This window comes from Ptychodera flava, chromosome 21 (genome assembly GCF_041260155.1).
Source record: "Ptychodera flava strain L36383 chromosome 21, AS_Pfla_20210202, whole genome shotgun sequence".
Lineage (NCBI taxonomy): Eukaryota > Metazoa > Hemichordata > Enteropneusta > Ptychoderidae > Ptychodera > Ptychodera flava.
In genome coordinates, this window is record NC_091948.1 from 10,821,340 (window position 1) to 10,965,518 (window position 144,179).

The 144,179-nt window shown below is 36.7% G+C and overlaps 2 protein-coding genes across 2 annotated transcripts; one reads left to right on the forward strand and one right to left on the reverse strand.

Moving 5' to 3' along the window:
* Nucleotides 1–28,290: 28,290 nt before the first annotated feature.
* LOC139121389 (sorting nexin-27-like) lies at nucleotides 28,291–111,300 on the forward strand. The gene is made up of 12 exons (XM_070686219.1): nucleotides 28,291–28,568; nucleotides 76,284–76,515; nucleotides 78,212–78,404; nucleotides 79,702–79,772; nucleotides 80,914–81,018; nucleotides 82,792–82,870; nucleotides 84,026–84,186; nucleotides 86,398–86,487; nucleotides 94,256–94,405; nucleotides 99,869–99,997; nucleotides 103,005–103,208; nucleotides 108,491–111,300. The coding sequence occupies exons 1-12, from the start codon at nucleotides 28,309–28,311 to the stop codon at nucleotides 108,581–108,583; spliced, it is 1,767 nt and encodes a 588-aa protein (XP_070542320.1). The 5' UTR covers nucleotides 28,291–28,308; the 3' UTR covers nucleotides 108,584–111,300.
* Nucleotides 111,301–117,989: 6,689 nt separating this feature from the next.
* On the reverse strand, nucleotides 117,990–136,186 carry LOC139121391 (semaphorin-4E-like). Its single transcript, XM_070686221.1, has 7 exons — nucleotides 136,056–136,186; nucleotides 123,926–124,002; nucleotides 123,063–123,253; nucleotides 122,506–122,528; nucleotides 121,460–122,017; nucleotides 120,294–120,409; nucleotides 117,990–119,587 (listed from the first exon to the last, which is right to left on the reverse strand). Exons 1-7 carry the CDS (start codon nucleotides 136,171–136,173, stop codon nucleotides 119,498–119,500), a joined length of 1,173 nt encoding a protein of 390 aa, XP_070542322.1. The 5' UTR covers nucleotides 136,174–136,186; the 3' UTR covers nucleotides 117,990–119,497.
* Nucleotides 136,187–144,179: the final 7,993 nt, after the last annotated feature.

The window sequence follows — 144,179 nt, forward strand, 5'->3', positions numbered from 1 at the left end:
ACAAAAGATCGGTGATACCAAACATCCAATTGTAAACATACAAGGTAAAAATGGATATACAAAATCAATCTAAAGGTCAAGTACGCTATAAAAATTTCTCTTCAACAAGCGTTTAAAAACATTGTTTGATGAAGTCAGCCGTATATTAATGGTAATTGATTCCATAAATTCGAGGCAGAATAGTGAAAACCAGTTTGAGCGAATTTCGCACCGAATGGAATATAAATAGAGAGGTCACCATGGCGAATGCTATAATTGTGAACGTTGCTTTTCATCACCACAATAGATGAGAGATAAGAAGGGCCTTTCCCATGAATAATTTTATGCATCAGATTTGACTTTAAATATTCAATTCTTTTGTCCACAGGGAGCCACCCCAATTTTTTGTTGTGAGAAGCATCAATATGTTTTCGCGGATGCAACCCCAGGACAAATCGAATAATTTTATTTGTGTTGTTTGCAACCGATGTTTCGTGTATGTTTTCAGCCCAAGGTACCAATAGGCACTGGCATAATCAAACAGACAATTTATCAAGGCATTTGACAAGAGTTTTCTTAAATTAGTTTCCAAAAAATGACGTTTACGGTAGAGAAATTTCAATCTGGAATTTGCCGTGTGAATCACTTGCCAGGCCATACTCTCACCTGATAATGTTTGATCTAAATCAGCTCCTAAGTAATTGACGACATCCCTCGCCCCGATTTTTGTGTTATTACACGTTATGAAAAGTTCGGAACACCTCCGTAATTTATGGTTAGACCCAAAAATAGAATTGACTCTGTCTTACCAAGATGCAGTGATAGCTTGTTATCGATCAACCATTCATTTAAATTGTTCAAATCCAAATTTAATCTGTTTTGTATTGCGCAAACATTGGTATCCGATACAAGTAATGCAGAGTCGTCGGCATAAAGAGAGAGTTTACAATCAACAGCTGAACACATGTCATTTACATATAGCGAAAATAATAGCGGGCCTAATATCGATCCTTGGGGAACACCGCAATTGACCTGCTTTAACGAAGATGTAAACCCATTTACACTAACCACCTGTTGTCTATCTGTCAAATATGATTTAAACGAATCCATGGCTTCATCTGTCATGCCCATAGCTTTAAAATTGCCAGCAAACGGCCAGTCATAGCAATATACTGCATACGCGATATTAGACTTTAAACAAAAAATAAGGCAGGCTGTTTTTCATATAAGCACAGAAACATTTTGACACGGTGCTGTGTGGTAAAACCTGTGATCTTTACACTCTCAATTTCGCGATAGGTGAAGGGTGGAAGTGTTGATATGGCCAAATAAAAAATATGTCTATTTCCAGTAACTCGACCTACCATAGAAACACACGCCGACACTAGATTTTATTGGCATTTTCGAAACTTTCGAGTAAATTCGCTAAATTGTACAGTATTTTATGTTTCTTAGCCAAAGGAAATAAAAAAAATTTCCTCTGACTTATAAATACCCTAATTTTCGGAAGTATGTTATCGGTAACACACAATGTTTTACTAGCCCAAATGTGTGTGAATCGCGTATGTTTTCCCGGTTGCTAGAACGATCGACATGGATAGCACCACACGGTATATGATCAGAAGCAAGGCCTCATATACATTCTTGGTTATAATTTGCAAAGGTAAACAATTCCTGCTGCACTACCTCGTATATCAATCAATCAAAACAAATATTTAATGTGAACTGAACAATTGACGTGTAAAATGTCAATACTTAAAGCATCACTGCGTGATCGCAATTAGATGACGCAGTCATTGGACCTTTGAAAGGAAAATTACGTTATTTGATATTTTTAAAGTCATACACGTTTCATTTATTTGAACCTTGTGGAACAACAGCGTCAAAGTTTTCATTTGTAACTACTGAATCATTACACAACTTTAAAGGTCGCGAGGCCGTACATACTGCTGCAACAACAGACTGAGGGAAAGGTTGAAAGACTTTTGTGAGAACCACTCGTTTATTATGGTAATTTTTTACCACATATGAAAATATGCTTTGTCAAATGATTGTCAAAAATGATACATTGCAACTGTCATATTTCAAAAGATGTCGTGTAATTTCAGACTTTTCACAGACTTCAAATTAATCGAATGTGTCTCTGTAACATTTTCAAAGCTATGTGAAAACAAAACTAAATAGCTCGTCGAAAATTAAGCATAATGTCGCAACTCTATATTCCCACACTCTTGGTTTTTCTGGGATATCTCAAAAACGTTTGTTGCGAACAGTAGTCGTAAGTACGTATCCACTCGTCTACAGACATCCGCGGTACCACGGCACGGGGCCGTAATGCTTGTGTAATTGAAGACGAACATGCCGAACAGGCATAAACTGAAGTTGATGGCTACAACCAACTTGAACAAAATTGAATAGGCCAAAGTAATTAAATTCTTTATTTTGCGTCCACTCAAAATGGGAAAAGATGCGCGTCTAAGCGGCTGAAAAACAAACACAAGAAAATTAACACAATGTAATTTGATGGCAGCAAATAAAAAATTGTGTAAAAATTTGAATTCAGAAAAGCTAAGCGGTTATGTCCTAAAATTTCCTATTCAAATACACTGTGTGTGTTTTTCATGAAAACCTTAAAAACCTAAGCGCAAAACAAAGAATTTAATTAATTTGGCCTAACAGAACCACCTAATAAGCTGAAATAGGTTAAATCCGGTATTCGAATCAAAAACTACGGATACAAATAAACCCACGAGCGCAAAACGCGCAAGTAAGGGACTGGTCAGTTTCTTCGGCCTGGGGGTGGATTATTTTTTGCTGACGTCAACAAGTGGCTGACGCCCCTATTCCAACTTTTTAAAAGTAGTTGACCCCCCTACGCGCAACAAAGGTAAAACAGAAGGTGGAATATAAATTCAATTATTATTATTATTATATATATATCTTAATATATATTATATATATATACATATACATATATACATATACATATATATATAATATATAAATAATATATATAAATATATATATATATATATATATATATATAATATATATATATATATATATATATATATATATATATATATATATTATATATATATATATATATATATATATATGAAATTGTGGCTGGTATGATGCATTTTAGGCAAGTATGAACTCGTGTCGAAATTCAAAAACACACTGATCTCCCTATTGGGCATTTCAAAAACATGGTGACCCCCTATCACCAAAGTCTTTACAGGGTGAACCCCCCCCCCCATGAATCCGCCCCCGACCGAAGAAACTGACCATTCCCTAAAGACGTGTATTTCCACACGCGCTTGTACACATGGGCTCGTTTCTACCGCCATCACGTGATCTTTTTGGCGTTCTGAGTCTGTGGAACACATCGCGTCCTTTTTATTTCGGAGTAGAAACATTGAAGCAATATCTTTTATCTTCTTGATCTGTTTACTTATTCTGTTCTGTCACCTTACTTTCCCCTGTCAGAAACTCCAGGCAGAAATATGTTTTTTTAGGTTCGAGATAGCACACAGTATGATATTTTGTTGTTTCAAGCTAATAATAATAATTAAATAAAGAATTTTATAATGATCATAATGCGAATAATTATAGGTCTGATTTTCATGACAATTTCAGTATAGGGGTACTTTTGGTCGAAACGAACAAAAATGATGTCCGTTTTGATGCTTTATGGCAACCATTTTGGCGTTTAAACTATTCATTTTTGGCAAATTTCATTGAAAGTGGCTTAGAACACAACAAAACACTCAGAAACGTTCCTTTATGGGATATAATAAAAAAGCGATCTTTATGCTCTAACAGCATGTTTTCATGGCAACCGTTTGGTGGCAAGAAATATGTTTTCCGAAAACCCCATCAAAAAGAGCTTGATTGCTCCCAAAATTACACAATAAGAATATCTGGGGTTTTGATAAACATAAACAAAATGTCCACCACTGTGTCACCGGTTTCCATGACAACCATTTTTGGGTTCAAATATCATTTTTTGCCAAATACCATTGAAAATTGTTTAGAATGAATCAACACTTTCAATATAGGGGTTTCAAGGGTGATGTTCTTTCGTAATTGATGGTTTTCTTGCAAGAGATCAGAATTTCGTTCTACCACCCATACCTTCAAATCCATCTCTCTGTCAAAGATTCTCACGCAAGTCACCGTCTTCAATGTTTGGAAAGTTAAAAATTAATTTTACCCTATAGAGTTAACTCGGGAGTGGCAGCCTTTTTGAATTTCCAATGTTGGTAATATAAGGTACTACGTATAATTTGTTTCGGCAGTACCAACTTTTGCGAGGGTGGCCCCTGGTTTCTATTTTTGACTTCGAAGGGGAATTGTTTCAAGTTTCTTTGAGGAAAGGTTGAGTAAAGGTTTAAGCGCTTCATCGTCGTAAACCATACGCCTCTTTACGGCAACAGCTCAGCGCTACCCGTTACGTAGGTCAGCGGAGCGGAAATTATTGCTCTGGCTCGCGAGAATGAAGCGCTTCAATTTTCGAGACGCAAACTACCCTACTACTTGAATGTAATAACTCATAAAAGGAAATCTACAGTCATGAAGATGGCGTATCGCCGTACAGAACAAAACAATTTTACGTTATCGTGTTCTGTTTATCACCGAACGTCCGCCGTTTTAACAGAGCTTACGATGCAATGGCGATCACGCCCATGCAGTGTTCAACAGAGATTATACCAGCCCCTTTGATGCAGGGTGTTTTTAAATAAATTTTTCAGTAGCCTATTTGCTCCTGTGTTATTTGGGAGGCTAACATTTGACACCTCTATTTCTGGGTGTCTGTCTTTGCTGATAAATGCTCACATATTAGGGCCTGGTCAGAATTAACGGGGTGGGGGGGGGAGGCCGGTGCGATTCAAAACTGCGATGCATGAAAAACACTGACCCTCCCCCATTCTTGCGCAAAATATGCTGACCCTCCCCCTCCTCCTTGCGCAAAATCAAATGACCCTCCCCCTACCCTTGAGAAATATTTGCAGTCCTCAGTCTTGTACAAACTGGGTAACCGCCCTATTCTAATCAAGTACAATAATGTCAATTATCCCATGTCTATATATACCCAAGTGTAGCAAGTTTTACTTAAAAGAAGAATTAATCATAGTTTCCCCCGTAGACCACTATGTATAGTGGATGAACATTTTCGGTAATATTCCAAAGTCAAATTTCTTGTACATATATGCACTCATAGCCATCCTATTCTAATCAAGTACAATAATGTCAATTATCCCATGTCTATATATGCCCAAATATTGAAAGTTTTACATAAAAGAAGAATAAATCATAGTTTCCCCATAGAGCACTATGTATAGTGGATGAACATTTTCGGTAATATTCCAAAATCAAATTTCTTGTACATATATGCACTCATAGCCACCCTATTCTAATCAAGTACAATAATGTCAATTATCCCATGTCTATATATACCCAAGTATAGCAAGTTTTACATTAAAGAAGAATTAATCATAGTTTCCTCATAGACCACCATGCATAGTGAATGAACATTTCCGGTGAAATTCCAAATCAAATTTTTTGTACACATATTCACTCATAGCCAACCAATTCTAATCAAGTACAATTGTGTTAATTATCCCATGCCCATATATGCCCAAGTATAGAAAGTTTTACATGGGAAAACAAATATTCATAGTTTTCCCATAGAAACCCATGTTTAGTGAATGAACATTGTTGGTGAAATTCCAAATCAAATTTCTTTTACATATTAGCACTTGGAACCACCCTATTCTAATCAAGTTCAATTGTGTTAATTATCCCACATCGATATATGCCTAAGTATAGCAAGTTTTACATGAAAACAAAATATTCATAGTTTTCCCATAGATACCTATGTTTAGTAAATGAACATTTTCTTTGAAATTCCAAATCAAATTTCTTGTACATATATGCACTTGGAACCACCCTATTCTAATCAAGTACAATTGTGTTAATTATCCCATGCCCATATATGCCCAAGTATAGAAAGTTTTACATGGGAAAAAATATTCATAGTTTTCCGTAGACAGCCATGTTTAGTAAATGAACATTATCAGTGAAATTCCAAATCAAATTTCTTGTACATATAAGCACTTGGAACCACCCTATTCTAATCAAGTACAATTGTGTTAATTATCCCATGTCTATATATGCCCGAGTATAGCAAGTTTTACATTAAAGAAGAATTAATCATAGTTTCCCCATTCACTACCATGCATAGTGAATGAACATTTTAGGTGAAATTCCAAATCAAATTTCTTGTACACATATTCACTCATAGCCACCCTATTCTAATAAAGACCAATTATGTCTATCATCCCATGTCTATAATGCCCAAGTATAGCAAGTTTTACATTAAAGAAGCATTAATCATAGTTTCCCCATAGACTACCATGCAGAGTGAATGAACATTTTCGGTGCGGAAATTCCAAAATCAAATTTCTTGCACATATATGCACTCATAGCTACCCAATTCTAATGTATTTATGTCAATCGCATTTAGGTGACTGATGATTAGATCATTATGTATCTTGAAACACAGTGTGACGGAGGGTCTTCGCTGTTGAACACAGCGACCTGGCTATGACTCCCTAAGGCTAAAGAGAACACAAAAGATGCACAACAGGACAAAACAGAGAAAATAACACTACATTTAGAACAGTTGATGTGTGGAGTTTTTCCCCTTTATAATTGCTCTTACAGTAGTAGCAGTAGCAGCATACTAGTATTTATTATACATATATATACTTATGTTGCAGTTTAACAAAAACTGCATTTTTGCATGTTATTTTATGATTGTGTTTTTGGTGTTTTTTTGGTTTAAGAGTATTTATAAACATGTCATACTGGTACACGTGTATGTTTTACAGTTGTGAGTAATGTATTTTGTAGTACAAGTGCTATCAATACATGAGTGCCCTATATGTTGCGTGCCTCTTTTCAGGATTTCTCTGTAACATTTCAAATTATTAAAAATTTTCCGTGTCTTCCTTGCACAAAAGTTAGTGACCCTCCCCCTGACTCATGAGCAAAATGAAGCGGCCCTCCCCCAAACCGCTGCATGAAAAATAGTGACCCTCCCCCAATCGCACCGGCCTTCCCCCCTGTTAATTCTGACGAGGCCCTTATCGAATGATTTGGATATATTTTGCGTACAGATGAAACTATAACACGCGCAGATCAGACACTTTGGACGAGCCCGGCTCGCCCGATGATAGCTAACTTTTATGACATATAGTGGCCGCCAACCCTTTATTTTAAAGCATTATACCATAAGCTTACAGTGAAACTGTAAGATGTTCTTAGACTATGGTTTATTGTTGATTGAAAAGTAATTTCTCAGTCACCTAAGAACTAAAGAACTTTTGACAGGGTTCGAAATTAGCGGTATTCCCGCGTCCACAGACTACCAACTTTTCTCTGTGGCTACCAAAATTCATGAAATGGTTGCCCACACGGACTACCAAAACCTGAGACCTGAAATTCAGCCATCACTCTGCATGCTACGTCTGGTCCATGATTTTGGGACGAGCTAAATGCAGTCAAACCCAGCTTGACACAGAAGGGCCATACTATGAATTTGTTATGCAAACTACGAAGACGACCGGCTGTGCGGAGGAACTTTGCAGCAAAGTTTCAATGTCTGAACTGACGTACTTGAATGACAGGCACAGGAAATGATGGCCAATAAAAACACATTTTGGTTGCCTTTTGATCATAATGTATCAATCACAATTACACGGAAATTATGCCTCCTCCCTACAGAAGGGCAATGGTCTATTTTTAGCCCTGCTACAATAGGTCTCAGTGCTGAGAGGGTCGTGTTGTTGTCATGACGACTGTCAGAATTTGCATACAATTCTAAGAGTGAAACGGATTGTCAATAGGTGACCGAACTTTTGAGTATCAATATCGTCCTTTATACCTGTTACTTTGGATATTAAAGGTGTGTAAGTATTCACATCAAATGACTAGAAAATTCACTTCATGGGCAGAATCTTGAAAAATAGCTTACTTCTCTGGTTAACGAAAGATACCCCTGAACTAAAATATGCATGGGCTGCCTGCCATTGTCATCGGGCTACCAACTTCAGACCAGATATGAACTGAAAATGCTCACGTGTATCATCATATATTGCAGTTATGTGTAAATTTGAACCTTTGCCACATGTTTGCAACTTCATTGAAAGTGCTATGATCAACATCATGAACAATATTCACCACAGATTAATTCTAAAGGTCATTAAGTATTCAAATATGTAATTAGCTGAAATAAAAATAATTACTTTATTTGACTGCTGTCATTGTATCACCACTTTGTATAGCAAGTGTCATTCCCTTTGGTCAAGTCCTTCAAGCTATATATGCCAAACTGTGAAAGCTCATTAGATATGCAAATTATAAATAAGCTGATATGAAAATGCGAAATGACTTTCAATATTATTATAACCTGGCAACAATAATCAATTTACATAGCATGTTTTGCCAACTTTGATCAAGTAAATCCAAGTATATATCCCTAATTAGGAAAGTTTATTAAATATGCAATTAGGAAGTAACTGAAATGTTCTCATAAAATATGCAAATTAGGACTTTACTGAAGTAAAAGTGTTAAATGACTTTTAATAATGTTGAATCACAGTATCTTTAATGCACATAGCAAGTTTCATCAACTTTGGTCTAGTCAGTACAGATAAATATCCCTAATTAGGAAAGTTCATTAAATATTCAAATAAGGAATTGGCAAAAGTAAAAATGCTTAATGACTTTCAATAATGTTGTACTATAGTATCTTCAATATATGTAGAAAGATTCATCAACTTTGGTCGAGTCTATTCAGATACCGGTATCTATCTGTAATTAGGAAAGTTCATTAAATATGCAAATAAGGAATTGGCTGAAGTAAAACTCTTTAATGACTTTCAATAATGTTATATCATAGTATCTTCAATGTACGTAGCAAGTTTCATCAATTTTGGTCTAGTCAATTCAGATATATGTCACTAATTTGGAAAGTTTATTAAATATGCAAATAAGGAATTGGCTGAAGTAAAACTCTTTAATGACTTTCAATAATGTTATATCATAGTATCTTCAATGTACGTAGCAAGTTTCATCAATTTTGGTCTAGTCAATTCAGATATATGTCACTAATTTGGAAAGTTTATTAAATATGCAAATTAGAAATTGGCTAAAGTAAAAATGCTTAATGACTTTCACTAACATTAAATCATAGTATCTTCAATATGCATACCAAGTTTTGTCAATTTTGATGGAATTAATTCAGATATATATTCCTAATTAGAAAAGTTCATCAAACATGCAAATTAGCAATTATCTTTCACGTCACCCCTTAATGCCTTTCACGGCTGATATATCTTTGTGTGCAGTTGTTCTAAATGTACATCTGTTTTTTTCTAAAATCATTAATTATGCAAATGAGCAAAAATGAAAAAGTGCCTTAATGTTTGTTACGGGCCACTACCTAGCTAACATCATGTAAATTACTCTCCGCGTCTTTTATGTTTTTGAGCGACAATAGTTGGTCGACATGTATAATTATTCACTCATTTGCATATCAATACATTTTTTAGTTAGGCAATGTCTATGCAAATACTTGGCGAAATATTGTGTAAAATTACACGTAGATTTGTCACATTGGAGAGTTGAACGTCATAACAATTATCAATAACTTTTGTGTTTGACAATTTTTTCAATACGTTTAAAGTTAATATTCTGAAAATGACAGTGATATAAAGTACATTTCTTGCTTACTTTTCTCGATAATTATGTTCGTTAATGTACAGTGTATTAATGAGCATCGTTCGAATATGCAAATTAACCGACAATGAGTTATTTACAACGTTCACACTGCTGGTTTAACGCATACGTTGCCCATTATGCGACTCCGGTTAAAAAAAGTGTGAACGCGCTATGTCGCCTGGGCTTGCCCAATTTATGTCGGGTGTAAAGAGTGAGTTCAGAGCCGGTACAAATATGAGAGCAGGTCCAATGTTAGATGTGGAAACGCAGCTATCTGTGGCGGGGTAGCGTGCATCTATGCGGATCATCAAAAGGTCAACTCCGTCATTCTGATCTGAATTATACAAATATTTGGTTAATCTAGTACGGAAGTTGAGAAACATCCTTGAAAATACTCGATGAATGTTGTATCCGGTAACATCGGCGCGGTGTAAGTGAAGTGCTTGTCAACACTCGCTCATCTCTTTTGGGTTTCGCCCATTCAGTTTTTGCTGAGTCATCGTAATGAAAATTGGACCAAAATATTACCAAAAAAAAATAAAAAATAAAAAATACTACCGAACGGGTATATTGGCCGCTCACTTCAGTGAATATACCGTTAATAACCTACATTCAATTTGGTTATCATTTATTATAAAATTTTCGAAAAACAAAAACTACTCAGCAAAAACTAAATGAGTGAAACAAAATAGATGATCGGGTGTTTTTTCATGTCTTACCAATCGCCATAACACAATCGAATCCATTTCCTGGCATCCACGTCAATTTGTTGAATACGGTTGAAGCAAGTGCTGACCCTCACGGAAAGTCTGAAACTGCCCGAACGTTTTCCTGCTTTTAGACCAGAAAAAATAACCAAGAGTTCAGAGTGTCCGAAACGCAAGTGTGGCGATATATTAGTGTATGTAATGTAATATACCCGTAACTGTACTGGAATGTACCTCTTTCGCTCACGTGTTTCGAACATACGTGAATTTGTTTCAACATGCAGTCAATGAGAGTGGTAAGAAATTCGAAATTGGAATACTAACAATAATAAAGCCATTTTCAAGTACTCAGTGCTGAGGTACGCGCTGTGACATTGTAAGATGTGAGATATTTTTGTTGTGCCGATTGATCAACCATAAAATTCAGTGTTATCATGGAAAAAATGTCATAAAAATCACGGAATATTCTGAAGTAGTAATATTATAAAAGCTTGTAAGATTCAAAACATGTTCTTTAAGAAGATGCCATTATCTCTCCAAATATTTGAATCAGTTTTGTCAAAAGGATGTGAGAGAGAGAGAGAGAGAGAGAGAGAGAGAGAGAGAGAGAGAGAGAGAGAGAGAGAGAGAGAGAGAGAGAGAGAGAGAGGGAGGAGAGGGGCCGGGGGAGAAGGGAGAGAGAAAGACACTGTACCTTACTTTGAGTTCAAAGCAGTTGCTGAAATGCCCACATTTCCTCAAAATAATATAAAATGGCGTACCAGCGACAAAATTAAAACAATTACATGACAGGAACTGCAAAGGTCTCCTCTCATTTAAAAAAAAAATATTTACAATGAATTATCGCCAATATTGATTTTCGTGAATTAGATATGTCATAGGCATATTTGTTCAAACAACGAGCAATTACTTCACCATAATGAAAGCAAATGTCTTTCTCGTTCATCACACATTATCTCCTACGTCATGTACTCGATAATTGAACGACGACTTAAGAGAGTCGGTTTGTTTAAATTTGCAATTATTTCGAAGAAATCGTGCCTCACTACGCTGCGGCGCTTTACTATGGAGTTACGACCGTAGTATTTCCAAGAAAATTATTCTTGACTTTTGAGATACGCCTGGCAATCTGGTAATTTATTCAAAGCTGCATGTAGGACTCGGATGAAGAAGGGTAGCCATGCTGTGTAAAGCCACCGTGACCAAAAGTTTGAGTGATGGATGGGGAAAGTACAATAGAGTTTGAATGTGTGTGTGTTTCTTTTCATTTCAGAGTCGTGACGTCAAGTTGGAAGGTGAAACAAAATGACCCGATCTCCGTTTGACGTTGACTTTCTTGTCTGCTATCAGCGTCACAAAAATGTATATTTTATCGGAATCCTGTCTGAAACCATTGCTGGGCATTGAACCCTTCGCTGTTACCACGGTTCATTTTAATCTAACTATTGGAAATTAATGTTCTTGCTTATCTCAACACAACTTCCTGTATAAATTAAATGATGGTCGTACCAGGAGAGGAACTACGGACTACAACATCAGATATCTCAGGATAGATAACATTGATAAGATCTATTATGTAGTCCACCTCGCTATAAACCTATATAACCTATAATATCCGAGTGCGGGGGCAGTTCATTAAAAAGCAAGTCAATTTTGTGTCTGACACAGGATTAATTAAATCATAAATATTACATAAGCCTTATCAAATTTCTACACATACATTTACTTTATAACCAGAGCAGGACATGTTTGATATATAATAGCAGAGTGTACGACTCATAATTTTTTCAATTATTATCGTTGATAGATTAATATCAGCAACTATCTTTAAATCATTGTCCACGAGAAAATATACGATAAAAGCAATATGTGTGATCCCGTATGGTATTCAAGATGCATCTATAACGCGAATCCGAAATTGCTATTCTTGCTTTAAAACTGTCCAGTTTCATTGATAAGGCAACAATACGATAGAATATATTGCTACAGAGCCAAATTTTTTTCAAATATCGCTCTCGAAAACAATTTTCTTCATGATCACTGCGGCCACGTTATAGTGAACGCCGGAGAACGATTAAGCTCTACATTTTGTTGTCAGACAACGATTAAAATTAGTGATTGCAATTCTGCAAGACCATCGAGCAATGTTTGAGGCAGTTAACGCTCTGGGTTTCTCTGGGTGTCTTGTTTTAATTTTAAAACATTTTTGAAAACAGTTTGTTATGGTTTTCCTCTTTGGCTTTTCTTTCAAGTATAATTTTTCTTTGTAGATTTTTGAGCTGGACAGCCAAGCAAGGTAGCAAGGTGTCTTCGGTCGTAAATGAGTTTTTCTCACATGCCAGTATAGCTTTTAATATCTCTTTGCCTGGAAGGGAGTCACTCTGTCCCCACGGTGCCATTTTTAGCTCACGTGTTCACACACGTGAGCTAATGTTATAGCGATGTCTGTCTGTCAGTGTGTGTGTGTGTGAGTGTGTCTGTCTGTCTGTTTACACGATAAGTCAACAGATTCAACGCCTGAACAGGTTCAAGTTAGATTTGGTAGACAGGTACCATATGCTACTTGCAAGAACTGATTAGATTTTGGTTTGAGTGGCTTGCATATTAATGAAGTTATGCAATATCATTTTTTTTTCATATAATGGTTTCCCTATGGAGACAGTAATGACAGTATTGACATATATCAAGAAATACTGCACAAAATTTCATGAAACTTTTCACAGATGACAATCTCAGAACATTATGATGACAGTGTGAGTGTCATGTCAATCATCTGCTCATTTGCATATTTAATGAACTTTTGTATTTAGTGACATAATTCTGAAATGCCTGCACCAAATTTGATGATACATGCAACAAATATTGATCTGACATATATCTAATTGTACTGAGAAGCATTGGGCAGTGTCAAGTTAAGAAATAACTCATTTGCATATTTTATGAAGTTTTGTAATTAGTCATATAACTCCGAAATAACTGCACCAAATTTGATGAAATCTGTTGCAGATACTGATCTGACAGATATCTAACTGTGGTGTAAAGCATTTAGTAGTGTGAAGTTAATTAAGGGTTCATTTGCATATTTAATGAACTTTGTAATTAGGTATATAACTCTGAAATTACGGCACCCAATTCAGTGAAACCTGCTACAGATATTGATCTGATAAATATCTAATTGTACTGAGAAGCATTGGGCAGTGTCAAGTTAAGAAATAGCTCATTTGCATATTTTATGAAGTTTTGTAATTAGTCATATAACTCCGAAATAACTGCACCAAATTTGATGAAATCTGTTGCAGATACTGATCTGACAGATATCTAACTGTGGTGTAAAGCATTTAGTTGTGTGAAGTTAGTCAAGGGTTCATGTACATATTCAATAAACTTTGTAATTAAGTATATAACTCTGAAATTACAGCACCAAATTTGGTGATACCTGCTACAGATATTGATCTGAGAAAAATCTAATTGTACTAAGAACATTGAACTGTGTCAAGTTAATTAAGGGTTCATTTGTATATTCAATGAACTTTGTAATTAGTGATATTACTCTAAAATTACAGCATTAAATGTAATGAAACGCGCTACAAATAATAATCTGATAGATATCTAATTGTCCCATGAAGCATTGGGCAGTGTCACGTTAATAAACAGCTTATTTGCATATTAAATTAATTTTTGTAATAAGTGATTTAACTCTGAGAGTGTGCGAAAGTTGATCAAACCTGCTACATATAGTGATATGACAGATATCTTATTGTTCTATGAAGCGTGCTACTATTAATGAAGCTTGTTACGTGCAGAGAAAACGAACAAAAGGGTGAACTCAGCAGTTAACGTTTAAACAAAATTTATTACGAAAATAAAACTAATTGCTAAGTCAGGGATAGAGTACAAGCTTTAAAAGTGTACAGACTACTTATCTCAGCTGGGACGGCAGAGCTCCAGTCTCAGAGTTGTAACAGTCAGTCGGATGAATGAACAGTCCTTTGGCTTGCAGGCTTGAAACTGCACAAAGTCCACAGTATAAATCCAGCGTTGACAGTGAAGGTCTTGAAAAGTCTTGAGAATGACTACTGCTGGAGTTTAGTAACACACAAGAGACACGATCCCAAAAGTCTGACTGGAAGCTGAGCACGTCCCTTTTATAAAGGCATATAAGAACAATCTAGAACTTTTATTGACATGCTAATTACTGTTCTAAAATTATCTCCCTTACACAACTAATCAACTTTCCAGAACATTCCAAACATGACTAATTGAATTCAAGGTTGTGAGGTCATTGAGGGTAGTGACCTTGAGAATGTTCTAGACTAATTGAACTCAGGTCATGATGAGTGTGGGGGGAAATGACCTACATAACACACCCCCTCTTCAAAAAAAGAAAATTTTCAAAGAAAAATCTTTCTTTTACAAATGTAATCTTGAAAAGGATTTAAGTACTCAAATTTTGTTGTACTCTAAAGTAAAATTTCTTGAAAGTGAACAACAATAAAATTTCTTGAAAGTGAACAACAATAATTTCTAAATACGAGAGAGACAGTCTGCAATTAAATTGTCTCTGCCTTTGATATGTCTAATGTCAAGATTAAACTCCTGTAACATTAAACTCCATCTTAGCAATCTCTGATTTTTGCCTTTAAATTTCTGCAGAAAAACAAGAGGGTTGTGATCAATATAAACCACTATTGGCTGATTTGAAGAAGTAACATAAACTTCAAAATGCTGTAAAGCTAATATCAAAGATAAACACTCTTTTTCAATTGTAGAGTAGTTTCTCTGAGATTTGTTAAATTTGTGTGAAAAGTAGCAAACAGGATGTCCCATGACTATCTTCTTGCAATTTGTTGTTGGAAAACTTGAAATGGCACTGAACTTGGCATAAAGTATGCATGGCAAAGTCCGGTTATTTTTATTGAGTTCGATAAAGTCATTGTTCGGCAAATACTTGGCTTCCTCCTGGAGATATTCCGCTTTCGCAGGATTCAGTCCGTCTGGATGTTGTTCCACTGGATTACTGTCGCAGACATCTTCGGTGTGATAGATGATGTTTGTCCTCGTTGAACATCTTGAAACAGGTGTTTATATTCGTGGAGCAGTTCTTTCACCTGTTGTTGTTGTTCTGGCTGGAGGTGTGCCAACTTTGTAGACTCCAGCTTCTCCAGGATTTCTGAGTTCTGAAGCTTGACCGAGCCCAGCTTTGAGTTTAGAGTATTTTCACTCAAGTCAGTTTCAGTATCACTATCTTCATAATGGCCAGAACTGACTGTACTGACAGGCTGAGTTTTAGTAGGATTATCCCTATCCAAATATGGCTTAAGCATATTTATGTGACATAGCTGTTTTTGTTTTCGCCTGTCAGGTGTTATTATGATGTAATTTAAATCACTCAATTTCTTATCAATTAGGTATGGCCCAAAGTAACGAGCATGGAGTGGTTTGCCAGGAATTGGAAGTAGAACAAGAACTTTTTGACCTGGTTCAAACTTCCGTTTTGAGGTGTTTTTATCATATTGGTTTTCATTGACTGCTGAGATGACTCAAGATTTTCTCTGGCTAATTCACATGCTTTAGAGAGTTTTGTACGAAAATCTGACACATATTGCAAAATATTCGACAATCATCATCGTCTGATAGGAATTTCTCTTTAACGAGCTTAAGTGGGCCACGGACTGTATGTCCAATACAAGCTCAAATGGGCTAAACCAAGAGACTCTTGAATTGACTCTCTAACAGCAAAGAGCAGAAAATGAATTCCTTCATCCCACTGCTTCTCTGTGTCAAAACAGTAGGTCCTAATCATGTTTTTCAAAGTTGATGAAATCGCTCAAGAGCACCCTGACTTTCTGGATGATAGGCGGATGACCTATACTGTTTAATGCCTAGCTGATCCATTACTTGTTGAAAAATTCCAGACATAAAGTTGGAGCCTTGATCGGACTGGACACATTTAGGGAGGCCAAATAAAGTGAAAAATTTGACTAAAGCTCTCACTATAGTCTTTGTCTTTATGTTTCTCAGTGGTATGGCTTCTGGGAACCGAGTTGATGTACACATTATTGTCAGCATGTACTCATTTCCTGATCTTGTTTTTGGTAGGGGCCCAACACAGTCTATTAGTATCCTACTAAATGGTTCTTGAAATGCAGGAATTGGCTGTAAAGGGGCCTTTGGAATGGTCTGATTTGGCTTTCCTACCATTTGACATGTGTGACAAGTTTTACAGAAATGTGCTACATCCTGCCTGAGATTAGGCCAATAAAAGTGACTGAGAATTTATGATAAGTTTTCCTGACTCCTAAGTGACCAGCCCAGGGGGTTTCATGGGCTAGGCGCAATACGCATGGTAGGGCTTTGGAACCACAATTTGATGTTTTATAGCCCAATCGTCATCAACCAAAACATCTGGAGGTCTCCATTTACGCATGAGAATACCAGATTTTGTATAATAGGAAACAGAGCTATCCGAAGTTTTACCTTCATCATCTACCCTGTCAACAAAGACAAAATATCTGGGTCTTTGTGTTGTTCTGCAATGAGATTTGATCTAGAAAATGTCTGACTTGGTCAGCAGAAGTTTTACTGGAAGTTTCAAATCCACGAGGGATAACGGAATGATCCGTGTCAAACACCTGACTGAGAAAGGTGTCATTTAAGTCAACATCTGTGACATTATTTTTGAGAGTATTTTGATTCTCGGAAGTTTTCTTTGACATGGCTCGAGTAATAGCACATGAAGGAAATAAATCGGGTATCTCTTGTTCAATTGGCTCTGGATCCTGATCTAAAGTAGGATTATCAGTCACAAGTGGATTAGTAATGACCTTGTTCCCCAGCAAGGTCGTTTCCAAGAAGAAGGTGAATCCCTTCAAAAGGCAAAAAAGGCCTAATACCTAAAGCCACAGGTCCAGAAACAAAGTCCGAAGACAAATAGACATTATGGAGAGGAACAGGAATGTAGTCATTACAATCTACCCCCTTAATAAGAACTTTAGAACCTGAAAATGACTTTTCAGAAAACGGCAGGGTATCTGCCAACAAAAGAGACTGGGAAGCCCCGGTATCTCTTAAAATTTTGACAGGGGTAGCGGAAGAGAAATCACTAGAAAGTGATATAAAACCATCATGAATAAATGGTTCGAAAATACCCATAATGCTATCTTGAGAAGAATTGACCTTGACCTCATTAATTGGGGTTGAGAGGGATTTAACCTCAGAAAATGTGTTACACACATTATTAGACTCTAATTGAGTTGATGAAGAAATAAAGCCGGTGGGCTTAGATCCACTTTGACCACTTTGACCTTCACGTTTTCTTTTCAATTTGAAACACTCTGACATTAAATGGCCGTCTTTCTTACAATAATTACAAGAAAGTGTACCAAACTGTTTGTCAGAAGGAGATTGAGACTTGGGATCTGATGATGTGTTACTTGAACTCTGTGAACTGTTGTCATTTGATTTTCTACTCTCCTTTGAAAATTCTTGGATGAAAGGAGGAGTTAAATTTACCTGCATTGTTTCTGTATGAAAAGGACTGGGATGGTTTGCTGAGAAATGAAGATTTGTGGGTCAATGAATAATCATCGGCCAAACGTGCAGCAACCTCTAATGTATCTGCCTTTTGTACGTCTTGATGTCACTCCGGATGCACCTTTAAATTCCTCAATCAAAACAAGTTGTCGTAATTTGTCATAATTCTGACTGACCTTTTCAGAAGAACACCAGCGATCAAACAGTTGTTCTTTTGTTCGAGCAAATTCAACATAAGTTTGGTCTTTCGCCTTCTCACAATCCCTAAATTTCTGACGGTACGCTTCAGGCACCAACTCATAACCCTTGAGAATTAATTCCTTCACAGAATCATAATTTGAAGCCTGCTCTACTGACAATTGAATGTAAATTTCTCTGGCTTTACCCACCAAAGCACTCTGCAAAAGCATAGACCAGGACTCCTTAGGCCAATTCAGACTCTGAGCAATTTTCTCAAAATGAAGGAAATATTTATCAACATCCTTTTCTTGGAAAGGGGGAACTAACCTGAAATGCTTAGTGATGTCAAACTTGTCTGAAGGGAAGAATTTTCCTGACTGTCCAAGCTCTAAACGTTTTATTTCTACCTGCAATCGCTGTTCTTCTAATCGCAATTCTTTTTCTCTCTGTCTTTCTTCCATTTCTAATCTTTCCTGCCTTTCTTTTTCTTTCATTTGCAATTCTTTTTCTTTCATTTGTAATTCTTTTTCTTTCTGTCTTTCTTCCATTGCTAACTTTTCACGTGCCAAATCTGCCTGTATTTCTAACTCTAATTTTCTGAGTTCAAAGGAAGACTCAGGTTCATAATCTTTTAGGGCAGACTCCTCAAAATGGCCTGAATCAACTAAATGTTTTGCAATCTTGAACTGTATCTCTCGCTTGCGCATAGATCTTTTGACATCTACTTTAAGGAAATTTGCCAGTGCTATGAGGTTGTCTTTTCTGAGGGAATTAAATGTGTCCTGATCAAGGTCCTCCATAAATTCGTCTGGCTTGAATTCCGCCATGATTAAATTTCGCTGAGTTCACAGTGTAAAGCAGTTTTGAAAAGGCTGTCAAAATGTTGTCAAACGGCTCAAAATATTCGTATCCCGGACAAGCCCCCAATTTGTTACGTGCAGAGAAAACGAACAAAAGGGTGAACTCAGCAGTTAACGTTTAAACAAAATTTATTACGAAAATAAAACTAATTGCTAAGTCAGGGATAGAGTACAAGCTTTAAAAGTGTACAGACTACTTATCTCAGCTGGGACGGCAAGCTCCAGTCTCAGAGTTGTAACAGTCAGTCGGATGAATGAACAGTCCTTTGGCTTGCAGGCTTGAAGCTGCACAAAGTCCACAGTATAAATCCAGCGTTGACAGTGAAGGTCTTGAAAAGTCTTGAGAATGACTACTGCTGGAGTTTAGTAACACACAAGAGACACGATCCCAAAAGTCTGACTGGAAGCTGAGCACGTCCCTTTATAAAGGCATATAAGAACAATCTAGAACTTTTATTGACATGCTAATTACTGTTCTAAAATTATCTCCCTTACACACTAATCAACTTTCCAGAACATTCCAAACATGACTAATTGAATTCAAGGTTGTGAGGTCATTGAGGGTAGTGACCTTGAGAATGTTCTAGACTAATTGAACTCAGGTCATGATGAGTGTGGGGGGAAATGACCTACATAACAAGCTGTTGTGAAACACGTGAGCACATTCAGTTCACATCTGGTTTTATCATCCGGGCTTGTGAGGGCGCTGTGGCTGTTGTACAGGTCTACACAAGTGACATGACTGAAACGACTCGTCTATTCTGATGCTATGCACTTTACTAAATAATGCTGAAGAATGTGTTCATTTTGAAATTCGGTGTTGGCCTTTCTGTCCCCATTCTTGAAAGTGATATTCGCAGACGAACACGTACTACCACACTGTTATGTAGTGCGCAGATTTTTTTAGTTCTATCACAGTCACCTGTGGTCTATTCCGCTCTGCGTCTATGCCCCCTTAGACGTGTGTACATATGCCCGAGAAGAAGGTTCTTCTCAGGCATATGTACACACGTCTATGGGGCGCATAGACGCAGAGCGGAATAGACCACAGGTGACTGTGGTTCTATACTCTAGCAGTTTCAGGTAGAGACCTATCTTTACTCTGACGATAATTGAGTAGCTTTGTTAACCGGTGTAGTTTACACTTTTGTATCTGCAACGCTAATTTTTTCCATATAAAGCATGGTGGTTGAAGTGCATCAGATACGGCTTTTACTTGATATCAACTCGTTACAACATCGACAGAGTTTCCGTCTCGCTCGTGTCAATGGGGCTTGGCGGAACTGTCCTGCTCGAAGTTTGCGTATAAAGTTAGACAAGTACGACTCTTACGTCAGTTTGCCTGCGACTTCTCACAACCTTTATACCAATTACCTGGGACTAATAATAAGCTTACAGCAATTACAAATCGCTTAAAAGTTCTAAATACTAAGCCAGGCGCCTTACACGCCAGTACATTATAAAATGCTATTGAATGACACACGCCATCACACTATATTACAATGCTATTGAATATGACACACGCCATGACACACGTCATCTATTTTTTTATTTCATGAAATCATAGCTTGATTTACAATATCTATCAACCAAGTCATCGTAACAAGGCACTTCTATCCACGCCGAAGTTAAGCTTGGAAAACAAACTTTCGGAGAGCAAATTACGTCTCGAAACCACGGCTAATTCGGTATAACCAGTATAACACAGTGAGCGAGCTGGTAGGTACTCCGAGGCTGACCGAAATCTTCGTACTCGTCTGCTTACTATTAGTAAAAGTACATGATCAGAGTATACGCGCATTTTAGAAATCTTTGCTAAATTAAACTAGACACACAGATAATCATAAGAATATAATCAAAATTACCTTTAAAAATAGAACAGGCATTTAATGAAATTACGCTGACCAGCTGCAGCTTCTAGCTTGTCTACGTTCACTTGTTCAATGTTTATTTGTTCTCAAAAAGCAAGGGCCACCGCCCATCTTTTCCATAAACTTACAAAATCAAAGGAAATATACACGGACACGTGATAAAGAAAATAACATTACTTCAAGTCTAATTTACAGATCAGGAACAGCTATTGCTCAGCTTTTAGGGCTTCATTTCTTCTCAACATTGCTTTATGGATGTACACAGCTAATTTGAATAAAATAACAGAGTTCTTTGATGAAAATAGAGAGATGCTCAGTATTATTCAAATTTCTCAAATTCTTAGTAATACCAGCTGTGTACCTCATATCACTGGCAGCTTGGTCAAGTATTTTGTTTCAAATACCCAAGGCAGTATCTACGTTGCCTTCTTGAATGGCTGTGTTGAAATCTAAAAAACCAACGGCAGATTCGTTGTGTAAATTAAGCAAAAATATTATGAAAAACTAACTTCTGGAATCGTAAACGGTGGCGTTTTTCTTGACTGTTCATGTCAGCCATTCTATGCTGACGTGGAAGTATTTGCTGCACCTGGTGTTTCAGCTTTGACCTCGGCTTATGCAACTGGAACTACATTTCTCCCTACTGTGTTTTCACGCTTTATTCTGCTATGTGGAACTGTCTCGAAACAAGCTGACTACCCGACTTCTGTAACGTTCCCTTGTTCCGAACAACTGAGGCATATTCTATTGGAGTTTTAACTAAAGCTTCGTAAACTGTCAGCAGGGCATCCACAGACGAACCTTCCCAAATGTTTTTAACATTCCAAGTATAGTAGTCTAGAGGCACATCTCGATCATGATAACAGTGAAATGACTCAAATTCGTGTTCATTGATATTACAGACCTTGGCAATTAGCAATCTTCAAAAAACCCTGCAGTACTACATACTGTTTTCCATTTCTCATATCGCTTTGATAAGTGATTTATACATAATCTTGTAACACTGAACGGTCATTCACATAACGAATGATCTCGAACAATTATATCAGATCGTCACCAAAGCCAAATGAACATCGCTTGACGTTACCAAAATGCCATTTAAGGTGAAGTACTACGAATTACGTCAAAATTAGGTTGTGGTGTCATTTTTTGAAACTTTGCACAAATATTCTTGGAGGTTGTGCAAGTGCAAAAATGAAATAAAAAATGGGGGTCACCGCGCTCGTTTCCATGGAAACGGACGTTAAAATGGGGTCGTTAGAAATAAATAAAAATGATATAATTCACTTAAACTAAAGAAAGCAATTATAAAACGCTTAGCAAATGAGTTAATTTTAATAAATACCAAGACTTAAGATCCATATCTATCGAATGTATAGTTTTCATAATGTTTGTAAAGAAATTTTAACATAAGTATCGATTACAAAATGACGATATCGAAATTATGTCACTACATAATTTTCGAACTTTCTTCCTTTCGCTTTGAATGGTGTCATTTTGACCAAACTTGGCGAATAAAATCCTGATATAATACCATTTAGTTTACACTTTTCATAAAAGGGTGTCACTACGCTACTTTTTACGATATCTCCAGGTGAATGGGTAATAAGCGCCATGTAAATGGGAGAGAAATGTTAATTTTTCGCTAATATTGAATAAAAACCAGCTTCCTAGGGGGGTCAAAATATGACAAGGTTATAGGTCACATGTATTTCTAAGAGACTGGGTCAAAAAATTAGGTAAAGCGCTATTTCAACAATGACAGGTGATGTTAAATACATGCGCTACAAAATAACCCATTTGCGGCAGGCTGGAGTTAAATCTGCGTAGAAACGTTCTAAAGCGCGTGCGCATCCGAATTCTTCGTCCTTTACCTTAAATACAGTTTGCCCAGTTGTGGCCCTTGTGGAACCCCTGACTCGACTGCGACAGGGTCATGAGAGAAAATGCCGAGAGAGTTTGACCGGTTGACCTCGCTGTTAATTTTATGCAGGAAATTACAATAACAGTGCTTGGTCGAATGACGCAGTGCCTTGAGAGTGGGATCACCAGTGGTATATGGGGAGGAGTACCTTCCCGATGGTGATAAGTGGTGCAGATTACCGTCGCCTAGGTGACTGGCGTATACGCATGCCAAAAGACACCTATGGTTGATTTCCTGTTGACCAGTCGGATGGCAGAGTTGCAAATACCTGGACTGAACCATTTGGTTTTTTGTGGGTGTCGGTGGTACTTTGACAATATAAGTAAAAATGCACATATATTGAGTTTATTGTCTTGTTTATGAGCGGCCAGTATTTCCAACAGCATAAATTATGTGCATTTGCCCTTGAAGGAATAAATAATTTTCGAATAAAACATCGCGAATGTAACTACATTCCTTAAGCTCGACGTACACTTAAGTGCCACAAAGAACCATGAAATCGCCCGACTTTCGATTGAAGAGATGAGTTTTGCCAAACCGCGTATACAGAAAAAGTGGCAGATGACTGTATTTTTAGAATCATAGACAGTATAGCGAGATGTAAAAAATGTGAAACAGGCTCCCCACCTAACTATCCTAAATGTTTTTGTGTCGAGTTTGTGTTTGATTCGTTTCGAAAATGTGTTCCTACATTCTTATCCGATTGTTTGTGTTAATGAAATGTTTGTTTCGCTTTGGATATTTGTAGAGAAGTTTGGATTAGTGTGTACGGTAATGTTTTGTTTGTGTGGGGAAAGCTTATGGCGAGACGCAGCCGGACCTATGTTGTTACAAAAGTTGATAGAGTCGCCCTTTGACGCTTGCGTTTCGAAACCCGAGTGTGGTTTCCATCAGTCGCAGTGTAGATTCTTTCCTTAGTTTGTGTTTGTGAAAATTTATTTTAATGCATTTTAGTGGTCTTGCTTTCCGATTAGCGAGGCAAGTATATTAATTTGGTCACGTTGTGAGTCCGTTTGGTGGTTCGGTTTGTTTGTTCTATATTTCTTTACTTCGGTAAATTTTGTTTTGACTGGTGTGTCTTTCAGATTTTTGCGGAGGTTTGTGAATTTTTAGGCATAAGTAACTATGCGGGGTACGGATTTTATGTTTATTGGATCAAGATACTTACAAGTATCCTGTTTGATGTGCTTGTTCTCGTACATTTTAATTAATAGTTCATTTACTTTGTTTACTGTTTGTTCTGGCTTGTGTGTATAATACTGAGTGTTACGTAATTGCCTTTCGCCTTCGAGTACGTAATCGTTTGTGTTGACAATAACGAAAAACCGACCCTTGTCGAAGGGTTATTTTCCCAAAATTTGTCCAATGTTTGCAAGCTGGTTTATCGCGATTCTTTTGGCACGCGACATGTTTTGTTTCCTTGTTTTGAAAGGGTATCTCTAGAAGTGCGAGTTTAGCAGCTTCAGATAGCTTTCAAGTTTTTGTTTTTTTGTTGTTCGTGGAGTCCAATTGACTTTTCTTTGAATTGGTGTTGTTGCGATTGTTTGTGTCTCACGATGTAGCGTAGTCACATTATACGACTTTATTTGTTGAAATCCTGAGGTGGTTTTATTCTGTTTGGTTTTGTTGGTGTCCGAATGAATTTTAAGGCTTTTGCCTAGTACTATTTTTCGGAGTGTCATAGTTTGAGCGATGATAGGTTGTTGTTGAATTTCATGTTGTTGTCGGCTTTTCTTTGAAATAGCTGATTTATTTCCACGGCCATGTTTTCTGTTACGTTACTGTGATTGTTTATTTTGTATTTAATGTTGTGTTTCAGTTGTTTGTTATGTGTACGATTTTTGTTATTTCTTTTAAGTGTTTGTGTGTTCTATGTCATCTTATCGTATTTTTTGGTAGTTCCCTTTTTGGAGTATTTGGTGACCCTGAAAAGGGCCGCTTGGTATGGGTTTTTGTTAGCGCTTGGCGCGTTTGTTTTGGCGATAAGCCTAGCTTTTTATGCTTCTTTTCGCCGATTCGATGTGCTTGGTGAGTAGGTGTTTGCCGCCTTCTTGTCACTGTGTGTGCTCACATGGACAGTCTGCATAGCCCTTAAATGTGGTCTCGATTTTGATCAAACTTACAATTTAGGAGTATATATCAAAACTGATAAATGATTTATGTGATTACTGTAGCTATAGATAGGCTACATTCAGGACGGGCAGCGACGGGCAGTAATTAGTAGGCAAAACAGGTGGTTTTCACCGTGGGCAGAACTCGGTGCAATGATACTGAACATTAATAGTAAGCCTGTCACCTTGAAGGTAATGCTGTAGGTGAAACAAGGACACACGATGGTACAAACAACACCACAAGTGAAACGTACACACAGAAATACACGCGTTCCTACGTTGTGCCCACCCGGGCCACGCGATTAAAATATGACTGATAATGCTGGATAGTGTTAATTGGGTCGGTAAACAGTCAATTAATAGTTTAATTGACTACCTGGGTGATTGGCAGGTCGTGTCCAACGACGCATATGCAAAGCAGGCCAAAAGACAAAAGCCCCCAAAGTTATTGACAGCTGGCCAGGGGTCACCATGAATACGTAATGAAGCTTCACTACGCAGAAACTGCGTAGTCAAGCCCTTCTTAACCGGTCAAACTCTCTCGGCATTTTCCGGCAGGTGTGATCTGCGGGATCTACCCTAATTTCACATCAACTACACTTGGAATGTCTACCAATCAGCTAGCTACATACAAAATTGATCATGTATTTTGTACTTATTAAGTTTGTGCGCAAAAAATTATGATTCACTTCATATAAACTTTGAAGTGTAGATAACGTCCGATTTTGTTTTTCTTTATATTAACAATAAAACAAGCTACGTGCAGCAAGACAGGGCACCGGGTGACATGGATTAGTTTCACAGCATCGTCCAGGTAGAAAACCGTGCTGTTGTTCAGATAAATCACACTTTACATGATTATATACTCCTAAACCCTACCTAATTGACCGCAAGCAGATAGTGTAGTATTTTTTCTGAGTGGGGTAAATATTATCTGGTGTACTCAAAGGGTCACTATACTTGGTCCCCCTTTGTTCAGTATATGCGTAAACTATCTCCCGCACACCTGTTGTAATTCTCAGTGTCTCATACAAAAATGTAGGTCCATATTACAAAACATATCAGATTGTTTAAAAGTTCAAGACGATATTTATCAAATGATGTACTGTGGTGTCGACAATGTTTGGGTTTTTAAAACGCAATTCACATAATTTTAGCCAAGTCAGAAGTTTAATTACTCTGTGTGTTTCTATTGTAGAAGCTGGCAAAATGTTTAGAATCCTTGGAAAAAGTATCATATGTCAACTTTAAAAAGAATTGAATTAAAATGAATTAAAATTTGTTAAATGTCATACTATTTTCCTTGCTGATAATATGAATCTCTGTGCTCTGTTTTTGGCCTTAAAGTACAGCAACGGATCCTCTATCTGGACATGATATTTTAAATAATCTTTCAAATGTGATATGTATATTTTTCCTAATGTTTTATTTAAGTTATTTGTAAATTCCCCGACCAAAAATTTACGCACTTTTTCCACCTTCAGACCATCCAGTAGTCGAACTGATATATTTTTACACTCCTATCCAAATATTGATATTTTCAGTCAGCACTGTTCAGTTTAAAACTGCAATTATATTAGAAATGCTATTTTAGCAGTGTGTCCTCTTAACCCTTCTTTTAGTGCCTTTGTTGTACTTTGATTGTTACTCATGTGTAAATTTCACATTTTTTCTGATTGCTCTATACATAGTCCCTCCACATAATGGGGGACTGTGTTCTGTACTAGGCTTTCTTCTGTTTTTGTATGTTTACAGTAGTATAATTATGTGTTTGACATAATCCCGCTTTCCTAATGAATAGATGAATGAATGAATGAATGAATGAATGAATGAATGAATGAATGAATGAATGAATGAATGAATGAATGAATGGGTGGGTGAGTGAGTGAGTGAGTGAGTGAATGAATATGCGACCACTTTTTGTTTAATCTGTATAGGTAAAGCATTCCACGTTTTAGTACCTCGGAAATGAGAGCTACGTTGATCAGCTTCTCAACACATCTTGGTACATAGCGGCCAGTTACAGTGCATAACGATCATGTACATTTCAATTGAGGGTAATTAAATTGGATTGAAGACTTTTAACATATCTAAAATGTCGTCACGTGAAACATTTCGATCGACATGACATTCATTGGTGAAAACGATTAACTTTAGTAAAATCAAACGACAGTTCTAAAAATATTTGTAGCTCGTAAATCAAAAGGGAAACTTTTGTGCAGTATTTTTCTAGTTGCATAAGCGTTCCCGTACAAAAGGAGTCGAGAGGGGCTAAAATTGATCATTGTACTGCACGATACTCATGAACGCAATCGTCCCACTGAAAAGACCAACACGTATGCTCAACTCTTACAAAAAATTTCAACATGGAGTCCTAAATGATACAAACATTATTCAATACACGTGTGTGGTGTAATGTAATACAACTGAACTGTGCTATGCCGAGCAGGTACTAGGTATGACCATGGAGCTACCACGTAGCTCCATGATATGACTAAGTTATGTTATGTTTTTAACAGGTGAAACCACAAAACTTTCGCCATAATGATTTTTGTCCTTCCAGGTTGTTTCGGTTTTGCTTTTTAGGGAAATTTTATACCGAATAATCTATAGTGGGTGGAAAAAAGCGTACAGTTACTTGTTCTACCAATATGATCCTCCTTTCCGAAATGCAACTACTGGCGGACGAAAAATCGTCAGAAGAGGCTGTCCGCATACAATAGTTTGCAATCGCCCAAATGAAGAAGGGCACAAATTAATCATCCGAGTTCACAACGAAATAGTTAATATTTGCAGTTTGCAGTTGAAGACATGTGCTTTCACCATTGTGAAATATAAATTGGATTGAAACTTAAGGATGTACGATCGGTAAAATTAAAAGTAATGTCATTTCTCTAAATTGTCGATTTTTGGATTCTCCTTTGTAAGTATTATCAAAATGTGTGATAAAATATAGGGGTCACCGCGCTCGTTTGAGAGATAAATGACCATGAATTTTGCCATTTGTGAGAAAAAATGCTGAGTCAGCATTTTTTCACCAATGCATTTTCTATGGACGAAATAATTCAATGCTGTTTATCTCAAAATTTAGCGCGGTGACCATATAATTTTATTTGATCAGTATTATTTATTTCTCTAGACTGAGCTTTGTGCAAATTTTCATGAAAATGACATTAGTAGAAATTGATTTTCCGGCAAATTTCAATGTAATCCTATGGGAAGTGACAAATTCCACGCGCGCGTACCGCTCGTGCATTTACAGTAAATTTCGCCCTCAACAGCACAACAGTGCAATGCCTCTCTTCAGGGTCAAAGGTCGAGTTTAACAAATTTATCACATGATTTATCAAAATGGCGGACGACGACGACGGTAGCTCGAGACAGACCTCATCAGCTCCAACTTCACCAGTTACATCGCAACCTCGCATTGTCGTGATCGTCAAGTCTGAAACAGGTTTTGGTTTCAATGTCAGGGGACAAGTAAGTGAGGGTGGGCAGCTAAAAAGCATCAATGGAGAGCTATACGCACCGCTTCAACACGTTAGTGCTGTTCTGGAAGGTGGCGCAGCGGAAAAGGCTGGGCTTTTCAAGGGAGATCGTATACTAGCAGTGTAAGTTACCGTTTTCTTGCCTTCCCCTGTCATGTCATGAATTTTCTCAAACAGGTTGTCGCTGTTGCCATCCACTCGATTGATATCTATTGCAGAATTTTCGCACAGTCAACTTTCAGGCATCAGGAACTATCACACAACAATGCAATGCTAAGGCTGCTTCCATGGGTGATACCGTTTACAAGTCTGTGGTGTGTGTGTGTGTGTGTGTGTGTGTATGTGTACATGTATGTATGTGTTATATGTACCCAGTGAACGTTTGGTTGGTGCGCCGTATATCAACAGACCTAGTGAAGTCGAACTTGAATCAAGCTGTTCCATTTGTTCCTGAAGTGGCGTTCTAATGTAATTATCAAATGTACTCGTCCTTGCATTTCACCGATCGGGGTTTTGAAAACTCACTGCACATGACAAATATGACGGCTGCCGCGGAACACCCCTTTGGACTCACTGCACTGCCAACAAGGAAATGGGTATAGATGACAGTGGGCATGTTGTTCCACAATAATTTGTGATTTGGATTGAACGTGCTACAGGAGATGGACACTTGTAACAATGTCAAGTTGTTGAACAAGCATTAGACTTTGAAACTGAATTCTACAAGTACCATGTCTTTTTCAGAAGAAAAGGGAAACTACACATGTAATCAAAACAAGATTCAGTGTAGTGTCAGTTCAGTGCTTCTTGCCTGCGGACAGATATTTGGCCCAAACTTTTATAATAGTCTTTTGGCCTACCAATTTTGGAGGGGGGGGGGGCTTATTTTAGAGCTTATGGAGTAAATGTTTTGGTTTTGTGAAAATCAGGAATTTTATTTTTCCCCATAGAGATAACAAGGGGATGGCAGCCATTTTGAATTTTGGTTAATATTGGGTTATCTGTTTCTCTAGTACCAAAATTTGCATGGTGACCCCCGATTTTATTCTTGATTTTGAAACGGTATGGGTGAAAGTTTCATTGAGGAAAGTTTGACCAAAAGTTTGAATCTTTCAATTTCAAGTCACACACTACCCTAATTCAATTGCAGTTCAATTATTAGTATTTGATGGACATTACAAAGTGAAATTATTTTTTTTCCAACAAATGCATGACTTTATGTGTTTGTCTTTAACTTGTATGATCAACTCACATACTGTATGTGGCATTACTCAATACAAGCAATATCAAGTTTTAAGTAATGGTTTGATTTTAAAGAGACTGTTACAGCACAGATCAGAGAGAAACCCCTGCTGATTGTCCTGTCTGGACATTGGACCATGGAGACATGACCTGGATAACTATGGGTCAAGCAAATAGACTGGGTTTCTCACATGTGAAATGTTTCCTCCTTCCATGTTAGTATGAACAGAATGAAACCAGTAAAGATTTCTTTACCAGTCACTAATGTTAATCCAAATCCTGTCAGACAGTATCACTCTCCCTTCTGCCAAGTCAGTAAAAAGTGATAGTGAGTCAAATCAAAACATATTTCCACCTACTTTACTTTATATGTTACAGCAGATCTGGTCACTGAAAATTATATTTACAGTATCTACATGTTGGTATTCAGGAGCCTTCAAATACTCAAGTTAAAATCAAAATGCAACATATGGGATCTGTTTAAATGCCACGCTTACCATAGACAATTTTAGCCAGCCTTACCTGAAGGTGATATTCCAGCTTGGCAGAATAAGGATTAAATCTGTGAAACTACAGCTGAAAAAAACTTGTAATACCAAAGTTAGAACACATTGCGTGGGTTGTTTCAGTGAGTCTTACGTGATTAGCAGTAATCAATGAATCAGAGACTCTCCTTGCAGCCACTAATGTATTTATTTAACCCAACTTTCCACTGCCCCCATCTAAATCAATATTGATTAAACTTTCTTTTGTTTACTCAAAGAAACTTAAAACTAGGAATAGTTACTTTTTTTAGAATCTTCCATTGAACATGATACATTATTGGCGATTTCTGTCTATGTTATCAGTGTGATATTTATTTCAGCTGAGGAAATGCCTTCAGGTTTGAAATCAAATCAGTCTTGTACCATACATTTACAGAGGCTGTGTAATTTTATGACTTAGGCAATGTGTACAGTTGACACAAACAACCTACAAACCAGAAGAAAATTTGATTAACTCTTCATTAAGTGGATAATATCTGAACCTTTCATTTTCATCTTTGGTCAAAATTGCAAAATGCCAACAACAATCAGAGAACCAGATTATCCATAAGCTGTGTTCAGTCACTGTGACAAATTGCATTACACATTAATCACCCTTAACCTACTGTACTCACCCTAATCCCCAGTAAACAGGTCCACAGTCACCATTGATAAACAAGGGATTTGGGCCAAACCATGGTGGTAAAAGGGTTAAATAAGAGACCAAGAGAGGATGAATTTACCTTTGTGATCTTGTTGTACTGCAGCAATGATTGACACTGTTTTCATAGAAACCAATGACTCGAAATAATCAATGTCTACGTGTAAGCTTTTCAGACAAACGTAATTTAAATTGTCGAAAACTACTGTACAGTGTACAAAATATTTCACAGTGTTTACATTGAATACAGAATATGCTTGCACAGGGATTCCTAGAATGTATTGTATGTTATGATAATAAATGAGAACATATATAGTTCAACGTTTGCTGGATTGTACATGTGCAGGTACCTTCAGGATTATGACTGTGATTGCTGTTGTACAAAGAGCTGGTTGAGTGTTTAATGATTTGTTTCCGGTCATTTTAATTATATTCATTCACTTGACAAGTTAACACACTCAAGGCCCACACTCAAGGAAAAGCGATGAAGAATAGGTGGAAAATGAAAGTTCCTTGACACTGTTTTTAAAGCAACCTATGGGCAAAAAATGTCATTGCCTGCATCACTTAGAGATCTGTGTGTCATCTTTTTCTTTTCTATCATAGGTGTTTCCATCATAATTCTGACCATACATGTAACAGTATTTCCAGACAAACTGTTAACAGGCTAGCTTATAAATATACTTTTATTCATGAAACTGTCTTCCCTCTATACACACAGAAATGCTGAAGCTGAAGACATTCATTATTTGATAGCAAGTGAAAAAAAAACCCTTTATACCTGTATCTCATATCCATATAGTTTTGGTAAAAAAGAAAATGCCATTGCTTATTTCTTGATGTGAAGGACCTCGCCACCAACTACCTTTTTTTCTGATTACTCACTTTTCATTTGTTTGTTGTTTCCCTCATTTGTCATTATTGTCTAAAATTCTTGAATGAAATCTGGTAGCCTGAACAGACATACACGTACCTTGTGGTGATTTTAACTGATTGTATCACAAGCCTTATAGAAAAAATATGTCTCTATAGAACTGATAGACACATCCAAATTGATAAAGCTCTACAACGACGTCTTATCATTGTGTGGTCGTTAACAGTGACTGTACCTTTACATTGTAGCAATCCTTAAAGGTGAACGGGTAAAAATGACTGTCAAATGACCAAAAGATCAGGGGCAGGCCATTGCGTACTGTAGAAGCTGCCTGCATCAAAATTTTACTCATGCACATATGAAATACATTTGTTATGTATAGGCTCTTTGAATAGATAATTATGGCCTATTTTTGTTGAATATAAAAGAATTTAACATGATTAATCAATAAATCTAGGGGTGTGAATATTATTCAGTCCTGGATTTTTGTAATTGGGTGACCCGTAATAGTCAGGGGTTACTGTAGAAATTTGTGAAAGAGAAAGAAATTACCTGACATTTGCTGATGCATGTATTTGAGATTCAAACTATGGGGCCATCCCTGCGTTAATCTATTGGGATATTTACATTTTTGATTATCACTTAACTGAGACTGTGAAAACTCTAATTACATACTCCAAAAGCTTCAAATAAGCCCCGTGGAAGCAGTAGATCAGAAAAGTATTGTAAAAATTTGAGAGTCTGAATATCTGTCCCAGAGGCGCATTCTACCCTAAGTATCCAGGACATTTGCAGTCCCATCTCCATGCACAGGTCATGTACATGTACAGCTGTTTGTGTTCCAGGACATTCGTAATGCTTTCCATGCATACGTGTAGAACATGTATATGTACAGCTGTTTATATTCCAGGGCATTTGTAGTCCATCTCCATGATTAGGAGATGTACATGTACAGCTATTTTTATTCCAGAACGTTTGTTGTCCATCTCCATGCACATTACATCATGTACAGCTGTTTATATTCCAGGATGTTTGTAGACCATCTCCATGATCAGGACATGTACATGGACATGTACAGCTATTTATACTCCAGGACATTTTAGTCATCTCAGTGCCCAGGACATACACAATGTACATGTACATGTCCTTGAGATCCAACTTTGACTCGAGAAAACAAAACCATATTAAATTTGGAGTTAAATCTGGGCCTAGAAAAAGAAAAGTAAGCTGTAATTTCTTGATTAAAAAAGTCTCCTTTATCACTCAAAAGATGTACAATAGGAAAGCTGATTTCAGTTTCAGAACCTCCCACTTTCTGTTCAACCTGCTTTTATATACAGTGTAGATACTGAACTCTTACTGGATGATGAAAAGTACTGTTTCTCTATCTGTTACAGCAAGATATCAATAACATTTCCTTGGTTATAGATATATATGTCCAAAATATGTACATTGCTCATATAAGAGAGTGTATTGAAGCATTTTTATGTACAGGTATGCTAATGTAGACTGCACCTTAGCAACATGAAGCTTCCTAGTAAATGATTTTGATTTCCTCATAGTACCCGAATGTAACATCAATTCAGTCACATGTAGACTTGTGTGAGACATGTGGGAGTATCATATTTAGCAAACACTGACCCATACAGTTGTGTGTGGGTACAGTGCAGGAGATGACATTGACATTTTGCTAGGGAGCCTTGATACTGATCCTTGTGTCACCGGATACCACATCTTACGGGTGGATGCCTATAGTGTACAAGGATGCAAACATTTGCAGAGATTTTTTTCACCTCTCCAGTGAATCATCAGGACTTCCAATTTTGACATATATTTGAAAATTTTAATATGATTAGATTCAGTAAAATTTGTCATCTATATTCCAGGTCAGTCACTGTACACATATCTGAGAATTACAAAATGTATGTAAATAGTGCTGAAATTTTTTAAACAGACATAACATTGCCGTATGGAATTATATTAAAACATTAGCATTTGTGAGAATGCACTAACTGTTAAAATCTGAAGAAGTCAAAGAAACTTTCCTCAAAATTATCCTATATATTCTTATAAGCAACCACAATGTCTTACATTGTTGAAATTCAGTAGGTTTTCGATTGGATTCAAACTCACAACATAAGTTACCCAGTCACCTAGCGAAGACATGAAAGTCTGACTGTGATGTCTTCAAAATTGCTAAGCTAAATCTCCACCCTTTAGAGTGGCTCAATAACTGAGCTAAGTTGTCACAATTTTTCTAACTGCGACCCCTTCACACGTTGTAGATTTCATGAAGCACTCGCACTCACATACTCGCTAGATCACACATCACACGCAAACTTTATCAGAGCAATGAATCCATCGCTTCACTGGGCGAAAGACAGCCTCGGGGACAATTCTTCCCACCAGCAGAGCTATCAACCCAGGGTAAAAAATTCTGTAGATTTTCGATTGGATTTGAACTCACAATGTTACATCCCACTAACGAAGACATCAGTCCAAACCGCTTGGCCAAATCCCCACCCTGATAAGAGTGAGACACTGAAGTCACAATAATACTGTTTAAAAATTTTCTGAAATAGTAAGATCATAATGTTTGGTCTCTGGGAAAGTTTTTATGTGAATATGCTATTGCATAGTTTGCAGAAAAAGATTTATTACTATAACTTATATTTCTGCCCTGCATAGAAGCTGTACCGATAGATTAGATATTGATTAGATGGCATGTTACAATGTACATGTAGTAGGAGGAACATCTGCAAAGCCGATGGCCATGAAACATCCTTGGTTCGCCATTGTCAGCCAACCTCTCAGATTGCTGGATGTAACTGAAACAGGAACAAATTTTAGTTATGTTTGTAGTTTCTGAACAGATCATACATGTAGTTTGTCAAGCATCTTTCTGATTTGCATATAGTACTTGTAGCTAATTGTGTTTGGATGACCTATCACCCTGAGAAAATCAACAAGGACACTGACATACTCCTCTTCAGACTTCTTATCCTTGGGTTTCATATATGTAGCAACTAGCAAGTGTGGTAAAGAGAATTCAACTAGTCAGAAGGATTGAAATGTTTTTAATTACCTCATTATACAAACTTTACCAGGATAACCCAGCTGCTGCCATCTACTCATCTCAAGTCTTCTCATGAATTTCTCCATTGATGCCTTGTCTCAAGTCTTGCCATAATTGCCACAGTGTTGCCTTATATCAAGTCTTCGCCATAATTGCCACAGTGTTGCCTTGTCTCAAGTCTTGTCCTGAATTGCCACAGTGTTGCCTTGTATCAAGTCTTGTCCTGAATTGCCACAGTGTTGCCTTGTCTCAAGTCTTGTCCTGAATTGCCACAGTGTTGCCTTGTATCAAGTCTTGTCCTGAATTGCCACAGTGTTGCCTTGTCTCAAGTCTTGTCCTGAATTGCCACAGTGTTGCCTTGTATCAAGTCTTGTCCTGAATTGCCACAGTATTGCCTTGTCTCATGTCTTATCCTGAATTGCGACAGTGTTGCCTTGTATCAAGTCATGTCCTGAATTGCCAAAGTGTTGCCTTGTCTCAAGTCTTGTCCTGAATTGCCACAGTTGCCTTGTATCAAGTCTTGTCCTGAATTGCCACAGTGTTGCCTTGTCTCAAGTCTTGTCCTGAATTGCCACAGTGTTGCCTTGTCTCAAGTCTTGTCCTGAATTGCCACAGTGTTGCCCTGTCTCAAGTCTTGTCCTGAATTGCCACACTGTTGCCCTGTCTCAAGTCTTGTCCTGAATTGCCACAGTGTTGCCTTGTATCAAGTCTTGTCCTGATTTGCCACAGTGTTGTCTTGTCCAATAAGATGCCGCAATAGAGCATTCACATGTATAAACCCTTAACAACCACATTTATGCAGTTCAAACAGAGAAAAAAGTGAAGGAGAAAAATCAGAATTTCTGTTTTAATACTCAATTTACCATAGTAGATTCTTGTTTCACCGTGGTAATTCTGATGCTCAATGGATGGGTAGCACATCAAATTAGTATTCAGAAGATACTCCTTGCTGTAGACACAGTGTAACCACTGTAACAGTACTTTCAATAAAGGTTATCTGATGCTGTGTCACTTAAGTCATACAAAGGCAACTGTTTTCAAGTTTAAATCTCCAGAAAACAGCTATCTTAGTCAACATTTATGTGACTTGAACAGCTAGGACTTACATTGTACATGTAACTGGGCTCCTTTCTGATATATGCAAATTGCAAATGTTATATTTTCCTTATCTTATTCTTTTCTACACATTGAAGGAAAAAATAACCGGTTAAGTGTACCTGGTGTTCGAATTGATCAAATATATGCAGTTCAAAACAACATACTGGTAGGTTGGTGGCCTGGGAGAAGGGTTAGATCACAGAGGTACATGTAACCTTACTCATGGCTTGGATTAGTTTTGATAGGAAATGGTCATTGAAAATCAATGAACAGCAAGTGGATTTGTCCCGTAGCAGGCTGAAAATAAATGCAAGGCAGGACAGGACGTGTTTTCCCGTGTAGGTGTTGAGTTATACAAATTCTGTACCACTGCATGATCACAATTGAGCAGATATCATACATGTAAGATTTTAACCCCCTTCTTCGATACTGTTAGTATGTGTACTTTGTCTCCTACGATTGTGACATACATCTGCTGTAGGTTCCAGATGCTGTAATACATGTTCCTTATATGAAGTCACTGTGTTTCACCTTTAGTCTCGTCATAGTCCATGCCATACTTACATGCTGTAAGTTTGAACTGCAGTAATAAGTTACTCATGTTTCCAATATAACCTAAATTCTCTGTTGGTGTTGTTATAGTGGAATGTATGGTTTAACATTATGGTTTTCATGCTGTAAATTCAGTACTCTATGGTCAAGTGTACAGTATGTGTAGTCCACAAAATTCTTATTTCTCATTCACTTTTTGAGAGTGTATATTTGTGTACAGTATTGAAATTTATATTCATAAATGACATTAATTTGTATTTTTGCAGCAACCAACTGAACTAACTTCTACTAGATTCAACAATATAGTTAACATAAAGAAATTGTAGTTCTTTTACATAGTAACATACAACTTCCTTCGCTGAATAATTGACGTTTCAAAAACTCACTGAACCCTCGTACCATTTTGGATCTATGAACTCTGCTTTCCTCAAACATACATGTACATTCAATTCTCGTAAACAAGTCGGTCATGCACTTGAAGAAAGTCTCTTCCATATCACAACTTGTACATGTACATGTGGTAATTCTTTTTGTTTGTGTAGCCTATAGCATGAGGAACTGCAAATTGTTTGCTATTTTAATTCACATATGAATCTCAGTTAATCTACCCCCAACAGCACCAGGAAATAATCCACATTCGGCTTGCTGTCCTTGTAGAACATTAAATACGGTATATCTGTTAAGTTTATGTGTACTTGTTTACAGTCGACTTGTATCTCGACTTGAATTTAATTGTCAACAAGAACAGTGCTATCTATACAAATATACATGTACACAATCTGTAACAGCCAAACACTAGTTTTCCACATGCTCCAGAGGGAGCGTACTGAAAAAAATTGTAATCTATAGATGGAGCAAAAATCATAAGGGAATATCGTCAATGGGGCTCAAAGTTAATAAGGTTGGAATATGGATAGCTTTACATGTACATTTGACTTTATTTTCAGTCTCCATTAGTTTTATTTTAGTTACATGGATTTATGTATCCAGTGATTTTAAAGTTCAGCGCTAATATCAAAAGTACACTCACATGTACATGTACTAGATTCGTTCAAAAACAACTGGTCATGTAAGACATAATTAATGTTATCCCAACTATTTTCTTAATGCATGATAAACATATTAAGGAGGAGTTTGTACATTGTCTGATGGCAAAGGCATATTTTAGGTCAAAATTGGAATGAAATACTGTAAATTGTTCTACTGCACATGTACAAAGCATGCAGAGGCCATATTGAAAGGTCACTTAAGGTCAGCCACATCGCTTGATTCAAAAACTTTACATGTCACATCAAGATGTAGCATCCTACGATGTACATCTACATAAGTAACTTGGTCTTCAAGTTGAAGACCAAGTTACATATGTTGATGTACATTCAAGGTACATTGTAATTGTTATTATGTACATTCAAGGTACATTTTAATTGTTGATTGATGTGATATGTTGATGTAAAATCATTTTTGTCATTACATGTATCTGTGAAGAAACTGGAAGACAAATGAAAAATTATCTGTACAGTAGATGACATATTTGATATGAGAACAACAGTTTTAACTTTGCAATGTTACATTTACTGCAAGCAAACCACAAAGTTTACACCAGTCTATCAGCATTAGCTCGTAGAGATTATATAAATGCCCCCGCAGTGACCGTTTTTGGCCCAGATATGTTTCTGGTTTAATATTTAAGCATTCAGCATATTTTTTCATAAAACGTTACTGATGTAAACAAGAATGTATTACACCTGTACCCAGTTGGAATATAACAACAGATACGAATCAAATATAGTGTTTCATATATTTCAATGACCATTGCTCAGGACCTGATACATGTATACGTGTATACAAAATATACGATGAGTATGGCTTGCAGGCATTGACTGTTGTAGAAGTTAAAAAAAGATATCAGTCAAAATTTACCTTTTTTTAACGTCCATGATTATCATGATTACACATATCTTGACTTTACAGCTGCTGTCTATATAATGTCGTCAACAGTCACAGGAGAAACATGTTGTTAAGGTAGTGTGTGCCTCAAAAGTAAGAGACTCAAACTTTCGCTCAAATTTTCCTCAAGGAGTCTTTCAGCTGTACACTTTCAAAATCAGGAATAAAAATCAGGGTCGCTATGCAAATTTTAGTACTAGAGAAACAAATTGCCCAAGATTTACCGATATTTGAAATTCAAAATGGCCGCTACCCCTGTGTTAACTCTATGGAGAAAAGTAAAATTTTTGATTTCCAAAAAACTAAGATGGTAAAAGTTTTTCTTACTCAAAGATTTTCAAATGAACCCCGTACAAGTGGTACATGTAGATCAGAAGAGAATTAAAAAAGTTTGAGAGTCCAAATATCCATCAGTATCATTCCTAAACTATTGTAAATATCATAAAGAGGTATTACTTTGATAAACCTGTGTAACAGATTTCCAATGTAAAGATTAGATGAATGATACCTACATTCAACTGTCAAAGGATTCTGAGAATTTGAATGCCATGAAAACTTGCAATTGATATAGCTAGCTTGATGGCCATGCTTTGCCAGTGTCAGGTATTGTTGCCTGTTGCTGTTGTTGCAGTGCTGTTATTTTGTGAGCAAGCAGTAACAATGTTGCACTAGCTGTCGCAAATGATTGGGGCTGCACAATCTCACCCATCAGATTTCTGCTTCGACGACCTAGCTAATAATTCTCCGCTCTCGCTGACGCTGTTTAAAATCAAAATCTCTTTGCTGGTTGCGCTGAGCTGTTGCCGTGAAGAGGCACGTGGTTTACGACGATGGATTTCTGTTGTTTGCGTAAGCCACAGCTGAGTTCTATTACCATGCAGTAAATGCAATGAAGTTTGATACACATACACATATGTTGAGAAGAAATTCCAATGGATCGATGAGTACCAAATAGGTTAAAATATGCAACAGTAGCCTCATGAACTCTTACTGTTTACATCAGTGATGTACCATTTGTTTTGCTGTGGTCAGTATGCTTACAAGAGCAGTAGACAGTGACCGGCAGCAGTCAGGTTGGCAGCAGTCTTGTACGTACTGGCAGTGTAGTTTATCGGTGTGCAGGCACTGTCAGGATAATGCTCACTATGCTGGCTACTGGCAGTGTATTCATCAGTGTACTGTCACTCCATCAATAATGTTGGTTGCTGGCAGTATAGTTCTCAGTGTACAGTCACTCTGATGATAATATTACTGGCAGTGCTATCAGCAGTGTGGCAGTCACTCTGATGATAATATTACTGGCAGTGCTATCAGCAGTGTGCAGTCACTCTGATGATAATATTACTGGCAGTGCTATATCAGCAGTGTGCAGTCACTCTGATGATAATATTACTGGCAGTGCTATCAGCAGTGTGCAGTCACTCTGATGATAATATTACTGGCAGTGCTATCAGCAGTGTGCAGTCACTCTGATGATAATATTACTGGCAGTGCTATCAGCAGTGTGCAGTCACTCTGATGATAATATTACTGGCAGTGCTATCAGCAGTGTGCAGTCACTCTGATGATAATATTACTGGCAGTGCTATCAGCAGTGTGCAGTCACTCTGATGATAATATTACTGGCAGTGCTATCAGCAGTGTGCAGTCACTCTGATGATAATATTACTGGCAGTGCTATCAGCAGTGTGCAGTCACTCTGATGATAATATTACTGGCAGTGCTATCAGCAGTGTGCAGTCACTCTGATGATAATATTACTGGCAGTGCTATCAGCAGTGTGCAGTCACTTCTGATGATAATATTACTGGCAGTGCTATCAGCAGTGTGCAGTCACTCTGATGATAATATTACTGGCAGTGCTATCAGCAGTGTGCAGTCACTCTGATGATAATATTACTGGCATTGCTATCAGCAGTGTGCAGTCACTCTGATGATAATATCACTGGCAGTGCTATCAGCAGTGTGCAGTCACTCTGATGATAATATTACTGGCATTGCTATCAGCAGTGTGCAGTCACTCTGATGATAATATTACTGGCATTGCTATCAGCAGTGTGCAGTCACTCTGATGATAATATTACTGGCATTGCTATCAGCAGTGTGTAGTCACTCTGATGATAATATTACTGGCAGTGCTATCAGCAGTGTGTAGTCACTCTGATGATAATATTACTGGCAGTGCTATCAGCAGTGTGCAGTCACTCTGATGATAATATTACTGGCAGTGCTATCAGCAGTGTGCAGTCACTCTGATGATAATATCACTGGCAGTGCTATCAGCAGTGTGCAGTCACTCTGATGATAATATTACTGGCAGTGCTATCAGCAGTGTGCAGTCACTCTGATGATAATATTACTGGCAGTGCTATCAGCAGTGTGCAGTCACTCTGATGATAATATTACTGGCAGTGCTATCAGCAGTGTGCAGTCACTCTGATGATAATATTACTGGCAGTGCTATCAGCAGTGTGCAGTCACTCTGATGATAATATTACTGGCAGTGCTATCAGCAGTGTGCAGTCACTCTGATGATATATTACTGGCAGTGCTATCAGCAGTGTGCAGTCACTCTGATGATAATATTACTGGCAGTGCTATCAGCAGTGTGCAGTCACTCTGATGATAATATTACTGGCAGTGCTATCAGCAGTGTGCAGTCACTCTGATGATAATATTACTGGCAGTGCTATCAGCAGTGTGCAGTCACTCTGATGATAATATTACTGGCAGTGCTATCAGCAGTGTGCAGTCACTCTGATGATAATATTACTGGCAGTGCTATCAGCAGTGTGCAGTTCACTCTGATGATAATATTACTGGCAGTGCTATCAGCAGTGTGCAGTCACTCTGATGATAATATTACTGGCAGTGCTATCAGCAGTGTACAGTCACTCTGATGATAATATTACTGGCAGTGCTATCAGCATAAAGTCACTATCAGGATGATGTTGGTTACTGGCACTGCAGTCATAAAATTCTAATTGAGCCATATAAAGCACCAGCTTGTGTTAAACTATCCGTTATGATGGATGGGTAGACACATTCAGCCATCAAATACACATTTCAAAGTGTGAATGTCAACAGTCTGGTAGGGTACTCATTATAAAAGAGATATCATCACTGGTATCCATGGTTACCACATAGATCATCACAAGTGATCTGCATGATACATGAAGGGGAGTTTGGTCAGTTAGATACAGTGTAGTTCGAATCAAACACAAGGAAATTTTAGAAGATGAGTAAGTGCTATCATTTTATGATCTGCTCTCACAAGATGCAGAACAACTTTCAATGACATGAAAAGTCAATATTTGAAAGTGAAAAATCCGAGTACCACGTGTAGAGATATGATAAATCTCTAAATCTTTGCATTCTCTGCAGAAGCTTGTTTTCAAAATGCAACAACATAGTAGGAGATTCCACAGATAATTTTCAAAAATTACCTTTTTCAAATTTTTACAGAAAATGCTGTCAATGTGTTACAGAATTATGGCAGCCATTTTGAATTTATCATTTGATATACACATTGACACAATATGCAATCATTGTAATACCCCAATTATTCAATCCACTTTTTATTAGGAGAATTTTTTTCAATGCACATTTTCTGTTTATGACACCTCTACTAATCTAGATGAGTTGAAAACAACTTTGAATATAAATAATAATAGTTTCATATTTCAAAAATAAAAAATATAGTCAAATTATTGATAAGTAATAAACTCAGTGTTACATCGTTGAAAGAAACTTATGCATTGAAGTTTGAAATACAACTTGCTATGGGAGTTTACTTTCTTCACATGTAAAATGTGGTGTTACTGCAGTAAGTTCATAACTGCAAATTTCAGAATTTAACAGGTGTGCCAGAAAAAGACAGTTTGTCAAGGCGGGAATCGATAATCTGAATGCAAAACATGTTCTAATAAATATTGAATAATGTTTCTTCACAAAGATTTTACTTTGTATGAATTTAATGTAACAAGTCATTTCAGATGATTTTCATCAGAAGAGTGAATTTTTGCCAAAATCATAAAATGTCAGTAACGACATTTGTGCACTGATGCAACGTAATTACAAGTTCAGGTTGGTGGTTTTGAGAAGTACCTGTAACCCTCTCACAAATGAGAGATGAATTGTGTTGTGACCTCATTTTCAGAAATACACGTACTTACAAGGAGTGTATCTCAAAGTTGCTGATCAACTTAAATAGCAGATAAAAGATTTGCAATCCGGCACATACACCTGAGAAGAAAAGTTGCTGTAAACAATGAGTTTCTAGCAGATTGCCATACAAAGTTTAGGTGTCTGATACAGATAATGCATAAAAAGAAGCTAGCAGGGAGAATGTGACTGGAATACTTATGTGTATACCCTGAGCACAGAATTTTTTTTTAAAAAGATGTTAAGTAAGAACTAATTAAAGAAGTGCAGTTCATTGTTATTATGTTTACCACACTCATGAAAAAGGCGTGAGGCTTTTTAATAATTAGAGAGAATTTGCCTCGTGATCAGAAATGGTTAACTGATGATGTACATAGTTCCTGATATTGTGAAAATCAAACACACATAGTGTAGTTATTTGCAAGATAAACACTGAAAGAACCCAGTTTACAGCTCAGTGCATATGCAGTTTCAAAACAAATTAATTTGGATAAAGTGAAAATACAATTTGCACTGCCACATTGTCAGAATGGCAGGTTTTTCGACATGGACACATTGTGACATCACCTGTATAGTATCAGTTTTTTTCAAAGACTTTGAAGCAAAATTTCAGCCGTCAGGGTTTGCCACAACTTTAGGGCATTTTTAGGGGCTGGCCACTTCCTTGTGTTTGGAGCAATGTGTTCATTTGTTCATACCATTTAACAGAACATATTTCCACAACAAAAACATATGCAAATTATGTATTTTTATGCAAATTGACTACCCTGTTCTCTCAAGGCTGTGGAAAACCCTGAGCTGTTCAGGTGTAATTGCTTCAGTTTTTCTCATGTAGTTACTGGTCCAGATATAGTGTTTGAATGTTGAATGTGCATGTCAACACAGTTGTGTGTGAAAGTTGATGAAATTGTTGGCCATATTCAAACAACACGTTTGATCTCTAACTCATCATTTTCTGAAGAATCTGGTGTTTTTTTCAAATTGGTGAGATTATGAGCCATAGCCCATATGTTTATCAAAAATAAATATTGAATTTACAGTTGATCTCTATTGATTGATTTCCACATTTCACCAGATGGTTGATATATAACAATCCTTCTAAATAAGAAATATGGCTTTATGCTAATAGCTTGCAAGTTCCACTGTAAATGAGCTGCATTTTTTTATATATCTCATAAATTGCTACCAAGCAATTATCAAATTGAATTCCTATTTTTGTATTGGTTGAGTGATGATGCTTGTTTTACAGTATAATGAGACACATATCTTTGTTCTGAAAGGTACAGAGTGTATCATGGAAGTGACAGTTAACTGGTATTTGCTTGGTTGTGTATCAGACTCTAGATCAATATTGAACAATTAGACCACACTCTAATAATATAATATATGTAATTGTCATTGATTGCCTATCAATGCACTCTGTATCGTATTCCAGTTTGGGAAATCCAATTAACTTCAAATTGGCTCTACCAATCCATTCTGCAAAAATCGACAAAAATAAAAAAAATATGCTCATGAATATACAACATCTTGAACATGTATTCTTTGGATGGCTAATCACATGTTCTTCTGAATTTTCCATTAAGAGTAATAGGCAAGCACCTATAAAATGTAACTACGTTCATTGTTTGACATTGAGAATACAGAAAGGTTTCGTGATTCAGCCTTGTCTGTTGTATACTTCAGAGAAACATTTAAAAGCTTGCTTTGTCAACTTCCAATCTGCACATGCATGTGTACTGGAACATCATGGTTGCTTTTCCCCTCCTGTGTGTACATGTACACTATTAAAAATTTAAGTAAATTAAAGTAAATTTAAGTTCTGTCAGGTATCTCATATCTCTAGGGAAATGTGATGCCACTCGCCCATGTATGCTGATGACAACTGACGCAGCAAGATAGTTTTTATGATGTAACTTGTAAATTCAGTCTACATTTACTGTGTTTAAGTAACTATTATTAAACCATGATGCCCATGTACACCAAACATGACGTCAGCCCAGTTGGAATGAGTGTCATTCAAGATGCTGACTTCTGCTTAGTTGGAATAAGTTTCACTCAAGATTCTGACTATTCTGTCACACTTTACTGTGTCACAGATCAAAAGAACCAGGCTTCAATAAATAACAGTTAAGGTAGCGACATACTGTACCAAATCGACACTTTCAAATTTTTATATTTTTCCCAGGTATAGAAGTCCCAAACCCCAATAAACTTCATATATTTTCTGAAAGCCCTAATATTGGGGAATCCCACTGTGCATAGTACACAGTCATTATTTGCATAATAGTCACCTGACAAGCGTTTTGCTGAACCTTCCAAAAATCGGTTTTCCCTCCCTTTAGTGAAGGTGCTTTTATGAAGGAATTGTATTTGTCGCGCCATATAATTTGAATGGAGACTTAGAGAAAAAATCGCAGACATGAATTTGAAGGGTATGCTAAGGCTTGTCAATGCATAAATTTCAACTGGAAATCTTGCAGCGTGTTCACTAGAGGAAAGAAAAAACGATTTTTTGAAGGTTCAGCAAAACGCTTGTCACGTGACTATTATGCAAATAATGACTGTGTACTGTGCACAGTCGGAGTCCCCAATATCTGGGCTTTTAGAAAATAGATACTTTATTGAGGTTTGGGACTTCTATAACTGAGAAAAAAATAAATATCTGAAAGTGTCTATTTGGTACAGTATATGTCGCTACTTTAAATGTCAATTAAGATCACTTTTCAAATACACTTTTTTTGTACAGTAAAGGAGAACAGTGTCATAATTCTGTCATGGCACCGACTTTACTTTCTCAGAAACAGTACTTAAAAGGTTATTAGGTCTCATGTGGTCTTGTGTTTAAGTCAAAGGTCACAGTGAATGATCTTTTGAACACCAGTGTTTTTCAAAAGTACATGTAGCAAGCCATATTCTGTTTTCTGTTGTAGTATTGTTGCTACATTTCTGTCTTCCGACTCAAAGTTAAATTAGATACATGTAAACAACCATTTTCTCTCCACATTGCACTACGGGGACAGTGCAAGGCTTGACAATGGCCAGAGAGCAGCCTCAAAAGGTGTATGTAGGATTAAAGACTTAATTTCTCACGTTTCATCCAGAACTCTCTCATGCCTTGTGAAACTAACTGTGGCTCTTGACTTTTTTCCATTTATTGTTCCAATTAGCAACAAATGCACAGTTTCTGTAAAACTGAGTTTTTCAAAACAGCCTGTAGATGTTGACGAATAAATTCATTTCCAGAAATGAATTTTATGTGTCAACAATAATGATGAAAGTTATAACATACACAGGTCATGTTGACATGACGGATATTGGTACTACTGCAGTAGTGTGTGGTTTGATACACGGCGGTGGCTGCTTTTTCTCATGCATGCCACAAAGCGTACGCCGTGTATCGACCACATGCGACTGTGGTTAGCACTGAATACTTTATTGAGAAAATGCTATCACTAATGGCCTGTTCACACATATTCCATTAAAATGCTTCTGAAAACGTCTCAAGTCAAATACTTACATAAAAAGGTTACAGTTACGTGTGGATGCTCCTACATAAGTGGTCTTGAAACATTTCAAATTTAAGACGGTGTTGCCGGCCAGACCTGAGCCGATATGTGGATTGACACTATCCGCAACTCACTGTGTGAATGGGCTGAGCTGCTTAAGAGATGTTCTACATGCCCTCATGTGATAGGTATTTGTAAAGTATAACAAATTACAACTAACATTCAATTCACTTTCATCCTGGCAGCCGAACAGAGTACTGCATCTTGTGGCAACAATTGGCCTGATAAAGAGATCAGTTTACTTAATTCAGTCTGGTCTGACCAAAGCATCCAATGAATGCTGAATGGAGCCTGTAGGGAAAGTCATGTTTGCAAACAATAGCAGAAAAAACTCTGCAATAGGGCCTAAAACAGGACATCTGAGCAGTGCCATTGAAAGTTCAAGGCACTGAAACTCAGGTCCAAGGAAGTTGTGGACAGTAACAGGCGAAGTCGTTGAGGGAGATATCGTTCATGTCTGCTGTCTTGTTACAATGCTATATGCTTGGTCATATACATCTTTTGAACTCGAGAGGGCACATTAATTAAGCCGGCTAAAACACCAAAACAAAGGTGTGGACACAAGCAGACTCAAACGATTAATCGTCAGTGTTCGAAAATCACGAATACTGTCACAGATGTTTTCAATTTAAGCCAGTGTAAACACAGTATACAGACTAAAACAAACTTGATCCCTGGGATTGATTCCCCTACCTTTAAGACTGTTCAAATGATGATGAAGTTTGCATATGCAAATATTTTGGTTTGGGTTTGTGTCATTTTTGATAAAAACATCTTTCTCTGATGGCTTTCAGATATTCTTTGTAGCTTCTTATAAACCCTGTGTCAGGCGTCAGACTATCTTGCCAGGAATTTTACTCATTAGATTACAATATCAGTGGAAAACAAAGCCTATGACACGTCCATAATCCTTTCACAGACTAGAACATACCTCGATCCCTAAGATCAAGTCTTTGGCCTTTAAGGATCATGCCCTTATTGAACTTGTTTAATATTTGCATAAATTTGCATATGTAACTGTTTGCACGTAAGTACATGGCCGTGTAGATCAAGTGATTATGACATGATTTGTGAATGTTCATGGAGTTCTTGTGGTGTGATGTCATCAAACAAACTTGTGTGGCATCTGTCAGGAATGCTTGTCAAATATTGATAAAATATTGCCAGATGCCAAATGTTTGTCAAATACATTTGTAAACTTTTTTCTAATTATGTAACAGAACAGCTATTTTAGCTGCAGTAGTATTTGATTTTTAGATACTATAGTACATGTATGCGGAATCCATTCACTGTCTTTTGCCAAAAATTAACAACAGAGCTACATCAGCCATTAGATAGCTTCTAAAATGAAGGTTTATTGGCAGCTTGTGACCCTTGAACAGGGGTATATCTGTACTTTCTGTGATAGTTTCTGGGAACAGGATATTGTTAACATACATTAGCAGTTTTCAGCGCTCCGCTAAACTGAATGCTTTTAGCCTCAGTCTAAACTTCGTTCAAGAAATTACTTTAAAAAATTTACAGCAGTTGTGATGACTTTGTTCAGGGAATACCTGAGGAGGAACCTCCAGCCAATTGAAGGAAATGTCACATTAGGAAGATGCATCCGGAATTGCAAATCTTCTCGTGTGCGCCCAATTTCCAAGTCTACAGGGAGATTATCAAATTCTAGGGACATAAATATTTTATCTCGGAGACTGCAGCCTTTTAGTGAAATTGAAGAGACACAGTGAAGATCATCCCAGCTGGTACTTTTCATTCAGTTAAATCTTATTACGAATTGGCCCCATCAAAGTTAGCTGTGCATTTAATTGAGAGATTTGGTAATGCATTATTTCTGGCCTGTAGATGATCCATATTTGAGATAATAGGTGGAGGTAATGCAATTAAAAAAAAAGAAGCAATAAAAGTATTGTACTGTCAATCTTGCAAGATGGTTTCAAGAGAGTGTCTGTACAGTAGACATCCTGCACGAAAATTGAAAGCAGTGTCTATAAGTGCCATAGAAAATGCTTACATTCTCAGTCAAAATATGAAAGCTTATACCCTTTCGTGAAATTCTAGTCCCATATCATGTATTTCGTGATACAGAACAAAATTGTGTTAAGCAATCATTATTGCAGATGACAAACACAAATTACTTCCTGTTTTGTTTTACATCACCACACCAGCCCATCATTGATATCCACACACTGCTTCGTAAATGTCAACACTAACACTAGTAACAGCTGCATTATCAGGGGATATTTGTCTTTTTAGCTCATATTTGGTTTTGTATATATAAATACCAAAAAGAGCTTATATGATTAGTCAGTGGCGTCTGTATGTCTGTATGTTTGTGGGTATGTATGGGCGGATGTATGTCCGTCACACACAAAGGCTCCCATACCGCCAAAGCTACAATCTCAGTATTTGGTGTACAGGTAGATGCAGGGGTTGAGATGTGAATTTGTTCAAATGAACATGTCAGTGTCAAAAATGTGCAAATGAGGTAAGAAAAAGGGAAATCCTGCAAATGTGCAGGAGTGATGGTATGCCAGTGACTGAAACAGGCTTGAGTCATTGTTTATGAACTGTTACATAAACAGACCTGCTCAAACCATAGACAGTGGGGGGGGGGGGGGGAAGACTGTCTATGCTCAAACTAAGAGGGGCTAGCTGTAGTGCTGTGCATGTTGCTAAAGTTGACATCCAGTACCTAAAGTTTCAGACCTTATTTACTTTTGTCAAATTTCTCTTCTTTTCTGGTTTAAATATTTCTTGTTGTTTTTCTGGTTGTACTTTGCAGAAATCATTGTCATAACATTAACGTAGAATTTTCCTGCACTGACCAGATAGAAACAATATTTATTGTTGATCTTTGGTAACCATACTGGTATATACCAATTCTGATCAAATTTGAACGACGCCGTATAATTGCAGTATTTTTTCTATTCCTTATGATAAAATCTGTAATCTAAAAGAATGGTTTATCTCTCTCAGACTACTCTGTGATAAAATCTAAGGCCAGGTCTCACACTTGCGGTAGCTTCTGACAGGGATTTGTAATGTACATGTAGGGCTGTGAGTTTTGTTTTTCACCATGGTCATGCCATCATTGTTTTTCACGTCAAGTTATTAAACTTGCCTGTACATGTACACTGTAAGAGAGGGTACTGTTGTACATGTCACACTTTAGCAGATGTGTACAACACTGACTTGATGCAGCTAATGACAGGTTGCACTTCATGGTTCAAAATTTATATATCTGTTTTTAGCTACTATAGACTATAGTCTATAGAAGCTATTGGGATGGATATCCGTCCGGCGTCCGTCGTCAGTCTGTATGTATGTATGTATGTATGTATGTATGTATGTATGTATGTATGTATGTATGTCCGTTTGTGAGGCGTCCGTCCACTCAAATATCTTGAGAACCGCAGTACTTACTGATTTGATATTTGTTGTGTAGATGAAAAATATGATTTTGAGAAACTGTTTTTTTAATTTTTGATATTGTTGAAAATAGGCAAATTAATACCAAAAAGGTGTTTTTGGTAAAAAATCTTCTTCTTCATAACCGCTGGTCAGGCAGCTTTGTTATTTTGTATACAGGTCCCTAGGGATAACCCAACCTAGATTTGTTCAAATTGTGATGAAATATGCATATGTGTATTTTAAGGAATTTTTTTGTCATTTTTGGTCAAAGTTTGACTTACATTGTATGTAATTCTTGTACTGTATAAACCCTATCAATTCACCCAGAAAAAAATAATTATGATGATTTTAAATAATTGAATTAATTAGGAAATCATAAAGCCAAAATAATTTTAGTGTGGAATTATCAGAAAGTTCAACTTTTTTTGACAGTTCATAGTGAATTGAGGATTAAAACATGTAAAGGCAACTTTCCTGAATCCCAACTTTGATATATTCTGAACCACCATTTATGTTATCTAATTGCTCATAATAGTTTGTCATGATAGGGTGGTCAAATAAATACAGATAGAGAAAGTTCTAATTTCCATTTATGGTTGACTTGGTAAGGATAAAATAAGATTACTTTTTGAGGAAAAAAATAGAGTGGTCGATTAAAAGAGTGGTCAAAGTGATAGGGTTTTTATGGTAAAGCTGGGCTGTAAGATTCCTCATGTGCTATTTATAGCACTTATGCAATCTGTGTAAACAGTGCAATGAAAGTGTAACATGATTCCTTATAATGCTTTTGATGACCTTGAACTTCTTAAGTTTCAAACATTTGTCTCTTCAGTGTGCTTTCTCTGAGTACTTACAGTCTCAACTTATTCAACAGAACTTACTTACAATGTTATTGTTAGTTTGAAAGTTAAAATGTGCTTGGATGAAAATGATGAAAATGAATGAAATACTGATATTAAAAGTAACCAGTTCAAGATTCTTATAACCTGACAGATATGCTGTTTTTTTATGACGTAAATCTTGATTTAAGCAAGTCTTGTTTACTTTAATTAGAATGTAATTAACTCTCGTTTATTTGCTATTATAGACTAATATAGTCTGATGAAATATGCAAATCTGTATTTTTACGGAATTTTTTTCCATTTTTGGTCAGGCCATCCTGAAATGAGCTATCAAAGATATCCACCTTCTTCATCAATACATGTGTCACAAAAGGTTATTCTCTACATAACACAGCAGAGCTCTGTCAACTGTTGAGTCGCTTGTTTTTCAAAACCGCTGGTCAGACAGCTTTAATATTTGGTTTACATGTCCCTAGGATGACCTTAGTGAGATAATTTCATACAGTCAGGAAATACTTAATTTTGTATCCATGTCTATAGTAGCTTCAGGGACTTTGGCCCTATTTTATTATACCGGTAACGGTAAATGAATGTATAATTATTTGACAAGGACACCTGCTGCTCGAAGTAACTTACCATACATGTAAATATATGCCAAGTTAACCTTTTCACTTTGCCGATGTCATCATTTGAACTGTCGTGCTTCTAAATTCAAATGACAACTATGGGGCACTGGCTGTTTTTAACCCTTTGAATGCTCAGTATACACGGGAAATTTGGTGTTGGCAGTTATTCAATTGCTTGAGATCAGAGAGGTTACATTCATGTATAAATAACTGCAGTAAAACTTCAATTCCCTGTACTCAGAATTGAGCTTCATCTTGCACGTGTTACTCTGAAAATCTGAGAAATGTGTTCCAAATTTTGCTGCTGGAAATTCAAATAAAAAGTTGGAAAGTAGATGGCTTCCTGTGTTAAAAAAATAATAGCATGTCATGTACAGTATACAGTGTGAAAACTGGCCTGTGATGATTTTAAAGTTAGTTCTCAAAGTTGTAAAGATTTCAGCTCTGGATATGAAATTTGGAAAACGTTTCTCTATCGGAAACATGTCAGATTATTACCATGCTCGATTTCCACAAGTAAGATTTTCATCCCTAAGTTTTAGTGATAACTAGTCTATCAATACATATTCATGTATGTATCAAGTTCTCATCACTACTGATGTCGAAACACAGGTAAATGCACTTTGCAAATTACAAAGGGATATCTTTTCCAACCTGACAAATTTTTCTTTGAACTCTTCTGTCCTTTGCGATGTTTCAACAGCATTATTTGCTATATTGTCTAACTGTTGAGTCAGAGCAGTTAGTAAAGCACGTTTTAATTTCAAATCCATGGTGGTACATGTATACCCTATCAAACGCATGGCCTATGCTGTCTATGTGTTTGGCAATGGTTTTGATGCAAAGTCACGTCGTGATGTTCAGTCATGTCTGTGTTGTTCGTAGTTGACTTGATGCAATATTCATACATTTAATTGCAGCCTTATCCCATACAGTGCATTGCCGTTGACATTTCAGTATTGCGAAAATATTCAAATTAGTCCAGAAAAACCTCTTAGAAAGAAAGCAAAGATGAAACATCTTACAACTGCAAACTGTTAATTAAATTATCTGTAGCTACATGTACATGTATTTCTGCAATTTCTACTATCTACTACAAATTCCTGAAAAGAAAAGCCTACAGTAGCAATATTCTGTACAACACAAAGCTCATGTACTGGTATTAAAGTCTACTTATCACCTCCCAAATGGCCATTATGAAAAAAATGGATGTTGACAAAATTGAATTCAATGGTCACCAAATTAGTTGATCAAAGCATATGTTGTTCGTTACTGAGATATTTTTAGCAAGACTTTGAATGGAGAAGTGACTGGCTAAATACATAAATTATGTGTAGCAAAGTTAGAAAAGCTTCCTATAAAGTAAGCAACATAGATGCTACTTTACCAAATACTTTGCCATACTTGTACTTTGTAGTTTCAGCCTGTCTGTTGTACATATACATTATTTCAAGTCGAAGTTCTGTGTTAAATGTAGCAGATTCAGGTAAAAAGTGAAAGACTTTTGCTCAAACTTTCCTGAGTGAATCTTTCAACCATTCTCTTATCAAATTAACAATAAAAATTGGGGATCGCTGTGCAAAGTTTGGAACTAGCGAAACAAATTACCCACCATTTTGTGATATTTGAAATCAAAATGGCCGCCATTCCTGTGTTAACTCTGTGGCGGAAAAATTAAATTTTGAATTTTCGAAATCTAAGCCAGTTAAAGTTTTTCTTTTTCCAAGATCTTTAAAATGAGCCCCCACAAGTGGTAGATCAGCAAAGAATTGCGGAAATTTGAGAGTCCGACTATCTGTCCCAGAGGTGTGTTCTACCATAATTCCTAAGTTGATGTTTAGCATGAAATATCACAGTGTACGAGTATTTACATGTACAATATTGTGTGAAAATTTACCACAAATTCAAATCAGTCCAGAAAAACCTCTTAGAAAGAAAGCAAAGATGAAACATCTTACAACTGCAAACTGTCAGTTAAATTATATGTAGCTACATGTACATGTATTTATAAAGTGAAAATCAATGTTGTGATTTGTACAGGTGTTTATGATTGATCACATATTCTTTACTTAACATAAAATTCAGAGGAATTATTTCCTGGGTTGTATTCTTTGAACTAATTTGTTCGTGTATTTTTAGAAATTTTATAAATAACATTTTCAGCAGACTGGCCGCGGGAGATTGACAGGGTCTTTTATGTGAATGTATAGGTGGTTAAAAGGGTAGGTTTTTTGTCAGCTTTATTACTGAACAGATTGATTGTCTGGAGGAAACTTTTATATGAGAACAAAGGACTAATAATCATTAAAGTCATTGATGTTAACAAGCGACTATTGTGAGAACCAAGGATTGAGGACAGCTGCTTAAAAAAAGATATGAACTGAGCATTCTGATGTGTCTTTAACAATTTTTTTAGAGAAAATGATTTGGACTAAAATTAGAAAATTATCCTCAAAAATTCATGTATGCCAATTTCTCTGAATTAGATAATGCCCAGATACCTACTTGTATGAACCAAATTTCAAAGTTTTCAGAAAAAAGTGCTTATGAGAAATTGATGATTTATTATAAATTTAAAGAGCTGGCTACAAAAATTTGCACATGAAAATGTTGCCACCAGTTGTACAATTTCATGTGTGAGTGAAATCATCCATTCACACATTCCAAATTTGAAGCTACATGTAGTAGACTAGAGATTCTAAAGGAAATGATATCAAATCAGAAAATGAAAACAAATGGCCAGAAAAATTAACATTTATCCAAATTTATCACTAAAACAAATCTAATAAAGTAAAAATTTGAGAGCTATTGGACAAAGGGCTATAGGAAAGATGTACATGTATGGACTAAAAATGAGGGAAAAATGCTGAAAAATCCCAATAACACAAACTGTTCATATGCCATCATTTAAAAAAATCTGAATGAGATAATCACTAGCAAGACAATTCAGGACAGCCACTGTCAAGGTATAGTTAATAAATATGCAAAATAAATGCTAATCATGCCAGCTTTGCCTACTAGACTCATTTCAGTTCTTCACACACAGTAGTACAATGTACCTACACTTTAATTCCATAAACCTCCTGGTACACTCTCACTGTTAGTAAATTTTCAAACAAAGAACAAATGACTTATATCACACAAGTAGAGAGAATCAACAAACAACTAATTTTGGAACCAGGGCTTGAGGACTGTTGCTTCAAAAAACCCCCCCAGATTTGACCTGAATATTCTCATGTGTCCTTGAAACTTTGCTCGAGCGAGAAATGGTATTTTGACCCAGGTGAGAAAGTGTGCTTCAACCATTTCATGTATGCCAATTTCTCTGAATGAGAGCATGCCTTGAGTCCGATGAAACACATTTCAAAGCCATCAAAAAAGAATTCCACCAGAAAAATTTGTGTTTTTACCAAAAAGAAGAGAATTGGTCCCAAAATTGGCAGTTGAAGTTTATATACAGAGTCTAAGAAATCATGTTCACAGACAGACAGACAGACAGACCAGAGAAATGCTGAAACAGACTGTCAATAAGCAGTATGGTATCAGGTCCTGTTTGTGAAAACATGAGCTAGGAAGAACAAAACACAGAAGGCTTTAACTCAGTGTTCAGAGATAAACAATAGATACAATAGCCATATAGTGGTGCGGCATGGCAAATCCATTGTGCATTTTGTGATAAAAGCACCAAACTTGGCTCAGATGTGTCTTAATATATGTTAAACAAATTCAGATACCGAGCCACTGAAAATCTGTTGAAGCGTTGCCATGGCAGCCATTTTTCAAAATGGCCGCCAGACAAGGTATTTTTCACTAGTAAACGTCAAGTGCAGAATAATTTTGAATAATTTTGAGTAATTTTGGTTGCATATTTTCAATAAGAAACTATGGGGAGAGTGATTTGCAACTTTTTTCAACTTCTCTTCATCGCCTGACTTGTTAAACGGGTAAATACAGACAAAAACACAATTCTTGTGCATAAACTGCACGGTATTAGATTCTATCAAAGGATGACACTATGTCAGCAGTCAAGAAACATTAATCCGTAGGCTATTAGAGGGGTTTACATGTACCTCTAGGATAACAAAGCTGTATTTATAGAAGCTTGGGATACCTAGAATACGAAATAAAATGTTAACAGAAAAACTAAAGGGATGCAATAACTGTTCCAGTCGTGTTTTGAAGAGTACTGCAAAATAACCATTTTGTGCATACCCACGTGCATTTTTCTGGTAGTACTTGTAAGTCATTTGCTAAGCTTTTTTTTAACATAACCGGACTTGTTGGGTATCATTAGAATGGAAATTTATTCCTCTTTAAAATGACATATGTAATATGCATTATCTTCCAAAGATTGTTTTATTAAATAGGACCAAAACTTACCCGATACCCCAGAGTTTGCAATGCAAATTATAGCGAATCTCAAATTCTACCAATGTTTTACCTTGGCATAATACAAAAGGCAATGCTTTGTATGATATCTGTTTTATTTGCTATAGGGATATGTTAATCATGTGAAATAGACTTTTGACATAAAAAAATATTGGGATGCTATAGCTCTACCGATCATATTTTGAAGGGTACCGCAAAATCACAGTATTGCCAACTCGAATGCGTTTTCGATAAACCTGTCTTCTTTTAAGTCATCTGCTGAGCTTATTTTTTAATATAACAAGGCTTATAGGGTAACATTGGAAAGTAATTTTATTCTTCTTTCAGATGAATTATTGGATTATGCAATATCTTCCATAGTTTTCATAAAATATGACCAAAACTTACCCCATACCCCAAACTTTATATTGCAAATTACTGTCACTGCTTATCTAAAATTCTACTAATTTGTACCTAGACATATTACAAAGGGCAATGCTTTGTATGAAATCTGTTTAATTTGCTACAAGAATATGTCAAAATATGAAATAAACTTTTAACAGCAAAAATATTGGATGCAATGGCTGTTACGGTCATGTTCTGAAGGGTACCTTAAAGTCAAAGTATTGTGAATCGCATCTTTTTTGTTAAGCATGCCTCCTTGTAAGTCATCTGCTGACCTTATATTTTAACATAACCTAGCTTGTGGGGTAACATTGGAAAGTAATTTTATTCTTCTTTTAGATGACATATTGTAATATGCAATATCTTCCACTGTTTTTATAAAACATGACCAAAACTTACCCCATACCCTAAACTTTATTCAAAATTAATGTCACTGCTTATCTCAAATTCTACAACCCTTTCACCTAGACATATAATAAAAGGCCATGCCTTGTATGAAAACTCTTTTATTTACTACTGGAATAGACTTTTAACAGAAAAAAAATAAGTCATGTTTAGAAGGGTGTTGTAAAATCACGATTTTGAGACTCACTAATATTTTTGTCAAACCAGTCTTCGTTTACGTCATCTGCCGAGCCTAACTTCTACATAACCTGGTTTATGGGGTTTCATTAATAAACCGATTTATTCTTCTTTAAGATGATATCCTTTACAGTTTTCATGAAATAGGACCAAGACTTACCCAATACCCCAAAAGATTAAATCGAAAATTACGGCTTATCTTACATTCTACCATTTTTCGCTACACATAATACAGAAGGCACTATAATGCTTATATGAAATCTGTTTTGTTTGTAACAGACGTATGTGAAAAATATGAAATGAACATGAACCTTTAAGGGGAAGATAATATGATTTATATATGGCAAATTTCCTGAAACATATATTTTTTTATCAAACACGCCTTTATGAAAGTAGTAAGCCAAAATCATAGTCACGGATGATCTCAAAATATTATCAACATCGCATACTAAAGTAATTTGTTTCAAGTTTGCTTTGTAAGATTGGACCTAAACAGTTCTTATCCGACAATCTAATTTAGTGTTTTTTGGTAGAGCAATTTTTTGAAAACTAAATCATGGTGTGCGTTCTACCCGCTGTAAAGGAGATGAAAAAAGAAAGGCATTCTACTGAATTATACAACCAACTGATTGAGGAGCAAGGTGCGGAATTGTGCCTTTATAGGTTTTGTTTGCTAAACTGTATGTAAAGTCTATTTGGCTAAACTAGCTTTACAAGATAAGCACAACTAATTAGGAACAGTTTAGCTGATCCAATAATCGTTTCTAATCATTATACATTACATCAAGTTTACCTTGGCGTTCCTGAAGAAAAACTTGTATAGATATGTCAGAAAGTTGCAATCTCTTCATTGACAAAATATTATGGATATATCTGATATTTAGCTGCTCTAATTATCGTTTCTAAACTTCATAAATTTGCAAAAGTTTCCATATATATATATATATATATATATATATATATATATATATATATATATATATATATATATATATATATATATATATATATATATATATATATATATATATATATATATGTCAGATAGTTTGGCTTTCTTCATTAAAAAAACTACGGATATACATAATACTTAACTGCTCTAATGATAGTTTCTAAACTCCATACATAAGCAGAAGTTAGTTAGTCTTCTTCAGTACTTTTTCCTAGATATGTCCGATATTTAGTCGATTTAATTATCGTTTAAAACTTTATAAATTAGCTCAGGTTTAGCTTGGCATTCTTCAGTAAAATATTTCCAGGATATATACGATGTTGAGCAGATCTAATTATCGCTTATGTTTGTATATATACATGTTAGATAGCTTGGCTTTCTTCATTAACAAAACTATGGACATGCATAATACTTAACTGCTCTAATGATAGTTTCTGAACTTCATAAATAAGCAGAAGTTTAGTTAGCCTTCTTAAGTACTTTTTCCTAGATATGTCCGATATTTAGTCGATTTAACTATCGTTTCTAAACTTTATAAATTAGCTCAGATTTAGCTGGGCATTCTTCAGTAAAATATTTCCAGGATATATACGATGTTGAGCAGATCTAATTATCGCTTATGATCTTTAAGAATTAACTCAAGTTTAAAAGGATTTTCTATAGTTTAAAAGCATGTATCCGATACGCAGTCGATCTAATTATTGCCTCTAAACGTTATAAAGCAGCTCAAATTTAGCTACGCTAACGTGTTCAAAACGTTCAAAATTTGGGAATAACTTTGCTGTAATTGTATATCACTGAATGTGCAATTTGTTTATTGTGAATACTGAACTACGTAAACTCTCTGAGATTTATGTTCAATCTCAGAATTGTCGTTTAAATTTGTCTTAGCCTATGTAAACACCATGGAAAGGAATTAAAATATTTGTCAGCTGACAAGCCATGCAAAAGCAAGCACAGGTCCGGGAAGTGCCAAGCGGACATCACTGACAAAAGTGTAGGATTGTGTTTAAGCTTTGCTTTCCCTACCTTTCATGTTTGTTAAAACGAAAGAAAGTTGAGTAATACCATTTAGTGACTATGGTACCCCGTTTAGGCAGTTGAATAACAAATTATGTACTATCAAGAAATTTAATACGATGTTCAAAATATGATGAGCATGAATCTATATTTATGCAATAGACCATTGACGTGACGTTAAAATAACTCTTAAACTAATTTGTAAATCATGAAATTTATATCAAATTACACAAGATCAGTTTTATGTTAAATGAATTACTAAAAGTAATGTATAAAACATAATATGTTTAGCCAAAAAATAATATAAAAATATCTTTGTATACTCCACGTGGTCAAATTTTAGACGGCACCACTAATTACTAATTGTAGTTTACATGATAAATCTCTAACATTGACAATTATGGGGATATATAAGAGATTTTCCCAAAAATTTTAAAACTTTAAGATTTGTTATACAGTAAATATTATCATGTTTTTTTGTATGTAGGCCTACGTACGAATGTAGATAAACAAGAGTGAGAGATTGGGTTAAATCCCCTGCGCAATTTATGATCAAGAACGCTCTGCAAAACTCGTCAATGGCTAATCATAAAGTTTAGAAACGATAATTAGAATGTCAAAATATTGCACATATTCAACGTTGTACTCAAGAACACCCATCCATTGGCAGAACATGGGACAGGCTGTTCTTACACTTGGATGCTTCATACCCTTCCCACCACAGCCATGGGCCGATCTAGGCCAATAGTTTGTAAAACCTGGTGAGTGTCGCACGTGTGATGCACACGTACCAGCTACAACCCTAAAAATGGTTAAAACTGGTGCATCAACGATTACAAATAAAAATAAAAAAAAACTCTGAACAGTACCTACTGATAGTCTACTTACACAGAACAGCTAACAGCTGCTCATCGTCAAAAAACATTAAATTTTGCAATTTTGAATCTTCCATTTACGCTTTGTGGCAGCCATATTGTCAATAATTTTATTAAAGAAAACCCGCTTTTCTGAGAAAATGAAATAATGAAACAATAAAAAATGCAAATAGAAATCTTAATATGCATTTAAGATGGTAATACATTCACTATTTACCATAGAATCATCCGTTAAAAAGCACCTATGAATTTACAGTAATTGATGATCGCTCTGTTTAAAAATGGCCGCCACACCAGAACGAGGCTCTATCCTAAGGGCTTGGTGTCCAAATTGATTTTAAAACAATAAAATATTAAAATTGTAATCTTAATGGGCATTTATGATGGAAATACGTCCACAATGCTCCAGAGAATCATCCGTAGAGCAGCAACTATGGGATTTTATTGTGACTGATGGTCGCCATATTTAAAAATGGCCGCCCACCAGAACGAGGCTCAATTTGTGGTGGCTCGGTATCCAAATTGATTTATATTATGATAATCGACATTCCTACCAAATTTCATGCTTTTATCACAAAATGCACAATAGTTATGAAAATTTTGGTTATGCCGCACCACTAATATTGAAATTCATGTTACTTTGAGTTTATTTATCACACACTGGCTTTTTTATGACAGACAATAAAATTTTATGTAGAGCAAGCAATGACCCAAAACAAAATTAATGCACGCAAACTTCTGGGAAAAGCCCTCTGCAGATGAGTTGTTCAAACTGTGTAATGTAGTTCGGCTTTTGGTTTGAAAAGAATGGTGCGATGTACATGTAGTTGACCTGACAATATCTTTCGTCCTTTGCAACTTGGTTAATTTTTCGCAATCAGATGTATTGATAAAGCCAGAATTCAGCAAAAATCAGCAATCAGATCATGTTTGGTTCAAATCATTGATTCAGTTAACTCAACAATCGAATCCCGACTGTCTGGAACCACCCACTTAGGGTAACTAGACGGTTTCTCTCTGGCTCCACAACTTGGCATTCAGATCATGTCTCGCTGAAATCACAGTCAATTTAGCCAACATGTCAATCAGAGGATCATCTTTCCAAACTCCCTGCAGTGTGACTGGATTTGCAATCAGATCACATCTAGTTGAAACCACAATCACGTTAACTCAAAGACACTAGTCTTGTATCTTTAGGTGCAGTGAGTTATCATGACCTGAAAATGAGGTCAACACGCATTGTCAATTTTTTTCCCCAGAAGCGTGCCAGCTCATTTTGTACTTGAGGATCCCTCTTGTTCAAAATAATGGCTTTTAATAAATGTCAATATCCTGTATTTCCCATGAGAAATGCAACTTGTACGGTCGTTCAATAATGCCCAACATAATCAACTATTGCACATTTTAATACGCATGAAGACCATTCTTACCATACCATACTAGTTTAACATCAATCATGGCATGTGCAGCATGCATAGTGCTCAGTTCTTCCAAACTCCACAGGCAAATGTATTTTCAATTTACTATTATATCACAGTTTTTTTGTCAGTGAGACCCAAAAGTCAACCATCGAGTTAAATGTTCTCCAATCCGGTTAAAATCATATGTTGAGATGGCAACATTTCCACCTCTGCTTGTTCTTTACTGTTCTTGTTATGCTGTAGTGAGGTAGTTACGGCAGAGTTGAACAGCACAGAACAAGCAAAGGTTGAAATGTTGCCATCTCTACATCTGATTTTAATCAGACTGAATTTTCTCCAGAAATTTAGTAAAAGAGAACTTTCAAAGGTGAGTAAGGCTTTAAATCAAATGATAAAAAACTCAAATGCACAGATGTTGTTGTTTCCTCCAGTGACAAATGCAAAATCAAAATTGGTGCATGTCACACAAAGACCATTATTAGTCCTGTCCTGTGCGTATCCTGGCAAACGAACCATAATCATAATCTTAACGTGAATTTTGTAATGTAACTATAACATGCATTGTTATTCTCACATTTATTGGTAGTTTAAAGCTATATTGTTATTTCATGCTACAGTTTGCTCTAACATTACTGTGGCATTGACTGTTAAGATAATGCTTACATCTATGGTACCACATGACAACCATTCAAGTTTCTGATCGGCTTTTTCTTCTATGTCATCTGCGAATGCAAATTGCTGTGGAATTCAACATGCCAACTGCAGATGAGAAATGATTTAGGAATATGCACATAATGAAAAATGTTGTCAGTATGACAAGTATACTGTTAGATGTTTTGCTCGAATAACATATTGAAGTAAAATTAAAAGATAGTACGATATTAGCTAACATGTCTATATTATTATCAAGCACAGAAACTCATGACGGTTAAAGACACTGTTTATTTGATTCATCTGTTGAAAGACCCTGGCTCTGGCTAATATGATATACATGTTCATCCAGTCTCTATACGGTATGCTATGGTTGGATTAATGCCATATATCATGCGCACAAAGTCCTTTTTCAGAGAAATTTTCCTAACACTTCTCTCAATCACAATCGCCAGATTTGACAAAGACATGACTGTACTCACTCGTGTATGCTATAAATCAAGAAACCCTTTAAGTATTCCATTTTGCTATGTAATTTCTCCAAACAGCTGTGACATTACACAGTGCAGTGACGGGCGAAATATCATTTTATCAATCTAAATACCATGCCTTAATTCCGAGAAATACCATTTTATCAACATCTGTCCCCAAAGACATCGGGTGCAAAAATGAAATTGCACTGAAGTATTTATGTGAACTCTGAATAGTCCTTGGTTTACAGATCCTCTTCAACTTGATTATGTAACTATAGTGAATAATTTTGTAAATGACAGTTTTTAGTTTATTTCACAGCTGCAGTTCGATTTTGTTCTGCAAAACAAACAAACAACTCATTATCAATATGAAAAAACACAAGCTGACTTGTGACTTAGATGTTATATTTACTGAAAACAGATGATGAAACAAATGTATGGCATTACTATCATTCCCCGCAAACCTACACCTTTGTAAACCAGTGAAATAATCACTCTGGTTACATGTATGATATTGTACATTGCGTTGTTCCTATCATGTCACGGACCAGCAGAAATGTTTCCTTGTACCTTACATGGGCAGTACCCAAAACATTTATGTGTACAGGTACAATGTATACGTATCCCTCAGCTATATTGCTAAAAACCACTGAATTATACATGGCATGCTGTGTAGTAGCACTTCCTAAAATGAATCTTTTCATTACATCTGCAGGTCATTGTGGTACGTCTACATGTAATAGTGAACCTGTATTGATAAAATTGTCCTAGCGGCATCGAATTGTCATAATCAAAACCAGACAATTATGTTTTTAGGGCGTATCTTGAGCTTTAAATCCTTTGATGTTTGTGAAAAGATGTAGAATTTCTGTGACATTTATGTTGATGAAATTTTATGTGACATGCGAACCTTCCTCGCTTCTAGTGAAATTTATCGGAACAGGTAATCCGGAATATTTTGGTGTGATCAACAAACCTTTTGATATCCAGATTACAACTTACAGATCTTTTACCAGGTATACATAATTGTCAACATCAGCCCTCACTTTTCGCCGGCAGACACATGTTGTCTTTGAAGCTGTGAAGCAGCCCAATGTACATGTACAGGCTGCCAATGACCTGACCTACATCACTCATAACATACATTTTGTATGGGCACTGGGGAAAATACTGTAATGAATGTTCGGCGTACAACAAACACATATCCTCAGGCACACTTGTTTTTTGGTATGGTTTGTAAGTATACATGTAGGTGGACATTGACACTGCCATAAATTTGCAGATGTTCTCTTTTTTTCAATTCGCTGCTGGCCAAGATGATCAACCCGAAATAATTATATTGAAGAATTAATCTCAATATCTGTAGTGGCATTGTATTGGAGCAGGGACTAACTCACCAATGATGCATATCAGAAATCTATTGTACCAGAATTTTATGTGATAACTAATAAAAAAAACATGCATTATTACAGTGTTCTCCACTGCAAGGAAAAACTTACGGGTGGCTGATTTACATAACTGGTTAATTTGCATATTCCTTTGTTTTGAAAATTTATTCTTTTGTGCAGTTATCAACATATCAGTATTTCTAAAAAAGAGGGATCGTTTTCCCCTTTGTGGAGAGCTGCATTAACCCTTTTCCTGCCAAGTCGGTGAAAATCTGCTCGGAATTCGGTGTAGCCAGAATGTATAAGCACTGGTGACAGTTTTTCTACCAACTCGGTGGAAATCAGGCCCATTGTGGGTACCCCCTTTCCTGCCAAGTCGACGTCACTACGTTTTGCTATCCCCTGTGCATTTAGGGGTCATCCCAGGACAGGTTTTCTGACAAGGAACGCCTATTCCCCTAGAAATGGGTTCGCAGGGAGTCGATAGACAGGGAAAGGTGCAGAAACCTGTCCGCCAGTCCCCCACACCCGAGTGGGGGTGGGTTTTTTTACCGCTTTTTAGCGGACTTGGCAGGATAGCATGGTGACATTTTCTGGTGGAGTTTGACGGTACACGGCTAGTTGGCACTATACAGATTGCTGCCGAACTTGACCAACTCGGCAATGCTAATCTAGAAGGCTACCTCTTGCAAACGACTTGGCAGATGGTGCTGATGGTTATTCAGTTGTGCGTGACTGATAATGAGAACGTATTTTTGACGGGATGGCTTGACTTGTTCCTCCGATGGAACGGATGTTAACGACTCAGAAATACTATTACAAACTGGTGTCTGACGTATTAAGCTGGGCTTCAGCTCTCCAAGTTCAAGCCAGGCAACGTCCTTCACCGCCTTGGCCGTGCCATTCAATGGACGTGGCTTTGGATTTTTTATTTATTCCATTGTCTGAAGTATTGGCTCTGGTTTGCAGGCAAACGTATCCTCTTGCCGACGACTTTGGTTGCTACGTACGCTATTTACGTACTGAGAATTCAGGGGACATGAGGTCAATGCTACGGGGATACCGCCTGTACTGAGCAGGGACTGCTTTTGTTATGCAAACCTGGGCTAGCCACAATGGCTGCCAGGCATGTGGAGACGTTGATGGCTAGAACAATGGCAGCATATTGCGTTGTACCTGTGCATCGCAAAAGTGAGACTGACGACTTTGATGTAGTGACTGGTTATCACTGGTTAGCTGCAGCCCAAGCCATGGCGGTACAAACCCGTACCTGACTGAGGACCACTCGATTAAGTCGGTTATGAACGGTCACACTCATAAGCCAACTCCCAAACGAGCTGGCGAAACTACGTGGAAGCTGTGCCTCAATGGCTCAGCCATGTCATTAGATCAACAGCAAAAACGTAGCTTTGTGTTACACTACCAAGTCGTTGAAAGTACGTATCCAATTGACCCTACCCTTGGGAAACAGGACAGGTTTGCCGGTGCTGTTGCACCCCTAGCACGACCCCCAGGGTCTCTGACTAACAGACGAGCGAGGTGATGTTTGTGCCTAGTGGACGTGCGCAATACTGAAGGAGTTTATTTCCGAAAAAATAAGCATGAAACGGCAATAAAATGACGCACCCCCTGGGGCAAACAAAGCCGGTGACCTCAATTTTTTTCTGCAGTAACCCTTGAGCACCTTCCCCTGTCTACGGGCATGTAGAAATTATCGAAGTCTAACACGTATAAGTAGGGCTAAAACTACCCTGAAAATGGGCGGTTTCTGCCAAAATGCCTGGCAGGATAACGTGCAGGAGAGCCAATCTTTTGCAGGCACATATTATGGGGCCGTTTTCTACTGACTTGGCAGGATAACGGACAAGGGCGCTTGGCAGGAAAAGGGTTAATGTGAATAAATGTATGGTTAGCTCTCTCTCTCTCTCTCTCTCTCTCTCTCTCTCTCTCTCTCTCTCTCAGTAGGCCTAGTCTGTTTCTTTGCATCACATAGATGTACATGTACCGGTACTCACCTTGTTTTCCTATAGAAGGAATGAAAATGCATATAAACGTCACTTTTAAAAGAAGAATAAGAACTATGAAGCATTTTTGTTCACATAATGAATGGAATGCAAGTGATCCTAAGAGATTTTACAAACTGTTTCCTACGTTCTTATTTTGATATAATAATATGACTTTCAAACAGCAATGTGTACATGTATTTCCTGACATGATGTGGTAATGTTATTTGAAACAAAGTTTTCTCAGGCCAATGTAATGCTATTTGCCTTGTATGTACAGTACATGTATCTAACAATTTAATACTTTTTGTCAAATGTGTGACATCGTGAAAAGAAATCGTTTTCAATATAATCATGGCTAGCATCACATAACTGAAAAAGTTGAATAAATGAGCAATGCAGTGCAACAAGCCCTATAGCTGCATTCAAGACTTCCTCTTGTTTCAAGGAAAGTTCAAGTACATTTCATGTACCTGTGATCCTTTAAAGCTACCATAACATAATCTGCAAATACATGTAAGCATTTTTGTAAATTTCTGAAAAGGCTTTGAATTTTACCCATCCACAGCTCTCGTGAGCGGACTATTATCAAGCAATGCAATAGGATGGCAGAGACAACATGTACGAATGTTCTGTGCAGATTATTTTTGGATTAAGGTTACCTTGCCTTTTAGCTCGACATAGTAGTCGTCAATATTCATCCACACATGTACCAAGGATAACTTTGCCTCATCAACTTGAAATCTGATACAAGTGGTAAATTGAGATCGTTTCCATGGCAACATGATGGCACATAGAACCTGTAACCCAGTGCCTGTATACAGGCACTATGTCCTTAATACTGTTTTATATTCTGTGCAGTGATAATTGCATTTTTTTCCCTTGACTGTCGGGCAACTTTTGCCACTTGGAGTTCATGTATTCTCTGTCTTAATACAGGAATAATTTTTAGCAGCAACAACTTGTAAGGCAGAGGTTCTGTCTCATTTTCATGCCCCAATGTAACTTACACTTTTAGTTTTTATTTGGTCTGTGAAAGCAGTGACCTGTGGATTTAATGAGCTTCTCTGGTATTTTCCAAATCCAACAAATACAGTGTTATCATGATAGACATTACATACTGTACCATGTGACCATTATTCCTACAACTCATTTTTGCATATCCATATATTAATTTTTACTTATTTGACAGACACATACTGTACTGTAATAGGTTTCATCTGTGTACATCTAATATTAGCGTGTAGACCCTCATAAAACATATAATGTATTGTGACATTTTACCATGTACTGGTTGAAACATCTAGCAGGAAATTAAGGACGTAGAAGTCAATGCAGTGACTTTGACAGCAGTAAATGTTAAAAATTTAACCTGACTTTTGAAGGTATTTTAACAAAGATCTCAACCCTGTTCTGTGCTGTGCATGTATCTATTGACATACATTAAGCTAGCAAACTGTGTTTGTTATTGAGCACTTGTGCATTGCATGCAAATGAGTCATCACAGAGGCCAAAACTGCGTCCCCAGAAAATGTATTCGTATCAGAGATATCCATTTTAGATAGCGAAATACCATCCTGTACCAAGGATAAAGAAATAATTGGTCATTAAAGGAAAGTAAATAGTTCTAAAGAATGTACACAGGTGCGGTCAGTGTAACGTTGTGGCCTACACTGTACTTGTACCATGGTATGAAATACGACTGCCTCAAGGAAATGTTAGTGTTTGCTTTCCAAAGTATCTCATAAATCTGCTCTAATGTGGACATTTTACTGCATTCGTCACATTTAATTCTTTGCTACATGATGATGCCCAATCACAATGTCTCTTGATTTTGCGATTTTGCAAACACTACTGTGCGTGATCTGCAGTAGCTATGGCTTGTATTGCTAAAATAATACAACAGCAATAAAGCTATTACATACACCTGGAAAACAACCCATGGTTGCCACTACAAGTGAAACTTTAAACATCAGAACATTTTTTCTCATTTTACACAAATCGTAGACTCTAAACTATTTTCTAAAGACAACCGTGATCGCTATCGTTGTTGATTAATTAAAATGATGGTACATGTAAATGTAATTGAATGAGAAATATAAACAGCCCAATGGCTGCTTCCAGTATTGCAGAATGTTTTCAATGATGGTCCGTCAGACATATTTAATTCCCATCATACATGTACATGTATGCACAAAGAATAAGCACTGATGTTTGACATGATATAAAATGATTACTTCATCAGAGTCCTGCATCAGAGACTGCATCAGTCACTGTGACTTACAAATGGAAATTGCTATATTCCTCTTTCATTTCCATGTTTGCACCCAACTCTATACCACACTACACGACTGGAGGGTTAATCTCAGCTATCTTTCAAAAGACCATTCATCCATGAAATATTGAAAATCAAGAGAAAAAAATTGACATAATTTTATTCAAAGAGACCACTCAAACGAACAACGTCCTGTTGTAATGAATACAACCAAGTTCAAAAGGTCCCAAATCACAATTTGATGAAGAGTATCCAACAAGGATAGCTTATCATGATCATTATACAGCATTATCAGAGGCATTGTAATCTGAAACAAGATGTACAAAGAGTTTGCTTTTCAAATAAATGAATAAATAATAATCATCCAATGCTTGATTAGCCATTGAATTATATGCAGAGTGTATTAATTAGTCCTGTTTGGATATGCAAATTAAATGATAAGTCATTTTCAAAGAATACAGGAATTTTTAGCATAAAATCGTGCTTTATCTAATGATGATAATACGTAATCAGAGTAGTTCTTCAGTTTACGGTTTAATAGTATCAGTGATACCATAGTCAACGTTTTCTTTGGTGTATATCATCAAAACTAGCATGCAACTTTTAGAGATTTCTCTGTTGAAGCACTGACTCTTTGTAAACAATTTCAGGAAACATCAACTTCAGTGCTTCGTGACACAGCACGGCACATAGTGTATGTACACCTCTATGTTGTGATAGTTCAACATTCATATCTGCAGGCATAGTTGCATTGTGAGAAACTCACATCTTCCAATATTGGACAACATTACCAGACATGTCTTCAGGCAATATTTACTCTCGTTTAAAGGCTGTTGCATATTTTGCTTAATTTAGATCGTTCCCTCAGGCCAAATACATCTGCGTGGGTCAATTTCATTTAACCACATTACTTTGCATGCTCATTCTAGAACTAAAGCAGCTTTCATATACGAAATCCATGTATTATCACATGCTAGATGTATTTTAGAATAGTATGGTCACATGCATGTAACCATAGCGACTAATTGTCATAATGAAAACTGTCCCTGCTTCCATATGGATCTTAAAAGTCATAAAAAAACAGGAATGGAGTAAAAAACTTACAACCGCTCCATACATGCAACATGAAGAGGGTGTGTGGAACTCGAAAGCAAGGCATTTCTATTTCTAAATAATGAAATTGCAAAGACCTAGGATAATGACAAGATATTAAACTCAATGAAAAGTTGATACCACATAATGGAAGGGCAACATAACATGATGACAAGTTAAAGGATCCCTGGTCAGATATGTCCAATATTTTCATCAAATGTAAGATGGGTTAATTTTAAATTCACTCAGTCAAATACGTGCCATCTTTAATAGAGAACAACTGATTGATTGCCATCTAGTGACACAATTGTTCATAAACAAAACAAAATGGACTGTCGTGCACAACCAACCATTTTTGAATGCATTTCATTTAGATATTTTGTACCTTCATGTAGTGGTGCAGCGAATTTCCAGTGATCAGGCAATTTTGAGTTAGGGAGCCTTTTTGTAACCCAACTCTGCCTTTAATACAAAATGGTAAAAGTCGAATATTATTGATACATGTATTGCTTGGCCTTCTGGCAAGGTTAGCGCGGTGCTGCGTGGTTGACATTTTACCATGTTGAAGTTCGTCAACAGATTCTTCTCACCTTGGTGAATTTTGGACAGCCAAAAGAAAGTGTTCTTTTCTGTCTGGCCTAAGTTATCAACAACTGATTGAGAATTCAATCATTAGGACTATGACAGAAACTCATGTATCTTCACATAGCAGCTTATAAACCAAGTCATAAAAGCAAATAAATTAGCTATTTCCTCATAATTTTGTACATTCTCAGTTCTGACTCCAGTCGTTCAGTCCATGTAACCAGCTGCACTGTCGTCGTTAAAAAATATTGATTTATGACTATTTTTCTGTCCAGTGAGAAAGACAGGAAGGCAGTTGGTTGACCGATGTCACAGAAACTCAGGTTACAACCTTCCAATCTCTAAATCTCCTTGCATTGTCAACTGACATTTACACCAGAAGCTGACTTTGTTTATCAGTACATTTATATGACAGGACAGAGCAGTGAACTATGGTGGAATGTGAAAACGCTGAATAATTGTATGAAATGCATTGTAAAGCAAAGCGTGGTACAGTCCTAAATCAAGTGAACAGATGGATATGACACAAACTAACATCTACCTTACATCAATAATTTAAAAATGACATCATCGTACATGTACATAGCTTCCTCAAATTGCAACACCTCTACAACTATCATAGACAGTGACATTACCAAATCCCAACGGTATATTCCAAACATTGCATGGAATATCCATATAATGTTCACAAACAATTTTTGTGTATACTGATACAAGTATCTTTAAACTCCTGTATATTCTGTCTTGTTATGCAAGACGTTGTTAGGCAACATGTCTAGCTTTTCTCATTTGTCTTTCAAACAGTGTATTAACCTAACATGAAATTGTTATGTGTATAGAAAGCGCTATAAAATAATTCTATGAAAATTCATCGCAAGAGCTCTGAATTTTCCCATTTTTGAAACCATCTGTAAGCTCGTGAAATCATATTTTTCCTTTCTAATAACTTCATTCAATCAATAAAAAGAGTAGTGTAGAGCAGTGAATGGTAAACTTTCAAGACTGGCTCACCATGAATTATATTTCCCAAAAGATATCATGGTCCAGCTACCTTTGGGAAAACAACAATTACACAATTTGTTTATGCAAATTGCGCCTAAAGACAAGAAATTCAGGCAAATGAAAGTTAGATGCAACACACAGTCAAATAATTCAGGCATGTGTTCATGTAGTCTGTAATTAAATAGGGCACTTGTACAGTTCACAGATATGCATAAAATGCAGATCTCAGTACTTTGTTGGATTCATTGGGAAATATTTTAATATTCTAATCTTATACTCCATTGTGTGTGTGTGTGTGTATACAAGAAAAAAAATTAATGCATTATGCAAATCTGTAGCCAATGGAATGCAATGTCCATTTGGTCCAAAATTATAAAAAAATTTACAGAAAAAATCATAAAAATTGGCAAAATGTTGCACTAAAATTTTGGTGGGGAAATTGGTAGCACTAAGAGGGTTAATTTCTCAGACTTCAATTATGAATCTTGGAATTTAGAGGCAAAAAGTGACCTTTCTGAAATTTTCAAGTCAATGTTCTGACATATTTTTCCTTTGAAAAATCTTAAATATTACTAATTTGCATATTTAATGAACTTGTTACCAATTAGGTACATAAAACTGGAAGGACTTTACCGAAGTTTATAAAACGTAATATGGATATTTACGAGACAATGAAATACGTTTTGCACTTGCATGTCAGGTATTTGATAATTTGCACTTCATTCATTGAATATTCCAAATTAGGTACATACGGAAAGGATTGATGAAAGTTGTTACATGTACATCAGCTGACTGGTAATTTGTATATGATCTTTTCAAAAAAGTGATAACTTGATTGACTTGACTAAAACTGATGAAAGTGTTATGTAAATTGATGATGAAGTTATATAACAGCCGTGAAGGACAGTCTGTATTTTCATGTCAGCTAATTAATAATTTACATATTTAATGAGTTTTCACAGTGTGGCATATAGCTTGAAGGACTTGACCTAAGGCAATTATACTTACTCTGTAAAGTGGTTATATGACAGCAGTCAAAGAAATTAGTATTTTCATTTCAGCTAATTATATGTATTTTGAAAAGTATATGTACATGTGTGTAAAACAGAGTGTCAGAGGCAAGACATCAATTGTGTACATAATTAATTGCGGTTTTCATATTAAACCCAGTGATGAAAATTTCTAATTCACACAGCTGTGATGAAAGTGTTTCCATACTAGAGAGTGTGGCGTATGGCAGCAACAACGAGATGAATTTGCAATGAGCATAAAATTAATTAATTTGTACGCCATTGAGCAGAGCCGATATCCTGATCTACTTTTGAGTGGGAATTTTGGAATTCATTCTTTGAGATTGTACTTGTGTAAATGTAAATCTGGTTGAATAAGCATTGTAATCTGATGAGACCAAGGCTGACACTTTCGATTGAAATCTCCTGTCTTTTGCATTACGTAGTGTACTCCAACATGTCATAGACTGAACCAGGTCAGCTTTTATCATGTACAACTTTACCACATCAGTTAAGGTACAGTGGATGACTACCCATGGGTAATGCACTTTTAGCAAATCCATTGACTTCACTTGGAGAAATACAAAAAAACTTGTCTTTGGAATTGTGTCATTTGCTTGAAACGCTGACAACAGACTCTGTAAGAGTAACCGCTTTCAAAGCTGTATTCTAAAAGATGTGTGTCTCCGTGCTAGACTTCGAGATGGAATGGCAAAATCGTTTCTCTCTTGCTAGGAAACTCGTCTGTTTTTCTTGATGCTTTGCTAAATATTTGTCAGTTACAAAGTACATGTACAGTGACTGCTATGGGTGTTCCTCACAATCCTAAAAAAAAATCAAGGAAATCAGCCAGGAAGACTTTCCTAAAATAACCCATAAACTGTACTAAATCATTCTACTGTCATAGCATTATCAAGAAAAACGTAGAATTCAAATAAAAATTACAGTTAAGTTTATGCTTTGTATTGTTTTGTCTTCAAATGTGAGCTTGTGTTGTTCACACCTATCTTTAGATATTGACTGCAATTTTGCATGTAACAACATGTTGCCAAGGTATAATATTTAGGTTAATAGTTGCTATGACTATTGCTGTTATGAATGGCTGGATAAAATGCCTAGCTAACAGTAGTTTTGCCTTAGTCAGTAGTGTAATTCTTCAACTCTCTTTGCTTGAGATCATCTTCTATATTATACTTATTACAAGTTCAATATCAAACAGTTGATTATTTGGCTCCTATTCAGCAATATTACAATGTACAGTGTATATTTATCTATATTTCACACACAAATTTCAGCTACCAGTACTCTAATTTCTGTTCACCTGTACAAAAGGCTTTTACAGGTTTCATTTCAACCGAAGACTAAACGCTAAAATTAAAATACAGAGCTTTTACTTCCAAGTGTGAAATGCACTAGTCTGTCCCCATTTTCTGGGAATGGCATATGGTTATTCTGCTCCATAAAAACTGTGATAGATGGATGTGCTTTCAGGATAATACCGTGACCTTTTCAACACAGCTATAAAAATGGAAACACGTCTTTCTTATTATCAGTACCCACTGATGTTTATTGTTGCAAGCATTTTCCTTCCAAAATTTTGTGTCAGATACGACATTAATTACTGAATCTGATGGAAAGTAGCTGAAATTCCAATGAAATTTGTTTCAGAAGAAAAATGATTCTTTGTTAGTGTTACATGTAGCTCTCAGTACAGTCCATGAAGAGGCTGCATTTGTCAGCTACATGTAGCTGGGATAATGAAATTACAGTAGAAAGAAGAGGTACTGTCTTGGTCATCGGGAACATCAATGCATCATTTCAAGATGTGTGAAAATCAAGAGGGAAACCGTGTGTCACCATAAGTTCTCATCACATTTGAAGCACTATTACATACATGTAGACCCTGAGTTTTCTCCCACTCAGATTTGTAGGTTAATTTATGGTCACGATCAAAGCCCTCGCGACAACATTTGCGCAGTTGTTATGGAGACAGTACAAATAATAATGGCAATCTATCAGATGTGTGTTCACTGAGCAAAATTTGTCTTCTTTCTCCCTTCACACCTTTAAGTATTCTCCACGGTTGCATATGTAGTCTGCTGTGTTCATATTCACATCAGATGATATCAAAGCCGCGGGTACCATGAGATGAAGTGTGATGTGAACACAGTGGTATACCCCAAAACTTGGGAAAACACGTCATAATCTGCTTATAGAACAGTTCCTTAGGCAGTGAAAATGCAACACAGATATTAGATTTCTATTCAAATATAAAGTTCTCGGAATAACATCAAAAATTGTCGTGTTTAGGGTTATAGTTTCCTGTTCGGGAGAATTTGCTGTAAAATATTTGGATAATCAAATGCAAAGCTGTTTAATTAAAGACTGCAGTCTTGTGGTGCTCCTTTGAAATGAGGTCTCTCCCTCACTTGTGTACATCTCTGTCTTCAAAGTTCCTCTTTCTACCCTTTGCCAATTTTTGTTGCCTTTATAAAATAGAACCCAGTCAATTTTTCTTAGATTTTTGCCAAAATTTCAATGAAAAATTGTAGCAAATGAAATGTGACGCCCATTTGGTCCAAAATTATCAAAAAATAAAGAAAAATTCACAAAGTTTGGTAAAATTTTGCTTAAAATTTTGGTGGGAAAAAAATCACAGGGCTCAAAGGGTTAATTCTTTCCTAGATACACAGTGACTGTCTCAAGTGAGAGCACAGTTAATTCACCTCACACTGATTTCTTATTATCATACAGATGAAATTGACAAAGAAATTATAAAACCATACCCGGTAACGTAAGTTGTTTTCAAATTCTGTCCCAATATATCAAATTGTACACAGCAAGAATAACAAGTAATGAGAAATTTTACATTGTTGTTCAAATTTAACCTCGATTCAGTATCTGTGATGATGATACCGTTGTGAAATGTACTGTAACATGTGTTTATTTAAGTAGCTGTGTCTTTTTCACTCAAATTGATGTTTTGTTTCATAATCAGAGAATGGAGATGTTGAAATTGTTGATAAAAAAAAAAATTCCTCACAGATCTGAGAAGTTCACATTTTCTTCTATCTTTTAGACTGACACTCTAGGAGCCTCATAGCCGAGACACTCTTATTCTTAACAAGTGGTGTTGGCACAAATGGATTGTAGTCTTTTCTCAGTTTATTAACAAGAGATACAATTGCTTTCTGTGTTACAATTTCATTCTAACATACCAATATACCTTTCCACTTTAAAGTGCAGTTGTGTGGCATTTACATTGTATGAAAGTGAAGCAGGTGTACATATAATAATATGTGTTTATATAGCATGTGTAATTTTAGCTTGTCTGTTGTTCCGTGTATTAGTTTCACTTGAAATTCGTGACTGTTGGTCATTCACACAGCAAACATCAAAGTCGTGACAAGGCTCACTCTCACGCCATCTTCTAGTCTCACCTGACCCTCACGATCTTCCCAGCTTATGTACATATACATGTATCTTTTACTGCAATTTATACTGTGAAATCGCTGTAGCCTTACAGCAGGAAACTACACGTCTTCTAATCAAGCATCTGTAAGCCATCAGTCTCTTAATATTGCTCATATTGTATAATGAGCTCAGTTCAATAAGCAGAAGAGCCCTTAGAAATTTTTCCAATTATTCCCACAATGCAACGTGATTTGACAGGTCAGAGCTGTGTATTATAGCTGTTAGCAACGATACAAGAACCCTTGTAATCTTTAATCTCCAAATGTAATATTGTCCATGGGCAAAGAATTCAATAGTACCAACGGATGACCGTCTAATGGGTAAATTTGATGTAGTCAGAGCAGAAAATTGAATAATTGAGTAATTTGATCATAATTATCAGAACAGATAGAATGTACACTTTCACTGTTTAAGTTTGTCTTTACAATTACGGTATACGTCACCCTCTGGTTCAATTCAATGCTGGCTTTCTAGCTCTGCCAGGTGTACAAAATGGAAATACTACTTTGAAGGCTGTCATTATGATTATTACATGTGTGGGTTCATTGTTTAGAACATGGCATAACTCCATGTCCATCGCTGCATTGTCACTGGTTCTGGTGGTAGCCTGCTGTCAGAGTCACAACCACTATACCGGTATAATATTAGTAAACAACAGAATTTTTGACAAAGCCTTACTGCCATTTGGTGAAAGTTACAAAAGAATAACTGTCGTTATGATGGTATAGTGCAATGGCTTCAGGATGAAAGTTCTGTTCACCGCAACATATCAGCATACAGTTCACCAACAATGTATTTAATGCATGCCAGTCACGTATACATGTCGCTGATCAAAGTACTTGTTGAAATACAGCAACATTGTCAAGGGAGTGATTATCATATGCAGACTGGGGGAGTGATCTGAACACCAAAATATCACGTAGAATTGGCCAATTTATCCAACAAGTAACCCATAACAATGAAGGAATTTTCCCACTGTATTTGACATGTACACACGTACTAGTGAGGACGTGTATGGATTTGAGCATGGCATGCCACTTTGCAGTGTACTCATTGCAAAGTTAAGAGTTGAGCAAGGTGGTCCAACGAGCAATTTGAATCTTGTTGAGCTACATGTACAAGTAACATCTTCCTACACCTCCAAAATATTACAAAGTCATATTCAATAAAGCTAATATTTTTATGAGTGTAAGTCTGACATTCAAAACTGAGCATCCGTATTCATTGTACCGATGGCATTGACTGACTGATATGTCAAATCAAATACGATGCAATTTGAAAAGTAATTTCAATGAATATTGATCTCATTTTCAGCTGAATCCAATTTGACAATTTTAGAGAGATGTATACTGGTATTGATCAAAGAAGTAAGGTTGTTGTGTGTTGTGTGACCGCTTTGTACAGTTTTCAGAAGCATTGGTTTGTCAGACTCAAACGATGGCTACATTGTAGCTCATGTACATGTAGATTAGTATACTGGAAATGAGTGCAATTCTGATGGTACTTGTATACAGTAGCTGCTGGCCACATACTTGCAGATAATTTTCCCATAGACAAATACAAACCCCTCTCTAGTCTTGGGGCTATTTACTCATTGTGTCTCTCTAATCTTGGGTCTATTTTCTCAAGTCACGTGTCTAATCTTGGGTTTATTTTTCCTCAATCAACAGCAATGGAAACACAGTGGAAGGAGCTACGCATAAAAATGTGGTGGATTTGATCAAATCAGGGGGCAATGAACTGAGATTGACAGTGATATCAGTACCACAGTATGAATCTGAAAGGCTAGAACCTAGTGACGATTCGTCGGGCTACTCCTACATAGATTACAGTGAAAAAAGAGCATTACCAATCTCGATACCAGACTACAGGCAGGTTGAAAAACATAGCGAAAAATTTATAGTAAGTACAGGGGAATTTTGTATTTTTCTTCTTCAATTCATGACTGAAGGTTTAAAACCTTTATCCTGCCAAGCCTATCATTGCCCATGTGCCAAGTCAATAAAAAGCATTGTTGATGCAAAACCTATGTGAATTTTCATCTACTGGGCATGGCATGGTATGTTATGGCAGAATTTGTGCATCTCAAAATCAATGTTTCTGTGTTAACCTTGAAGTTTTCCCATACGATGGATTTCCACATGATCTCTATGTCACAACTAATTACACACAAACCAGAACACATTTCTAATTTCCGGAAAAATGGAAAGGCTGATTGCGCCATGCACCATCACTATACATGTACGATAACAAATAACTTCAACCAAAGACATGCATGATCAAGTGATGGATAAAGTATATAGGACAAGTTCATTTCAATTTGCCATTCTGATCAGTTGAATGTGGAATATTCAATTACAGTGTAATTGTGCATTTGGGAAACTCTGCAATGACTGTTGGTCGTAAACGGCCGTATTTCAGACCAAGGAGAACATGTGTCAAACTGTAGCAAGCGGATGTGTGCGTGCAAGAAAATCATCATTTTCTGAATGCTATGAAAGGTCACACAAATTTTACATGTAGGAACAACTCTTGTTTTGTTTTTTCATCATCAGTTCAGGCAGTATTGAATTTTAAATCATTGACTCTAGCATTCATAGAATTGCCTTCGTCATGATCACATCAGCACCTGTACTGTAGACTCATTTCTAGGAAACGCCGTTTGCGTTAATCTCCGCAATACTACTAAGATATTTTTGCAGAGAGATTGAACGTTGTTCCAATACACTTAGTGGAATTTATACCCATCTTGTCAGCTGAATTAGTTCAAAATACAGATTCTGAGTGAAATTCATAACTGTACCTATTAAATTACAAAACACCTGTTTACAGCACTACAAAATCATTAAGACTGTAACTGTAGTGAGCTACTACAGTAGCATGTGTATGCATATCACCATGGTAATTCTATCCCATACTCAAACAAAGCAAGGAAATAAATGAGAATTTTTGATGTTGTTTTCACCCAGATGTACTATATTGGATGATGCTGTTTTATATCCAGGCATACTACACTTTACGTGATGCTGTTTTCACCCAAGCGTACTATATAACATGATGCTGTTTTCACCCACGTGTAATATATAACATGGTGCTGTCTTCACCCAGGTGTACTATATTACATGGTGCTGTTTTCACCCAGGCGTGCAATATTACATGTTGTTTTCACCCAGGCATACAATATTACATGATGCTGTCTTCACCCAGGTGTACTATATTACATGTTGTTTTCAACCAGGCGTGCAATATTACATGATACTGTCTTCACCCAGGTGTACTATATTACATGTTGTTTTCACCCAGGCATACTATATTACATGATACTGTCTTCACCCAGGTGTACTATATTACATGTTGTTTTCACCCAGGCATACAATATTACATGATGCTGTTTTCACCCAGGTGTACTATATTACATGTTGTTTTCACCCAGGCATACAATATTACATGATGCTGTCTTCACCCAGGTGTACTATATTACATGTTGTTTTCACCCAGGCATACAATATTACATGATACTGTCTTCACCCAGGTGTACAATATTACATAATACTGTTTTCACCCAGGTGTGTAATATTTACATGTTTTTTCCGTCCAGGTGTATAATATTTACATGGCTGGCAGAATGCTATGCTCGCATCGATACAGAGAGTTTGCCACGTTACATCAGCAACTCAAAAAAGAATTTCCAGATTTTCAATTCCCAAAATTCCCCGGCAAGTGGCCATTTTCACTTTCAGAACAACAATTAGATGCCAGGAGGCGAGGTTTAGAACAGTACTTAGAGAAAGGTAAGTAGATAATGGTGATACTCAACATGCGTTCAACATCACAACTCTTACTCTTTCTCTTGTTGTGTCTACCAACTGATATAGATATCGAGAATTTTGAAGAAATTCATCAGAAACACTGTAGTTTGTTGAACTAAAGCAAAGAGGCAAATAGATACTAGGTATAATAAATACAATCTTGCGACATGTCACTCAGTGATGAATACATCATGAGTTTAGAATAGAAAGTCCATTTGTCTGTTGATACTGGCCCTTGGGAAAGTATTAAGACAAAGATGAGGAACGATGCCACTCACAATAGAAACTAAATATCACTATTGCAGTTATCAAGCAGTTAATGACTTTAATCAGGACACAGAAACAATATGCCCTGGATGCGAAACTGACACACTGCAGACGCCAGACAGTTCTCTTTGATTCAAGAGAAATTTACATATTTAAATATATGTACAGGCATGGATACACATGTGGGCTGACCAAAAGTCATGCCCAGAAATTCCTAATTGACTTGAAGAGTACAGATACGTCTTTGGTTGCCCGGCATACTTATCAGAAATACATTTGATGCAATTCGCATTGTTCAATAGATGATGCTAAGTAACCAAAATCAAACATGAACTGAAAAATAAATATTGTACAGCTTGTATTTTCATTCATTTACAGTGTTCACATTCGTGATCCTATACGCCAGAAATGCTTTAATATTAACACGTACCATTTAACCAAAGGAAACTAATGCTAAAAAAATTCCCCTGGAAGATTCCATGACCCTTCCAATCCATTCACACTAGAAAATTTCCAACATTTTTTGTAAAGGCCTCTTTCCACTGGATTGACATGCTGTTTGTCCATCTACATGCCATCATATAAACAAATTATGCAAATACAGGAAAGTGAAAATTAATGCTAATAGTATCTAAAGATTGGTTGTGTACAGCCTACCGCTGTGTCCAGTTTGAACAATAATATGAGCAAATTATATCATTTGAACAGAGACTGAAAAGTCCACCAGATTTCAACCATGATTTCTTATTAAATCTATGCAGCAAAGAATATACTGTACCTACTTTGAGATCATATTTAAGAAAAGAAAGCGCATAGGTTTGGGACAAGGTACAGTAACAGTGCTAGACCGAATACAGAAGTTACAAGTGAATGTACTTGATGTTTCACAATTTGCATTGTGAATACTGTCATCAGAATAAATATACCAGTACATGCAACATCTTGATGTGAATATTATCATGTTTTGTTTTTCAAAGTTGCAAAACATCTGTACGTCTCTGTCTCTCAACAGTGACATCAGTTAGGGTCATAGGTGAAAGTGACATCATGCAAGAATTCCTTGCAGACATGAATGAAGAAAATGTAAGTATATTTTATTGGAAAAAGACAAGACGATAGGCATCTCTTTGAAGTTGAAAATGTTGAATGTAGTCCAAATATTTGATGTTGATGTCAAATTTTTATCCCCATATCTTGCCACTTCTCATGCAGGCTGAGAGTAAAAACTGAGCTATCTGTTGTATACGTTTCAATTCACACACAGACATTCAAATGTTGCATGCGCCTACTTGTATACATTTTGTTGAATAAAATAGAGTGCTAGATATTTCTTAGCGGTGTGGGCTCCTAAAGACAGCACCAATTTGTCAATTATGTTCTGTTACTACAAACATGCATAACCATTTGTTATGCTGTGTCCATTAAGCATGACTGTTTTAACTATATCGGTAGCAATACGCAGGCAGTATCAGTTACTATGGTAACAACAACGCCCATTTCATCATCAGTATCACTACGACAACAACACTCTGTTGTAAAATGTACTCTAATCACTGCAACAGCACTGTACTGTCTGTCAAGTCATAAGACACCATGCTAAACACCAACGTCTGCCATACCGTCTCGATCACCATGGCTACAAGAACTCTTTCTCACATCATGTCTCCCATCATCATCACTCACTTTTTGTCAGTGATGGTGACTCACCATAGTCTTAACTCTGTTCCTCCAACATTGGCTGTCTCCATGGCATGAACTCTGTCTATTCAAAAACATATTCATAACATTTAAAACCTCATTGTTGTCTGACATAGTCATTTTAGTTTCCCCTTTAGAACACTTTTTGTATCAAATGGTTGGACTGTCAGAACGACTGAGGTTGACTGGATATGTGGTTTCAAAAACAGATCGTATTGTAGATATTACTGTGTAGCAGGAAAGATGGTTAACCTGTAGAGAATCTGTATAGCTTCTACATAAACATATAAAGATGTCTAATACTTGTCTGTGATCATGCTCAGCAATATCAAGGTTATAAGTTGGCTGTTTTTCAGTCCAGAAAACATTATTTAAACAGGTGAACTACAGGATTTGAATTGATGACACAGGTCCTGATCATTGAAAGAAATTGGACCTTTTATATTAATACCAATACTTTCAAAATGAGAAGTTTGGTTTGTAGGTTTTAAGTTGAGAGTAACTGTCTGTTTGTTTGTGTTGACAGGGTGTCACTGGCACAACAGAAGTAGAACTAAGGGTACTTTTACCGGATAGAAACACAATCACTGTGACCGTCAGACGAAACAGTACCACAGATGATGTGTATGAGGTAGGTCAGTTTACAAATGATGCTTGTCATGCTTATGTACCCGAACTCACTTCTGGTTGCCTTTGTTCAAATGCGCTGACCTTAAACCTTTTATTATAACACAGTGAAGCAAACTCAGATGTTAATAATGCAGATTAGGGGAAAAAGTATTCAATTGAATCTTGTACCGGTATGTCTGAACATGATAACTCCAGATGTCTTTGTCTATCAGACCAGTTGTTTACCCTTTGATCGTAGATTTTAGATCAGTAGGTTAATCGTTCCTTTCACAGAATGGAAAGTTGGTTTGTATCATTCAAGTCATTATACAGTATTTACCAGTTGCTTAATCATGCTTGCTTGCTATGTTTACACGTCTGTAAATTAGAAAGTTGCTGGAAGTGTGATTTTATACAGTTTGTAGGGTAGAATGCCCCTTGGGGACAGATATTCAGACTCCTGTTTTGCAATACTTTTCCTATCTACCACTTGTGATTGCTCATTTTAAAGCTTTTGGAGTAAGAACAATTTTCATCGTCTTAGTATTTTGAAAATTGAAAATCTTATTTTCCCTGTAGAGTTAACACAGGGATGGTGGCCATTTTGAATTTCAAATAAATGTTAGTTTGTTTCTTTCTCCGGTACCAAACGCTGCATGGTGACCTTTGCTTTTTATCCTTGATTTGGGACGAGAATGGTTGAAAATTTCATCAAGGAAATTTTGAGCAAAAGTTTAAGTGTTTCACTTCAAGGAGCATACTTCTTTAATCTGTGAATAGACCTTGGTAGCATCCTAAGCATCCTCACATTCATGTCACAGTCAACACCATCCTGAAAAGGACACATGATATGGTACATGTACATGGTACAATGGCAGATGACCATAAATATGACAGAGTTCTTTTCAATGCCAGTTCTATTTTGTGAAATTTAGAAACCTGCAGAATTGAAAGTCAGACAATTAAGAGAGACCATTACATGCTGTGTTGATAAACTAAATACTATGTTTCAATATGCTTTGGGGAGTAAAAACAGGAAATTGCTTTTGATATGTAAAATAAAAATAGTGAAAAAATCATGAATAGCTACAGCTACTCTTCTTAATAAGAGGGTTGAAAAAACCTGCAAAAGTCTATGTCACAAGACTCTTTGACTCGTAGTGACTTGCCAATCAGGATGCAACATTTACGTATTATAAAGTGCTATGCAGATTATAATGGAATTTAAATGTTACTTATTCTTTCTCTTTCTTATTTATCACACTGAGTGGCAGTGAAATCCATTTTCAGATCAAAAATGCAAAATGACAGAAGACTATTAAGACATGATAAAATGACACAGAAAGCTCAAAACTGAATAAAAGTATGAATAGTACAGCTGATTATTATTATCAGAGTAGAATAAAGTGTCTCTTTCTTTACTTTCACCTCTGCCTCTCTCACTCATTTGTTACTCTGTAATCTTCATGGTAATCTTCAATACCATGGCAGTCCCCCCTTCTAAACCTTCACTTAACCCTATAAGCCCATTAATCCCTGCTCCTCCAACCTCTGTTCTGCCTTCTACTCCATCACTACATCTACATTTCAAACCCTCGTTTCACCCTTGACCCCATCACAATCCTCATTCTGAAAACTGTTTCCACTTCAAACCTCAGCTTTTCTCATCTTTGCAGTCTGTTTCAAATCTTTCCACTTCACGGGTCACACCCAGCCCACTGCAACATGTAGGTACAGTGTCATTTGAGAGTGTGAGAAGTCTTTCTTAATATGCCTTTTTTCTGGTCCATTTCAGGCAGTAATGGATAAGCTAGGAATGGATGAAGAAACCGCCAATGTCTTTGCCTTGATGGAAATTATGGATTATACTTTTGGTAAGCATGGGCAATGATGAGTTAGTTACCTTGGTCTGAGTACATAATCCTGCAATGTTTTCTCCATCTATGCACATATTTCAAGGGTCACCTTATTTTTATCATTCCGCATATTAAGCTAATATTGTATTTGGTTGATTTCATATGGTTTTTCTACGAAGAATTTGTGCTCTCAGCTGGATTATTTTTGTGAATTAAGTATGAATTAAACATCAAAATCACAATTTTCAACATGTAAGTGGAGAGCAGTTCATGCACTAATCACCCATTAAATTTGTCTGATATGTATAAACTTGTTCATTGATAAACTATGGTTCATTTTATTCGTATGATCGACGCCCATCCAGTTGGAAAATTAGCCTAGTTTGGCCTTATTTTTCAGTGTCCCACTGACATCAAATCCCAAAAGTTGCATCTCCCACGAGAATGTTTAGAGGGCAATGCAAAGCCTGATTTTTTTTCAGCCTCCTAACAAATGAAAGTACAGACATCTTTGTAATCAATTGGCTGGTATTACTGATATTGTTAGATAGGACTTTGATGTCCAATCAGATTTCATTGGAAAAGATCTGTCTATAAGATGCCAACTCTATGGCTAGCAGCCAAGGTGAAACAGTGATAGTTTTGCTGGCATCTCAACAAAGCTTAAAAATCATTCCACATCAATTATTGTGGTTTTTATAGACAAAGATGAACTGCCAGCCATAGGTCTTTCCGCAGATTAATTTTTACGTTATCCGGCAGTTGCATCCTTAGAGTCATTCCAGCATTGATGCATTAGCCATACTTTATGGGAATGTTCACAGCGTGCGTAGAGCTTTCGTAGAAATTGCAGAAACACCTAAGCTGTTTTGATATACTAGTAAAACAGCAAGACACCAATGAACCAATGACATGATGTATCTAGTCCCTGAGACAGTTAATTGAGTCAGTCACGTATACATAATGAAAAACATTTGAAACGAAAAGTTCAAAAGTATTGTTCCAAACATACATATATTTTTAATCATCAAGTGTTACAAAAGAATTTGATCAAAAATGGAAAACGCTGAGATTTCTTCAGTATGTATACAGGTTTTAGAAAGCCTTTCATGGCTAGTGAACTTGCCATGGTTGGTGTGTCTGTTTCAGTGTCTTTATTTCCTGTCCTTGCAGAGCGTAAACTTCAAGCCAATGAATTCCCACACAACTTGTACATTCAAAATTACTCCACTGCGACAAATACCTGCATAGCATTAAGGAAATGGATATTTGCCATCCAGCATGAAGTCTTACTGAATGACGATGACATGGCAGTCAATTTCTTTTTCTGGCAAGTAAGTAAAATCCGCCTCAGTCTTTGATACAACTATTTCAGGAAAACCTTTTCAGTTGGCATTAGATATTGTCCGGCTTTAATGTTAATCTTTACTGTATCGACTGACAACTGTCGACCTATTCTTCTTGTACTCACAAATCAGGTCATAGACTCCAACATTTAGTTTGTATGACATTTCTTTATTTTTAGACATCTTTGTAATGCACAACAACTCTTGAATCCTGTCGACAAAATGTTCATTCCCCAAGGTAACCTGTATTGGCATGGAGAACACCTATTTACCTGGTTCATGCGTTGATAGTAATAAATTCATATCAAGCCTGACTATGCTGAAACTATTCACGCTAGACATTCAAGTGATTTAATTTTAGCGGCTCAGTCTTTCAAAAATCGTCAGATACAAACAATTGTACAGTCATTACAGCCAAGCCAAATTGTATACTGTGATAATAAAAAACCCAACAGACTGCTAATGAGCTGTAACGTGTGAAAATAGTTATACATTCTGGAATCAGAATTGTTGACATTACTATGACAACGAATGGATATACTAGTGTGTGTATACGTTGTACATGTGTATTTGTTTGTATATATTGTATATTTATACTTGTATATAACCCCCAATATTCTGAATGAGTGTGGCTGCGTCACAGATGAGTGGTTCCCTGTGTAGCTGGCCTATCCTTCCGAGCAGTTGGCGAGGGGGATATGGCCAATACACACTAGGGAATGACAAGTCTGTGATGCAACCACACTGTTAGTGGGGGATTATGTATTTATCTACCACACGCATAGACCCAATTTAAACTTAATTGTTGTTATGGCTATGTTTCTAATCCAGCGTTTTCCAAATTCAGGTTTACAGAGAGGTAAACACGCCAGTCACAAACCAATGTCGTCATCCAATATGTAGCATGTGTGGATGGTGTAAAAATGATGACACTGCATGGAATATGAAATTTTATCATTTCCTCTTCCATCATTTTCATTAACCTCAAATTTTACTCAAATTTTGCAGGATACTATAAAGGTCAACCTTTCGGTTAATAAAATCTATTTACGACTGCAGATGATCCTTTATTAAGTGAATGTCTCATTTTAGTGAGGAAGCTGATTCGAAAAAAACTGTAAATTATTCTCAAAATTCGTGACATTTTGACAGTAGAAGTGTCCCCACCTTGATTTCACTCCCACTCTTAACACCTTGATTTTGTTTTTGAAGTCAGCCATAATGTCACTCGATTGTGTTGAGGTCACAGCAGGAAAGCAGAATTTGTTTAAGTAGATTCCAACAGCTCATGAAGTCTGAATCAGACAGTTTTGTAAAAGTGCCCTAATCAAATCAACCAGACCGATCAGTAAATTGTAGTTCCTAACTTCTCCACATATTCCAGCTTAATTTCATGTGACTGATTCCTTAATACCTTGCAGTCCGTATATTGATTCCCTTTCACTTCATTTGACACGATATTCTTCCTACTAGCGCCAGTTCACTGAAAGGGTAATATCCTCAATAGAATGAGAAATGGGTCGGTTGTGGAATTGCTTATTGCTGTGGATTAATTTTCACGTCTACGATTCGTGTTCTCCATACCTTGGAAAAACAGAGGGTTGGTCAATTTACATAACAATGCTTAATTTGCATATTCTTTTGGTGTGAAAATTGTTCCTTTTGCTCTGTAAATATGAATAGAATGTTCCAAAAACAGAGGGGGACCATCCCTAAAAATCCCCACGTGGAGACCCCTATAGTTACTTTTGTTTTGATTTTAATAGTCGTAATATCACAATATGACCTTCCTGCATTGCCTATTACTTTCGTTTTGGATATTAGCCTAAATGTTTGTGTATTGCAATATTACGTCTAACTAATAAAAGTCATACATACACACATTGAAAGTACAAACATACAGCATTCTTGCTATCAGACCATACTGTCCCAGTCTTCTCTATTCATTGTCAGTGTAACTCTTTTTATGTGGTTCTGTGTTCTTGTGCTCAAAGCACAACTACATATCACTACATGTGTGTCCTTTCATGGTCCACAATACCAAGTCATCTTTATATAGCTGTCATTCCAAGGAATCCTTCCCGACACTATTTAGCATAATTCCTCCTCATTTGTAAATCATCTCATTCTACCGGATTAATATTGTTGCTATGATACCTGCCATAGGGCTCACACATTCTCTCTATGCTCATTTTATAGGCTGTTGATGACATCGGGAAAGGCCGTATAAAACCTGGTAACAGTCTATATCAGCTAAAATCTTTGCAAGAGAATCATAAAAAATTACAGGTGAGGCGGCTTTGTCGAAAGCGTCAATACTGAGATCAATTTTTGTAGAGCTGAAGTCTCCAGCTGTTATCAAAATGAGTGTCTTTCCTTCATGAAAAAGTATCGATGATGTGGCAGCGTCCTTATCGCTTTGTAAATGTCAGGGTATGTGTTGGTTTATTTTACTTTTAAAGCAACATGTTTCAACTCGATAAGTGCATGTTGTAAGACAGATTTAATTTCTGCAACTCATTATGGCAATTCGTAGCCTTAGAAATTCTGTGTAGGAATCCTTTCTGTTTGAAGTACATGTAAATGTCTAGACTATTACTAGTCTATGATATCACAATAAGTGTCGTCTTTTCATTTTAGTATAAATGTACTTCACTTTTGGTGCATATGAAAACATTGAAGTTTATGTGGGAAATAGTTTATGTCCAAGTGAGCACACGAAAAAGCAACCTTCCAATCACATTGTCTTAATGGTCCGTGATATCAAAACTCTAATTGAAGTCAACTGCACAAAGGCAATCCTCAAAATTGGTTTTGTAATATTTATGTCTTCAAATGTACATCTCTTTGAGTCACAAGAAACTCGACATGAGACTATGATATTTTTGCAAGACGAACTTCAATTTTTGCCTGAACAGTAGGCATTACATGTAATTACAAGATTTCAGTATCACATAGTGTACATGTATATTGTTTGATGAAAGCATTGTCTTTCACTTGTAGTAAGGTATGTTTGAAATCACTCAAAACACTTATTAAAGCACACACATGGGTTACACCACATTCATCATCCATGAAAAACATTTTCAGTGACCGGCAGAGCTGTCTAAGATATTGTAGGATTATGTGAGGTTATTACAAACGTACATGCAGCAAATGATGCTCTGGGACATTTGCACTGTGTATCATTGTTACGTGCAGAGGATACGAACAAAAGGGTGAACTCAGCAGTTAACGTTTAAACAAAATTTATTACGAAAATAAAACTAATTGCTAAGTCAGGGATAGAGTACAAGCTTTAAAAGTGTACAGACTACTTATCTCAGCTGGGACGGCAAAGCTCCAGTCTCAGAGTTGTAACAGTCAGTCGGATGAATGAACAGTCCTTCGGCTTGCAGGCTTGTAGTTGCACAAAGTCCACAGTATAAATCCAGCGTTGGCAGTGAAGGTCTTGAAAAGTCTTGAGAATGACTACTGCTGGAGTTTAGTAACACACAAGAGACACGATCCCAAAAGTCTGACTGGAAGCTGAGCACGTCCCTTTTATAAAGGCCTATAAGAACAATCTAGAACTTTTATTGACATGCTAATTACTGTTCTAAAATTATCTCTCTTACACAACTAATTAAATTTCCAGAACATTCCAAACATGACTAATTGAATTCAAGGTTGTGAGGTCATTAAGGGCAGTGACCTTGAGAATGTTCTAGACTAATTGAACTCAGGTCATGATGAGTGTGGGGTAAATGACCTACATAACACACCCCTCTTCAAAAAAGAAAATTTTTCAAAGAAAAATCTTTCTTTTACAAATGTAATCTTGAAAAGGATTTAAGTACTCAAATTTTGTTTTACTCTAAAGTAAAATTTCTTGAAAGTGAACAACAATAACTCTAAATACGAGAGAGACAGTCTGCAATTAAATTGTCTCTGCCTTTGATATGTCTAATATCAAGATTAAACTCCTGTAACATTAAACTCCATCTTAGCAATCTCTGATTTTTGCCTTTAAATTTCTGCAGAAAAACAAGAGGGTTGTGATCAATATAAACCACTATTGGCTGATTTGAAGAAGTAACATAAACTTCAAAATGCTGTAAAGCTAATATCAAAGATAAACACTCTTTTTCAATTGTAGAGTAGTTTCTCTGGGATTTGTTAAATTTGCGTGAAAAATAGCAAACAGGATGATCTACACCATGACTATCCTCTTGCAATAAAACAGCACCAGCAGCCGTATCACTAGCATCTACAGCTAATTTGAATGGCAAAGTGAAATCTGGTGCAGACAACACTGGGCACTTTGCAGTATGGCTTTAAGTGTATCAAATGCCTGTTGGCATTGCTCTGACCAAACAAACTTTACTTTCTTTTTAAGTAAGTTAGTCAAAGGCTCAGTAATTGTGGAGAAATTTGGACAGAATTTTCTGTAGTAACCAGCCATACCGAGAAAGCGCATCAGTTGTCGTTTGCAGTTTGGTATGGGAAAACTTGAAATGGCACTGATTTTGGCATCAACAGGTTTTACCTCACCCTGTCCTACAGTATGTCCGAGGTAAGTCACCCTCGCCCAACCAAACTCAGATTTGGCAAGGTTGACAGTCAACATTGCTTTGCTCAGTCTCTCAAAGAACTTCCGCATGAGCTTGATGTGTTCCTCCCAGGTGTCAGTATACAGGACGACGTCGTCAACGTAAGCTGCACACCCGTCCAGCCCGGATATGACGTCGTTGATCATCCGTTGGAACGTTGCCGGAGAGTTCTTCATTCCGAATGGCATCACCTTGTACTGGAACAATCCGTCTGGTGTAACAAAGGCGGATATTTCACGAGCACGATCCGTCAGAGGGACTTGCCAAAATCCCTTCAGTAGGTCAAATTTCGTCACATACTTGGCTTTTCCCACTCGGTCGATGCAGTCATCAATCCTCGGGATTGGGAAAGTGTCTGTCTTTGTTAAAGTGTTGACCTTCCTAAAGTCCGTGCACATACGATAACTGTGATCTGATTTGGGAACAAGTATGCATGGCGAACTCCAGTTACTTTTACTGGGTTCAATAAAGTCATTGTCCAGCAGGTATTTGACTTCTTCCTGGAGATATTTCGCTTTTGTTGGATTCAGTCTGTATGGATGTTGTTTTACAGGCTTACTGTCCCCAACATCAACGTCGTGATAGATGACGTTTGTCCTCGTTGGAACATCTTGAAACAGGTGTTTATATTCGTGGAGCAGTTCTTTCACCTGTTGTTGTTGTTCTGGCTGGAGGTGTGCCAACTTTGTAGACTCCAGCTTCTCCAGGATTTCTGAGTTCTGAAGCTTGACCGAGCCCAGCTTTGAGTTTAGAGTTTTTTCACTCAAGTCAGTTTCAGTATCACTATCTTCATAATGGTTTGAACTGACTGCACTGACAGGCTGAGTTATAGTAGGATTATCCCTATCCAAAATATGGCTTAAGCATATTTATGTGACATAGCTGTTTTTGTTTTCGCCTGTCAGGTGTTATTATGATGTATATTAAATCACTCAATTTCTTATCAATTAGGTATGGCCCAAAGTAACGAGCATGGAGTGGTTTGCCAGGAATTGGAAGTAGAACAAGAACTTTTTGACCTGGTTCAAACTTCCGTTTTGAGGTGCTTTTATCATATCTGGTTTTCATTGACTGCTGAGATGACTCAAGATTTTCTCTGGCTAATTCACATGCTTTAGAGAGTTTTGTACGAAAATCTGACACATATTGCAAAATATTCAGACAATCATCGTCGTCAGACAGGAATTTCTCTTTAACGAGCTTAAGTGGGCCACGGACTGTATGTCCAAATACAAGCTCAAATGGGCTAAACCAAGAGACTCTTGAATTGACTCTCTAACAGCAAAGAGCAGAAAATGAATTCCTTCATCCCACTGTTTCTCTGTGTCAAAACAGTAGGTCCTAATCATGTTTTCAAAGTTGATGAAATCGCTCAAGAGCACCCTGACTTTCTGGATGATAGGCGGATGACCTTTACTGTTTAATGCCTAGCTGATCCATTACTTGTTGAAAAATACCAGACATAAAGTTGGAGCCTTGATCGGACTGAACACATTTAGGGAGGCCGAATAAAGTGAAAAATTTGACTAAAGCTCTCACTATAGTCTTTGTCTTTATATTTCTCAGTGGTATGGCTTCGGGGAACCGAGTTGATGTACACATTATTGTCAGCATGTACTCATTTCCTGATCTTGTTTTTGGTAGGGGCCCAACACAGTCTATTAGTATCCTACTAAATGGTTCTTGAAATGCAGGAATTGGCTGTAAAGGGGCCTTTGGAATGGTCTGATTCGGCTTTCCTACCATTTGACATGTGTGACAAGTTTTACAGAAATGTGCTACATCCTGCCTGAGATTAGGCCAATAAAAGTGACTGAGAATTTTATGATAAGTTTTCCTGACTCCTAAGTGACCAGCCCAGGGCGTTTCATGGGCCAGGCGCAATATTTCAGCACGGTAGGGCTTTGGAACCACAATTTGATGTTTTATAGCCCAATCGTCATCAACCAAAACATCTGGAGGTCTCCATTTACGCATGAGAATACCAGACTTTGTATAATAGGAACAGAGCTATCTGAAGTTTTACCTTCATCATCTACCCTGTCAAACAAAGACAAAATATCTGGGTCTTTGTGTTGTTCTGCAATGAGATTTGATCTAGAAAATGTCTGACTTTGGTCAGCAGAAGTTTTACTGGAAGTTTCAAATCCACGAGGGATAACGGAATGATCCGTGTCAAACACCTGACTGAGAAAGGTGTCATTTAAGTCAACATCTGTGACATTATTTTTGAGAGTATTTTGATTCTCAGAAGTTTTCTTTGACATGGCTCGAGTAATGGCACATGATTGGAAAAGGCCGGGAATGTCTTCCTCTATTGGCTCTGGATTTTGATCTAAACTAGGATTATCAGTCACAAGTGGATTAGTAATGACCTTGTCCCCAGCAAGGTCGTTTCCAAGAAGAAGGTGAATCCCTTCGAAAGGCAAAAAAGGCCTAATACCTAAAGTCACAGGTCCAGAAACAAAGTCCGAAGACAAATAGACATTATGGAGAGGAACAGGAATGAAGTCATTGCAATCTACCCCCTTAATAAGAACTTTAGAACCTGAAAATGACTTTTCAGAAAACGGCAGGGTATCTGCCAACAAAAGAGACTGGACGCCCCGGTATCTCTTAAAATTTTGACAGGGGTAGCGGAAGAGAAATCACAGAAAGTGATATAAAACCATTATGAATAAATGGCTCGAAAATACCCATAATGCTATCTTGAGAAGAATTGACCTTGACCTCATTAATTGGGGATAAGAGGGATTAACCTCAGAAAATGTGTTGCACACATTATTAGACTCTAATCGAGTTGATGAAGAAATAAAGCCGGTGGGCTTAGATCCACTTTGACTACTTTGACCTTCACGTTTTCTTTTCAATTTGAAACAATCTGACATTAAATGGCCGTCTTTCTTACAATAATTACAAGAAAGTGTACCGAACTGTTTGTCAGAAGGAGATTGAGACTTGGGATCTGATGATGTGGAAGTGTTACTTGAATTTTGTGAACTGTTTTCATTTGATTTCCTACTCTCCTTTGAAAAATTCTTGGATGAAAAGGAGGAGTTAAATTTACCTGCATTGTTTCTGTAGGAAAAGGACTGGGATGGTTTGCTGAGAAATGAAGATTTGTGAGTCAATGAGTAATCATCGGCCAAACGTGCAGCAACCTCCAATGTATCTGCCTTTTGTTCATTGATAAACGTCTTGATGTCACTCCGAATGCACCTCTTAAATTCCTCAATCAAAACAAGTTGTCGTAATTTGTCATAATTCTGACTGACCTTTTCAGAAGAACACCAACGATCAAACAGTTGTTCTTTTGTTCGAGCAAATCAACATAAGTTTGATCCTTCACCTTCTCACAATCCCTAAATTTCTGACGGTAAGCTTCAGGCACCAACTCATAGCCCTTGAGAATTAATTCCTTCACAGAATCATAATTTGAAGCCTGCTCTACTGACAACTGAATGTAAATTTCTCTGGCTTTACCCACCAAAGCACTCTGCAAAAGCATAGACCAGGACTCCTTAGGCCAATTCAGACTCTGAGCAATTTTCTCAAAATGAAGGAAATATTTATCAACATCCTTTTCTTGGAAAGGGGGAACTAACCTGAAATGCTTAGTGATGTCAAAACCGTGTGAAGGGAAGGATTTTCCTGACTGTCCAAGCTCTAAACGTTTCATTTCTAATCTTTCCTGCCTATCTTTCTCTCTCTGTCTTTCTTCCATTTCTAACTGCATTTGTATTTTTTCTTTTTCTATTTGTAATTCTAGTTTCTTGATCTCCAAATTTGTCTGCATTTCTAATTCTAATTTTCTGAGTTCAGAGGTAGACTCGGGCTCATAATCTTTCAGGGTGGATTCCTCAAATTGGCCTAAATCAACTAGATGTTTGGCAATACGGTACTGTATTTCCCTCTTGCGCATAGATCTTTTGACTTCTACTTTAAGGAAATTGGCCAGTGTTATGAGGTCGTCTTTTCTGAGGGAATCAAATGTGTCCTGATCAAGGTCATCCATTTCCTCTGGTTTAAATTCCGCCATGATTAAATTTCGCTGAGTTCACAGTATACAGTAGTTTTAAAAAGGCTGGCAAAATGTTGTCAAATGGCTCAAAATGTTCGTCTCCCGGACGAGCCCCCAATTTTGTTACGTGCAGAGAAAACGAACAAAAGGGTGAACTCAGCAGTTAACGTTTAAACAAAATTTATTACGAAAATAAAACTAATTGCTAAGTCAGGGATAGAGTACAAGCTTTAAAAGTGTACAGACTACTTATCTCAGCTGGGACGGCAAAGCTCCAGTCTCAGAGTTGTAACAGTCAGTCGGATGAATGAACAGTCCTTCGGCTTGCAGGCTTGTAGTTGCACAAAGTCCACAGTATAAATCCAGCGTTGGCAGTGAAGGTCTTGAAAGTCTTGAGAATGACTACTGCTGGAGTTTAGTAACACACAAGAGACACGATCCCAAAAGTCTGACTGGAAGCTGTGCACGTCCCTTTTATAAAGGCATATAAGAACAATCTAGAACTTTTATTGACATGCTAATACTGTTCTAAAATTATCTCCCTTACACAACTAATCAACTTTCCAGAACATTCCAAACATGACTAATTGAATTCAAGGTTGTGAGGTCATTAAGGGCAGTGACCTTGAGAATGTTCTAGACTAATTGAACTCAGGTCATGATGAGTGTGGGTAAATGACCTACATAACAATCATCTGACACAAAGCAATGGATGATACCCTGCGCTGTACCTCCACCTTGCATTAGGCAATATGCTGTGCTAAGTTTGAATGTCCCAGCACATCATTTGTGGTATTTGTGTAATACAGTGTTACAATTATATATCTACCATTGAGAACAATAGATTTTTGTGTGCTCTAAAAGGCAACATGGATCGCGCGTTCCTTAACATTTACCATTTCCAGTTGACCCCATACAGTGCATTCTGTGGTTGCCTCTGCGCGTTCACTGTTGCACTGTTTCAAACGACCTTTTGGACGACCGTTAGAATATGTCTCGTGCTCAATGCTTGTAGTGCACAGGCTGTCCAGAAGCACATACAAGATATTGAAGTGTTCCCATCGTTGGGCTATAAATCAGAAGAAAAATTGTTGACATTGCACGAAAAGGGTCAATGCTCATCCCATTTGATGCCCCAGGCACGGACGTAATATGTACAATAATAAGATTACTACGAAAATACTGCAAAGGAGAGACTGGGATTATGGTGCCGTGCATCGCCTACTGTTCATATAATACATCTTATACTGATGTCTTGTGCTTCAGATGGGCTGCATAGTGACCCTTTGTGTGTAATGTCAGCAGTTTTTCTTCCAACTTATATAGCTTAAGTTATACTTCATGATGTTTGAAAGATAATAATGAATGAACTAAACATACCTGGTGTTACAATATGTGCATAATCTGAATGTTGTTGTTGTTGTTGTTTTCATCTTATCAACAGTATTTACAAGTAGCTCGTGGCTTGGATGGCTACAACGTCATTAGTTTCCCACATTGTGCTTGTGACGCCAGAAAAATAGGTCATATAATTGCATCATGTGGGGTTGAACATTTCAAACTACAGGCCTGCACAGAAGATGGACAACTTGAGGTAAGATTAGTCAGTGTGTTTGAACAATCTTGGAAATTGGAAAGCAAATGCTCTCACCACAGTGCACGTGAAAGAATGGCGTTGTCACTGGCAATAGTGCACATAATGAATTTAATAGAGATTCTTGTCATAGAACACCAGTTGCCTGTACCGGTATTTCATACTAAGAGTTTGAAAGTGCCCCATTTTTAAACAATTTCTGAATTTATATTATGATTGTAAGTCCATGATGAAATATTATCTTAGCAAGAATTATCGTTTTTCATGTATCAGTGAAAGATTTTTTGAAGTAAAATTATTGTACACTACTTGGAACAACTGATCTCATTTGAAACTATTTTGATTCTATTTGTGTTGTAATTGGTCAAAATGATACCTTTGAGAACTGGGAATTACTTAATGCTCTTTTAAAATGAGTATCAGAAATGTCTGTTGTAGCAATCATCAAAATTAATTAGCTAGGGCTGCATTCACAAATACCTCGGGAGGGGGGAGACTTGACGAGGGGGATTTGAAAATATCAAGGGTCTGTTTTGGGACATTTGAAGGGATTTTGGAACTTAGGTAATGGGGAACTCGAAACAAACCTTTCTCTGACGGATATGAAATATGTGTTGTCCATTTATATCTGTTATACTAATGTTTAGCTACATTTTTAGGTGGTTTGTTTTGTGTATCAACTGCAGTGTCTTGTTCTACTAGTGAAGCGTGATGAAAGTCAAGCACAGTTTTATATGTGTACAGTCTGCATTGTTATTGTTGAAAATTGAATTTAAGTCCAGCCTTGAATTCATTTGCCATCAGGAACAATGATTATGGTCTTTACACATGCATATACTGGTTACAGAGTATTTGCCAAACACAATATTTGTCATTCAAGCATGAAGTGGGGAGTAGAACAAGAAACTGCAGTCGATACACAGAACAAAGCATAATGAAAATTTGACCAAAAGTTGCAGTTAATGTCCGTTTTATACAAGTTAATCATGTCCAGTTTTCCTGACAGGTGAGGGAAATCATCCTGTTTCCAACCTTTTTTATGTGATCACTGTTTTTCTGTTTTACAAGATGACATTTTCCGATTAAAGAGGAAATATGTCAAAATAACGCCCTCCATCCCTTCCTGAAAATTACAGCAAGTCAGAAGGGGGGCATTTGAACGCATTTTGAGTTTGTTATGGGGAGCATTTGAAAAAATCAGAGAACTTTTTTGGATTCTCTCCCCCTCCAGAGGTGTTTTTGAATGCAGCCTAATCCATGGATAATATAATTTAGATATCAATTCATTACCAGTCAACAGAGAAGTACAGCATTTCAATCACCATTATTTCTCTCACACAATGATCATGGATAATTAATTCAGCTTAAGGTTCCAAGACAAGAAATTGACCTTTTAATCTAACAATTCTTTGGTGGTTAATAAGCTCAGAACCCCCGTAAATTATACATTTTCTGAAAGCCTAGATATAGGGGAACATTTTGGTAACCACAGTGTCACCATTGTATTACATAACTATCACATGACAGGTAATTTGCATAACCTTTATAAAATCGGTTTTCCCTATGTTTTGTCTCAATGCTTCAAAATATCTAACTCAAAACTTGCTTGAGTGCAAGCTGTCACAACGTTCTTCCAAAGCGTGTCTCAGATTTTTAGCTCCGCTGTCAGCGACGCGGAGCTTATCAAATAGGTTGATTTTCCGTCGTCGTCCGTCGTCCGTCGTCGTCCGTCGTCGTCGTCGTCCGTCGTCCGTCGTCGTCCGTCAACAATTGCCTTCTCCTCTGAAACCGCAAGTCCAATTACTTTGAAATTTTATATGCAGTTCACTTAAGGTGACCTCACTTCAGTTTCTTCAAATCGTGGTGAAATTTGCATATTTGTATTTTTCGGGCATTTTTTGGTGTTTTTGGTAAAAAAATCTTCTTCTCTGAAACCGCTTGTCCGATTGCTTTGAAATTTAATATGCAGTTTGCTTAGGGTGACTTCAGTCAGATTTGTACAAATCGTGGCGAAATTTGCATATTTGTATTTTTAAGGCAATTTTTTGTCATTTCTGGTAAAAAAATCTTTAAAAATCTTCTTCTTCAAAACTGCCAGTCAGATAGCTTTGATATTTAGTACATAGGTCCCTAGGGATGATCTGTTTCAGATTTGTTCAATTGTGCAGAAATATGCAAATTTGCATTTTTAAGGCAATTTTGCCATTTTTTGGTCAAAAAATTTATTTCTCAAAAAGTACTGGTCTGATAGTTTTGAAATTTGGTATACAGGTTTCTATCGATGAACTAAGTAATATGTATTGAATTTCTGATGAAATCTGTAATTTTGTATTTTTGGGGCAATTTTTGCCATTTTTGGTCAAAAAATGTGTATTTCCAAAACTACTCATCCGATAGCTTTGAAATTTGGTATACAGGTTCCTACAGATTAACTAAATGATAGTTATTGAAATTATGATGAAATCTACAATTTTGTAATTTTGGGGCAATTTTTACCAGTTTTGGTCAAAAAATGTGTATTTCCAAAACTACTCATCCACTAGTTGTGAAATTTGGTGTACAGGTTCCTACAAATGAACTAAATGATAATTATTGAAATTATGATGAAATCTGCAATTTTGTAATTTTGGGGCAATTTTAGCCATTTTTGGTCAAAGCATGTGTTCCTCAAAAAGTACTGGTCTGATAGCTTTGAAATTTGGTGTACAGGTTTCTACAGATGAGCTAAGTAATATATATTGAATTTCTGATGAAATCTGTAATTTTGTATTTTTGGGGCAGTTTTTGCCATTTTTGGTCAAAAAATGTGTATATTCAAAACTACTCATCTGATAGCTTTGAAATTTGGTATACAGGTTTCCATAGATGAACTAAATGATATTTATTGAAATAATGATGAAATCTGCAATTTTGAATTTTTAGGGCAATTTTTCCTTTTTTTTGGTCAAAAAATGTGTTTCTCAAACGTACTTGTCTTACAGCTTTGAAATTTGGTATACAGGTTTCTATAGATGAACTAAATTTGATCTTTTGAAATTATGATGAAATCTGCAATTTTACTTTTGGGGGCAATTGTTGCCATTTTTGGTCAAAAAATTTATTCTCAAAAACTACTCATCAGATAGCTTTGGTTGACATGTTCTTAGGGATGATCGGATGTGATACATTCAAAGTATGATGAAATCTTCAATTTTGTATTTTTGCAGCTTATTTTAGCCACTTTTTTCTGGCCACTGCACGAGCTATCAAAGATTTCCACCCTTCTTCATCAACATGTGTCAAAAATAGTTATTCTGTACATAAACACAGCTATATCGGCCGCTAGGTCGCTTGTTTATATCTTGCTCAGTTGTTTTTTTGAGCACAATTTTAAAGATATCAACTAGGGTTAAATTTGCCACTCTGGAAGTTTTTCTGGCATAAAAATTGTTTGAAGGTTTAAAAAATTCTGAGACACACTTTAGAAGATCCTTAGGACAGCTTGCACTCACACAAATTTCAGTCACATATCTCAAAGCATTGAAACAAAATATAGGAAAAACCGATTTTTGAAAGGTTATACACATTACCTGTCACGTGATAGTTATGTAAACTATGGTGACACTATGGTAACAAAAATGTTCCTGTATATCTAGGCTTTCTGAAAATCTATAATTTACGGGGGTTCTGAGCTTATTAACCATTAGAGAATCGTTAGCTTAAGAAGGTCAATTTCTTGTCTTGGAACCTTAAACACAAAACTCATTACTTTTAACCCTTCTGAAAAAGTTGAAAGTGTGTAAATTTGAAGGCAAAATTATGATTTCAAAGTACTCGAAGACTACAAATTGCTGACACGTTTTTTGGTGATTGAGTGTATACATGGGTTCCAGGTGTTATCCTGGAATGTAGTTAGTGCTAAAATTCATACGGTTATCACAAAAAAGCTAGACCCCTCCCTGCTGAACACAACAAGTTTCAATTATTGCATGCTTTTAATCAGCCACAGCCCTTAATATTGATAATATGATGTTAAGTCAACCCATGTGACTTCATAATTGGCTGCCTCTTCATGTATCATCCGCTGTATTGGTTTTCCAAAACAGTTCATCACTTTCCCATTCCAAATGATTTACAATCTTTGTTAACTCTGCCATTCCACTGATATCCAGTATACTATTCATTATGCATGATATTTTCCCATTTCCAAGATGACAAATGTCATCAGTATATAATGGAACATCATATCTCACAAATAATATCGTTAAGACGTCGCCCACACAGCCATCCTTGAAAAACAAATGGCAGGTGGTCATGCTGCCACTTGAAGAATTGCTGTAACAGCAAGGAGATATCTGACAGGCTGTGTAGAAATAAGATACACAGGGAATAGCAGGTGGTGAAGGGAACATCATGGAAACAGAGATGACAGTTTATGGGGGATTAGGCAGTCTTAGGCAGTCATGAATGACAGCCTAGGATGAGACAGACAAGAGTGACAGTGGGGAACATGAGGCTGACAGAGTGACAGTGGGACAAGGCTGACAATTGGAAACATGGCAGGAGTGACAGTGAGGGATAAGGCACAGAGCCTGAGAGGAGCAATAGTGAAGGGATATAACAGTGTTTCTGTTAAGGTTGGGAAATATTGGTAGATGATTTGAGAACCCCTGTAACATTTCTGGTGTCCCCTAATCTGATTGCATTGATATACCAAGGGGAACCCCTGTAACATTTACTGTGGTACCGGCCTCAACTAAAACACTGTATCATGTACATGTAGACACAAGTAACAGTTGGGAACATGAGGTAGACATGGGTGACAGTGGGAGATATGAGGCTGACAGAGTGACAGTGGGACGAGGCTGACAATATTGGAGACATGACAGGAGTGGCAGTGAGGGATGAAGCAAATAGGAGCAACAGTAGAGGATGTTAGACAGACAAAAGTAGTAACGATTTGGAACATGAGGCAGACAGGGGTGACAGTGGGGGACATGAGGCTTACAAGAGTGACAGAAGGGGACATAAGGCAGACAAGAGTGGTGGTGGGGGACATGAACCAGTCAGGTGTGACAGTTTGGAGACATATGGGCCAGTCAAGAGTGACAGTGGGAAGACATGAGGCAAATGATTCAAATATATTTGAATCATTTTTCTTGCAAAATTTTGTAAACAGGGGATTCCCTGTGTCAATGATCACAGATGTCGTCACAAAATGGCTATTTTTCATGAAAATATGTGTCATTTGATGATTGTTAAATCTTAAAAGTTGTCATCTAGGTAAAAATAGTTCCAGTCCACAGGTAAACATTCAACACACCTGTATGAGGCATGTAACAATGACGTTTCCAGCACTGTACTGAGTAGTTTATCAACGAACATATCATAAAAAAGCAATGTATTTACATGCCGGTATTGTTATGTTGATGCTGTCTGACCAAACAACCATTTGTGACAGTATTTCATTCTACCCATTTACAGGACCAAGCACACACATTTACCTGGGATGAGATCCAGAAGTGGGAAATTGATGAGGAGGGAATGTATTTTTGCTTTGAATATGTCAAACCAGGAAAGCGTGCCAAATGGGTTAAAATCTTCACCTCATATGTAAGTCATCAACCTTGATTTGATCTAGCTTTTTAGCTCATATTTGGTTTTATATATAAATACCAAAAAGAGCTTATATGATGAGTCTGAGTGGTGTGGATGTCTGTATATTTGTGGGTATGTGCGGATGTATGTCCGTCACACACAAAGGCTCCCATACCGCCAAAGCTACCATCTCAGTATTTGGTGTACAGGTAGATGTAGGGGTTGAGATGTGAATTTGTTCAAATGAACATATCAGTGTCAAAAATGTGCAAATGAGGTAAGAAAAAGGGAATTTCTGCATGTGTGCAGGAGTGACAGGCAAACTCCACTTATCTTGAGTCATTTCCTGTCATTGTTTATGAACTGTTACATATTAACAGAACTGCCCAAACCATAGACAGTAGAGGGGAGGAAGACCTTCAGTAGAGAGGAGTTGTTTATGAACTGTTACATATTAACAGAACTGCCCAAACCATAGACAGTAGAGGGGAGGAAGACCGTCAGTAGAGGGGAGTTGTTTATGAACTGTTACATATTAACAGAACTGCCCAAACCATAGACAGTAGAGGGGAGGAAGACCGTCAGTAGAGGGGAGTTGTTTATGAACTGTTACATATTAACAGAACTCTCCAAACCATAGACAGTAGAGGGGAGGAAGACCGTCAGTAGAGGGGAGGAAGAGCGTCTATGGTCAAACTAAGAGGGGCTAGCTGCCTTTCAGCTATGCATGTTGCTAAAGTTGACCTCCAGTACCTAAAATTTCAGACCTTAATTACTTTTGTCATTCTTGTTTTTCTGGTTTAAATATTTCTTGTTGTTTTTCTGGTTGTACTGTGCAGAAATCATTGTCATAACATCAACGTAGAATTTTCCTGCGCTGAACAGATAGAAACAACATTTATTGTTGATCTTTGTTAACCCACACTGGTATGTACCAATTCTGATCAAATTTGAGCGACACCGTATAATTGCGGTATTTTTACCAGTCTGTTCACCGTTTTGTCTGTGTGATTTTCTAGTGTGAATTATGGCTGCTCGGCATTGACAGAACAATAAGTGACATAGACTTGGAATTTCAGTTGATGGTATTTTCATCAGGAGCAATATTGTACATATATAAAGCTTGTGTTGTAATCAGTCTGATAGACGTCATAGACATGTATGACAGTACTTCTTTCAGGTGTGTTTGTGTGTAAATTTAAAAAAAAAATGGACATTTGTAAGCAAAATAATGTGTGCAAGTTAGATAGGGCAGTCAGTTAACGATAAATTCTGTACTCTTATGTGATTAATTCAATGAATTTATCACCTTGAAAATATGGATTAAAGGATTGTTTGTGTCGACCAACAATAAATTGAGAATGAATTAGTGTACCGGTACATCCTTGTCTGTAAGAAGAGTCTATCATCAGCTGTAGTCTTGCCTGCCATTGACCTTTGAACTCACATTCCAAATCAGCTGTCCGTCATACCTTGAAAAGTATTAATTACTCAGCTTTGTGCATTTCTTTTTCATTAGACCAGCTTAGGAAAATAGATCAGCTGTAGAGGGCTTGCAATCAAAATGCAAAAATGATGTGTTTTGGAACAGTTGGCAAATTATGAGTGTAATGAAATAATGTTATATGATCCGTACAATGATGTACAAATTGAAAATGTCAGTGACGTGTTGTTTGTTCACTGAAGATGTATCGGCCATTTATTTCTGCAAGCAAATATGAATTATGTCTTTCCAGGGTGATCCTAGGCTACATTTCATATATCATTCCAAAAGATTTCTGTGTAATACAGTAATGGAAAGTTTCCTGAAGAAAATTAATATCATTCAGTAATTACAGTGGCATTACCTGAGGATGAGTTCTATGAAGCTTTAATGTAATTTACATTCAATTCATAGATTCATTTTAGTCTGATGTAGTGTACCCGCAGTTTCAGAATTCTTCATTTTAAAGACACAGCTGTGTATGACAACGTAAGAGTTGTAGAATTGATGCGTGTCGGTGCTTTCCATTATTCAACAGTTTTTCGTCCGCTTTCAATCCTCCCATCTTCATTCTTAGTTTCCACATCCATGGATGATTTACAGAAACATGTACATTACTTTTGTCCAGTCTCACAACATGAAACAACTCTTTTCAAGGATTTTACTTCTTTTCAGAAGATATTCATCTATAATTGAATTTTAGATTTGAGGGATGGCTTCATTCACGTTTGATCAAATTATGAGGAAATTTGTACTATTGTACATATTTTCAACCTCTTTGTCATATCTTGAAATAATAAGATAATCTTGATGATTTTTCCACTATCATAATTTTTGTTTTAATGACAACTACGATTTCTTGATCTACTCCCAAAAGCATGTTGATGTACACAGTATTCAGCTTGTCAACTCAGCCTGTGCATGTGTAAACTGCATTGCTATTGTTGACAAGTGAAGTCTGGTCCGGACTAGAATTCAAATGTAAACAATAACAGCGCATTTTACATATAAAGACACTGTGTTGATAAGCTACGATAAAGAGTTGGCATTCCAGCATGCTTTGGAGAAACAAGAACTTGCAAGTGACTTACGAAACAAAAATAGAGAAAAAAATCATCGAAAGTTACAGCTACTGGCTTTTTAAGGTCACGTGAATTATTCTCTAGTCTGATGTAACCCCTCTAACAGTGGAACTGTAACAAAATAATCAAATTATTTATTCATGTGAAGAATGGAAATAATACTATCAGCTGTCGCCATATTAATTCATGCACTGCATCTCAAAGAATATCAAGTTTGATGTAACAGTGGAGCTGTTACAAATTAAACAAAATAATTGAGTTATTTATTCACCTGAAGAATGAATACCATCAGCCATCTCCGTATTAATTCACTGCATTTCAAAGAATTCAGGAACTGCCCAGTAGTAGATCCATACATAGACAGGAGATAATACAAATTAAAAGCTTCTAGGAATTGTGCATTTTGATTACATGTCTTTTAACCTTTATTGATTCTTCGAATTTATGTTTTTGACAGTACAATTATATGTTTGACTGCTTTGAACGGATCATGGCAGAGATCAATTGGTTGAAAGAAAATCAAGCGCATGAACAAGAAGAAGAAGAAGACGATGAAGAGGCTGATGATGAAGATGAGGATGATGAAGATGAGGAGGATGAAGAATATGAGGAGGAAATGGTTGCTAGGCCTAGCCGAGCCGCAGCAGCTGCAGGCACTAAGGTGAGTTGTTGCCATGGTATATATTAAATGTGAAAGGAAGGAAATGAAATCTGTTGAATTGTTTTATGCAAGGTAAATGGCTTTAATCTTAAAAAGGTTGCCAGGATATCCCAGTCTTATGTGAAGAAGAATACCTGTATTACTGAAATGAACAAACTTTGTATTGTGGTTAGGCCAAAAAGAAAATAGTTTTTGGTCAACGCCTGCATCATTTCAGAACCTGTGCAACATGTCTTTTTGGGGGTTACATGCTCATCAGTACAGCTATCCTTGATATCCCAATTTGCATGTCCAAAAATGCTAAAAAGGAAATGGAAGTATTATGCAGCCAGTGATAAAAGACAATAACATGCATCAATGGTGCCATACCAACTTTGCTAGGAATAAAAAAAAGAAAGGAAAATAAAGAAAAAGAAAAAAAGAAAACCACATCACTGCATCACTTTTGCCAAATGTCAAGGACCAGAGACAATTTTATTTTTTGGCCTTATCTAACCTTAGCAAGAAGACAGTCACAGCTAAAGTTCCCAAAGTAAAGCACACACTTCAATTTGTAATTTGTACAAGAAAAGTGACCATTGTATGCGAGATACTGACAATGTTAACCTATGCGTGGCAGATTTGATGCAGGAATACGATTATACCATTCAAATGTGCTTTGACACTCTACCACATTGATTGAGATTTTAAGAAGATGGGTTTTTATGTCGACCATGCAGATGTTCAATTATTTCACAATACATCAAATAGGACCATTTATGTAAGCATTACAAAATTTTTACTGGCTAACTCCTTCAATGAACTTGTGAGTATGCCATCATCTTGTGCTTCATTTCTGTATGTGTATGTGTGTGTGTGTGTCTGTCTGTCTGTCTGTCTCATTCATGATTATGTGTGTGTCTGCACAAACCAACTTTCAATAGACTCTAAAAGTGTAGATGTGTGGAGAAGAGTCTTTGCAGAGATTTGTGAAGGTAATATACATGTTCTGATCCTTCTAAATTATCAGAGTTGATGAATACAGCTGGATGCTAAGTTACGAAGGCTATGTACATCAGTGCTGTCAGGGTACAGATACATGTAGTATCCATGCTATATTCAAATATGGAAATTCATCAAAATCATTGATAACCCAAATTACCATTAATAAACCAAAATTTAATGCTATTAGATGCCTCTGAGGTTAACATTATCATATCATCCACCATCGGTCTGACACATACCGCTTGATACTTTGAATTCATGATACACCTTTAATAGCAACACAGCCTGACCAGATGTGACCTGTTGGCTGCAAAGGCAGTCATGTTGCTGTTTTGGCTATAAAGAACACTTCAAATTAAGTCTTGTTTCGCATTGTGTGAATCTGTCATGCAACACATGCATACTGTTTATTTTAAAAATGCAATATGGCTGCTGAGTACTCATACTGAGACAAAGCTAGACTCACCAGTTTAATTGGTTTTTCCCGGATACAGAACCTCAGCCTGTCACACTGATTTTGTCAAAGTTATCAGACAGATAGTGTACTTTGACATATATACGGATTTTCCTATATTTGTGATCTCATCAATGTGGCTTTCAAGCTCCAGTTTGTTCATTTTCAAGATTTAATGTGACGCAAACACCTTTACTTCCATTTTTGTTTCTCCTACCCTTTTCAAAGTCAAACGAGAAAGTAAGATGTCTGTACATATATGTGCTTACTGGTATTCTTGTCCTATTTTGGTTTAATTAACTGATACAGCAGGTGGGCAATCAGTCTTGTCTCCCCTTTTGTCATCGAATATTTGAATGACCATACACTGTACATGTACATATACGTTAGTTTTTAGCTCATATTTGGTATATGAATAAATACCAAAGAGAGCGTATATGATAAGTCTCTGGCGTCTGTATGTTTGTATACATAAAGTTTATTAATGATCATTATTTTAAGTATTAAAATCCGGTGATTATAACTCATATTCATATACCATAGATCTAAAACTATTTGATTAACAATACCGGGACATACATGGAGATCATAGTCAGGGATCATAATTACATTTAGCCTTCCATGAAAAAATGAATTATAGGCAAGTACAGTAAAATATATGTACTGTATATGCATGTACAGATAACATAATCAATAATTCACGATGAGAAATAACTAGAGGCTTTCCTAGTGCAACAATCTCTCTCATCAAACCAAACAAACCAGACCAATTGTCAGATACTTGTATGTAAACTTACAAGTCAACATCTGGTAGACTGTAAAAGTCAAGTTTAAAGTACAGAAGTCAGGTAGGACAGAGTTTTATTGCAAAGTCAGGTAAGACTTGTCGCTGATGGGAAGGAATTCAAACAGAACACAAAGCGAGAGTCACTTTTGTAGAAAATTCACATGTTTGATCTTCAGTTTGTCCATTTGAATCCACCAACTTTGATGCAGAAATTGAGAGTACATCAGGTAATTACTGATTTCATTGTCGTCACTTTTTAATATTGCCAACGCTGTACTGTCATTCAAAGTAGTATTTTGTGATTTCGTTTTGACTCAATTTTGATGTCCTGTTTGCACAGCCTTCGTTAAAATGCTAACACTATTTCCTTTGGCATTTTGTAGCGATTCAATAAAATAATTCTGCCGTCCATTTCCTTCCAGTTGATGCAACATAATATTTGAACGTAAATCCCAATTAAAACCTTCTTTATTGAATCTGTGATCAGACAAGCCTGCCAGTTTGTTCAAAAAAGCATATTTTATTTCTGTTGTTCCCTTGGGAAATCCCAGTTTCAATAAGAATTATATGAATAGGAGCAAAGCAATTGACTTTTAGGTGAAGCTGAAATTGCTGTACTCGAGATAAGAGTCACTGCTTTGAGATCTGCAGAGCTGTATGTCGCTATACTAATCCATGATTGGCACAATTCATCACAGCTACAATGTTGAAACCAACAAGTGTATCTCCTCCCATGAGATTACACTAAAGTATCGTGAGAAAAACCCTTTCTTGTTGTCACGTTTTCAGTACTTCGCACATATCTCAGTCAAAATACATACACCCATGTAAATGTAGCCTTGAATGAAAACTATATGTAATGTTCAAGTAAACTTCACCTTTTAAAAAACCATTGCTGTAAAAATGCAAACCATTATTGACTTGATTCACTCTCCTGTCTTTGATTAAACAACACTCTCTCTGTATTTAATGTGTGATGCCATATTTTTCTGTTGGCAATGTGTGTCTCTGGAAGACACGTATTGTAGTTTTCATATAAGGGCCCAGAGGCCTACATTACATGTATGCGGGAATAAAGACATATATTTTTCACTGGTGAGCTAAATTTTTGATGATGGATGTTAAATAGAAGTAGAATCTAGCAATACTGATTATTTATCCGCTGTACCAATTGTACATCCTCAAATCATTGTTATGGCGTGTAGAACACGATATCTTGAATTTTATACCCAAATGCACAAAGTAACATGAATAGATTAGATTAGAAAAACTCTTCAGTCATTTTATCACCTGGTGAATATTACTGCTGACATTATTAAGGTAGTATGCATCTCGAAAGTGAAAGACTTAAACTTTTGCTCAAATTTTCCTCAATGAAGATTTCAACCATTATCTTACCAAATCAAAAATAAAAATCAGGGTTCACCGTACAAAAATTGGCACTAGAGAGACCAATTACCTGAGATTTTCTGATATTCGAAATTCAATATGGCCGCCATCCTTGTGTTAACTCTATGAAGAAAAATCAAATTTTCAATTTTCAAAAAATTAAGATGGTGAAGTTTTTTACTCCAAGAGCTTTAAGATGAGCCCCCATAAGTGGTAGATCAGAATAGAGCTAGAAATGTTTGAGAGTTCAAATCTCTGTCCCTGAGGCGCGTTCTACTTTATATGGAAGAGCGATGTACTGAAATAATACTGTGACATTGGATGATAGGAAAATTTTCAGAGTGTTTACTATCAGAAAAAATGGTCTGATATGTCTTGATTGATTTTCTGTAGCCTTACCCTGACATGTCTGTTACTTTATACCCATCTGCCAAGTTTGTAGAAAAATGGTATAAAGGCCTGTTACATCTGCAAAGTCAGCAAAGATGGTATTTAACCAAAATCAACATGTATTTTTACGTATTTCACATGCATGTCATGTTTACATTATTTTTTCAGTAGCCTCAAATGTTCGAGTTTTTGTGTAAAATTCACAGTATTGGGCATGTTGTGCCTCACTAGTTTTTAGCCAACTAGACCTGATAGTGACAGATGAACTTGGCAGGATGAGAATTTATCCTCTTTCTACCAGGCTCTGTAGACAAACCATGGAAATAAATACCACTTGGGAGAAAAGAGGATTAAGCACCTAATACATCTCTGTGGTGGTGCAAATATCTTGAAATTCACAACCTTGTTTTATTTCACCAGCACTTGTATGGTTTCATTCCTTAGACATGGTTCATTATGCATTTTCAAAAATGGTTACAAGCAAATGCACTACTTGTGTAGTGTACGTTCACAAATCACAGGTTTTCTTTAAAAAAACAGGGATTTCATAATTTTGTGTTTGTCTATGCCGAAACATGCAGGGGTGACTTGAGTCACAGAGGGATCATACATTGTACATGTAGTTTCTATATTCTACATCTAACAGTCAGCTAATGTTTGCATGCAGTTTACTGAGGGAAAGTATATCGTCAACAAGGTGTTGCGATGGAAAATACTGCAAGTCTGAGCATATGCTGTATTATAGCTGTGAATTTGAAATGGTGCTATGGCGTACTGATCGTGCTCGGGTCAGGGGTCATCGTCACAGAATTACTGCAAGCCAACCCATAGGCTTTATTGGTAGTTTATTACAACACTGATGGGTGCCACTAATTTAGCTGGCAAAATAATAAAACATATTAATCTTTGAATATATCAACTTGTACCCGTTTTATCATTGACTATCTTCGTCGCATTCTCTACTCCAGCAAGCTACATGTACATTACCTCGACGATGAGAACATGTATTCTCAACCATTTTTCATGAGCTGTCAATGGTTTCTGCTCAAAAATGTTTGCCCTCTCGTGTATGGTGCATTGAATACATGTATGTCTAAGAGGTCAAAAGTTCAAATTCGAGCAGAAACAGTCAACAGCTCCTAGAAAAATAGTTAAAAATGGGTGTTCTTATTGTCAAAGTAGTTTGCAGGAGTAGAGAATGAGTCATCTTCCATGTGGTCCACTATTGTGTTTCCCATTACAATTTCTTCATCAACGAGGTTTTATGTTGCTTTTTAGGGATTTTCATCAAGAAACATCTTCGGAAGACTAAAGAATAACACAGCTGGCCAGAAAGATGTGTTTGAAGACATTAATGATGGAGACCTGTGATCAAGGCAGAGACGCTACACACAGGTACATCATATGATCAAAACCTGCCAATCAACAGACAGATAGCCATGTGACTGTAGCCAAACCAATGTCGATGTTAAGCAGAGTTTATGGTATCTTTTTCAACATGTAAATTTAAACAAGCTCAAAGCTACACAACATAAAGCTGTATATTTTCTTTACAGAAGAGAAACTTTGTGACTGTTCAGACTTAGAATGTCATATTTCTCTGATTTGAGTGGGAAGAACTGCAAAAATCATGTTTTCAGGGGAAACGCTTGAATTCGTTTGTGATATGACATCATTTTTCACTACCTGGATATCAGTAACACTTCTTTGACGCCTAAGGGTTACACTACATCATCATAGTCAGTACAAATGTTAAAGTTTCTGTTACAGTGTCAAGGCATACATGTTTTGTTTTTAATGTGAAGGTAGCAAAGCCGCACAGAGGAGTTTGATCATTGTTATCGGTTCAAACTCTTCCTTCTCCTACCAAAATGTCTGTGTTGTTATGACATGCATCAATCTGCATTGATTCTATTTGTCCATATTTATTGAAAACATTTTTCATTTCACATCGGCTTTAATATTAGGAAATTGTCTTTCTATACAAAGATTATCCAAGTGCTTTCAGTAATCCTTATTGTGATTTGGAACACAAATGTATACAGTGTACAAAATATTGTCACATTTGAATTTCTCACAAGTGTCATTTAGCAAAGTAGACATACGTTTTGAATTAATCATGGTTGTGGTATTCAACTGTGGTTGTGAGTTGGATTTTTATTCATTACTACTTCTATAAACATTTGAGTCGTCCAATGATTTGATGAGTTGTAATAAGGTATGATACATACATGTAAAGAAGTGAAGCTTTGCTTATTGCAATATAATCTTTATAAATGTACAGGGCTTTTAGTACACTTGGTGACATGCCAGTTCTGTGAAATAGATCACGCATACTGACTGCCACAAAGGTAACAGTTTATAGCTTTGTTTTCCCCAGTGGCTTTGAATCACACCAAATGTGGTCTGTTTCTTTTTACATGTACCTTCAGGAAACAAAATGTCTTGGAGGCAAGCTGCAGGCCGAAAGGGTAACAGACATAATATGGCCAGTCAATGTGTGCTTTATGACATACCTCGTCCAATATGCTCACTGAAAAAGTTTCTCTGCTACAGCTGGTCTGGTTACAACACAGTAATCAGAATGTGTATATACATACACAGCTCTTTTAACCCTTTTACCACCATTGATTATCCCAGTTGTATTGTTTTGTATGGTAAAGTTGGACCTCTACCTGGGGAAGTGGGGGTGAAAGGGTTGAACTTATCAAGGAAATAGTTGTCTGAACTGTTACCCAGTAACTGGCTCTGTGCATGCATCAGTGCCAATATGGCGCATACCATGTGACCATACAAATCACAAGAGAGATTACGGATGGGGTGTGTCAAGTTGTGCACATTGTTCCTTTCGAATGTTTCTGTTCTTTTTTTTTGTCTGATAAATACCCAATGTCAATTTTTGTCAAAATGAAGGTGATAACTTTCATTTGGCAAAGCATTCCTTCTATTGTGGGTAATTTAGGTATAAAAAACAAGGCAATTCTTCATCCAGAAAATATAAAAAAGTTAAGAAAGTAAATGCTCTGTAGTAACAACAACAGCAAATGCACCATTCCTTGCTATTAGAATAAATTGTGCCATTATGTTTACAATTGCAAGTCCTGTAGTTCCTTATAGCTCTTTATCTTACACTTTATTAAACTATCTTTGCTTACTGTTACAGTCTAACAAGTGTACGAGTTTAAATAATTTGCCACATAATTTAGCTTTTTTTCCCTTTTGTCCAATTTTAAGGATCATTGTCTTGTCCTATTATCATTGATATTTCATTTCACCGCAGGCACAAAGTCTAGTCAATTGAACCAGCATTTCTCAGCAACCTTTTTGTTGCCATGTTGGATTCATGCTCAGTTTATGAATTTAGCAGTTATAAGACATTCGTCAATATTTTTTGAAAAAATGTATTTTCCTTAATTTCTTTTTTACTTTGTAGAAAACTTTCATTTCATTGTGTGTCCCAATAGTGATAACTTCATGAACATTGGTACATTTGCAATATCATGGTTTTGTTTTATTAAAGATTATCAAATTTGTGAAAAATATATAATATTTAAAGAGTAGTTTGTAGAAATTAAAATTGCCTATCAGAATAAGGTCAATTTTTTCCTGAACTGTGTTTCATATTATTTGTACTGGGTGTTAGAACAGTCTTATCAAATTTGTTTTGTGTATCACTAGTGAGGTCAAGCCAAATGAAATGTCAGGATGATCTGAAAATGAACAGGACTCTGGCAGTAACTTTTGATGATTTTGTTTTTACTACAGTAAAACCTATCTTAGTGGTCACCCTGAGAGAGCAGTCTCTTTTTATAGTGGTCACCATGTGGCGGTCGTATAACATTTTACATGTTAAATGCCCTCTGCAAAACAGTCACCTCTCTTACATGGTCAGTAGCCACATTAAATTTCTCCAGTTTGGTACAAAACCTATATATAATGGTCAGTATAGCTGGCTTTGAATAACATCTGTCGAAAAATGCTCAGTCTGGAAAGCAAGAAATGAGTCTATTTTGACCAGTTAAATATATTACAATTCTTTCAGAAATGTACGTATCATGATTTTAATAGATTTATGATATTGAATTTCATTATTGCTGTTGTCTTTTCCTAAGTTCAACACTCAGCAGAAAAACTACACTAAAAATATTACAACACCCACCTTATATAGAAAGACCATCTCCATATGATATGGTCACTTTTGTCTTAGTCCCCCTGTATGACCATTACACACAGGTTTGACAGTATTTTTGTTTTTAATGTCTGCTTTTCTGTAGTTTTTGTTCTACTATAGACTATAGTCTATAGAAGCTATTGGGATGGGTATCCGTCCGGCGTCCGTCATATGTATGTATGTATGTATGTATGTATGTATGTATGTATGTATGTATGTATGTCCGTTTGTGAGGCGTCCGTCCACTCAAATATCTTGAGAACCGCAGTACTTACTGATTTGATATTTGTTGTGTAGATGAAAAATATGATTTTGAGAAACTATTTTTTTTAATTTTTTGATATTGTTGAAAATAGGCAAATTAATGCCAAAAAAGGTGTTTTTGGTAAAAAATCTTCTTCTTCATAACCGCTGGTCAGACAGCTTTGTTATTTGGTATACAGGTCCCTAGAGATAACCCAACTTAGATTTGTTCAAATTGTGATGAAATATGCAATGTGTATTTTTAAGGAATTTTTTTGTCATTTAGGTCAAAATTTGACTTACATTGTATGTAATTCTTGTACTGTATAAACCCTATCAATTCACCCAGAAAAAAAATAATTAATATGATTTTAAATAATTGAATTAATGAGGAAATCATCAAAGCCAAAATAATTTTAGTGTGGCATTATCAGAACGTTCAACTTTTTTTGACAGTTCATAGTGAAATGCTTACCATCTTGGAGGATTAAAACATGTAAAGGCGACTTTCCTGAATCCCAACTTTGATATATTCTGAACCACCATTTATGTTATCTAAAAGAAATTGCTCATAATAGTTTGTCATGATAGGGTGGTCAAATAAATAGAGATAGAGAAAGTTCTAATTTCCATTTATGGTTGACTTGGTAAGGATAAAATAAGATTACTTTTTGAGGAAAAAAATAGTGGTCAATTAAAAGAGTGGTCAAAGTGATAGGGTTTTTATGGTAAAGCTGGGGTGTAAGATTCCTCATGTGCTATTTATAGCAATTATGCAATCTGTGTAAACAGTGCAATCACAGTGTAACTTGATTCCTTATAATGCTTTTGATGACCTTGAACTGCTTAAGTTACAAACATTTGTCTCTTCAGTGTGCTTTCTCTGAGTACGTACAGTCTCAACTTATTCAACAGGACTTACTTACAATGTTAATTTGAAAGTTAAAATGTGCTTGGTTAATAGGATGAAAATACAGATATAGATAATCAGCTGAAGATTCTTTATAACCTGACAGATATGCTGTTTAATTATGACGTAAATCTTGATTTAAGCAAGTCTTGTTTACTTTAATTAGAATGTAATTAACTCTCGTTTATTTGCTATTATAGACTGATATAGTCTGATGAAATATGCAAATCTGTATTTTTACGGAATTTTTTTCTATTTTTGGTCAGGCCATCCTGAAATGAGCTATCAAAGATATCCACCTTCTTCATCAATACATGTGTCACAAAAGGTTATTCTCTACATAACACAGCAGAGCTCTGTCAACTGTTGAGTCGCTTGTTTTTTGAAAACCGCTGGTCAGACAGCTTTAATATTTGGTTTACATGTCCCTAGGATGACCTTAGTGAGATAATTTCATACAGTCAGGAAATACTTAATTTTGTATCCGTGTCTATAGTAGCTTCAGGGACTTTGGCCCTATGTTTCTACTCCCCACAGCATGTTGATATGCACAGTGTTGGACTTGTCAACTTAGCCTGTAAATGTCTAGACTGCTTTGTTCATGTATACAAGTTATTTCTCTTCCACACAAGAATTCAAATGTAAACAGTAAACAGTGAGTTTCAAACATATGGACAGAACAAAAACTTGCAACTGCCAAACAAAAATAGTGGAAAAAAAAATCATCAAAAGTTACAGCTACATGTACTCTTCCTTGAAAGGGTTAGATTGTTTACATATCATTTGCTGAAGTATCGAAGCTCATCTATGACAGGAACAAAGTAGATGTGCAGACAATGTGAAGGTACACAGACTAAATGGTTAGGGTTACTCCACTCATGTCATAAACTTTGTAAATTGCTGAGAAATTGAATAGTGCATTTGAAGCTATCTCAACACAGACAACAGAAAAAACATCACCATTTGTTTTGTATCAGCTATAAAATATCAAGAAACTCATGACTACAAAATGTAGGTGATCAAATTTGCGGGAAAGCAGTTCCTGTCTAATCAAAAGATTATCAAAGTAGCATGTTCTGTTTGTTATAAGCAAGATTCTACAGTATATACAAACCACTTCAGATAATAGAGTTGATAGTTTAATCCACATTTGCATATGTTTTTACTGCCATCACGCAATGTTTTGTTAAGGTAGTATGCGCCTCAAAATTGGGAAACTGAAATTTGTTCGTATACTTTTCTCAAAAAACTTTAACCCACTCTCTTTCAAAATGAAGAATGAAAATTGGGAGTAGCTGGGCACATTTTGGTACCATTGAAACAAATTGCCATAAATTTACCGATATTTGAAATTCAAAATGGCTGCCATCCCTGTGTTTTCTCTATGGGGAAAAATTAAATTTGCAATTTTCACAAAAATGAGTTGATGAAAATTTTATTACACCATGAGCTTCAAAATGAGCCCTCCCCGTAGTAGACCAAAAACGATATAAAGTATGAACATCGGAATATCTTTCCCCAAGCGCATCCTACATGAAAGCTGAGTGATGATTTTTACAAACGGGGTTTTCAAATCAGGTGTCATGTGACCACCCTCATGTATTTCAAGCTAATCAGATATTGACCAATATTTCTTGCATAATAAAAATTATCGACATTTTTTTGGATTACTTCAGCCCAGCCAAACGACACAAACACAAATTCAGAAAAATTGCAGCATCGTCTGAAAGTTGTAGATGGGCCTTAAGTTCGATGTGTGCATTGCTGCATAAATTGTACATTATGCTTTTTATTCTTGTTGATGTACATCTTCAGTGCATGGATTAAATCAGCTTTTGATCCGGATATAAAGATGTAAAGAGTTCAAACATACGTATCAGGTGTACCACAAGGGTTACGGATAATACCAGTCAGAAAAATCCTGAAATATCCTTGCTTTTAGTATGTATTGTCATCATAATTTGTGATGTAAATTCTTATTGGACACAAAGACTCCCATCAAATTGTCTCTTGAGAAGGAAAAAAATCGTTTCAACTCCTCAATAAATGAAAACATCACATCAGCAAACTCCCTTCCACAATGTATGCATCATCTAGGAAATGATATTACAGTGTAGATAGTGACATTTAGAGTTCATTCCAATCCATGACTTTCAAAACTTGGTGCTAGTAGAGGTCTACAGTGTAGCATTATCAATGCCCATTATATATACTGATCACAGTTTTTTTCGCATAAGAAAGCTACTCACAAAATTTAACATGCTAGCTAATCTTTGAAATGCAGCAAAGATTTATATATGAATTCTTTGCTCAATGTGTGATTTATGTTGACGTTGTTTTTCATCTTGAACTGTCAATACTATGTCTTGCCACATCTCTCTCAGTAGTAACAGCCAATGACCAACAAACTGACTTTCCTTTCTCATGCCAAACGTTCAACTTTGCTACTAAGCTTTATCGTATGTTATGATGTTATGTAATATTTCAACAGTAATTTGTAATTCCAATTTACCACTCTGTAAAGTTCACTCATATTGCAGTGACTTGCCATGGTACAGATTGAAATGCCGGATATTCAGACATGATAGTCGTTCATTTGTTGTTATTACACCCATTTTAAACAAAGTTTAAATTGCAGAAGGAATAATGAGGATCAGACTACAGTACATGAGCAGTAAGTGTTTCGCATCATTCAACAATCATCCACACAGAAGACAGGCAGATTTCTTTCTGTTGGGAAAAAAACAAAAGCAAAAAAAATTCTCAGTCATGTAATAGGTGGCAGTGTCACAGTTTCACGATCTTTCAGCACTAAATTAAGTATATTTACACTAGAATTATATATACTCAACATTCAATTAATCTTACATGAAATCATTTGTAAAATATTTTCTTTTTTGTTCCTAATGGTAATTTGTACATTTTAGTGGAAAAGGATCACCTTGCTCTCATGTTGAAATAAACTTTGAACAGTAAATAAACAGTTATTACTGGGTATTTTCCCCCCAACCTTTATCGATAGTTGTAATATTCATGCTGTGATCTTTGTGTATAGGAGTATATTTTTCTATTCTTAAAAAGTGGAAAGGTTGCCCAGTTTGAAGTCTCATAGATATCGATGTATTTGGTGTCATCTTAAAAATCTGAATAAGAAAAAAAGGATCATTATCACTGATCTCCAAGAATTAGCTGATGTTAGGTGCTTGATGTTTAATCTGTTATATTGCCTTTTGCCCAGATTTCATCTGGTAAACTTTTTTTCCCAACAAGAACAATATGTTTTAATTATTGATGAATGGTGAATATTGCACAATTACATATTTTTTTGCATTGACATTGAACTCTGTACTTGTACTCACCTTGGGTTAAGAAGATGATGAGATAGGAAGGATTGTTCAATGATCAAGAGCTATCTCTCCACTGTCAATTTTCTACAATGAAAAAGGTCAAATCTTTCTGCATGTGTTTGTTTGCAATATATTCTGCCATTGATGCACATCCCTGCGTGTATTCATAGATTTTCACCTTTCCACCACACCTGGTACCTCACTTGGAAATTCACTCAAGCAGCACACACAAACAAAACCCAGCTGATACGTTATTGCAGCACCATTTTCATTACATTGCCCAGTCCCAGATTGTTTTCAGAAAGACTAATTACAGATACCCCTACATGGGCCAGTAGCTGTAACTTGAATAAAACCACACTTTTGAATTTGGGCGATTCATTATTTTCAACACTCTGGATTTATCAGTCGCAGAGTGTTGAATAAGTTAAGATGACACCAAGTACAGTTCCATGTAACACACCCAGAGTAATGTGATATTTGTGTGTTTACAAAACCAAGGGTAGTATAGAAACGCAATCAGCGCTAACTGTTTGCTGAGAATGCTAGTTGCATTTCATAACATGTAGCTATTTGGAATTACTAGCCATCAATGTACAATTTCATTTTATGATTCCAAACCAATCTAGTAAAAATGGAATGATGTCATCTTTTTCCTTAATAAAAACATGTTTGTTTCATTTTAAGGATAGAATAAACAATAACAGCAAATATTTCCCTCTGTTTGAGTTTTTTCACTTCAAGATAGTAGATAGCGATCACTTTGCACAGCGCACTATGCGTTTTCACGCATACCTGTCTTATAAGATTTTCTCGACTTGCAGTTGTGTGTGTGTATTGAAGCCCCCTATCAGAAAGGAAACCAATAACAATCCACATAATTCATTGCCGGTCATTGAGGGCACACATTTAAAAGTAGTCTTTCCACTTTGGCAGACTTACTACTTAATTATTAGATCCTTTTCAAAATGTAAACTCATTTTACGGCAAACATTTACTCCCTGCCATGAAAAAATACCATCTTATGAACGTGCAAAATGAAAGCTTGAGTATCATATTTTCCTTAAGGTTGTATGCGCCTCGAAATTAAACTTGCTCAAACTTTCCTCAATGAAGCTTTTGACCATTCTCTTACCAAATCAAATAAAAATAAGGGGTCACCGTGCAAAATTTGTTACCCAGAGAGACAAATCCCCTAAGATTTCCCAATATTTGAAATTCAAAATGACCACCATCTGCTACCGTTATCCTACTGTTATCAAAGATTACTAAATCTCTTCCACGGACATTTTTCAGTCATGGTTACAGACAAAGCAATTTATTTGTGTTTATAGGCAAAATGAGGACATTTTATGAATTACCCGCCATAAGGCTAATCATTTATCACAATTGTTGGACTCTTGGGCGGTCAGTGTCTGTAAGTTTACCAAAAATGTCACCAAATGACACCATTTCAATAGCTAAATTTTCTTTACAAGTTTCTTTAACAGGAGATAGAACACCCCTTTTGATCCCATTCCCAACATAAGCACTACATGGTTGCATTGCACCACTTTCTCTCAAAGTATCCCTTTCTCTAGCTCTGCGGTGAAGAAAAGCTAATGTTGTACTTTATATATGCATGGCTAGGACGTCTCAAAATTTATCCAAAATGTCATTAAATGACATTTTAATGGCTAAATTTTTTAAGTTTTCTACTTCAGGAGGGGACACCCTCCCCTGACCTTCCCCAACATGAACACTGCATGATTGCACTGCACCACTCTGTGACAAAATATCCCTCTTTCCTTCTTTCTTGTGTTGCAGAACAGTTAATATTGTAATTTCATATTTATGGCTGCACATGTCTAAAAATCACCCAAAATATAATACCCAAAACAGCATTTTGAAATACCCAGTATTTTGCTTTGTCATGTGCGGGTGTCTCACTGTGTGACGTCCATTGATACGGTCGACATTCAAGTGAAAACCTGAATTTGATTACCAAGACCAACAATACAAGGCACACGTATGCAATAAATGTTGAACAGCTGAGCATAATACACTACATCAAGTAGCTTTAACTAATGAATGCAACAAAAATCTGAAAAATACCAAAGTTACACCTTTTCAAATTGTCTTGTTACAAATTGAGAATAATCATACATCATACTAATGAAAATATATGACAGCTGTAATAACAGTAGTTGAAGTATTATGCAATCATGGATATTCTTTGCGGCTTTAATATACATCATAACGGTCTCTGAATTTCAAGGTATTATAGGTTTTATTTTGAATGCAAGGCACACACATGTGCAATTTGCACTGACTAGTAATAAAGGAAATTACAAAAAAACGACAACTAGATTAGAAATCTAATGTAGTAGAATGACTCATGAATTAAAAACGAACAAAAAGCGTATTTTCACTCACAAAATGCTACAATTGAAACGCCCAGTTCAGAGGTACTTCGACTCTTTCGACTTATATTGTAGGATTCAGTTGCCAAAGCAATATACATCTTTGTAAATTACTGTAAATGGATTAAAGTACTATACCAACGGTAAATGCTAATAATTGAGAACTGTTAAAACTTTCTGACATGCACCATAACCCCGTCTTTCCGTTTACTGATAAAACATATTCTAATACAAAATGCGCCCGAAAAAGAAATGAACAGTTATATCTACTTGTCTCATAAAAATCTTCGCAAATTACAATATCGCGTTTATGACTCTAACACATGTTAAATTGAAAAATGTTCAAGATAAAGCCACACACTCAACAGTAATATATTGTGAGTTCCTTATGTTTCCTAAATTCTGATCCTTTGTCGCAACTGCTTAATGGGTACCGTTGGGGTATTCTGCAAATTACAGGGCAGGACACTGCAGTCAGTGCCATTAGCATAATTCTCTAATAATACCCCTCCGCAAGTACATATAATCAATATATGACAATTTTCTGTTACATCTAAACATAACCCTCTTTGCGCAGATCCCAATACTCTGAATGACTGTGCTGTCCCACTTTGAGTCTTTTTACTACTAATACGTATTACCATTATATTAGCTACAAACGTCCTGCTTATGAAAGATCACAGGATGTGGGATCCTTATACATAGTTAGAACTACACAGCACACAAATGTTCATTTTAATCCAAGATACTTTTGATACTTCTGAATAAATTGATGCACCAAGAACTTTAACCATCAATTTGTACACGTTGTGTACAGCTGGAAAAGACGATAAAAATCTAATAGTTAGAAAAAGGAGTAAATTTATGACAGTCTGCTTACTTGTCGTTATCAACCCCCTGCATGCTATATCAAACTCATACAACAGCCTACACTGAACTATTACACATTATTTCTGAACTCATGTTCTACACACTTGGCTTCGCAAATATGTGCAGTAATTTGAATGATCTTTGAAAAATCAGTAGATTTGGATGTCGGTACTCTATCGGCAACATGTATAAAACAATTTAACAAGTAAATGCTCAACTCGAGCACTGTCTGATAATAAATCTGATTTTGATGAACTATGTGAAGTGTCAGAAGAATCAATACCGTTCTTAGATTAATACCGTTAATTACATTGTTGCGATTTGGTAAATGTTAAGCTATTTCTAATTTGCTGGGCAGATGTCATCTTCATGATCAGAGCAGCAGTTGCTACAATCAGTGGTTTCAACAAGATATGTACAGGTGTCACTACTCTGCAATACAAAACAAAGAGAATTAATGGCAAATGGATGTCCGGTTGCCCCACTTACAGTACAGTGTCAATGCAAAACTTAGTGTGGTGATATCAGTTAAAAGAGTTCTTGATCCAAAACATAGTGACACTAGCAGACATATGTATATATATATATATATATATATATATATATATATATATATATATATATATATATATATATATATATATATATATATATATATATATTCAATGGTAATTATTTCTTTTTGTTTTCCATGTAACTGAGTAACTGAAATGACGAAAATGCACTTATTTCTTAAGATACGTTCAGGGTGCCTTCTCTAGACACAGTCTTAACGATTGCAAAACCGTATCATGACTGCTAATTCATCTGTAACACTTACATTGAAACATTTTTCCATTGCCAATTTTAAATGTATATTAACATCGTATTTTCCGTTTTACCTATTCGTAAAGTTACACACGTCATTCGTTCGTGTTTTTTTTCAGTTACATATTGAATCTGTGTTAGTATCATCGTTTGCATATCCAGATTACACATCTTATCCCAACTACAATTAAGTTAATAAATATATAAATATCAATGTCAACTTTGATGCAGCTTCAATTATAGTTGAGAGTAACCATTTTAACATTTTTGCAGGTGTAGAAGATCTGCCTATTTCTGCTGTTCTTACTCATACGTAATATTAATTACTCACCATTGTTGCTGCTTGAGTGGTGGCAAAAGTTACATGTTGACTGATGCGGTCAAGCCTTGCCACCGCTTCATCGTGGCGAGCAATTTGACATGCCATGGATGTTTGTGTAACACATTCTATCAACACAAAAGATTATTTTTGCCGTGATGAGGGTATTCTTGCCAATTCATTGTATGTATATACTTGTACTGAATATGTGTAATAATGGATACGTCATGAGTCGCATTGTCTTAAGTTGGTACATTCACCCAAGACTACACATTTAATAGTATGTTATTAATGGGTCTGAGAACTACATTTTCTCGGACATAGTGACTTATATGTTTGACAATCTTCTCAAATATTCGTTGAATACAAGCAATTAAATTACTTTTATCATATTACAACAACTTTATTGACGTAAGAATTGGCAAGTATGAGAGTTTTCCTTTCATTTTAAATGTCCTGTCATTCTAAAAACTTGTTTTATTACAAACGCAAATGAAGAATATAAATAGCTGTCTTGGGACAACCAGTGCTAGGTTTTCGGACGGATGACAACTACTGTTGTTTCTGTTGATTTGCCAGTATAGATATATGCACTATGCCCGCCTTTCTTCAGATGTATGCAGGAAGGTGGTCATATTTTAATAAGAAATTCGTTGTTTTGAAACTTTTACATAAAGTTCCAGTTTATTGTTTTATAATATCTCTGTAAATCACCAAACTAACGCACGCAGTTGTGGCTCTTGAACCGTTTGTCGATAGTGCATAAATGTTTATGTGATTGACCTAAAAACACTGACTCGTGAACGTCACACTAAATGATAAAATAGCCGAAATTTTACAAATGCCGGTAGTACGTGATGCATCAGTTAGTGCAAGACCCAATGATTGTATAATTTCTCTATTGCAATGCAGTAAATGAAATGTCGGCCTCTATTCACAATACTTTATAAACCTTTATTTGGCTCATTGAAATACAGAGGTTTAAGAAATTCCCTTTTAAAGCAAATAAAATAGTGTAATGATTTATTATATTAAAAACTTAGTTCTTCACGAAACTGCTCTCTGTCACCATTACATACTATTGCAGTGAAACAATACTTCGAGTCCAACAATTTTCGTAACCTCCCAACAATGTTCGACACCTCTTTTCCCACAGATATCAAAAGGATAATACTTACCTTGAAGAGAAACCTCTGCCTCTGCTGTTTTGGTTGTCATTCCATCACTGATCTCACAAGTGTAGGTACCAGTTGAGTCTGCACTTACTTCGACTGCAAGCCAGCTGATACCTCTTCGAAAATTTTCACACTCTACAACATTAGCCCACTGCACTCTTGATTCGTTGGTTACTACTGAACCATCTGGCTTTTTCCACGTGGTAGTGAAACCAGGTGGTCCATCTGCATTGCAGAAAAGGTTAAGAATTCTTCCTTGACAGGTGGCTTTGTTCTGGTCTTCAAGCTTTGGTGCGAGGAAGTTCAGCTCGCCAAAAGACTCTGTAACCCATAAATCCATGGAACAGGTGACGATAGATGTAGCGCGATGTCTTGCTTGGTAACGACCAGCATCTGCTTCTTGAAAGTCAGTGATCACAAGTCCTATTCCATCCACAGTGATGTACTTCAAACCATCTGTTTGGATGTTGGCAGAATTTACTGTCCATTCAATATTTCTGACTGCACATGTCACCATAACTTCTTCATTTAATGAAACTTTCTTCTTGACAGGCTCTGGAGCTGAAGAAGGTAAACAGATAACAATTGAGGAATCTCCGTCATTAGCGTAAACATTTAAACAAGCAGAGTGTGATCAAAATATTTTTTTCGAACGAATCGTATAGATTGAAAGGTAAATGAACTATTTCTGATCAATCCAGTTTAGTAACAAAGAAAATAAAGATTATCTATCTTATCACACATTAACAAAACTCTGCCGAAGCGAAGCGAAGCAAGACATGTGTGGACACAAAACCCAAAGCTGGTTGTCAGGTGTTTCGAAGGTAGTGAGAGCATGCTGCCAAATAGGAATTGCTATGTAATAACTTAGCAATGATAGGTGGCAGTCTCATTCTGAAGACAAGTAAGCCAACTGATATCGATAACCTGAGAACTGTTCAATTATACGGTCCCCCGTGTGGAGGGACTGTGATTCAATACTCTTCTTCCATCTCAAAACATTTGCACAAGTTGTCTTGGAAACGTGAAGGAACGATCAAGCAGCTTACCTGTTGGGCAAGTTGATTTGGGGCTGCAATTTACAAAATGTGAAAAGAGAAAGAAGTAATTGTTAAAACAACATAGGCCTATAGGCTAATACTTCAAACTGTAAAGTCAACCAGCTAACACATGGGAAAGCATAATTGCAACCATGAAAACACACTTATTTTGACATGATTCACTTGATGCATTAATATGCAACTTCAAATAGTTCTGAATCAAAGACCAGTGCAATAGAACAGCAATGACCATACAGTAATTTCCAACTTGAAAAGATTTCGTGATACCCTTTGAAAAACAGTGTTACGTCAGCATACTGTAGAGCAGATGATATTTCCAAAACTCTCATTAGTTTATTGCAAAATGCATTGCAAGTATTTTAGAAAGTGTGAAATAAAAAAATCCATGGAGGCAAAAAATGTTTGCTTAATTTTATCTTTGTTGTCTTTCAAGGTCGTAATTCACTGCTTTTCCAATTTTTCACTCCTAAAAGATAAAGCACGATAAAAGTTCCCTTCATTTGTATTCTTTCTGAGAGGTTGGATTCGGTCGCCATCGTTCATACCTGGTGTCAAACACACACTGTCCACTGTTAGCATTCCAAGCACAGTGTGGATCTCCAACACCATTGCACTGACTGCAATCAGTGTATCTATGACAATGATACATGGGTACTTGAACTACTTTATCATTAAAGCCAATGTATAGGGAACTGTCAGCGTCTGATTTCGTCATGACCATTGACACAGCTGTACTCTGAAATAGACAATCCCGTACAATATTAAAACTGCTAGCATATCTTTAACACAACCCAACGGAACACTTCGATGTTTTACATTGGATAGGCGTTTAACCCGTACATGTACATACACCAGTAGTGGGAACAATGATAAAGATTTATATATCAAGGCTGTTTAAAAAAGCCAAACATCTGTATTCTAATATCACTGAAACGATCATGAATAGAAATAGTCGTAGAGAAAGCATTAGATAGCGTTTTACAAAGAATTTTCCTAGGGTAAAGATTAATGATGATGATCCAACAAGAGTTAAAACTAAACTCTATGCAAGAGATTTCAAAATTATTACACTTGTATCACTAAATCAAATAATTTAAATATCAAAAGTTACTTACAGGAACAACGTCCCGAGAGTGCTGTCTTGTTAGTGCTAAAGTTTTAATGGAACAGTAACAAAACCATCTGTCCAAGGCTCTAACCATGACATCAACAATAATTACCAGCATATACCTTACGCAAATTTGCTCCTTATTTGATCTGCAGTAAGATATGTTATGCATGCACTACTTAATTGAATAGAAGTATACAGGTTTGAGTAGTGCCACTGGATTTTAGTTTGCACACGATTGCGTAGGACTGAAGAAAACTCTTGGGCAATTACGGAATTCGTGGATATACAGGTACTAACCTCGTCTGAGACTTTCACTACATCGAGCACGTATGGGCTACCGTCATTGTAGAGTACTTTCATGACAGTTCCCTTATCTTCGACGACGACGACAGCCATTACAATAACAACAACGACAACAACAACAACAACATCAATAATAATAATAATAATAATAATAATAATAATAATAATAATAATAATAATAATAATAATAATGATAATAATAATACAGAGTACAGTAGAGTACATAAAAGCCACAGGTTGAAGGTTCGGAAAATCCCGAACGTTGTCTCATTCTACGTGCATGATTTAGCAATAAGTGTTCATGAAAGTCTGTTCTCAGCTAATGCCAGTCAACTCTTGAAAACTTTAAATTTTGGAATGGATGAGAAACGCAAGGAAGAATAGAACCACGACAGATACGGAATAGCTGTTTAAAGTTGATAATTTTCTTCAATTTGATGAATCTGATCTAATCATTCCGCATGTAAAAACCATGCAGTAAATACTTCGGGTGACTTTGAATACCTGCAGGCTTACAGCAAAAGGAACAAGTCATTAGGGGTTTGTGAGTAAATAGTGAAGCGTTACTTTGCTGAACACTCCGAGCAACTCTTGAGATGCCCGTGCGCGCTCGCATTGCTTGTCCTCGCTTTAGACCTTTTTCACGTGCTTACACGATCACGGACACACTGGTACTCATCCACTCACGTGGATGCCTGTTTTGTCAGTTCTATAGGGTATACTAGTACCCATCCACTCATCACGTGTATGCCTCTTTCGTCGGTCCTATAGTAGGGCATACTAGTACCCATCCACTCACGTGGATGCCTGTTTTGTCAGTTCTATAGGGCATACTAGTACCCATCCACTCACGTGGATGCCTGTTTTGTCAGTTCTATAGGGCATACTAGTACCCATCCACTCACGTGGATGCCTGTTTTATCAGTTCTATAGGGCATACTAGTACCCATCCACTCACGTGGATGCCTGTTTTGTCAGTTCTATAGGGCATACTAGTACCCATCCACTCAGGTGGATGCCTGTTTTGTCAGTTCTATAGGGCATACTAGTACTCATCCACTCACGTGAATGCCTCTTCGCCAGTCCTATAGTAGGTCGTGCTAAAGATTAAGTTAAAATAGAGCTGTGTTGTAGGGTTCCAATCTACTCTTTTAACGTGATCTCTTGCTGTCAAAAGAGAAAACTCCTCAACATTATTAGCGTTGTTTAAAGTCAACCCTTCCCAAATGTTTTTCCCAAGGAATCACTGTAAGATTCGTAATTTGAATAGTTTGAATACCTGTCCATTTACTGATGAGGCAAAGGTGTGCTTCTGCAGAACACAAACTAAAGTGGAACCTGTCGTCTGCTGCACGTACGGATATTGCTTTGACTTTTAAAGGATATTCCTAATTCTAATTTTACCTGTATTTTGCAGGACAATTATAGCAGCAATAGTCTAAACTCTGAAACAATAATACACCCTGAAGGGACTGCATTAACAGAGATAAAATGAAGAATATATTGTGAGCAATCACCAAGTCCCCGGTACAAGAGCTTATGAAAAGGACAATATAGTTGATTAAACTTCACTGCAAAGTCAATGTTCTACCTTCAAGTGAACATCGGTGTGGATATTTTGGCATAATAGTGAAGCTATATAAGATTTTGGGGCAATAGGTCGAAAATTTTATATTTCCCTGAAAAAATTGATGATAAAAAATATGATCAAACTTCAAGCATAATATTTAAGCTTTATGCATTTTTTTTCAAATCTAGTCATATAAATAGCAACACAATATTTGAACTTCACTTTCTGATTTTTTTTAAACATAATGTACTCTTTAAAGCATGGACACCAGTGCTGGATTCTCTCGTTAAGACAAATGGCAATCTAGTGACCTGCTGCCTAATGCGATATTTATGCATTTAGGCGCCGTAAAATAAATTCTTAATTTACCGACCAGCCAGCAGGCAAAAAAAAAACGAAAACAAAACCATAGACCTTAAAAACGGAAAGGTCTATGACAAAACAAAACAAAAAAACAAACAAACAGAAAAACACAACCTAGATCGATCCCATAAACTTTAACTTTCCAATCGGTTATTCATCATAAGTATAAAAACTCAACTATTACAATGCAGTGTTTCTTGTGCTCTTCATTGAGCACGTTGAAATCAATGCTTTGAAACAAAAGTTATATTTGTATGAGATCAACAGGTATGGATAGCTAAAGTTAGGTAACTGAGTCTGAACCAAAATTCCATGTAAACACCATACAAGTACATAACATACGACATATGCAGTGTGATGATACGGCTAGTTTTCAATCGGGTTCGAACCCACAACATACGGCATCAGTCGCCTAGCGGAGAGGCCACAGAGAGAACCGCTCGGCTAAATCTCCACTCCCAAAAGGAGTGGTTCAATAGCCGGCTAAGTTGTTACATTTTTCTGACTGAGACCGCTCCACACGTTGTAGAGTTCGTGAAGCACTCACGCACGCATGCTCACTATCACACATCGCACATAAAACTTTATCGAAGCGAAGTAACGAATACATCGCTAACGATAACCTCGGGGACAATTCTGTCCACCAGCAGAGCTACCAACCCAGAGTGGAAAATACGGCTAGTTTTCAATCGGGTTCGAACCCACAACATAATCAACTGGTTTTGTTACGAGGATAGTTTGTCTCTGACGAAGGTTTATGCACTAGGTGGTCATAGGTACCAGCAAAATTATTAATTAAAATAACAAGATCTCAAGTATGGATACAAAGCATATTTGCGACAAATGCAAAAACACACTATATATTTATTGTGAGGATGTTTACGAAGTTTGGACGAAAACACGAATATATTTTGATCACATTTAGAATGATGAAGGTAGTCAACACTTAAGGAAGGAACATGAGAATTTCACGTAATTGATTCGCAACGTGTCACAGTGACATTTGAATATTAACTTTGACATTTAGATTTTAGATCGAGACCTGTATTGATGTTTACAATTGGACGTATAATTTCACCCTTAATTCTTATCTATCGAATGATGAAAGCCACACCTTAAATATAAAGTTTAAAATCCCATGCTAATATAATACGGGAAAGGGAATACAAAGGACAAGAGAGAAAAATACAACAGACAGGGTAGGAGAACAGAACGACCAAAGAGTAGTTCAAGGCATTTAGACAATTGGAGAAGCGTATCTTGGGCGATGGCACATGTCAAATTTGTCTACCAAGAAATAAAGTTTATGTTGTACGGACGGACTCTGCACATCTCATGTAGTCAATTGAAGATTCCCATTTCCTCTCTGCAAGCCAGGACGAGCCCATGAGCAAAAGCGGGCCAAGACAAGATAACGACATAAACAACACGAGAAAAAACGAATAGTAATAGTTGTTTTGACAGTCCGTTCATTATCAATTTCAAAATGATTTAGTAGAACAAAAAGTGTTCTTTCAAACACTGACAATCTCAAATATATCACTGCAAAAGTTACTGAGTATAACAAGGTATGTAGTTGTCACTCAGAAAACAAATGCTAAACATTTTGGTAAAAGTTGAAACTCTCTCTTTCATACAATTACAATTTTTGCAGTAAGAAGAGTGGGTAGCTGAACAATTCACAACGGCCTTGAGTGCAAATCTTCCTTTCAAGTGAAAACATACATGCCAGAAAATGCCAAGACATTTTGACCGGTTGACCTCGCTGTTAATTTTATGCAGGAAATTACGATAACAATGCTTGGTCGAATGACGCAGTGCCTTGAGGGTGGGATCGCCAGTGGTATATGGGGAGGAGTACCTTCCCGATGGTGATAAGTGGTGCAGATTACCGTCGCCTAGGTGACTGGCGTATAAGCGTGCCAAAAGACACCTATGGTTGATTTCCTGTTGACCAGTCGGATGGCAGAGTTGCAAATACCTGGACTGAACCATTTGGTTTTTTGTGGGTGTCGGTGGTACTTTGACAATATAAGTAAAGATGCACATATATTGAGTTTATGTCTTGTTTATGAGCGGCCAGTATTTCCAACAGCATAAATTATGTGCATTTGCCCTTGAAGAAATAAATAATTTTCGAATAAAACATCGCGAATGTAACTACATTCCTTAACCTCGACGTACACTTAAGTGCCCCAAAGAACCATGAAATCGCCCGACTTTCGATTGAAGAGATGAATTTTGCCAAACCGCGTATACAGAAAAAGTGGCAGATGACTTTATTTTTAGAATCATAGACAGTATAGCGAGATGTAAAAAATGTGAAACAGGCTCCCCACCTAACTATCCTAAATGTTTTTGTGTCGAGTTTGTGTTTGATTCGTTTCGAAAATGTGTTCCTACATTCTTATCCGATTGTTTGTGTTAATGAAATGTTTGTTTCGCTTTGGATATTTGTAGAGAAGTTTGGATTAGTGTGTACGGTAATGTTTTGTTTGTGTGGGGAAAGCTTATGGCGAGACGCAGCCGGACCTATGCTGTTACAAAAGTTGATAGAGTCGCCCTTTGACGCTTGCGTTTCGAAACCCGAGTGTGGTTTCTCATCAGTCGCAGTGTAGATTCTTTCCTTAGTTTGTGTTTGTGAAAATTTATTTTAATGCATTTCAGTGGTCTTGCTTTCCGATTAGCGAGGCAAGTATATTAATTTTGGTCACGTTGTGAGTCCGTTTGGTGGTTCGGTTTGTTTGTTCTATATTTCTTTACTTAGGTAAATTTTGTTTTGACTGGTGTGTCTTTTAGATTTTTGCGGAGGTTTGTGAATTTTTAGGCAATAAGTACCACTGCGGGGTACGGATTTTATGTTTATTGGATCAAGATACTTACAAGTATCCTGGTTGATGTGCTTGTTCTCGTACATTTTAATTAATAGTTCGTTTACTTTGTTTACTGTTTGTTCTGGCTTGTTGTGTATAATATTGAGTGTTACGTAATTGCCTTTCGCATTCGAGTACGTAATCGTTTGTGTTGACAATAACGAAAAACCGACCCTTGTCGAAGGGTTATTTTCCCAAAATTTGTCCATTGTTTGCAAGCTGGTTTATCGCGATTCTTTTGGCACGCGACATGTTTTGTTTCCTTGTTTGAAAGGGTATCTCTAGAAGTGCGAGTTTAGAAGCTTCAGATAGCTTTCAAGTTTTTGTTTTTTTGTTGTTCGTGGAGTCCAATTTGACTTTTCTTTGAATTGGTGTTGCGATTGTTTGTGTCTCACGATGTAGCGTAGTCACATTATATGACTTTATTTGTTGAAATCCTGAGGTGGTTTTATTCTGTTTGGTTTTGTTGGTGTCCGAATGAATTTAAAGGCTTTTGCCTAGTACTATTTTTCGGAGTTTCATAGTTTGAGCGATGATAGGTTGTTGTTGAATTTCATGTTGTTGTCGGCTTTTCTTTGGAAATAGCTGATTTATTTCCACGGCCATGTTTTCTGTTACGTTACTGTGATTGTTTATTTGTATTTAATGTGTGTTTCAGTTGTTTGTATGTGTACGATTTTTGTTATTTCTTTTAAGTGTTTGTGTGTTCTATGTCATTTTATCGTATTTTTTGGTAGTTCTCTTTTTGGAGTATTTGGTGGCCCTGAAAGGGCCGCTTGGTAAGCTTATGGGTTTTTGTTAGCGCTTGGCGCGTTTGTTTTGGCGATGAGCGTAGCTTTTTTTATGCTTCTTTTCGCCGATTCGATGTGCTTGGTGAGTAGGTGTTTGCCGCCTTCTTGTCACTGTGTGTGCGTACATGGACAGTCTGCATAGCCCTTGAATGTGGTCTCGATTTTGATCAAACTTACAATTTAGGAGTATATATCAAAACTGATAAATGATTTATGTGATTACTGTAGCTATAGATAGGCTACATTCAGGACGGGCAGCGACGGGCAGTAATTAGTAGGCAAAACAGGTGGTTTTCACCGTGGGCAGAACTCTGTGCAATGATACTGAACATTAATAGTAAGCCTGTCACCTTGAAGGTAATGCTGAGGTGAAACAAGGACTTCAAACGCACGATGGTACAAACAACACCACAAGTGAACGTACACATAGAAATACACGCGTTCCTACGTTGTGCCAATCCGGACCACGCGATTAAAATATGACTGATACTGCTGGATAGTGTTAATTGGGTCGGTAAACAGTCAATTAATAGTTTAATTGACTACCTGGGTGATTGGCAGGTCGTGTCCAACGACGCATATGCAAAGCAGGCCAAAAGACAAAAGCGCCCAAAGTATTGACAGCTGGCCAGGGGTCACCATGAATACGTAATGAAGCTTCACTACGCAGAAACTGCGTAGTCAAGCCCTTCTTAACCGGTCAAACTCTCTTGGCATTTTCCCTCATGCCCAGTGTCAAATAACACTAGTCCTGAGCATGTTGAGTTAAATGCCCCATTAGCTGGACCTTTTGGCTATTTATTCTGAATTCTGAATTCTGTGAATCAACTATTTTTAACCTACTTCAAATAGCGCTGATGGCGATTTTAGGTTTGTTACTGAATATAGCTGCACGGGTAAGACATCGGACGCTGCTGCTTGAAATTCGGACAAATTTTTTTGCTGCATGTTGTTGATACAGCTTGAGCTGAGCCATGTAAATTCGTATGAATTAGTTTGACTTTTAGTATGCATTGTAATATTAGCAGGTTTTCTTTTCATCGTTCTTGCTGAAAATGAGGATAAATATTTATTTTTGCATATTAAAAGAAAAATGACGTTCAGTGATCAGCGCTATTGCATACTAAAATGTCAAATATTCTGCTTGTCGAATGCCGAATAGCATTTGCTTTTTCTGAAAACTGAATTCTAATCCAGACTTATAAAAATGACCCAATCGTTTGTTTGCAGAAAAATGTTCAAAATAAGAGCAACTTCAACCGCGTACGAACTATTTGGAGTATTTAACAACGATCGTTTCACTATACTGCTTGTCCCGATGCAGATCCAATATAGTCCGGCAGCCAGTGGGGTAAACCTTGCTTTGTGGTCTTAAGTTTTTTCTTGGTGGATTTCGTTTGTCAAGACCACCACAAAAAGAATTTAATTACTGGCCCTCTGTCAGCATTGAGCAATTTGAGAAAATTAGCATAATCAAAATGGCCGCCAGCTTATTGCACTTGTATGAGAAAGAAGACTCAAATGGCTTTATACATGTTGTAACTTTGTTTTTCTCGTTTAATCACCAAGCAGTTGCTGACGGAAAACTGGAACATAAATATTTGCATATATTATTTGAATGACATGCTAATTTGCATAATTTCAAGATGGCGGCTAGCTGTAAACATGTCCGGCAGCCAGCTGCCAGTGGGGTAAACCTTGCTTTGTGGTCTTAAGTTTTTTTCTTGGTTGATTTCGTTTGCCAAGACCACCACAAAAAGAAGTATAACTACTAGGCCCTATGTCAGCATTGACCAATTTGAGAAAATTAGCATAATCAAAATGGCCGCCAGCTTATAGCACTTTGTATGAGAAAGAAGACTCAAATGGCTTTATACATACTGTAACTTTGTATTTCTCGTTTAATCACCAAGCAGTTGCTAACGGCAAACTGGAACATAAATGTTGGCTTATATTATTTGAATGACATGCTGATTTGCATAATTTCAAGACGGCGGCCAGCTGTAAACAATTCTTGTTAAGCGTAACTCTACATTATTATCATTTACTGTACTTTGTGCAGTTATTTTAACACAGAAGCTTTTACATCAGTTTTAATAGTTGCACGTACATAAACTTCTTTTTCTGTTGCAAATTTAATGTTGATAATCAGACATATAAGCAACCGACTAGTTTAGCCTTCGCCCATTGTCGAGTACTTGTCTGTTTACTTGTAAAAATATATATAAACTGATGCGGACAATATTCTGGTAATTGTGTTTCACTCTCCCAAGAGACTCTGTTATGTTTCTAAGTAAGTTAGTGATCTTTATGCCTTGGCTAAGACCAACCTGAGTTGTGACTTTCTAACCGAAGCAATGATTAAGTAAGGTGGGAACTTTTTCCTAGCTCGACTATCAATGCATTTGATGTTCATTTAAGAAAAAAAACGTTTGATTTACACTACTTTCGAGGTTGATATGGAATCTGCTGACATCATATTGAATCCATGATTAGCCACACTTTGTGTATCAGAAAAAGACTATGGGTTTGGAGTACAATAACTTATAGAAGATATTTCCAAAGTTACTCGGGTTCTCTAAAGGTAAACAGGGGAAGGCGGCTCAACACACCATACTATATTTGAGGATGTTCAATGTTCAATATTTTCGTATGTTACTCTTAATATGTATATTTGTGGGGTTTAATTATTTTTGGATGTACTATGACGATTCGTCGTTCGGTCTGTGGTGTCAAAATCCTTTGTGATTCATTTTAACTATATTTCGAAACTCTTAAATGTGAGTTCTTCTTCACTCTCTTAATATTGTTATCCTTATTTTGATCGTGTATGACCTCCTGAATTACATTTGTTCATTTAGTAACGAAACTATTACTGATATATTTTGATCTGAATCTCATCCAGTGTGAGATTGTATATTTGTATTGTCTGTGTATGACCTGTTTTCCTTTGGATGTTGTTGAACTCTCTTGTTCTTTACTTATGTGTTCATTCGGGGTTTTTTCTCTTTTTCGTTGATCCTTTGCGTTGATTTTGGCTCTTACTACAAGTAATTCATCTTTTAAGTTTTGTTTCTCTTGTATGCTATTATTGTTTTTTTTCATGGAACAAAAGCTGAAGACGTTCATCGCTTTTAATTATTTTCCATTTCATCGTTAGTGCTATTATATCGATTTTTCTAATTTGTGGACTGTATTTGGTTGCGTATGTATATTAGTTTTGTTATTGATTTTCCCTAGTTTGAGGTACATTCGCACTTTGTGTGTCCAATTCCTTTTTCTGATTGTGCGATTTACGTGGTCTTATAACCTTGTTTTTGTGTTGTTTTTGTTTTTTGTTGAAAATTCAACTTTCTTGTCAAAGTCTTGGTTATTATTATATGTTGTTACACGGGCATATCTCAGCAATTTACCTTAATTAAACCAGTAAAAATACGAGTTTCTGGCTAGATATTGAAATGGTCAGTTATTTGGTGTGAGTTTTTGTGTCGAGATTTCTCCCTTTATTGTATCGTTGGCTTTGTAAATCATTAATGACACTTTGAGGAGAATATTCTATTGTAAATTTGAAAGTTCAGTGTAACTCCTTGATGTTAGCCATAAATTCACATTCAGCTCAGTTTCTGTTCCCGTATACATCATGAAAACATCATCTCTGAATCGTTTCCAAAAGGAAAGTCTGCTTTTGTGTAGTTTAATGACCTCAGTTTCAAGGTTGTAGAATGTTGTATCAGCGATTTCCGGCGAAACTGGTGAACCCAGGCTACAGCCAAAAATCTGTTGATAGACGTTTCTGTTAAATTCAACCGTGTTATGTTGCAGAAATATTTTTAGTCATTCTTTAGTGAACGCTTCGATCTTTTCTTTATATTTTACAGCTGTAATTGATAGTTGATACTGAATCAAGTGCGTTTGTGACAGCTTGCTTCAGTTTGTGGAGTATTTGTGTATATCGAGATTACATCCAGAGTGACTAGTAATGCATTACGTTGTATTGTTATCTTGCTTAGTTTGTTGGTAAAGTCCGATGCGTCTTTAATGTACATTGGCTGGTTTTGTACAATCAGTTTTAAGAAATAGTCTATCTTATGTATTCTGATATTTTGTGTGTTGGGCTAGAGCAGCCATAAATAATTTGGACCGTGACGACAAATGAATTTTGCTGATGCTGGTGACTTTTTTGAATTTTGGAGTGGATACTGCATTGGTGTGCATATAATGTGTATTCAAGGGATCATATAACGTATCATTTGTCTATTTGTTTATTTTAGTACATGTCCGTGTAGTTTTCTGGTTGTGTTGTCGCTGTCATTTACATGCACTTTTGTATCGTAATCTCTTTTGCTTAAAAGTCTGAGACTTTCTTCAATGTAATCTGTTTAATTTGATATTGCTATTCCATTCCCCTGTCTTTATCGAATGGTTTTATGGTAATGTTATGGTTCAATTTGATAGTGTTTTAATGGCATTTTTTCTGCCTATATTATGTTAGATTTGAATTTCGGAATTTTCCAGGGATAAATTTTAAGCCTCTATTCAATGTTATTTCAGGAGTTAACACAATTGGAACTTATTTGGGATAATTGGATGGTGACGTAATGTCGATTGAATCTTCAAATGTAATCTAATTTGTTTTTCTTTTATATTACACACTTGTTTTTATGAGTAATTTGCGATACTACAACATTCAGCTATATGGCACCGAACATGTACACTTTTCAGAAATTCGCAAAATATGAAAATCCAATTATCCCAAATTAGTTCCAATCGTGCTGTTTATATTCCGAGAATATTTAATACATTTAGTGTTCCTAGGGATTTGTATTTGGTACGCCTGTTTGCGTCTTATTTTTGTTTGTTTCTTTAATTAATTCTTTTCTTTTGCTTCCATTATCAGAGAAGATGTCCTCAATCTGTTAAGTTTTCTCTGTGTGTATTTTGAATATGATGGCGGCCTGGCCATCGTATTTCAATGGTAGTTCTTTGGCTGAAAAATTTGGTGGCCCTGAAAAAGAGCCCTTTGTTTGGTTTGAAGTAGTTTTATGTAAGTAACAACTTATATTTTGAGTTTATGTGTAGGGCCTAAGTTGTTATTTGACTTCTTCTTCGAAACGTCCGAGGAGCTTCTTTGCTTGTTGTATTTGGTCTCTTTCTGTTAGAAATTGTATTCCTTGTAAGACTGTTGTGGTATTTTCGTTTGCCAGTTATTGGACCGGTTATATTTGTGTTCGGGCACGTGTATAATGTTGAGAGAGCTGTATGAAACACGGAGCCTACTTTTACCTCGTTGTAAACTTTTTGTTTCGCCATAGTGTCCCAACACTGTGTCCAAAATTATAGAAGACGAAAATATAAAACATATTACGAGTAACATAGGAAAACACTGAATATCCGCAAAAGTAGTATGGTGTGTGGAGCTGCCTTGCCCTTTTCCGCACCAATTCATTTAGCATTCATTGTAGCATTGTTTATAATCTACTTTGGTACAGTTCAAGCTTTCCTATAAAATTTGGTTTATGTGTTAATTTATGCAAATGAGTATTTAAAAATGAGTATTTAAATTTATTCATCTATGATTACTAACCTTTTTTTAGTTGAAGCACTAATAGAAATGTGCTTTTACTAGCAGACTTTAACAATATAAAGCCTACTTCTACTACTGCTTCAATTGTAATTTGCGATAATTTTGTGTTAATTTATGCAAATTAGTATTTAAATTTATTCATCTATGATTACTAACCTTTTTTTAGTTGAAGCACTAATAGAAATGTGCTTTTACTAGCAGACTTTAACAATATAAAGCCTACTTCTACTGCTTCCAATAGTAATTTGTGATAATTGGCGGCCATTTTGTTTATGCTAATTATCTAAAATTGCTCAATACTGACAGAGATCCAGTAACTATTTTTTTCACTTTGGTTATCTTGACTAGCAAAATCCGGTTTAAAAAAAACTTAAGACCCTAACACAAGGTTCAGGACAAAAAGTGGATTTGGCTGCCGGACTAATATGTTCGTGATCAATCGCGGATCATGGAAAAGCTGATGGAAATTCAGTTCCATTCCTTATTCAAAGCCAAACGGGTCAAGAATTGTTTTTGATCCGTCTTATATGGAGGCCAAAACAATTTCAAACCCTTCCGCTGAAATGAAAACTTTGCGGGAGAAATCAACTTGTGAAACGGTCGATCAATCGTACCTTGTACTGGTCCGCTACAACAGAAGGAGCTGATGTACGCTTTAAGTACAGCGGCTGATGTACCCTTTTACGATAGGTAGTCATTGTAATGAAACGATCTACGACATTTGCGTTTTGAGACACTTAAGTCAACTGCTGCGTGGTGGCACTCAGAATGTGTCATTGCGGATAAAGGAAGGGCACAACGCGCTGTATTTCTAGTAGACGATCTGTGTTTGTTTTTCAGATTTCGCCCAAAAACCTACCCGCACGCGGACGGCAAACAAAGAATTTATTTTAAGCTGCCTATAAACAGAAAACAAATTTAAGGAATAAGCTATATTACATACCTGTGCAAATGTAAAGTATGAGTTGTGATCCAACCTCTGTGCTGACCATCTGGGTGAATCTGACGCCAATAAAGGACGTGAGCAGAGGAGGTTGCTCAGAAGGAATTAATGATGCCATCAGAGGATGAGCGTTCAATCATAGACCTTAAAAACGTTTTTAAGGTCTATGGTTCAATGCATATAAAACATCGTCACGTAGATTGGTACTGTTATCAACACACTGTATGGACGAAGGAAGAAATCTTTGTAAAGTTTGTTACTTGGAATGTAAACGGTTGATTGCTTTCCCAATCCCTCCCCATCCATCCATTCATCCATATTCATCTTGCTTTACTAAATGTATATTGACATAATTAAAAATCTTTTTATTGCAGTGTTTGTCAACATCCCAAACATGGCCCGAAGTAAACTTTTTGCTTTGGTAGTCCGATTGAACAACCAAGACTAGAAACTGATAGTCCGGGACCATGTCTTGTAGTCCACTTCTCAGTGTCTCCATGCCAGCCCTGGCTCAAAGCACGTTGTGGGGGGGGGGGGGGGGCATGGATTGTCGATCCATCGCCAACCCAGCAAAAGCGAGGTTCGGTACGACTATGCGGTTGGCCTCACCAGCTTCGCGCAGTGTTTATCGGCGATTTGTAAATCTGAACAAGCAATCCTTCTGTTTCAGAACTAGACGTTTGCTTTAGCGGGGTTTCGAGCAACCATCTTATCTGTGAGCCATGAACATTTTTTCCGATATAAAACTTGCAATATCTTTGAATTTTTTGACGTTGGATAATTGATATAAATATACTTTGATTAGCATAGGGTGGTTACAAGTATGCAAGAAATTTGATTTTGGAATTTCACCGACGATGTTCATCCACTAAACATGAGAGTCTATGACAAACTGTGAATAATTTATTTACAATACTAAACTAACTAAATATGTGCTTTCATAATGTTTGATAATTGATATAAATGTACTTAATTCAAATAGGGTGTTTGTAAGTTAAGAAGTGGACAACAAATATGATATTAGAATTTCACCCAAAATTATTATTTCACTTCTCATGGTAGTCTACATAAATGTAAACTATTAAATATTTTCCCTGGCAAAACATGCTAGATCTGTAATATGTATTACTAAGTAGAAACGTATATATTTCAGTATTGGTAAATATTGACTTTTAGGCTGTAATAAGTTTCTCGATAAACAATACTAGTACTCTCTGTACATTTTAAGCCCAACTATAACTGGAGGTAAGCATTACAGCTAATGTCCCTTTTATGATCACATAAGAGAGGTTTGGAAACAGGGTGACTACCTTCACCTGTCAGGAAAACTGGACACAATTAACATATTTGTTTAAAAGGGACATTAGGTTTACCCTTTGACCAATCAAGTATGTTTTGTTCCGTGTATAATAACAGAATAATTCTGTACGTTTTCCTAATACTCTGTATATGCAAATGTAAAGACGGTAATCATTGTTATTGGTGACAAATGACTTCTAGCCTGAATTCGATTTTAAACAGTAACAATACTGACTGTACACTAGTGGCTGTGACAACTGTGCTGGACTTCCATCACGTTTCAGTGAGTAGAACAAGAAAGTGTAAGGGATATAAAAACACCCAAAATTTAGCCAAACTTTATAGCTTAAATTGACAACGAAGCACATATTTCATATCAATCAGAGACAATTTGTTTTGAGTCCCACCTTAAGTCCCAATCTTTTGAAGCGCCCCAACGTACCCTTGATATCTTCAAGTCCCCCGTCAATTCTCCCGCCCCCTCCAGAGGTTTGTGAATGCAGCCTAATCTCAGTCCTTCTTCAAATCATTTCTGCTTTACCACCAGACACCATTCTTATATATAATCCCATAAAATTTTTCTTTGTTTGACGTCATCGTACACGAGTGTTTTTCGCGGAGCCGTACAACTTCGAGCCGAAGGCGAGAAGTTGTGCGGCTCCGCGAAAAACACGAGTGTACGATGACGTCAAACAAAGAAAAATTTCATGGGATTATATATTTATCACATGAACAGTCTCCGAACTCTACGTTAGATAAAATGTGACAAAATTATTTCGTAGGATAGCAGAGATATTCCATCGATTTGAATTTTTGTGGGCCGGATTACTTTCTTTCCAGTTTGCGCATAGCTAGCTGTGAACGGTCGGTTACTCCTGGTGATATGCAGATTACTTTCATTCATAAATGTGAGTCAGGTTTGAAGGCTACCAATCAGGGAGCCGGTGTTAGTCACGTGGGCTTAAATTTCGATACAGAGCAAAGGAAACGTCTGTCAATCACTTTACTGCCGGGGTGGGCCGGTCGATTTGCAATTTGATGACAGCTTCGACCGTCTCTGTTTGTTTTGGTCTGTACGATTATCGCGTGAATACTTTTTTTATTCGGCACCTTTAATATCGCTAGAAATTGTTGTTAGAACAATAAAAACTTTACGTTTCCAAAAGGTAATTTTGATTATTGAACATCATGACAAAGTAACGGTAGTTCTCTTTTTGGAAAATGTGGTGGCCCTCAAAAGGGCCGTTTATGGTTTGGGTTAGATGGCCGACCGGCTTACTGACTTTGGCTGTCCTCACTGCTGTCGGGCTTATGATGAACAACGAAATAGATGTTTTACGAAATCGCGAAATAACGAAATGACAACATTTCCACAACCTCCAAATTTTTTCTTCAATGAAATCTAATATTTAAATAATGTCCGTGACCACAGCAGTTGGTTTACTGGGTTTAATGAACGGATTAGGTACGTAATAGGATATTTTGAAGTGACTTCAATCACGGTCGAACTACAAAGTGATACATGGCGAAATCATGGGCCGCCATGAAAATATCAGTATGAACACGTACTCCCACAGTCACTACAGTACCTGTTTAGTCAGGGCAGTTCTGAAGCTTCACAAATCTCTCTCGAAATAAAGCCATAACATTCTGGAATTGAGGTTTTTAATCTTTAAACACTAGCTGTCGAAACGCAGCAATCTGTTGGCGGTATAGCGTGCGTGGCTATGCGGTGGCAGGGTTGACCTTTGATCCGCAAAGCTCTGCATGCATGGCAGAGCACAGGCGACCCAATAAGTATTACTGAGTTTTTCACACTGTTTTCTCCATCATTTTCTCTTCTTTCTTCATGCTCTGAATGATCGGAATAAATAAAATAAATGGTTCACATAACCTAACCTAGCCTCTGTGACTATTTACTTTACACTTCATAACAAGGACGTATATCTCTCATACACACATGCTGTAATTAATTAGTCAACACAACTAATTATGCTAATCCGTGGACTTATCAGACGTTGGTCAACATCGGAAAGATAGGTTTTAGTATTCCATTCCTATCTTTCGCGATGTTGACCAACCCGTAAAATCCCTTATAAGTCCACGGATTAGCATAATTAGTTGTGTTGACTAATTAATTACAGCATGTGTGTATGAGAGATATCGTCCTTGTAATGGAGTGTAAAATAAATAAAGAGTCACAGACGCTAGGTTAGGTTATATAAACCATTTATTTTATTTATTCCGATCATTCAGAGCATGAAGAAAGAAGAGAAAATGATAGAGAAAACAGTGTGAAAAACTCAGTAATACTTATTGGGTCGCCTGTGCTCTGCCATGCATGCAAAGCTTTGCAGATCAAAGGTCAAACCTGCCACTGCATAGCTACGCAAGCTACCCGCGAACAGATTGCTGCGCTTCGACAGCTGGTGTTTGAAGATTAAAAACCTCAATTCCAGAATGTTATGGCTTTATTTCGAGAGAAATTTGTGAAGCTTCACAACTGCCCTGACTAAACAGGTACTGTAGTGACTGTGGGAGTACGTGTTCATACTGATATTTTCATGGCGGCCCATGATTTCGCCATGTATCACAATTGTAGTTCGACGTGATTGAAGTCACTTCAAAATATTCCATTACATACCTAATCCGTTCCTTAAACCCAGTAAACCAACTGCTGTGGTCACGGACATTATTTAAATATTAGATTTCATTGAAGAAAAAATTTGGAGGTTGTGGAAATGTTGTCATTTCGTTATTTCGCGATTTCGTAAAACATCTATTTCGTTGTTCATCATAAGCCCTGCTGTCGTATATCACTGCTACACGACGACGTTTGCGTTTCGGAGACTGAGGTGATGTTGCTCCTCCGATATTTACTGCAACGTTGATCGTGCAATTATTATAAGTTGCAGTACCAAATATTCCACCGACTGCCGCTGTTGCCGCAGGATGTTGAAACGCGGTCGCGGAGGAGACGACGTTGCTGCTGACGTTCGATGTTAATATAACCGTCGCGGTTCTGGGTTGTTGGCGTCTTCCGGTCTGTCATTTGGTGTTATTTCTGACGCAGTGCAGCTTGGTTTTAAACGTGATGATCGCGAGAGAATCTCCGACATCCGCTGCTGATCGTCGAGCGAATTCACCGCGTAATGGTTCACGCTTTGCACGTTTCGGTGACCGGAGAGCTGCATGAGTTTTGTTGGGGGAACTCCGCTGTCATGCAGACGTCTGATGGTTGTTCGTCTCACGCTGTGGTTGGTTTTTTGCCATCGATACCGGCTTTTTTACAGATCGTGCTCAAGATGGTATCTAACTTGTTCGCTCCCATCGGTTGACGTTTGAACCAAATATATGTTTCTGGTTTGTAATTTATCGCCAGATAGAAGGGCGCGTCGTTCGCTTGATGACTTGGCGGCCGACGGAGCGCATACTGTTTATACGCGTACACGGGACAGCGAGAGGGGTCGTCAGGAATAGCGAAAGCCTTCGGTGGATAGGCCCTAGGTTGTTCGTTCACTTTCCCGGAAGATCTTGTCTTATTTTCCCTCTCGTTGAATTCTAAGAATTCGGTGTTGTCAGCGGTATGCTTCTAATCTTTACGGCCCTGATACGGCTTTTGCGGCCCGAGGTCGTACGGCGGAAGGGCCCGAGCGTGCGAGGGCCCGTACGCCGTACGACCAAGGGCCGCAAAAGCCGTATCAGGGCCGTAAAGGTTTTATCATATACCTTATGAAATGATAAATATGTAGTTTACATAATATTCAGCATCGTTTTGGAGATAAAAATGCGTGCGATATCAAAAATTCATCGCCATTTGATTCAATATTTTAGAAAAGCGATGGCCGCTTCCCGTCGCGGATTGACATACATAATGACGTCATTTGTTTACCTGTAGAATTCTAGAACGCGCAGAGCAACGTTCGTAGGCCTCCTAGTACATGACCAACAGGCTCAATATAACTTACAATAAATTGACATCACGCTTTTCTTACACCTCGATTTCAGCCTGGATCACAGGTACGCATGTAGTATACACAGGGTTTCACTAGAATTTAGAAATATAAGCCGATGTCACCGGCGCGGATCTACTGTCGCCACGCGCCACTACGATCTGAGCGAGTAGACGTTTTCCTAAGCTCGCGCTGGCTTTGTGTACGAATGGAACGTTTGCGGATAGTAACGCGCATTCAGAAATGCACGCGATTGCCCATATTTGGGCACCGGGCCGGGGCGTGATACGTAAAAAAAATGCACGGATCTGAGGGCGCTTCCTCCCATAGATTTACACAGGCACGTGAATGTAGGTATATGCTTCAAGGCGATGTCTCCCCACAGCATCTGTCTGCTCTCTTGACAGCCTCTGAACCCGAAGTGTTTCTGGTTGTTTAGCCAAACGAGAAATAGTAGCGCTTCGGGTTGTGTGTGCCGATCACACCTTTTTCAAAAGGAGCTCCTCCTCGCGTTCAGTTAATTCTTCGGCTGCATTTGGTTTAGGCTATTGCCTTTGCCCTGGGTCTTCAATTGGGCACGTTTTGCTCTCAAAGTTGCCTGCGAACTGCTAAATTCTTTATCGCGGCTGATCGAGAATTTGTAACCATTCTCACCGAGAAAGCGATCTATCCCACGCTGGTAGGTCGTAAGCGAGTCGGTTCGTACTCAGAACCATCTTTTTGACGGACGCCAGCGTAAAAGCTGCCGAGATAGCAGTCAAGGACATCTGGTGGAATTTCGGATATCGGTCTTGTTTCTGAAGGTCGCATAGTACGCATCCACTTGTTGAACTGGTTTACGGCACAATTTGTGGACTGCACCGTATTTTTCTTCCTCTGTTCGGTGATCAGCTCTTGCTTGTCGGTCTCCGAGAACTCGACGTAGCGCGATCGCGATGGCTGAACGTTAGAGGAAACGGGCCGCGTATTTTCCTCCACACCAAAAAAATCATCGGTTCCAGTAGCGCCCAATTCCTCCGCTAGACGGAATAGCTCGCGAATTTCTTCGTCGAGATCTTCTGGACGTTCTTGGGTCATTTTGCCGTGTTTTCTGCTGAGTTTTCGTAGCAGCGAACGTTAGACGCACCTTACCGACTGGCAAAATACCGAGAAAGGCGCAGGCGACAAAAAATTTGTCCTAATGTTCCCGCTATTTCCGACCCCATCGTTAGTCGTCAGCAGTTACCGTCTGCAGCCCGTCAGGTTTATAGGATTTAGTATTTTTAGTACAGTTCAACACCTTAGTATCCAAGCATGTCAAACTTTCAGGCCATTCTGAATACAGCTTATAACAAACAAGTATCACTTTATTTTTTCTAAATATTGTTTACGGAAATCACGCTAAGCTGGTCAGGTAAATGCTTCGCAAGCTCAGCCGGCCCTCGGAGCCGGCCGCGGCGAGACGAATGGTATACTCATGCCGAAAAAAGTCCCGGTTGATGACGTACAACAGGGTAATTCGGATTTCTTATCCGTCCTGTTCTACGTCACTCAGGTGGGAATTCGGGCCAGTTCATGTGATAATGATAAGTATACTCTTACATTATCTATCATTGTCAGCAAACCGCCTCCCTCTGGCCCCGAAGTTATGAATTTTGCCTGCAGACTTTCTCACGGCTCAAACACTAGCCTTCCTTAACGTTAACATTGACCTATGGGAAGAGTAAAAATACCCTCTACCTGCTAAAAGTCGATAACTTGCCTGCCCATCTGGTAAAAAAGATAACCTGTAATCCGGCGTAATTCCTGTGTTATTCCGGCGTAATTCCGTGTGCCGGAATAATCGGAAGTCAGATATGTCTTAACAGTAATGGCGAGCGTTAAACATACCGTACATTGAGAAATGGACGAAAATATAGTGAATAAAAGGTCACTCGCCCTACTACCCTCGTGTTCCTGTGTCAGCTCTTGCCGGGTCAAAGGTCATTTATTTGTTTACGCCACTGTCTCACTTTTGTTAAAATTCATGCACTCTTTTTTAGTTGGCCAGTTTTTAATCTACTACGGAGATAAGGAAGTTTTAGACTTGATGAACTAAAAAGTCAAAATTACAATAACCCTCATCATGTGCATAATTGAAGAAATCTTTCTACGAGATGGTACTTTACATTACATACCATATGGGCGACTTGTCCGACCAACCCTCATTTTATGCTGCGACATGAAGATTCAATTTTCTTTTCTTTTTTATTGTAGTTTCACCTAGCATGTTGGAAATACGTGATTATGTGCTGATTTACATTCAAAATTAGACAATTGGGCAATTTTTGTGACGTTCTTATTTATTTTTATCTGACCCGAAATTTTTGAAGCGCTCACAGTGACAAATAAATAGCAGAACCAGATATGAACTGAATATGCTCACGTGTTTTAGAACAGGTTCATCAATAGTACGCTTCACAGAACAATAAGATGTTATCACTATATGTAGCAGGTTTTTTCAACTTCGCACAGTACTCTCAGAGTTTAATCACTAATTACAAAACTTTATTTAATATGCAAATGAGCTGTTAATTAACTTGACACTGCTCAATGCTTTATGGGACAATTAGATATCCATCAGATCAACATTTGTAGCACGTTTTATTTAATTTAATGCTGTAATTTTAGAGTAATGTCACTAATTACAAAGTTCATTAAATATGCAAATAAACCCTAAATTAACTTGACACTGTTCAATGATTCATAGCACAATTAAATATTTATCAAATCAATATCTGTAGCACGTTTCACAAAAGTTTGGTGCCGAAATTTCAGAGTTATATATCTAATTACAAAGTTTATTAAATATGCAAATGAACCCTTAATTAACTTTACACTACTAAATGCTTTA

Excerpts from the sequence above, each read along its gene's own strand:
- LOC139121389 (XM_070686219.1), top strand. The coding sequence starts at position 28,309 with ATGGCGGACGACGACGACGGTAGCTCGAGACAGACCTCATCAGCTCCA. Across the intron at positions 79,773-80,913 it reads CAGACATGAATGAAGAAAAT|GGTGTCACTGGCACAACAGA; the intron begins GTAAGTATATTT and ends TTGTGTTGACAG. Across the intron at positions 103,209-108,490 it reads CAGCAGCTGCAGGCACTAAG|GGATTTTCATCAAGAAACAT; the intron begins GTGAGTTGTTGC and ends GTTGCTTTTTAG.
- LOC139121391 (XM_070686221.1), bottom strand. The coding sequence starts at position 136,173 with ATGGCATCATTAATTCCTTCTGAGCAACCTCCTCTGCTCACGTCCTTT. Across the intron at positions 124,003-136,055 it reads CATACTTTACATTTGCACAG|ATAAGGGAACTGTCATGAAA; the intron begins GTATGTAATATA and ends TCGTCGTCGAAG. Across the intron at positions 122,529-123,062 it reads CAGTGTGTGTTTGACACCAG|CCCCAAATCAACTTGCCCAA; the intron begins GTATGAACGATG and ends TGTAAATTGCAG.